The sequence below is a fragment of the Hyperolius riggenbachi genome, chromosome 7 (genome assembly GCF_040937935.1).
Source record: "Hyperolius riggenbachi isolate aHypRig1 chromosome 7, aHypRig1.pri, whole genome shotgun sequence".
Classification (NCBI taxonomy): domain Eukaryota; kingdom Metazoa; phylum Chordata; class Amphibia; order Anura; family Hyperoliidae; genus Hyperolius; species Hyperolius riggenbachi.
Window position 1 is genome coordinate 32,810,819 of NC_090652.1, and position 144,179 is coordinate 32,954,997.

Below are 144,179 nucleotides of genomic sequence, written 5' to 3' on the forward strand. Positions count from 1 at the left end.
TCTGCAATGGTGCTCAGCTCACAATGAATCACGAAGTAGTGTGAGCAGCATTGCAGAGGTGACAGCGTTGACCTGGTGGCTGGGGCTCTGGCGTCTGATGGAGCCTGGTGAGTATGAAGCTGTATCTTCTGCCGTGTCAACTCTAATGGAGGGAGCACAGGGACAGGAGGATGAGTACGGGGGCGCAGGAATGGTCAGGCCAATTTATTGTAGAAGCTGAGCGGTGCGGAGATGGGGGCCTGACTTCTAGCCCCCCTCCCCACACCAGCCTCTACAACACTTTGGCCCGGCTATTTCTGTGCCCCCCCCCCCTACTCCAACCTCCAGCACTACTCCCAGCCGGGGTGCCCCACCTCCCGCTTGAAACATTCACGGCACGTGGGTGGAGATTCGTGGACGGGATACCTGCCCCACACCTATAATCCCACAAACTAACCTTCCAATGCAATCCTCTGTCTCTCCCATGCATTACTCTGTTTAGCTTTGGCAATGCTAAATGTATTTGGTCTTGCCAATAAAGCTTTTTTTTTTTTTAATTCATTTTAAAGCAAAGTTGGGAAGTTTGAAAAACAAGCAAATGGATACTTACCTGGGGGGGGGGGGGGGGGGGGGGGGGGGGGGGGTGGAGCCTCTGAATCCTGAAGAGGTTTCCCCGTCCTCCTCCACTGGCTCAATCCATGCTGGGACCCTCGAAGCACCGGCACACTGTGCCTGCACAGTAGCATGGACCCGCTCAGGCTCTGGCAGAAAATGCTGACCGGGTCCATTCTACTGCACAGGTGCAGACGGCTCGCTCATATGCAGTAGCATGGCCCGATCAGCAATTCTTCAGGGTTCCCAGCACTGGAATGGCCCACTGGAGGGGGTAATCTCTCTAGGATCCAGATGCTTCCCAGCTCCGACATGAGTACCCCATAGGGGCACTTTTTTCCCTACAGGTACACCTTAACAGTGATGATCATAATCAGCTAATTATGATGACACGAAATTTCGTATACATTTTTGCAACTACTCCAATACGTAATTACAAATTAATTCAATTGATTTTGTATAAGAATTCAAAATTACGTAATTACGCGTAATTTACGCATAATTTTGTGCGACTTTGGCGGTGAATAGCAAATCCCCCATACATGCTATTGCTACCAAAATATGTTAAGGAGATTAGTGGGAACTAGTAAAAAAAAAAAAGATTTTTTCAAAAAAATGCAAAGAAAAATGTTCTTTAACCACTTGAGGACCGCCCCCAGCCGATGGGCGGCGGCAAAGACCGGGCCCAAACGACCGCAATACGCCCATCGGCGGGGGCGGCTGCGGGAGTGTCTGTGCGGCGATCGCGTCATTCGTGACGCGATCAGCCGCCGGGGACTGGCTCCGCCCACCGTTCGTTGTAACCCGCAGGCCGTTCGGAAGCGCCGGCGGGTTACTAGCACCCGGATCGCCGCATGTAACAAGTATAATAGGCTTTGTAATGTATCCAGTGTCTGAGGGACCACCAGGGCAGGCTGCAGCCACCCTAGTCTGCACCCAAGCACACTGATTTCCCCCTCCCCTGCCCCCTGATCGCCCACAGCACCCCTCAGACCCCCCCCTGCCCACCCCCCAGACCACTGTTTGCACCCAGTCACCCCCCTAATCACCCATCAATCACTCCCTGTCACTATCTGTCAACGCTATTTTATTTTTAAGTCCCTAATCTGCCCCCTACTCCCTCCTGATCACCCCCCCACCCCTCAGATTCTCCCCAGACCCCCCCCCCCCAGACCCCCCCCCCCGTGTACTGTATGCATCTATCCCCCCTGATCACCTGTCAATCACCTGTCAATCACCTGTCAATCACCCGTCAATCACCCGTCAATCACCCCCTGTCACTGCCACCCATCAATCAGCCCCTAACCTGCCCCTTGCGGGCAATCTGATCACCCACCCACACCAATAGATCGCCCGCAGATCCGACATCAGATCACCTCCCAAATCTATTGTTTACATCTCTTATCTCCTCTAAACACCCACTAATTACCCATCAATCACCCCCTATCACCACCTGTCACTGTTACCCATCAGATTAGACCCTAATCTGCCCCTTGCGGGCACCCAATCACCCGCCCACACGCTCAGATTGCCCTCAGACCCCCCCTTATCAATTCGCCCGTGCAATATTTACATCTGTTATTCCCTGTAATAACCCACTGATCACCTGTCAATCACCCATCAATCACCCCCTGTCACTGCCACCCATCAATCACCCCCTGTCACTGCCACCCATCAATCAGCCCCTAACCTGCCCCTTGCGGGCAATCTGATCACCCACCCACACCAATAGATCGCCCGCAGATCCGACATCAGATCACCTCCCAAATCCATTGTTTACATCTCTTATCTCCTCTAAACACCCATTAATTACCCATCAATCACCCCCTATCACCACCTGTCACTGTTACCCATCAGATTAGACCCTAATCTGCCCCTTGCGGGCACCCAATCACCCGCCCACACGCTCAGATTGCCCTCAGACCCCCCCTTATCAATTCGCCCGTGCAATATTTACATCTGTTATTCCCTGTAATAACCCACTGATCACCTGTCAATCACCCATCAATCACCCCCTGTCACTGCCACCCATCAATCACCCCCTGTCACTGCCACCCATCAAACAGCCCCTAACCTGCCCCTTGCGGGCAATCTGATCACCCACCCACACCAATAGATCGCCCGCAGATCTTCTCTCCTCTAAACACCCACTAATTACCCATCAATCACCCCCTATCACCACCTGTCACTGTTACCCATCAGATTAGACCCTAATCTGCCCCTTGTGGGCACCCAATCACCCGCCCACACCTCAGAACGCCCTCAGACCCCAGCCCTGATCACCTCGCCAGTGCATTGCTTGCATCTATTTCCCCCCTCTAATCACACCTTGAGACACCCATCAATCACCTCCTGTCACCCCCTAGCACACCTACCCATCAGATCAGGCCCTAATTTGCCCCGTGTGGGCTCCTGATCACTCGGCCAAACCCTCAGATCCCCCTCAGACCCCCTTCCGATCACGTCCCCAGTGCATTTATTGCATCTATTTTCCCCTCTAACCGCCCCCTGAGACACCCATCAATCACCTCCTGTCACCCCCCTAGCACTCCTATCCATCAGATCAGGCCCAATACATCCTGTCATCTAAGAGGCCACCCTGCTTATGACCGCTTCCACAAAATTTGCCCCCTCATAGACCACCTGTCATCAAAATTTGCAGATGCTTATACCCCTGAACAGTCATTTTGAGAAATTTGGTTTCCAGACTACTCACAGTTTTGGGCCCGTAAAATGCCAGGGCAGTATAGGAACCCCACAAGTGACCCCATTTTAGAAAGAAGACACCCCAAGGTATTCTGTTAGGTGTATGATGAGTTCATAGAATATTTTATTTTTTGTCAAAAGTTAGAGGAAATTGGATTTTTATTGTTTTTTTCACAAAGTGTCATTTTTCACTAACTTGTGACAAAAAATAAAATCTTCTATGAACTCACCATACCACTAACGGAATACCTTGGGGTGTCTTCTTTCTAAAATGGGGTTACTTGTGGGGTTCCTATACTGCCCTGGCATTTTAGGGGCCCTAAACCGTGAGGAGTAGTCTAGAATCCAAATGCCTCAAAATGACCTGTGAATAGGACGTTAGGCCCCTTAGCGCACCTAGGTTGCAAAAAAGTGTCACACATGTGGTATCGCCGTACTCAGAAGAAGTAGTATAATGTGTTTTGCGGTGTATTTTTATACATACCCATGCTGGGTGGGAGAAATCTCTCTGTAAATGGACAATTGTGTGTAAAAAAAATCAAATAATTGTCATTTACAGAGATATTTCTCCCACCCAGCATCTGTATGTGTAAAAATACACCCCAAAACACATTATACTACTTCTCCTGAGTACGGCGGTACCACATGTGTGGCACTTTTTTGCACCCTAAGTGCGCTAAGGGGCCCAAAGTCCAATGAGTACCTTTAGGATTTCACAGGTCATTTTGCGACATTTGGTTTCAAGACTACTCCTCACGGTTTAGGGCCCCTAAAATGCCAGGGCAGTATAGGAACCCCACAAATTACCCCATTTTAGAAAGAAGACACCCCAAGGTATTCCGTTAGGAGTATGGTGAGTTCATAGAAGATTTTATTTTTTGTCACAAGTTAGCGGAAAATGACACTTTGTGAAAAAAAACAATTAACATCAATTTCCGCTAACTTGTGACAAAAAAAAAAAATCTTCTATGAACTCACCATACTCCTAATGGAATACCTTGGGGTGTCTTCTTTCTAAAATGGGGTAATTTGTGGGGTTCCTATACTGTCCTGGCATTTTAGGGGCCCTAAACCGTGAGGAGTAGTCTTGAAACGAAATTTCTCAAAATGACCTGTGAAATCCTAAAGGTACTCATTGGACTTTGGGCCCCTTAGCGCAGTTAGGGTGCAAAAAAGTGCCACACATGTGGTATTGCCGTACTCAGGAGAAGTAGTATAATGTGTTTTGGGGTGTATTTTTCCACATACCCATGCTGAGTGGGAGAAATATCTCTATAAATAGACAATTGTGTGTAAAAAAAATAAAAAAATTGTCATTTACGGAGATATTTCTCCCACCCAGCATGGGTATGTGTAAAAATACACCCCAAAACACATTATACTACTTTTCCTGAGTACGGCAATACCACATGTGTGGCACTTTTTTGCAGCCTAACTGCGCTAAGGGGCCCAAAGTCCAATGAGCATCTTTAGGCTTTACAGGGGTGCTTACAATTAGGCACCCCCCAAAATGCCAGGACAGTGAACACACCCCACAAATGACCCCATTTTGGAAAGTAGACACTTCAAGGTATTCAGAGAGGAGCATAGTGAGTCCGTGGCAGATTTCATTTTTTTTTGTCGCAAGTTAGAAGAAATGGAAACTTTTTTTTTGTTGTTGTTGTCACAAAGTGTCATTTTCCGCTAACTTGTGACAAAAAATAAAATCTTCTATGAACTCACCATGCCTCTCACTGAATACTTTGGGATGTCTTCTTTCCAAAATGGGGTCATTTGGGGGGTATTTGGACTATCCTGGAATTTTAGCCCCTCATGAAACCTGACAGGTGCGCAGAAAAGTCAGAGATGCTTGAAAATGGGAAAATTCACTTTTGGCACCATAGTTTGTAAACGCTATAACTTTTACCCAATCCAATAAATATACACTGAATGGTTTTTTTTTTATCAAAGACATGTAGCAGAATAACTTTCGCGCTCAAATGTATAGGAAATTTTACTTTATTTGAAAAATGTCAGCACAGAAAGTTAAAAAAGTCATTTTTTTGACAAAATTCATGTCTTTTTTGATGAATATAATAAAAAGTAAAACTCGCAGCAGCAATCAAATAGCATCAAAAGAAAGCTGTATTAGTGACAAGAAAAGGAGGTAAAATTCATTTAGGTGGTAGGTTGTATGACCGAGCATTAAACCGTGAAAGCTGCAGTGGTCTGAATGGAGAAAAAGGCTCTGGTCCTTAAGGGGCGAAAAGACTGTGGTCCTGAAGTGGTTAAACTCCTAAAAATAACAGTTTAAAAACCATTTTTCTTCGTATTTTTAAAATCAATTTTCTCAGAAAGACTTTTTGAAAAATTATTTTTGTGACTTGTGCCCACTATTTCTTAACATTCCAACCACTTAACGACCAGCTAACGCCGATAGGCGGCGACTGGTCGTTTGTGGTTTTACATGGAAACGGCCGCTCCATGCCAGTTCACGGAAGGGTGTCTCCGTGAACAGCCTGTGAGCCTCCGATCGCGGCTCGCAGGCTAATTGTAAACACGGGGGGAAGAAATCCTTGCTGTTTCCATCAATACGGCGCTGCTGCGCAGCAGCGCCATAAAGGAGATCAGCAATCCCCTGCCTCTGATTGGCCCAAGGATCGCCGTCGTGTGATAGGCTGAAGCCTATCAGAGGCTGCGCAGGACGCATCGCCGTCCTGTGCCGCCCATGGAGCGATGGGGAGGGAGGGAAGGAGAGGGAGGCTGTGAATCGCTGCAGAGGGGGGCTTTGAGGAGCCCCCCCCCACTCGGCCACATGGAGCGGCGGTTATCAGACCCCCCCCCAGCAGGTCATCCCTCTAGTGGGGAAAAAAGGGGGATCGCCCTGCGTGCCTCCTGATCTATGCTGTAGGCTGGAGAGCCCACGCAGCACAGATCCTGCAAAACACCCCTGATCCTTAAAGGGATACTGTAGGGGGGTCGGGGGAAAATGAGTTGAACTAACCCGGGGCTTCTAATGGTCGCCCGCAGGCATCCTGTGCCCACGCAGCCACTCACCGATGCTCCGGCCCACCTCCGGTTCACTTCTGTAATTTCTAACTTTAAAGTCAGAAAAACCCTGCGCCTGCGTTGCCGTGTCCTCGCTCCCGCTGATATCACCAGGAGCGCACTGCGCAGGCACAGACCATACTGGGCTTGTGTTATACACTCCTGGTGACATCAGCGGGAACGAGGACACGGCAACGCAGGCGCAGGGGTTTTCTGACTTTAAAGTCGGAAATTCCAGAAGTGAGCTAGAGGCGGGGCCGGAGCATTGGTGAGTGGCTGCGCCAACACAGGATGTCTGCGGGAGACCGTTAGAAGCCCCGGGTAAGTTCAACTCATTTTCCCCCGACCCCCCTACAGTATTCCTTTAAGTGGTTGCAATCCTTAACATATGTAGCAATTTTGGTAGCAATAGCATGTCCGGGGGCTTTGCTATTAACCGCGAAAATCAGCACATAATTATGCGTAAATGACATGTAAATTCATGCGTAATTACAAATACTTACAATTACAATTGAAAACAATGATGCTTTTCCCCCAAAATTTTGCATTATGATTGCGATGTGTAAATGCGAATTACGATGCATAATTATGCATAGACGTAATTTCTGCTCATCCCTACACTTTAAGAGACATAAGGATGGGTTTTCCAAAGAGGGAAAGTACCTCTGAAAAAGGGGACAGCTGAGAGCTAAGCTGACTTTATAAAATGAAAATCTATCGTAGGTGAAGGCATTTCTTCCTTCCAGCAGGCAGTGGTAGAACCGGTCTCTCCTGCTCCATTGTATCTCAAGCTGAGAAATATTCCGATCTCCAGAGACAAAGCAAGACAGCCCCATCTGGGGATCGGATCGCTGACATTCCGACACCAGATAATGACACGGTGAGGGGGAACAATCACAAACAACGAGGTTTGGACTCCTCACCTCTCAGTTCAGAAAGATAACACAGCAGGCTGCCATGACTTCCAGATCTGCATTTAGTAAAGTGTCGGAGTCACTGAGACGATGTAAGCAATGACAATGCACAAGGAGACACCTGCCTGAATTCTAACAAGACTGGAAATAGGCTGCAGCAACAGGTGAGGCATCCTGTATATAGATCTCTTTGCTATCACTACAGATATTGGTAGGACGTAAACACAAACACAATTACTTTGCAATCGAATGTTAGAAATGAACTTGCACCCAGCTGTAGTTTGACTTATATGCCTAAATATGGAAATTAAGCTTCTAACCAACCATGGCACTTAGTGGACAGGTTACCTACTAAGATCTCAGTTTCCTGTTTATGTCACAATCTCAGCATGTGTGATGCGCGCGTGTGTGTGGGTAGGAAGGGGGAGGGGAGGGGCATTTAATTTCTTTAGTTACCATTGTGTATGTATTTATATAGCACTGATATTTTCTGCAGCACTTTACAGAGTACATAGTTACATAGTTACATAGTTATTTTGGTTGAAAAAAGACATACGTCCATCGAGTTCAACCAGTATAAAGTACAACACCAGCCTGCTCCCTCACATATCCCTGTTGATCCAGAGGAAGGCGAAAAAACCCTTACAAGGCATGGTCCAATTAGCCCCTAAAGGGAAAAATTCCTTCCCGACTCCAGATGGCAATCAGATAAAATCCCTGGATCAACATCATTAGGTATTACCTAGTAATTGTAGCCATGGATGTCTTTCAACGCAAGGAAAGCATCTAAGCCCCCTTTAAATGCAGGTATAGAGTTTGCCATAACGACTTCCTGTGGCAATGCATTCCACATCTTAATCACTCTTACTGTAAAGAACCCTTTCCTAAATAAATGGCTAAAACGTTTTTCCTCCATGCGCAGATCATGTCCTCTAGTCCTTTGAGAAGGCCTAGGGACAAAAAGCTCATCCGCCAAGGTATTATATTGCCCTCTGATGTATTTATACATGTTAATTAGATCCCCTCTAAGGCGTCTTTTCTCTAGACTAAATAAACCCAGTTTATCTAACCTTTCTCGATAAGTGAGACCTTCCATCCCACGCATCAAGTCATGTCACTGACTGTCCTCAGAGGAGCTCACAATCTAATCCTACCATAGTCATAGTCTAATGTCCTACCATATTATTAGTATGCATTTATCTAGCACTGACATCTTCTGCAGCACTTTACAGAGTACATAGTCATGTCACCGACTGTCTTTAGAGAAGCTCACAATCTAATCCTACCATAGCCATAGTCTAATGTTCTATCATATTATTATTATGTATGTATATAGCATTGACATCTTCTGCAGCACTTTACATAGTACATAGTCATGTCACTGACTGTCAGCAGAGGAGCTCACACTCTAATCCTACCATAGTCATAGTCTAATGCCCTACCATATTATTATTATGTATTTATATAGCACTGACATCTTCTGCAGCATTATACAGAGTACAGTGACTGTCCTTAGAATTGCTGAAAATTGAATCCTACCATAGTAGTAATAGCCTGATGTGTATTTGCATCTGGAACTAAACCAGAAAGGAATTTTTATTAATATTCTTGATTTATATACAGCAGCATTAACATTGTATGTTATGCAGAATACATAGAGGTGCATGAACAATGGGGCGTATACAAAAACACTCACACTGAATAGCTTGGCTTGTGAATTATTCACAAAGGTGGAAAACGTGTACACACATTACACAGCAGTACTCAAACCACTAGGAGAGAGAGCCCTGTCCTTTCGGTCCCTTGCACGCTGCGTCACATCCTGTTACTCTTCCCCGCCGCTTGGGTCAGGCAACTCTATGGAGACTTGCACACTTCACGAGATGTGACACAGCATGCCAGATGTATCCAAATCACTGCCGCATGATACGTGCCGACCGCACAGATTATGCAGTAATACAAGTCAATGGGCGACTCAGGCAGTGTGCACGACGGGAACACGGTGCCACATGTCACGCATGCACGGATTGAATGTAATCCCAGTGATGTACTTCCTGGGGCGGGGCTATGCATATGACCAGGGCCGGATTTGTACTTTTTACCGCCCAAGGCCAACTATATCGTCTGTATGGTTGTTAGCTCTGTGTGCCCCAACGAGAATTATCCTTACTTTCCATTATTGGTGTCACAGACAATAGCTATTTTAGTAATATGCGTATAGATTATACGTTATGTTTTGAACTTTTATGGTATGCTTGCCATCTTGTTAATGATGGACCCAATGTGTCACCATGAGAGTTAGGCTGATGTGTAACTGCAGGATAGAGTTTACATAACTTGCAGGGACATCACAAGTACAGGACAGTGAGTTAAAAGGTTAAAGCTGTACTTGCAGATAAGGATGGCTGCATAGAACAGCTTTACTGCCACTCACTGAGCCGCCCCTAAACTTCTGGTGCCCTAGGCCATGGCCTATGTGGCCTTGCCAGAAATCCGGCCCTGCATATGACCCTGTCGCCACACCATGGTGCCGGGTCATATAAAGCCTAATTTCTGCGATGGACCACATCGCAAACTTCGAGTGTAAAACCGGGCTTTTGCTCACAGTCCTCATCTGACCATGTGTGGACATGCCTAGCTACCACTTCCTGTCAGCTGGTATGACAGGTGGCTGAGCTCAGGTAGTAGGGCAGACAAACAAAAACAGAGGTAACTGTACACTTCTTTAATCACTTTCAGACCGAGATAGCTGTAATCTATGCCCTGTTTATATGGCCTGTTATCCCTGCCTGAATGTAGATTTCAACTACTCCTCCCTACTCCCTAGCCCCCTAATCCCTTATTGAAAAAAGGGACTTTTGACTGAAGTCAGATTATCAGACAGGAAAAAGTATCCTAGTTGCGATGTATTCACTTAAAGGGGAACATTGCAAAGTGAGATGTTAAAAAATAGACGTTAGATCAAGAAATCCTTGATATTTACCCTGTAATTTGTTCATGTTATTTGATCCACAGTGAGCCTGCAGGTCATCATCTTTATTACTGGCAGACAAGAAAAAAGTAGACAGCACCACCTGCAATTATCTATAACCACGCCACTTACATTGTGAAAGGCTAAAAGATTTTTTTTAATAGATATACAAATGCACAGAGGGAGGTACTGGTTGCTTGGCAGTTGGAAACAGCTGCTATTTCCCACAATGCAACAAGGTTCACAGGCAGGGAGCTGTCAGGACCATGGTCATGACATCACACTGTGGGAGGGGTTTCACCACAATTTCAGCCATACATACTCCCCTGATGATCTATTCAAGAAAAGGTAAAAAAAAAAAAGCTACTGATTGGGATGATGTTTAATCATAAGTTACAGATCTTCTTTAAAGAGACTCTGAAGCGAGTGTAAATTCACTTTTTTGTAGCCATGTTAAGCACTATAAGCCTTGCTAAACTGCTGCTATCCCGTGGCAAAATGAGGGATTTATACCACCCAAATCCCCTCTGCAAAATCCACGACTTTCTTGGTCGTGGATTTTGCTGCTCATGCCTCCATGCGCGTCAATAGCGCAGAGATTGATGCGCATGGAGGCAGAGCTGCAGCTGAGATCTCCGCCTCTCCCAGCCCTTCTTTGTGAAGGAAGACTGAGAGGGGCGGGAAGAGGCGGCGATCAACGGGGACTGACGCGCCAAGAGGCAGAGCTACAGCCATAAGCTCTGCCTCCATGAGGAAGCGCTCCCCGGACACAGCAGACAGGATTTGGGGGGTATAATCCCCTCATTTTGCTGTGGGATAGCGGTGGTTGAGCAGGGCTTAACAGAGTCTCTTTAAGGGGAGTTATAAGGATGGGGAAAAGGAGAGAATGGGTGGGTGAGGGCAGGGAACATCGCATGTAGCCTGTCTCTTCCTGTCTAAAAAAAAGTTATAATATTACATTTTTTTAAAGAAGTGATTACAGGGACCAGGGGGAATGAGAAAAAGAATGGACAACACACAGAGGTATGTGGATCTAGCATGAACATACTTCTGTGCTTACCTTAGGTAGCTTTGCTTAACTAACATTAACTTTTCAAAAAGCCTCCACAATGACCCCCAAAACACGTCAAGCTTGTAAAGAATCTAGTCTAGGATTGCTGAATTACTTATGTTCTACACTAGTCCTCATCTCAGGGGAACCCTACTAAACCAACAGTAAACGGGGAACAGAGGCGCCAGCAGGGTAAAAGTGGATAAAACCTTTAAAATTTCAGGCGCTACTCCTGCTACTGCTGAAATTTTGTTTGTCCCCACGTTTATTGCCTGATGAAGCGGGCGTGGCCTGCGAAACGCGTTGCACTTTTGGGGTACTATATAATAAATGTGATTACTATTATACAGACAGTCTTTCGTGTCTGCTTTATGGAGGTAAGTCCACCGCTTCCTCCAAGCAAATTTTAAAGGTTTTATACACTTTTACCCTGCTGGCGCCTCTGTTCCCCGTTTACTGTACCCTGTCTACCCCTGGTGGAGGGGTGATCTACAGAGAGCGACTTCTTAATCCTGAGTGAGGACAGGTCTAATCTCCTCCCCTGCCTATGCAGTGGTTGCCTTTGTGGTAACCCACGTTTGTGAGTATACTGTTTTCACTAATTATCTTTACTAATTTTATGCTGAACATACTACACTATATTGGGCTCTCGGTTTCTCTAACCTTATCTCTCTACTAAACCAACGTTGCTGCACATTCTAGTTCAGCACAGATATGTTAATGATGTCCTTATCTTTTAGACTGACCTGCTTGGACGCCATGGCATATACTAAGGAGGCCATAGGAGTGATCGACCAACTGAGAAGAAAGCTGGTGGATTTTTCAGAGGAAGACCTGTGTCATCTCAACGACGAGCTGAAATCTCAGAATCTGGTGGATCCAAACAGAGAAAGTTCTGGTTGCACCGTGTGGAGTCTAAAAGACAAAACTGATGAAATACTGAATGCCATCATAGAGCAAGGAGAACCTACATGCAGAAGATTCCTTATTCACTTAGAGAAGATAATACCCAGGTTCCCAGCCTTGGCCAACCTCTCTAATGGTGAGTTTTATTCAATCTGCACCATTCGGTTGACTTGTACACACAATTATATGTTCTATTTTACATAGTTATGTATTGCAGAATACTCAGGCAAATTGGGACAATTAGAACTTTATGGTGAGGTAGACCAAAAGGAATAAAAGTGGCATATGCTTAAAGAGGAGCTGTCAGCCATACTATCTCACATATAACACATATATAAGTAGATAAAAACGTACTCTACTTATATAACATGTGTATTGCACTTTCCACATTTTGATTTTAGTGATTTTTCTATAGTAAAAAAAAGAGAAAATCCTTCTTAGGATTTTCCATTTTGAGTCTGTCTATCTTGAAGCCAATCCTGACATAATTTCTTCCCTAAGGTCCACTACACACCGGGCGGATCCGCCGGCTGAATCCGCCTGAAAATTCGCGTGGCTAATGTATCTCTATGAGTTGGTGCACACCGGCGGTTTGGGGTTTTTAGCAAGCCGCAAACGTGCCTCTTGCTGCACGTTTGCGTTTTGCTTAAAACCTCAAACCACCAGTGTGCACCAACCCATAGAGATACATTAGCCACGCGGATGCTGATGCGGATGCGGCCGGTGAACACCCGGCAGATCGCATCAAGATCCGCCCAGTGTGCACTGGGACTAAACTCACTCATCCACACCCCAAACCGCTAGCGTTTTGTGGATCTGCTAGCGGTTTTGGTGTGCACTAGGTCTTACTCATTGTTTTCATTGGCTGCCCTCCTCCCAGTCTTCAGACACTCCTACCCAGCTTTGCAATAGAAAGTGCATTGTCATTGTGCGACTCTATAATATTTATCATGATGAGAAGCTGCAATCAGAGAGGAACAGTGGTATGGGGGGGGGGGGGGGGGACAGGAGGGAAAGAGGCTTCAGCCAATCAGGCTGCATTAGTTAAAGGGGCACTTTGGTGAAAAATTGTAAAATTTAAAATATGTGCAAACACAGACAAATAAGTAACTTAATGCCAACTCACTGCTAGACCCGCTGCAATCTGGATTTCGGCCTGCCTACTCAATCGAAACTGCTCTCACCAAAGTGGTCAACGACCTTGCCTTAGCTAAAGCTGAAGGTAAATACTCCATTTTCCTCCTCCTTGACCTTTCAGCAGCTTTTGACACAGTAGGTCATCCCCTACTCCTCCAGTCCCTCCAGTCCTTGGGCATTCCCGATCTCGCCCTGTCCTGGCTTTCATCCTACCTCTCCAACCGCTCCTTCACAACCGCCTTCAATGAGTCCTCGTCCACCCCCAACCACCTCTCGGTGGGAGTCCCCCAAGGCTCAGCCCTTGGCCCCCTACTGTTCACCCTATACATATCCTCCATTGGCAAGGTTATCTCCTCCATGGGTTTTAACTATCATCTGTATGCAGATGACACCCAGATTTACCTCCACACCCCTGACATATCCACCACTACCATGGACAAGGTCTCCTCCTGCCTATCAGCCATCTCCTCCTGGATGTCCGCTAGGTTCCTGAAACTAAATCTAGACAAAATGGAATTTATGATCGTGTCGGGAGTGCATCGATAGTGGCGTTCGAAATGCCCGACGACCGACGCAATACAGCGGGTATATATTACCTGTTCCGGCCGGCGCGAGTCCCCTGGTTCCTGCTGTCTTCTTTCCGCGCTGGGTTCCGGACCGGCTGCAGCTACACAGAACTTCCTGTCCGTCAGGAAGTTTAAACAGTAGAGCGCCCTCTACTGTTTAATCTTCCCCTGGACAGGAAGTTCAGTAGCTGCAGGAACGGTCTGGAGCCCGGAGCGGAGAAGAAGCTGCGGGGACAGAGGGGGACTCGCACCGGCCGGAGCAGGAATGTATGCCGGGGGGGGGGGGGGGCGGCGGCGGCAGCTCCACAGATTCTGATCGGTTTCAGGCTGAAATCGATTCACAATCTGTTTGCAGTAAAGGTGGCCATACGATCCCTCTCTGATCAGGTTCCATCAGAGAAGGATCTATCTGTTGGTCGAATCTGATGGCAAATCGACCAGTGTATGGCCACCTTAAGCCATATACCCTGAACAAGCATGCAGCAGATCAGGTGTTTCTGACATTATTTTCAGATCTGACAAGATTAGCTGTATGCTTGTTTCTGGTGCTATTCAGATACTTATGCAGCCAAATAGACAGCAGGGCTGACAGGCAACCGGTATTGTTTAAAAGGAAACAAATATGGCAGTCTTCTCACTTCAGTTGTCCTATAAGGTATAGTCACATACTCTGTATTGCCGAAAGCATTACGATGCCTTTTTTAAAAACACATGTATTTTCATGACATTCCATTCTTAATCCATAGGCTTTGGAGTTGGTCAACCCTTTGCAGCTTTAACAGGTTTAATTATTCTGTAAAGGCTTTCCATAAAGTTAAGGTCCAACAATAGAAGGAGGTTATCCATGGTCCTCGGGTGTGTTGTCTTATTTACTCGGAAAGTCCCAAAAATGGCTAAAATTTCCAAAGGTAGCGTTGGCACACCATCAACACTCAAGGGTGCTTGATAAAGTGGTATAGGCAGTACCACCAGTCAATTGCAAACAACAAATTTTATCAGCACACTAACTTGTAGTTTAAAGCACACTAACTTATTGTGCCAGTATCCACATAAAGTCCAACAATTGTTTCAGGACCCTGTGTCAAGGCTTTGTCATGGCTAGAGGTCAATCAAGCCTCTACGAGTCTACTACAGTGTATAATGTAAGACAAATCCAGTTCAGACTCAACCCTTGAAGTAGGGAAATTCTCCCAAACTTTCCACCTGACAAAAGGTACATGGCCCAAAATATTGTGCTAGTCTGTTGTGCTGTATCGCCACATTGCAAATAAAAACACATTTTTGGAGACTTCGGTTGAGTCGGAACTGGATTTGTCTTACTTTATATTCTTCCAGAACAGCATTTGTGAGGTCAGGTAGTAATGTTGGATCAAAAGGTCTGGCTCACAGTCTCCACTTTTATTCATCCCAAATGTGTTCTATGACACTGAGGTCAGAGCTCTGTGGAGCCAGTGAAGGTCCTCCACACCAAACTCATTCATCCATGTCTTTATGGACCTTGCTTTGTGCACTGGTGTGCATTCATGTTGGACTGGAAAGGGGCGATCCCAAACTGTTCCCACAAAGTTGGAACAATTTTGTCTGATATGTCCTGAAATTCAAAAGCATTCAGTTTCCTGTTCACTGGAACTAAGGGGCACTCCCAGCCCCTGAAAAACAACCAAAACCATGATCTCCCTTTCACCAAACTTTACACTTGGCACATTGCAGTCAAGCTAGTACTGTTCAAAGTAATGAAAGAGGTGGTACACAAATGGCTTGCAATAGGAGCAGAGCCACACTACATGTTATGGACCCACTGGTCCTTCATCAGGACCCAGTGGTTCTTCATCAAGCTAGAACTGTTCTCCTGGCATACACCAAACCTAGAATTATCCGTCGAACTTCCAGAAAAAGTAGCAAGATCTGTCACTCCAGAGTCCAGAGAACACATCTTCACTGGTTGACAGTCCAGGGGTGGCGTGTTTTATGCCACTGCATCTGTCACTTGATGATGTAAGACTTGGACACAGCTGCTTGGTCATGGAAAATAACCCCATGAATCTCTCTACACACTGTTCTTGAGCTAATCTGATGACCATACAAAGTTTGGAGGTTTGTAGCTATTGACTCTGCAGAAATGTGGTGACTTTTGTGCAATGTATGCCTCAGTCTGCACTGACCCAACTCTGCGACCTTACGTGGCCTACCACTTCATGGCTTAGTTGGTTTTGTCCTCAATTGCTTCCACTTTTTCATAATACTGCTAACAGTTGTGCAATATGTAGTAGCAAGCACATTTCACAAAGGACTACACATGTGGCATCCTATCACAGTACCAAGCTGGAATTGATGGTTTTTTTCTCCTCACCCTCATATTTCAGGATGGTTGCAGAGTAGGGGTTGGAACAATGTTTTTGCATTAATGCCCGAAGGACCACCTTAAAGACATTTTTCTGTAGCGTGCTTTTGTACTTTTAGTTTCCTAAGAAGGAAAAATAAACTTGGTCATCTTTTTTTTATATATTTTTAGGGAATTAACTGTGACTTTTCTTTCATTCCCTCAGCAAAAAGGAAAGCATTCTGTGAAATAATGACTCAGCTTGGGATGGAGAACTATGAGATGTCTACAATAACACTTCGTGAAGTGCTAACCATTGGACAAGAGAGCTTACAGTCGATTACCCTTCAGACAGTCCAGGAAACTGTATGGTTTTTCCTAAGAATGCTCATGTCTCTTAATGTGACTGCACGGAATACAGTGCCTAATGAACCCGAGCCTGATTTCTGTGTAGGCTTTGGCTTAGATGATGACAGCAATGATCCAAGCAACATCCATCCACTAGACCTCCTGTGTGTTGTAATGCATCAGTCGTGCACTTTTTTACAGCAGGAAATCGTGTCAAAAATGGCTATGTGTCAGTTCGCTGTCCCTCTTCTGCTTCCTGATTGTGATAGTCCAAGGAGCACCTTCATGCTGTGGGCCATGAGAGACATTGTAAAAAGATGGAAGCCTGATTCCCTTGTAAATAAAAGAGGATTCAAGGAAGACAATGTTGTGAATATTGCCATGCCGGTCTTCTCCTTCGTAAGAATGGGCAACTGTAGCTTATCCAAATCAGCCATTCTAAATCAAGTCATCTCACCGAGCGAAAGACTTCATCATTTTTTCATTCATAGAAATATGGAAGCGGGGAATGTTCCACGAAAAATTTCCCATGGTTTAGTGGAAATTTCCTGGAAATTTCCAGCTAGCCAGGGGAAATCAGGAATTTTGGTTGAGCCAATTATGGTTACAAATCTTCGGGGGGACATATCATCAAACTGGACAGAGTTTAGCTTCCTAATGGAGATTTCAACAGCGATTTTTATATTTGTTGACAGTATAAACATGAATGACTACCAACTATTGTCAAATATGAGACAGTCTCACACTAAATTCTACTTTATTGTTAGAAGTTCATCTGAATCGATAAGTGCTACTCAAGAATTTTTAGGGAAACTTTTTCTAAGCCTACAAATAGATCGTCAGCATGTGTTTTTGATGAAAGAGAATGTTAATGAGCCCAAGTTGGTGAGAAATTTACAGCTGGTCATGAAAGATGTAATAGCTAACGTTCAAAAGGTCTCTAACCTAGAGGACATGGTAGACAAAGCATGCAAACTTGGTATCTATATAGACGAGAATTCAGAAGTATGTCAGACAGCAAAATTTCAAGCACTGGAGATTACAAAGAATATAGAGGAATTGGGGGTGGGGAAATACAAACAGAATACAATGTTCCTTCAGGGAGATTTGTGTCAGAAGCTGTCAGATATAGATAAAGAATTATACAGAATGAAAAAAAGAGGCAATGAGGATCTTGAAAACTACAGAGCACAACTAATAACAGAGAGAAACAATTTACTTACACAACAAAGCAAACACAGTCCACCATATGACATTGACCAGTTTATGTCGTTACTCATTAAATTGAACTCTTTAGAAAAAGGTTATTTTCTAAAATGGATGAAGATTATTCTAAACTCCATTTCAATGACCAACCAGTCAGAGTTACATCTTGAAATTCAAGGAAAATCCATATGCTCCTTGGGTATTGAACATTTCATTCGAGAGGCGGCACAGTTCTATGAAGCTGAATGTTTTCTGGTGAAACAGAATAAAATAAATGCAAGTGAAAGAAATTATCTTGATCTTCCGGGAGTAGCAGCTGATCTCCTTTTAGATGGATTTCCACTGGAATTGATCAATGGTGATGCCTCCTGTGTCCCACTCAAGTGGGTAACTGATGTCTTGATTGAGCTTGATGAAAAGACAGGTGAGAAATGTACCCTGAGAGTAGTAACTGTACTAGGTGTGCAGAGTACAGGGAAGTCCACCCTTCTCAACACCATGTTTGGCTTGCAGTTCCCCGTGGCCAGTGGACGATGCACTCGAGGAGCCTTTATGACTCTACTTCATGTGAAGGAAAGCTTCAAGAAGGAGCTGGGATGCCACTTTATTCTTGTGATAGACACTGAAGGCTTGAAAGCTCCTGAGCTAGCTTCTTTGAATGACAGTTATGACCATGACAATGAGTTGGCCACCTTAGTAGTTGGGCTAAGTGACATAACCATTATTAACATGTCTATGGAAAATGCAGTAGAAATCAATGATATTTTGCAAATCGTGGTCCATGCATTTTTGAGAATGAATTTATTTGGAAGGAAGCCAAACTGCAGATTTGTACACCAAAATGTAAGCGATGTCTCAGCGCAGGAAAAGAACCTAAGAGGTCGGAAAAAAATGAAGGAATTGCTCGATGGCATGACACTGGTTGCTGCACAGATGGAGAAAAGGCAAAAAGTGATGTCATTTGCCGATGTCCTTGACCATGACTTAGAGAATAACAGCAGTTACATCCCTAGTCTGTGGTGTGGTGACCCACCAATGGCTTCCATAAGTTCTGGCTACAGTGAAAATATTAACGAACTGAAAAGGAACCTGCTCAGATTCATAAAAGAACTGCCAGAAGCTCCCCAGACCATACATGAGTTTTCTCAATGGCTAAAGCATTTATGGGAATCAGTCAAACATGAAAACTTTATTTTTAGCTTCATGAACAGTCTAGTGGCTTCTGCTTACAACCAGCTGGTTGAGACATACTCAGAACTTCAGTGGAAATTCAGCAAATCAATGCAGTTATGGATGACAGAAACTGAGACCGTGATCAGGAACCACAAAGGAATACTGCAAGCAGACATGTGTACACAGTTTAAGGAAGACCTTTCAGCCATACTGCAGAGAGAAGAGAAAGCCATAAAAGAATCATTGGAGAAGTATTTTGAAAGTGATTCTACCAATGTTAGCCTTATTGAAAGATACAAAGAGGAGTTCTTTGGGAGTGTGAATTTTCTGAGAAATCGTTACCAGCACCAGCTATTCTCAAAACTTGAACTTGCCATTCATATGCAAAAGGGGAAGAATGAGCTTCGAGACATGCTTCATAAATGCCTTGACATTATTGAAGACAGAGTGACTAAGCTCCTGGAACGCTACAAGGAAACAAAAATCATTCCAAATAACCAGGCAACTGAAGTAGAATTTATGAAAATGTGGGATGAAGCTTTTGCAGGATGCCAGCTGGTAATTTTAGAAAAACGCGATATTAAGCAAGAAATTTTACGACATCTCCAAAGAGAGTTAAGTAACAAACCTGGCTCAGTAACCAAGAAACTTCACAACATGCAAAATTTTAACGAGTATGAGTACATGAACTTTACAGTGGATAAAGAATATTTTGATGCGTTATGGTTCAAAGATAATGCTGAAAGTGTTGACCTGAGTGAACATACCTTTCATCTGAAACTGACAAGCTTCGTCAACTGGTTGCTTGAAAAATGTTTAGCTTATGCAAAAGAGAAGGTTCACTTAGGAGAAGACTACCATGAGACTTATTGCCAAGATCTTCTGGACATGATCAATAAAGAACTCAGGCAGGAAGACTTTCAGAATCTCCACACCACAGCTGTGTTTGAGGTGGATGTAAAACTCCTGATTTTAGGAAAAGTGGCTCCTATGTTCCAGGAAATGCATGAATATTACATTCAAGAAAATGACCCGAAGTTGAGTTTGGAACGACTGAGACCTCAATATTTTCTTACATTCCAAAATGTATATCATGCCAAAGATGAGAGCCAAAACAGGGCCAAAACATTCTGTGACACGTGCCTTAGGCCAGCAATAGCTGAATACATTTATAAAAACATTGGGAAAGAGATGGTGGATGATATTTTAATGAGTGCAGACTCCAGAAAATACAGCAGTAGGACTTTCTTTCAATTTGATTTGCTCACAGTCCTACTGAAAGACAGTGAATTTGAGCAGTATATTGCATATATTATGGAATATGAAAAATTTGTCAGTAAATGGATATCAAAACATATTAAACATAAATACAAGACATCCAAAGATTTAAAGGGGCTTCACACTAAAATCCTTTCTTCTATCACTGCCAAAGTTGTCAAAGTCTTAAGAGATCCAAATCTTCTGGAAAAGTCAGATATTTCATTATTCATAGAGAAATTTTGTGTTAAGTTAAAGAAAGAGTTAGTAGTTCCACACAGTGTGGTTAAAACCATAATTTACCAGAACATGACATCAGTCCACCAGTTCTCTTCTGACATCCAGCGGTTCCTCCTCAAGACAGTGGAAGAACTCATTGAGGAATTCATCTCTTTAGAAATCGATGTTGTTCTTTCAAAGTTAAAGTTTAAACCTGAGAAAGAACTGTTTAAGAGGGTGTTCGGATGTGGGAAACAGTGTCCATTCTGCCGTGTTCCCTGTGAAGCTGGAGGGATGGATCATCAAGAACATTTTTCTTCTATTCATTGCCCTCAGGGATTAGGTGGATGCAAAGATCATAAGACCAGAAAACTTGACCATGTGATATGCACCACTGATGTTTTAGGGGTCCGTGAATTTAGAACACATGAATCAGGTAGAGAATTTGTTCCTTACAGGGAGTACCACAGATGTTATCCGGACTGGTCAATACAGCCTGACCCGAGCATCAATACCTCCGATTATTGGAAGTATGTTTTCAAGGTGTTCAATGAGCAGTTTGCCAATTATTATAGGACTAAACCAGCCGACATACCGGAAGAGTGGCTACATATAACAAAAGAGCAGGCCTTGAAGAGTCTTGAAGAAACTTTTCATGTACAATAATTCATTTTTGTTGGAAAGGAAGCCCAGTCTCCTCCTAAAAAAGACAGTCTTGCCTTCTTAAAAAGACGATAACCTCAGGTCATCCCTTCCACATTTCTGAGAGACAAGATTCATAATAGAAGAGTCAATAAGTTACGTGTCTGTGACCAACTCTGTCTCCGAACCCACTGGAGTATAGCACAAGTATAATGTTGCAATTGCAAAGCACACTATGCTAATTTGTATACAGCTGCCTCTAGGGCCGGGCCGAGGCAGAGGCTAGAGAGGCTCCAGCCTCAGGGCGCAGTGTAGGAGGGGGGCGCACAACTCACTCAGCTATCATTCCCCTATTGTGCTTGAAGCAGAGAGAAATAAGAAAAGGGGATACATGGCAGTGACTGCAAGCCAGATAACTAGAGATTAAGGTATTGGGGGGGGGGGGGTTGGGGGCCCTGGGGTGCCTCTTAGTCTAATAGCAATCAGTGTTTGACGGCTGGGGTGGGAGGGATGGAGGGGCCTCTTAGTGTAATAGCAATCAGTGTGTGACGGCTGGGGTGGGAGGGATGGGGGGCGCACTTTGGTGTCTCGGCCTTGGGTGCTGGAGGACCTTGTCCCGGCTCTGGCTGCCTCTGAAGTTTAGCAGCACAATTTAGAAACCTGAATACTGCCAAGCTCATCTTCCATGTCCTCATCATCTCCTGCCAGGACTACTTCAACACCCTCCTGCCAGGCCTCCCTCAGAACCATTTTGACCCCCTACAATCCATCATAAACACAGCAGTAAGACTAATCTACTCCTCCCACCATTCTCTCTCCACGACTCCCCTATGCCAATCCCTTCACTGGCTTCCAATTTGCTTCAGAATCAGCTTCAAGATCCTATGTCTGGCCTACAAATCTATACACAAGTCTTGCCGACCTACATTTCTGACCTGGTCAGCATATATACACCTGGCCACCCACTTAACTTCTCCAACGATCTACTTCTAAATACCCCACCCATCTTGCACTTCCATGCATGACTACAGGACATTACTAGAACTGCCCCATCCTAGGGAACTCTCTCCAACTGCCCAACAGGCTGGCCACCTCCTTCAGCACCTTAAAACGAGCCTTCAAGACTCACCTCTTGAAGAAGGACTACCCCATCTCACAGATGCCCTAACTCTCTTTCAAAGTCCTCTCTATACAGCCCCCTTCTATCCTGTCACCACCCCTCCTCTTTAGATTGTAAGCCTTTGGCAGGGCCCTCCCTCTTCGTGTATCCGTTGTGATCGAGCACTCTGCCACACAGAATAATGTGAATTTGTATTATTAGGACTACTACTCTAGTGCATGATCTGCCATTGTGTATCTTACTGCTTATTGTCTGTATTATGTTGTCCGTATCCCTATTATCACTGTCTGTAACCTTATTTATGTGCAGTGCTGCATCATATGTGGCGCTAATTAAATCCAATAAATACAAACAAAATCATGGGACAGAATTTAATGTAACCCACTTAATTAATTTATCTATCTATCTATGTGGCTGATTTATCACAGCGACTACGCTCCAGCAGCGTTGGTTAATACTAGCGAGCGCAAGCTATGCCCGATCCTGTCAGCGTAGCCATCCTTGTAAGTGCGGCATGATGTGGTTGTACCGCGACCGCATAAACGTAGTAGTGGACACTCTAGGGAAGTATCGCGGTCACGCTACAGCCACTTCACTTACAAGGATCATTCGTAAGTGAAGAAGGCACGATACGCATGCTTTGTAGTATTAAACCAACCTGATTGACCGCGGTATCTGTGATGCATCATCCCCTATCTATCTATTACACAAATGATATTGGGTGTCACTTACCATGGGCCACCAGGCTGGAGATCAATGGAGAACAAATGAGATGCTACAAACCTGGCCTGGATGTATCAAGAAAGGGCCTGCCATTATATGATAAAAGATTTTCAGTATTTATCAAGAATTGCCAAAAAGTTAAAACAACAAAAAAAATAGAGCCAACCAATCACAAATGATCCTAGTAAATCCATAAAGACATGTATATGAGACTATTCAAAAAGAAACAAAGTGTCCATGGCATAGTAATACTTGAATAACCACTGTATGGTTCAAAATTCAATCACACCCTTGGGACTTATCCCAAATACATAAAAACATTAAAAAACATTTAATCCACACAAGATCACTGCGCCTACTGAACCCTGTAACAAAAGATCAAAAAATGCACATAGTGCCCAGCACTGTCTTCAACCAGTAACAATGAGCACCCCGTGCCGCACTCCAGGGGGTAGTGCCACCACCAGGATAGGACTACAAGGCTCAGCTCCCCCTTTGTGGGTACACTCACCAGAAGCGCGTCTTGTTACACTGCGTATAACATCCACCTCCGTTAATCCAGCCAGCCAAGGAGTAGTAGAGTCACCAGGTAGCAGTAAAATCCATTTATTAAAACAGGTCAATTAAAATGATGCAGGCTTGCAAGCTATTCCGTAACCGCTCACCGCGGATATTACTAAGCAGCACGGCCAGCTCTGCCTGCAACTTCCTCCTCTGACGTCAGCGCGCCTCCGACTCCGCCCTACGCGTTTCGTCACACTCCGTGACTCATTTAGGGGCATTAAATGACAGATTGTATATCATCATATAGAGTATAAAGTATCATTCAAACAAAGGCTATGTGATAATTTTCCAAACCTACAAACGGTTCCCAGATCTAGGAAATAAAGTCACCATAAGAGTATAGATGGTTTGCATAGGTAAGGCAGGATAGTAGAGTAAGGAAAGATGGTGAATCTTTCACCTGTTTGAAAAGAAATGTCCGCGCCAGACCGCGGAGTTATCTCACATGTTCAGAAAACCTGTTTCTTCATCGGAGATGTTTTTATGTATTTGGGATAAGTCCCTATTAAAGGGTGTGATTAGATTTTGAACCATACAGTGGTTATTTGATTATTAGTATGCCATAGACACTTTGTTTCTTTTTGAATTGCCAAAAAGTTAGTGAAAGAACCAGTGGGCAAGAGCCGTCACAGGCAGCCTGGCCAAATGCAGGACCAACACCTGAATTGAGTTAATAAGACAGTAATGTACTTACCTCCCCAGTGGGAAGCCTCGGGATCATAAATGTAAAAATCTGGTCCTCAAAGCCATCAGATTTGGCCCTCAGGTGGTTTCCCCACTTTGCATTATGTTTGACCCACTTAGGACTACCAGAGAAGCTATATTGGGAAGAAAGCCCTAGATCACCAAGAAAGCCATATGGGGAAAAGCACCAGGTACCAGGGATCTGTATAGAAGAGGGAGGGGGGGGGAGGCAAAAGACACCAGGGAACTATATAGGGAAGGGAGGCACTAGACACAAGGAAACTGTATAGGGGAGGGAGGAGGACCACTAAACACCAGGAAACTGTATAGATGAGGGGGGAAGGCCACTAGACACCAGGGAATCGTATAGGGGAAGGAGGTGGGTACTAGACACAAGGGAACTGTATAAGGGATAGAGGGGGGAATATTCAACAAAAGGGAACTTTATAATGGAGAGAGGTGGCCACTGGACATTGAGGTTGGCCCGTGACTTGGTCCCAGAGTTCAATTTCGGCCCACTTTGTATTTGAGTTTGACACCCCTGCTCTGCAGCCCAATGTTCTAGTGCAGGGTGCCTCTATACTCATTCAGCAACATTTGTTGAAAAGGTTTCTTCTGGTCATGTAAATGCGTCTAGACTTTTCTGTATTTATTAAAGCAAACTGAAGTGGGACGGAGGAAGAGTTGGATACTCCCCTCAGTTGTTAACTAAAAGCTAGATACTTCCCGGGACCTTGAGTGGATCTGGACTGGGGATGTTTGAGTGAGGTGTACATATGCCCAGTAGAATAAAGTGCTCATGAATTGGATAAAAAAGGTTTGCACAAGCAGCTTCATTTTACTGGACATTTCGGGAAGCTTACTCACACACAGGGACGCCTTTAGGGCGTGCGGTCCATAGTTCTGTATGGGGCCCGAGCAGCCTGAGGCCCAAGCACAAACAGTGTTAGCCGTCTCTGCTGAAAAAAAAAAGTTGCAACACATACAGTCTCTTTTGCCCTGCCCCCTCTCTCTCCTGGCTGAGAGTCTCTGTACACAGCCTCCTCTGACTGCTGTGCCGCCAGATTTGAAAGCATGGATCCAGGAATGGCTGTTGCAGACAGCAGGCAGGCATGGGAGTGGAGCTTGCAGGACACATGCACTGCAAAAGGGACCTGTGACACAGAGACAAGTATTAGGCTCGGTCCACACTTGTCCAGTTGCAGATCGGATCCTATTTCAAATGGATCAGTTTTTCAAAACACTGTTGCAAAACTGATCAGTTTTTCAAAATGTTGTCCTTTTGTAGCATACGTTTGCCGTTCATTTAAACATATGTCCTTTCTTCATGTGTGTTTCTATTGGATAAGAGATGAGGTTGAGTAGAGGAGCAGGTAGTAGGCAATCCATTTTTACCTGTTTTGTGTGCAAAAGTTCTCTGTGTAGAGAGAGATCCGTTTTTGTGTAGCCTTTCACTACTCCTCCGTGTATCCAGGGTCTGTGAAAAACCTGCAAATCCACACTGTACGTTCAGTTTTTCAAAACAGAGCCACGGATATGTTTTTTAAACAAGTGTGAACTGACCCTTACTGGCAAGTATTTAAAGCGGACCCAAACCAAACATTTTTTTAATTCAAAATATTCAGTTGCACCACTCTGACACATACAAAGATAAATACACACTCCTTCAAGCCTATGAGCATTTCAGTGCATGCTTTTCACCTTTCTCTTTTCATAATTAGGGTTATACAGGTGGCAGCCATTACTTCTGAGCTTAGTAGAAGGTTTTAGATCATGGGTGTGTTTGTCAATTGTCATCAGCTACCCTCCCTCACAGGGGCGTCGTCTATGTGAAGTCTCAAACAAGCTGGGATCACCTTCCATGTGACATCATCAGTAGCCGCCTGTGTTTTATTTTTTATCTCCTCCACCAGTCTGCCGGATTCTGTCCCGGCAATATGAAAGGAAGGGAGGGGTTCCTCCAATAAATGGAAAAATATTTTATATTTGTCATCATGCAGCTGAAAAAAGGATGCTATTTATTATTGTAGTTTAGAAAATAGATTTTATTTCTGAAATCTTGTATTTTAAATTTGGGTCCACTTTAACATGAAGAGCTGTTCCCTCTTCTCCCTGCATGCCATCTCTTGGGAGGATAATCATGATGACTGTCAGATAGCAGGACAGGAAAGCCCTGGCTCATACACACACTCAACAAAATTCTTTTAAATGCACAATTATCAAACAACTTGAAGAAGTTGGACAACTTTTGTTAAGGCGTTATCACTGATAAGAGGCCACCAACAACTGTTGGATTGACTTGACGAACAACTGAGAGAAGTTGTGTCCAACATGGCAATATGTACAGAAGTCTGCTATGATTTTTCAATGACTTCCATTACTAACTAGAACATTTTAGTCGTTCACCAGTTGAGTAACAATATGTCATTTTTAGTTGTTCCTCAAGTTGTCCGTTAAGTCGTTCTGTGTGTATAATAGTTGTTTGCACGCCAAGACGTATCTTTCCAACTTTTTTAATCGTAGTTGTTTGTAAAGTTGTTTATAGCAAAAGATTTTTGTTGAGCGTGTGTACGTGGCTTAAAGAGGAATTCCAGTGAAAATAATGTAATAAAAAAGTGCTTCATTTTTACAATAATTATGTATAAATTATTTAGCCAGTGTTTGCCCATTGCAAAAATTCTTTTAAATCCCTGATTTACATTCTGACATTTATTACATGGTGACATTTTTACTGTTGCCAGGTGATGTAGCTGCTGCTTGTTTTTTTTGGCAGTTGGAAACAGCTGTAAACAGCTATTTCCCACAATGCAACAAGGTTCACAGACAGGAAACTGCCAGGAGTACCACAGTCCTCAAAGTTTCTTCTGGGAGGGGTTTCACCCCAATATCAGTCATACAGTGACCCCTGATGGTCTGTTTGTGAAAAGGAATAGATTTCTCATGTAAAAGGGGGTATCAGCTACTGATTGGGACAAAGTTCAATTCTTGGTCGGAGTTTCTCTTTAAGGTCTGTTGTTGCAATAAAGATAAGCTCACTTGCTAGGTACAGAGGCTGCTGAGTCTCAGCCTGTTAATTAGTGATTAACCCCTCAGGTTCCTGTAGCACTCCAGAAAGAACATCTACCTTATACAGTAGGTGCTTTAAGGGCTGGTTCACACAGGTGTCTGCCGGCGTGTCAGCCAAATGCTTTCCTGCAAGTGTGCAGAAAAGCATGTGACATCTTCCTCTCCGCAGGGGGACACAAAGACGCGGCGGTAAGCGACTTTTACCAGCGGTAAGCAGCCCAACAGAAAAAAAATCGGGATCGGAACGTGTGTTCACACAAACAACAGTACAGGCGCTGCGCATTCGCTGGAATAGGCATCGCTTTAATACCGAGCACTGCGGCAGATGTGAGCCGTCCCTGATACAAGAAGTATATTGTGGATTGGTTCTCTTTTATCCCTATTACAGTCATAGTGTAATGTGCTAATGACTGTCCTCAGAGGAGCTGACAATCTAATCCTACCATATTCATAGTCTAATGTCCTACCATATTAGCGTTATGCATTTATACAGCACTGGCATCTTCTGCAGCACTTTACAATTTGTCTTAGCATCTTTGTTGGGGAAAGTGGATAAAAATGTTTACTCGAACTCGATGGATTTTTTTCAACCCAAACAGCTGTGTAAATATGTAACATTTTTTTTGTCATACTCCCAACAGTTTATCACTAAATGTCATTATAACTTGAGAATGACGCAATGAATTGAAAAGAGGAATGCAGCCACAGTAAGCTAAAAGTTCCTGGACAGTAAAATTGTTATTGGCAAAACACAGTTAATCTTTGCACTAGTGGTTGAAGGGACTCTCCCAGATCACCCCAGAAGGAATTATGGGCCTCCACATCTAGTGGTCGATGGACTACTTTGTTGCCTTCTAGCCACCAGGTTATGAATTTCCCCTCAGGAGAAACAACATTTCATAGAGCAGAGGGCAGAGAGAGAACTGAGCCAGTGTGTGGAGGATGCATGGTGAAAAACGAATCTAGGTCAGGACAGGCAGCAGATGGACACTGGACACAGTCGATAAATTGGCCAAAATTAGGTTAAGTGGCAAACACATAGCAGAGTCAGTAAAACAGGTCTAAGGTCGAGGCAGATGGGTTGCAAGCAAGATCAACACACAAGTCAAGTCATACATAAATTAACATGAAATTATAGGGCAGTAGCTCAAGACAAAGACAAGACCAATCCCAAACATGCAGGTGTTATGGAAGAATCCTGCTCTCAGAGCTGCCCTTAAATCACATGAGGGCATGTTGCTGCACCTGCATAAGCACACCATGGACATGCGCATTTTGTGATTATAATAATTACAATGGCACATGCACCCTGTGATGGCTGTAGAATGTGACAATGCATGCAAAATGCAACTCTGCATAAAAAGCTGTCAACAAATTGGTCCTACGAGTACAAAGAGTCCAATAAGACCTAAAGGTCGCTGCAGGACAACTGAGTAATGACAAAAGTAGACTTTTGCCCACCATATGTAAGAGGTCACACCTTACTATGAAAATATATTTTTCCATTTGTGCATTTGATACCTTCTGTTTTCACAGGTAAACATAAAAAAAATTGTAAAAATTAACACTACGTTTTCTTTCATTCCCCCAGCGAAAAGGAAAGCATTTTGTGAAATAATGGCCCAGCTGGGGATGGAGAACTACGAGATGTCTACGATAAAGCTTCATGACGTGCTAACCATTGGACAAGAGAGCTTACAGCCAATTACCCTTCAGACAGTCCAGGAAACTCTATGGTTTTTCCTAAGAATGCTCATGTCTCTTAATGTAAATGCACGGAATACAGTGCTTAATAAGGCTGAGCCAGATTTTTCTGTAGACTTTGGCTTAGCCGATGACAGCAATCATTCAACCAACATCCATCCACTAGACCTCTTGTGTGTGGCAATGCATCAATCATGCACTTTTCTACAGCAGGAAATTGTGTCAAAAATGGCCATGTGTCAGTTCGCTGTCCCTCTTCTGCTTCCTGATTGCGATGGTCCAAGGAGCACCTTCATGCTGTGGGCCATGAGAGACATTGTAAAATGCTGGAGGCCTCAGTTCCTTGTCGATAAGAAAAGATTCAAGGAAGACAATGTCATGAATATTGCCATGCCCATCTTCTCCTTTGTGAGACTGGGTAACTGCACGTTATCCAAATCAGCCATTCTAAATCAGGTTATCTCGCCAAGTCAACGGTCCCATCATTTTTTCATTCACAGGGGCATGGAAGGTGGGAACATCCCAAAGAAAATCTCTCAAGGCTTAGTGGAAATGTCTTGGAATTTCCCAATTGGTCGAGGGAACACAGAAATTTTTCCAGATCCTGTTATGGTTACAAATCTTCGGGGAGACATATCATCAAACTGGACAGAGTTCAACTTCCTGAGGGAGATTTCAACAGCAATTTTCATTTTTCTTGATGGTATAAGTGAAAGTGACTACCAACTGCTGTCTAACATGGGGCATTCTCATGCTAAATACTACTTTATTGTCTCAGGATCACCTGGATCTATAGGTAAGACGTGGGAATACATAAGAAAACTTTATCCAAGCTTAAAAATAAGTGGCCAAGATGTGTTTTTTAAAAAAAGCATTGTTAATGATGCAATGTTGGTGAAAAAACTGCAGCTAGTTATAAAATACTTAATAGGTGAAGTTCAAAAAGTTCCTAAATTAGAAGACATGGTAGATAAAGCATACAAATGTGGAATCTGCATAGATGAAAACTCAGAGGCCTGTCAAACTGCAAAATTTCAAGCATTGAAGATTACAGAGAATATAGATGAACCAAGGAAGTACAAAGAGGACACGATGATCCTTCAGGGAGATCTATGTAAGAAGCTGTCAGATACAGATAAAGAATTATATAGAATGAAAAAACGAGGCAATGAGGAGGACCTTGAGAAATACAGAGCAAGACTAATAAGGCAAATAAACTACTTATTTACGCAACAGGCAAAGCTCAGTCCATCAGAGGACATAGGTGTGTTTATAGAATTAATCGTTAAGCTTGACCCTTTAGAAAAACGCTATTTTCTAAAATGGATGAAAGTTCTTCTATACCACATTTCTGTTGCCCATCTGTCAGACTTACAAGACTGGAAGCCAGACAAAACCAGTGATAAATCACTTTGTGTAGATACCATAGGTGTTGAACATTTCATTCGAGAAGTGGCACAGTTTTATGAAGCAGAATGTTTTATGGTGAAACAGGGTGAAATAAAAGCGAGTGAAAGAAAATATGATAATCTTCCGGGAGTAGCAGCTGATCTCCTTTTGGATGGATTTCCTCTGGAATTGATCAATGGTGATGCCTCCTCTATTTCGCTCAATTGGATAACTGATGTTTTGACTGAACTGGATGAAAAGACAGGTGGGAAATGTACTCTGAGAGTAGTAACTGTACTAGGCGTGCAGAGTACGGGAAAGTCCACCCTTCTCAACACCATGTTTGGCTTGCAGTTCCCTGTAGGCAGTGGACGATGCTCTCGAGGGGCTTTTATGACTCTACTTCGTGTGAAGGAAAACTTCAAGGAGGAGCTGGGATGTCACTTTATTCTTGTGATAGACACTGAAGGCTTAAAAGCCCCTGAGCTAGCTTCTTTGGATGGCAGTTACGACCATGACAATGAGTTGGCCACCTTAGTAGTTGGGCTAAGTGACATTACTATCATTAACATGTCTATGGAAAATGCAGTAGAAATTAATGATATTTTGCAAATCGTGGTCCATGCATTCTTGAAAATGGATTTGTTGGGAAGAAAGCCAAACTGCAGATTTGTACACCAAAATGTAAGCGATGTCTCAGCTCAGGAAAAGAATGTAAGAGGCCGGAAAAAATTGAAGGAATTGCTAGATGGCATGACACTGGTTGCTGCACAGATGGAGAAAAGGCAGAAAGTGATGTCATTTGCCGATGTCCTTGACCATGACTTGGAGAATAACAGCAGTTACATCCCGAGTCTGTGGTGTGGCGACCCACCAATGGCTTCCATAAGTTCTGGCTACAGTGAAAATATTAACAAACTGAAAAGGAACCTGCTCAGATTCATAAAACAACTGCCAGAAGCTCCCCAGACCATACATGAGTTTTCTCAATGGCTAAAGCATTTATGGGAATCAGTCAAACACGAGAACTTTATTTTTAGCTTCATGAACAGTCTAGTGGCTTCTGCTTACAACCAGCTAGTTGAGACATACTCAGAACTTCAGTGGAAGTTCAGCAAATCAATGCAGTTATGGATGACAGAAACTGAGACTGTGATCAGGAACCACAAAGGGATACTGCAAGCAGACATGTGTACACAGTTTAAGGAAGACCTTATAGCCATACTGCAGAGAGAAGAGGAAGATACAAAAAAATCATTGGAGAAGTATTTTGAAAGTAGTTCTACCAAAGTTAGCTTTATTGAAAGATACAAAGAAAGGTTCTTTGAGAGTGTGAAGTTTATGAGAAATCACTACCAGAACCAGATACGCTCTAAGCTCGAACTTGCCATTCAAATGCAAAAGGAAAAGAATGAGCTTCAAGAAAGGCTGGATAAATGCCTTCAGATTATTGAAGACAGAGCCACTAAGCTCTTGGAGCAATACAGGGACGCAAGAATCGCTCCAAATAACCAAACAATGGAAATGGAATTCATGAAAATTTGGGATGAAGCCTTTTCAGGATGCCAACTGGTAGGCCAATATATACGCGATATCAGGCAAGAAATCTTGACGCATCTCCAGAAGGAGTTAAGCAATAAGCCTGGGTCAGTGACTGAAAAACTTCATAACATGAAAAACTTAGATGAGTATGAGCACATGCATTTTACAACACATGATGCATTTTGGTATAAAGATGATGGTGACCCGGGTGACATTTCACTTCATTTGAAACTGACAAACTTTGTCAACTGGCTGGTTGAAAAAGGCTTAGCTTACGTAAAACAGAAGGTTCACTTAGGAAAAGACTACCATGAGACGTATTGCCAAGATATTCTCGACATGATCAATAAAGAACTCAGTCAAGAAGAATTTCAGAATCTCCACACCACAGCCGTGTTTGAGATGGATGTGAAACTCCTGGTTTTAGCCAAAGCTGCGCCCATGTTCCAGACATTGCATGAAAACTACATTCGAGAAAATGACCTGAAACTGATTTTGGAACGATTAAGACCTCAATATTTATTCACCTTTCAAAGTATTTTTCGTGCTAAAGATGAGAGCCAAAACAGCGCCAAAAAATTCTGTGACACTTGCCTTAAGCCAGCCATAATGGAGTACATTTATACGAATCTTGGAAAAGAAATGGTGGATGACATTTTGTTGAGTGAAGACTCCAGAAAATACAGAAGTAGGACTTTCTTCCAATTTGATTTGCTCAAAATCCTCCTGGAAGACCATAAATTTGAGCAATATGCAAACTATTTTATTGAATATAAGAGATTTGTCAGTGGACAGATTTTAAAATTTGTTAAACATAAATACAGGACAGGGAAAGACATAAAAAAGCTTCACTGTAAAATTCTTTCTTCGGTCACTGCCAAAGTGGTCAAGGTCTTAAAAGATCCCGTAGTACTAGAAAGTTCAGATATCTCATTATTTGTAGAACATTTTTCGAATTTATTGAAGAAAGACTTAGTGGTTTCACATAGCATGGCTAAAGCAATAATATACCAGAACACAACATCAGTCCACCAGTTTTCTTCTGACATTGAGATGTTCCTCCCCAAGACAGCAGAAGAACTCACAGAAGAATTCTGCTCTTTGAAAATCAACACCATTCTTTCAACATTAACTTTGAAACCTGAAGAAGAGCTGTTCAAGAAGGTTCTTGGATGTGGGAAACAGTGTCCATTCTGTGGCGTTCCTTGTGAGGTCGGCGGGGTTGATCATCAAGAGCACTTTTCCACTATTCATTGCCCTCAGGGGTTAGGTGGATGCAAAGACCATAAGACCAGAAAACTTGATCATGTGATATGCACCAGTGATGTATTAGGAATCCGTGAGTTTAGAACATTTAAAACAAGTAGAGAATTTGTTCCTTACAGGGAGTACCGCAGATGCTATCCTGACTGGTCCATACAACCCGACCCAAGCATTAATACCTCCGATTACTGGAAGTATGTGCTTAAGGAGTTCAATGAGCAGTTTGCCAAATTCTATGGGACCAAACCAGCTGACATACCTGAAGAGTGGCTACACATAACCAAAGAGCAGGCCTTAAAGAGTCTTGGAGAAACTTTCAATATAACATAAATTATGTTTACAAAAAAAAAAAATCAACATATCCAGTAAAGATGTGAAGAAGATGAACCACTTAAATGCTCTGCAGTGGAAGAAAGAGAACCAGATATATGCTAAACACAGGCTATTTCATGACAATGGACAGTAAGGAGGTTTGGCCAATACTCATCCCAGGTATTCTGCCTTTTAGTGGTTGGATGATTCAGATCTTTTATCAAAGTATACCAACATCTAGACTTGACCAGGGCCTGCCCTGACCAATGGCATAGATGAGGTTTCCATACTTGAGGCACCTTAAAGGCAATTCTTGAGACATCTCCCCTCTCTGGAGCAGTCTGGTATGCTTGCAATGAGAGAGGACTGAGGAAGACCAGAGCACAATTCATTGATTATATTACAATGATGGCAGCATTGCTACAGAGTCTAAGGAACTACACTAAAGACAAAGATTTCTGTAGACACTCTATCCCCACAGTCTCGATGGGTTTATGTCAACTTGGCAACACTTGATGAAGATGATGATAGTGCACTTACCGTTTACAACGTCCATGTTCCATTTGCTGTTCATGTCTTTTAACTTACCTGTGCTCCTACGAAGAAATAGGAACAACTAGGTTAGTGATCTGGTGGTTGAAAAATCAGATAGTGTTGCTCTGTCAAACAAAATGGGAAAGGTAGAGAAAATAGAGTTCTTTAGGTGGCCACTAATGATACAATTTCATGAACGATCAATTATGAACGATTATTCATATGAACGATCAGAAATTATCGTTTGGGACCACTAATGGACAAAAATCTCCTATCCAATTTGATTAGATTGATAAAATTGATCTGATTATTAGTTTGATCCCATCAATCTGATCAAATTGGATAGGAAACTTTTGTCCATTAGTGGTCTCATTAAGGTGGCAACTAATGATACAATTTCATGAACAATCAATTATGAACGATTCTTCGTATGAACGATCAGAAATTATCGTTTGGGACCCCTAATGGACAAAAATCTCCTATCCAATTTGATTTGATTGATAAAATTGATCTGATTATTGGTTTGATCCCATCAATCTGATCAAATTGGATAGGAGACTTTTGTCCATTAGTGGTCTCATTAAGGTGGCAACTAATGATACAATTTGCGTTTACGAAAAATTCTTCATATGAAAAATCGGAAATGAATGTTTGGGACCACTAATGGACCAACAACTCCTAGCTAATCCGATCAGATTAATGAAATTGCTCTGATTTTTTATTCGATCCCATCAATCTGATCAAATTGGATAGGAGAATTTTGTCCATTAGTGGTCCCAAACGATCATTTCCGATCATTCATACGAAGAATCATTCATAAACGCAAATTGTATTATTAGTGGTCACCTTTACAGTGCATCCATGAATGAAAAAAACAGGCCTATTAGTGCCAAGCTAAACAGGTCTAATCAGATTTACCATAAGGCACTGTAGGCCTATAGGCGCCTGATGATGGAAAGGTGGCTAACTCCCCTCCCTAAGTTCCTCCCTCCTTCCCTATGCAGATTCCCGAGCGGAGTGTAAATGAGAGGTTACCCACCTGGGTCTTGGTGTTCCACTAATGAGATCTCCTTTCAGCCAGGGGTACCTCTAGCTACTTAATTCTGAGGATACCTCCGGTCACCTAATACTAAGGAGCACCTGTGGCTACCTATGATGGGGAAGGGAAATTGGGGAGAGATAACAGCTGGGCCAGCCGACGCTCTTGTGGTGCAGTTCAGCAGGGATTTTTAGGTTCATGGAGGGCAAAGTCTAAGATGCCAGGACATCTGTGCCTATAGGCTCCTGTGAGGTAAATCCGGCCCTGGGTCTCATCTTGATAATACACTAGATTATGCTAGTTAGTATGACTGTATCTATTTTTACGAGTCACTGGCTGAAAACCAGGATCCTCTCGGGTTGGCATTATATGGAGCATCAGGAGAGGCATACTTGGCTGGTATGAGGAAGCATTTGTAATTACGCATGAATTTATGCATAATTTACACGTAATTTTGTGCTGATTTTGGCGGTGAATAGCAAAGTCCCCATACATGCTATTGCTACCAAAATTGCTACATATGTTAAGGAGAATATTGGGTACAAGTCAAAAAAAAGATTTTTTTTAAAAAGACCTTGTAGTTTTTCATTTTATTTTTTTTTTTTCATTTTATTTTTAATTTAAAAATACAAAGAAAATGGCGCGCTTTTAAACTGTACGTTTTTTTTTTATTAAATAACCATTTTTATTTGCAATTTTAAAATCAATTTTCTCAAAAACTACAAGGTCTTTTTGGAAAAAAAAAATTATACTTGTACCCACAGTTCCCCTTAAAGTGGACCCAAACCAAAATTTTTTTTACTTCAAAATATGTAGTTGCACCACTCTGACACATACAAAGATAAATAAACACACCTTCAAGCCTATGAGCATTTCAGTGCATGCTTTTCACCCTTCTCTTTTCGTAACTAGGATTATACAGGTTGCAGCCATTACTTCTGAGCTTAGTAGGAGGTTTTAGATCGTGTGTGTGTTTGTCATTAGCTACCCTCCCTCACAGGGGCGTCGTCTATGTGAAATCTCACACAAGCTGAGATCACCTCCCCTGTGACATCATCAGTAGCAGCCTGTGTTTTGTTTTTGTTTTTTATCCCCTCCACCAGTCTGCCGGATTCTGTCCCGGCAATATGAAAGGAAGGGAGGGGTTCCTCCAATAAATGTAAAATATTTTATATTTGTCATCATGCAGCTAGAAAAAGGCTGCTATTTATTATTATAATTTAGAAAATAGATTTTATTTCTGAAATCTTGTATTTTTAGTTTGGGTCCACTTTAACATATTTAGCAATTTTGGTAGGAAATAGCATGTATAGGGGTTTGGCTATTCACCGCCAAAAACAGCACAAAATGACGCGTAAATTGCTCGTAATTTCATGCGTAATGACGAAGGCTTACACAAAGTCAATTGAATTAACAATTAGTAATTACATATAGGCGTAAATACGAAAATGTACACGTAATTGTGCGTAATCGTAATTAGCTGATTACGGTCATCACTGACCAGGACAAACTGCAGGAAACAAGGTGTCACTTAGTTCCCTTTTAAGCTATTTCTGCTATAGTCATTACATTTTGTAAAACATCTATCCTAATTGAGTTTACAGAGAATAAATGTATTATTGATGATAAGTAGATTGAAGTCAAATCATTTTCTGAAACTGATGTAAATTGTTTAACCTATATATATAATATGTATATAATATGTATAATAAAATGTGCTTTAATTGGTATTTTTGCCTCTTTATCATTTAACAATGATGTATTCTGTATGTAAAGATGAACCATAATGACATATAATAGAATGCAGTAAAGTATTCAGGATAATCAGTTTTATGTTAAATATCTTGGTTTCAGCATCAGAAAGCTATATATTGCCATATATTGGGATGTAGTCCGGCCTTCCCCATAAGGCTTAGCATATTCTTTTTTGATATGTGGAATCCTCCCCCCAGAGCATTCTGGGAGACCAGAGATCTTTTCTACTGGCTTCAGAGCTCCTAGTAAATGAACATTCCCCAGAGATCACCTGCCAGGACTAAAGATGTTGCCACCTGTGATAAATTTAATGACGTAAATCAAGGCGAGGAATGATTTTACAAGAGGCAAACACTGACTGAAGTCTAATCCCTACCATAGTCACAGTCTAACGTCCTACCATATTATAATTATGTATTTATATAGCAGAGACGTCTTCTGCAGCACTTTACAGAGTACATAGTAACTGACAGTCCTCAGTGGAGCTCACAATCTAATCCCCCAAGGCTCGGTCCTTGGAACCCTACTACCATGGACAAGGTCTCCTCCTAGATGTCCACTAGGTTCCTGAAACTAAACCTGGACAAGATGGAATTTATAATCTTCCCACCCCGGTCATCCCTGGACCTCCCAGAAGTGCATGTCACTGTTACCCACACTACCATTCACCCTACCTCTCAAGCCCGCTGTCTGGGTGTCACCCTGGACTCCACACTCTCCTTCACTCCCCACATCCAAAACCTCACAAAGTCCTGCAACTTCCACCTCCGTAACATCTGTAAGATTCGCCCTTTCCTGACCTCTGCCACCACCAAACTCCTCATCCATGTCCTCACAATTTCCCGCCTCGACTACTGCAATGCCCTGCTGTCTGGTCTCCCTATGACCCGAATAGCCCCACTGCAGTCCATCATGAATGCGGCAGCCAGAATTATCCACTGCTCCCATCGCTCCACCACGGCAGATCCCCTCCTAGAATCCCTCCACTGGCTTCCTATCCAGTCCAGAATCAGATTCAAGATACTGTGTCTGACCTACAAATCTGTCCACAAAACCTGTCCAAACTACATTTCCGATCTTACTCAGAGGTACACACCTAGCCGCTCACTCCGCTCTTCCAATGAACTTCGCCTAACCGCCCCCCGCATCACCCAGTCCCATGCCCGCCTCCAGGACTTCTCAAGAGCTGCTCCAACACTATGGGCTTGATTCACAAAATGGTGCTAACTGATAGCACATTGTGCGAAATTTCGCGTGATAACTGTTATCGCGCGCAAAAATTTGCGTCATCACGCGAACACGATTATTAAGACGTGAAAAATTCGCATTAACGCACGAACGCAAATTTTTTCGCGCAATAACAGTTTTTTTGTGCGAAACCCGTTTTTTCACACGAAAACACGCTAAATCAGCACGAAAAGCTGTGCTAACAGCCGTGCTAGCAGTTAGCACCGTTTTGTTAATCAAGCCCTATGGAACTCCCAACCTCCCCCCATTAGGATTTCCCCCTCATTCAACATCCTCAAAAAGGCCGTCAAAACTCACCTTTTCACTCTGGCCTACCCCCCCCCCCCCCCCCCCCCACACACACACACACACACACACACTACTGCTTTCTCTGCTCTAAACCCACAGCTGAACTCTGGTCCCCTGCCTTTTGTGTCCCCACCTTCCCTCTAGATTGTAAGCCTTCGGCAGTATTACTGTATTGTCTTATTGCTGTATATCACCCCTAAATATTGTCTGTAACCTTAACTAATGTCCAGCGCTGCGTAATATGATGGCGCTTTATAAATACAATAAAGTATATACTGATAGTCTATTATCCTGCCATATTATTATTATGCATCTATATACTGTAGCAGTGACATCTTCTGCAGCACTTTACAGAGAACATAGTCATGACACTGACTTGAAGTAGTGAATTTAGAATTGTGCCTATAGGCACTGATGTCCTGGCACCTAGACTACGTCCTCCATGAATCTACAAACCCCAGTTGAACTGCACCGCAAGTGTGCTGGCTGGCCCAGCTGTCACGTCTCCCTTACTTCCCTTGCCTTTCATAGACAGCTACAGATGTGCCTTAGCATTAGGTAGCCAGAGGTACCCTCAGTATTAAGTAGCTAGAGGTGCCCCTGACTGGAGGGAGATCTCGTCATTGCGTCAGTGAAATGCCAAGAGCCGGATGAGTAAACTTTTATTTACAGTCTTATCAGAATGCTGCATAGGGAAGAAGGGAGGGAGGCGCTCAGGGAGGGTGAGTTAGCTGCCTCTCAATCATCAGGCGCCTGTAGGCACATGCCTACAGTGCCTGATGGATTCCAGTCCTGGGAATTTTGCTTCTATACTGAATATGAAAAAAAATACTATAACTTAGATTAGATTGCTGCAGAGGTCACCATCAAAAAAAGGAAACCAAGGAACCTGTAAGGCTGCGGGGGCTGAAAAAAGCCTCAGGTAAGTATAATTTAAATTTTTACCGTTTCCCGTTTCATCAGTACATTTAAAAAAATGTGAGTTGTCAGTTGCATTTTAAAGAAATGTTGATTAGTATCAAATCACAATAAGAGCCTCAATGCCTTTTAGATATTCATGTCTATGGGGCTGCTGAGAAGCCTCTTGGGGTGTAAGTTATCGAGAAAGCAGTCGCCAACCAGCTAGAAGCCAGGCTTACAGATGGCACTAGTCCGAGTAATGAATGATCTACTTACAGCAAGAGAGCTCAATTCTGATTCTTCTTGACTTGTCTGCAGCATTTGATACTGTGGATCAGGAAATACTAATCCAGAGATTGAAGAATTACTGTGGCCTAAGGGGTGCTGTTCTTAGCTGGTTTAAGTCCTTCCTATCTGGCAGGACACAGCAAGTATGTCTGGGCACACACTACTCTAATCCAGGGCCGGATTTGTACTTTCCAGTGCCCTAGGCCTGCTGTCACCATGCGCCCCCACCCCCCCAAAAAAATATTTTGTCCAACATTCTGACTAGCGATCATTGGTTTGAATGGGCTCATTTCAGGTGTGCTGGTCTACCATGCATTCAACAAATAATTCCTGTAATTTGCGCTCCTGCCCGAATGTGCACAGGAGCCGATAGTGTTCTGGGCATGCATACTTGAGAAATGACGCTGATGTATGACCGGTACTTGTCAAGAATACATAACACTGTACCGGCCATGGGCAGGAGCGAGAAATTACAGGGAGCGCGAGTGGCCAGAGCATGCGCTGCTTCTTTGTCCTCTGTGCGACTGGCTGCAGTCGGAGCCACAGACAGGTGGCAGGGAGCGCGAGTGGCCAGAGCATGCGCTGCTTCTTTGTCCTCTGTGCGACTGGCTGCAGTCAGAGCCACAGACAGGTGGCAGGGAGCGCGAGTGGCCAGAGCATGCGCTGCTTCTTTGTACTCTGTGCGACTGGCTGCAGTCGGAGCCACAAACAGGTGACAGGGAGCGCGAGTGGCCAGAGCATGCACTGCTTCTTTGTACTCTGTGCGACTGGCTGCAGTCGGAGCCACCAACAGGTGGCAACTGGCAGGGCAGTGCAATGGAGAGAAGCCCATCCAAAACAGAGAACAGGTAAGTAGCAAACATCCTGTCAAGACCCACTTTGGATGTTCTGTTGTAATTATAGTGGACCTGAACTCAGAACTTCCTCTCTGCTCTAAAAGATATGCAACAACATAACCTTTTAAATAAAAACATTTCTTTGTTACAGCTGATACAAATCCTGCAATAAATCTGCAGTGTGTCTACTTCCTGCTTTTATGGAAGCAGACATAATTTTAACATCCTGTGCTTTCAAATGAGCTTAGATGTTGTGGCAGTCAGATGACACAGTGTAGAGATAAATTACAACTTGTGATTGGACACAGAGGAGGGGGAATTAGACAGGCTCTCTAAATACATACATGGTACATTTCTCTGTTTTCCTTCTGTCCTGTGCAAGAGTTCAGCTCCACTTTAAAGCATCTGAATGACATTTATTTATATTTGCTGAAAAATCTATGCATCTCTTTTGAATGTTGAATGTACATATGGAACATATGGTGGTGTGCTCTAACATACTGACAGTATACAAGAACAAAGTCTGAAGAAGGTTTATTAGCAGAAAGCTTACTCTTTTTCTTTTATTCTTTTAAGCCAATAAATGGTATCATCCTGATTCAAAACTCTCTGCTTCCGCTGATGGCTAAGATGGTACAATGCTCTACTGCTACAGGAAAGCAGAAGGATGCCAAACCATACACACTAGCATAGAGGTAGTAACAGCTCAGGTGTCCTTTAAAGTGACAGTTTAGCAATGAAAGGGAAGCAAACAGCATTTTTATTCAAGCAGCTGTCATAGAAGGTAGGAGCCGAAGGACAGAAAATGAGCCAGGAAAGAGTTAACTAAAGCAGAGAGATCACTGCTAGCTAGGAAAAAAAAAGAGAAACATAAATTAGGGTTAGATAAAGTAATTAATGACTGCTGGGGTCAGTGTCAAAGCTGTAAAAGAAGTGAAGATTAGAAACTAGAAGAGCTCACTGATGTTTGTGAATGCCTGCATTAAAACTCAGCGGAGCTTAGTTCTATCTGCTTTGTAATGTAAATCTCTGGTATTTCTCACATCGATCTGTATGTCCATCATACAGATTATCAGTGACAGTTATCATTGATCCTGATTGTTTTAACACACCAGGAAATGTGTGAGAGAGAAGCAGGGATTGGGGAACTGTGGAATTCAGCTATTAGTGCAGAGCAGGGCGCTGGCTGGCTGCGCTGCGGGACCAGAAGAGATGATTTACTTTGACATATGACCTCTTCTCTCTCCAAGTCATGCCGCCCCTCTTATCTTATCTGATTTTATCGCCCTAGGCCGTGGCCTTTTCTGGCCTTCCCAGAAATCCGGCCCTGCTTGCCTATGGAGTTCCACCGGGTTCTGTGCTATCTCCATTAATTTTTGCAGTCTACATGCTCCCAGTGGGTAAAATAGTCCAAAACTATGGCCTAGGATACCGCTGTTAAGGTGCCCATACACTTGTCAGATTGGCAGGAGATAGATATGAAATGCATCTGATGATCTATCTGATGCGTTTTTAGAACATTTTTTACCAGGATAGAATTCCAATAGATTTCAGTTTGAAATCTATTGAAATTCGATCTGATGGCATTTTTTTGCCATCAGATTTCCATTAAGGCCACTGCAAACTGATAAGCAATCTCATCAGATCGGCCTAAATTTTCCACCCTGCCAGTTCGATGGAAATCCATCGAAATCGATCGAAATCGGCCATCGATCGGTTGATTGGCCAACCGATTTGCAATCGATCTATCGATCGATCGATCGGGATCGATCGGTCGGCCAGAAAATCGGCTGAGTGTATGGGCCCCTTTACACAGAGGACACACAACTGTATCTGTTCTTCAAGCCTGGCACTCAAGACCCATGAGTATCCATCAATGGCTGTCTAGTGGTAGTGGAATTACAAAATTGGATGAGCACCAGCTGGTTGAGGCTGAACTCTGACAAAACAGAGGTGTTGGTGGTAGGTGGTCCACACATGATGGATAAAGTCCAAAACATCTCTCCACTTCAAACTAACAATTGGAGGAGATACCGTACAGTATAAAGACTCTGTGCGAAACCTTGGGGTGATCCTGGATGAAAAGCTAATGGTCTGACAGCAGGTATCAGCTGTCGTCAAGTCTTCCTTCTTCCACCTAAGAAATATAGCGAGAATCAAGCACCCACCTTATCCCAGCCCTGGTTCCCTAGATCCCTAGATTAACCTCCCCGGCGTTCTATTGGGATCGCCAGGGAGGCTGCGGGAGGGTTTTTTTTTAATTAAAAAAAAACTATTTCATGCAGCCAACTGAAAGTTGGCTGCATGAAAGCCCACTAGAGGGCGCTCCGGAGGCGTTCTTCCGATCGCCTCCGGCGCCCATAATAAACAAGGAAGGCCGCAATGAGCGGCCTTCCTTGTTTTGCTTAGATCGTCGCCATGGCAACGAGCGGAGTGACGTCATGGACGTCAGCCGACGTCCTGACGTCAGCCGCCTCCGATCCAGCCCTTAGCGCTGGCCGGAACTTTTTGTTCCGGCTGCGCAGGGCTCAGGCGGCTAGGGGGGCCCTCTTTCGCCGCTGCTCGCGGCGAATCGCCGCAGAGCGGCGGCGATCAGGCAGCACACGCGGCTGGCAAAGTGCCGGCTGCGTGTGCTGCACTTTATTTGATAAAAATCGGCCCAGCAGGGCCTGAGCGGCAGCCTCCGGCGGTAATGGACGAGCTGAGCTCGTCCATACCGCTCAGGAGGTTAAAGGGACTCCGAGCAGTGCAGAAACTATGGAAAGATGCATATCATTTTAAAGCTCTCTTTCTCCTCTTTCCAATGATATATAAACCGCCGCCCTACACCTTTTAGTTTTCGCTATTTTCGCGATTGAAATTGCAGAGATCGCGAAAATAGAGAAAACTAAAAGGAGTAGGGTGACGATTTAGGTGTCGCCAGAAAGAGGAGAAAGAGAGCTTTAAAATGATATCCATCTTTCCATAGTTACATTGTACTGCACAGGGCAACGTTTTCCTAAAGTAAGCAGCTCCATTCTGCTGAATGGAGCTGCTGCTGACACTGGGGAAAGTGTCGTCCTGTGTAATACAATATAACTATGGAAAGATGGATATCATTTTAAAGCACCTAAATCGTCACCCTACGCCTTTTAGTTTTCTCTATTTTCATAGTTACATAGTTATTTTGGTTGAAAAAAGACTTACGTCCATCGAGTTCAACCAGTACAAAGTACAACTCCAGCCTGCTCCCTCACATATCCCTGTTGATCCAGAGGAAGGCGAAAAAAAAACCCACAAGGCATGGTCCAATTAGCCCCAAAAGGGAAAAATTCCTTCCCGACTCCAGATGGCAATCAGATAAAATCCCTGGATCAACATCATTAGGCATAACCTAGTAATTGTAGCCATGGATGTCTTTCAACGCAAGGAAAGCATCTAAGCCCCCTTTAAATGCAGGTATAGAGTTTGCCATAACGACTTCCTGTGGCAATGCATTCCACATCTTAATCACTCTTACTGTAAAGAACCCTTTCCTAAATAAATGGCTAAAACGTTTTTCCTCCATGCGCAGATCATGTCCTCTAGTCCTTTGAGAAGGCCTAGGGACAAAAAGCTCATCCGCCAAGCTATTATATTGCCCTCTGATGTATTTATACATGTTAATTAGATCTCCTCTAAGGCGTCTTTTCTCTAGACTAAATAAACCCAGTTTATCTAACCTTTCTTGGTAAGCGAGACCTTCCATCCCACGTATCAATTTTGTTGCTGGCCTCTGCACCTGCTCTAAAACTGCAATATCTTTTTTGTAATGTGGTGCCCAGAACTGAATTCCCTATTCCAGATGTGGCCTTACTAGAGAGTTAAACAGGGGTAATATTATGCTAGCATCTCAAGTTTTTATTTCCCTTTTAATGCATCCCAAAATTTTGTTTCGCGATTGAAATTGCGGCCGCGGCAAAATAGCGAAAACTAAAAGGCGTAGGGCGGCGGTTTATATATCATTGGAAAGAAGAGAAAGAGAGCTTTAAAATGATATGCATCTTTCCATAGTTTCTGCACTGCTCGGAGTCCCTTTAAGTTCTGTGCCCCTTACAGCTAGTACAGAATACAGCAGCCAGACTTCTAGCCAATGTCCCCCGCAGCTCACACATCTGCCCAGCAGTGTTGCTCATCAGGACCTCGTGATCACGGATTACCCGTGATCACCAGCAGTTTTTGGCTTTGAATTTGGAAGAATCACGGAATTCGAATTTGCATGCATCGGTGATTAACGCGAATTCGGCCGTGATCATGGTGTAAATCCACGAACACGAATCTGAATGCACACGCACGGAAACGATTGGATGATGTTGTTAATCAGACGGCCCCCAGCCGAAATGTTTTTATCAAAACATTTTTTTAACTATACCCCCACACATAATTAATTGCGTTTTTTTCTTTAAAAAAAGATAATGCTTTATGCATCATTTACCCTTAAAGAAGTTTTGGAAGCAATTTAAAGGCCATTCGTGATTATGACTCGTGATTCCGGATTCCGCAGTAATCATGAGGTGAATGCGAATTCAAATTAGTTTGCGTGGTTGTGATTATGACCGAATCCGAATTTTCGCAAACCCGAATTCGCGACAACTTGTATAGTAAAATGGGGTATTCGAGCAAACCCTGCTGCCTAGTACTGCAAACTCTTCACTGGTTGCCAGTAAAATGGAGAATCCATTTTAAGATCTGCCTGCTGACATTCAAGGCTCTAAACCACATGGGACCCAAATACATAGCGGATCTATTGGAACTTTATGCCCCTTTACGCACCCTCCGCTCTGCCAACAAGATGAAGCTGGTTATTCCCAGGATACACCTAACATTTGGTGCCCGGGCCTTTTCCTACGCAGCCCCTACTCTATGGAACTCACTTCCACAATCAGTACGAGAGGCTCCTTCTCTGGACAGCTTTAAAAAAAGGCTAAAAACTCAACTTTGTTCCCGAGTCTATGAGACTGCATAATGCAGGGTCACAGCGCTTTGAGTCCCCAGGGAGAAAAGCGCTATAAAAATATTATTGTTGTTATTGTTAACTGTGCAGGTTTTATCTTTTGCATGTAACTTTACATTGCGCCACAAGAGGGTGCTAGCATGACAGTAAAATTAAATACATACATACACATGGGATGCTGAGCTTGTCATACAGTTCAGCTTAGCATAGGCCGGCAAACAAGCGTCTTCCAGCTGCAATGCAATGCAGCCATATGGCTGTGTGGTAGTGTTTGACACGTGGTGCAGTTACCCTGCAGCAAAAAAGGACTCTTGCACAGGACAGGAAGAAAACACAGAGAAATGCACCCCGTATGAGATTTTAGCCTGTCTAACTCCCCCTCATCTGTGAGTAATCACAAGTATAGTTTAATCTCTCAGCTGTGTCTGCTGGCTGCCTCAGCAGTGCAGCTAATTTTGTAAACACAGGATATTAACAATATGTCTGCTGCCATGAAAGCAGGAAGTAGACACATTGCGGATTTCTTGCAGGATTTTTGTCAGCTGTAACAAAGAAATGTTTTTCTTTAAAGGTTATTATGCTGTTGGTTACCTTTTAGAGCAGAGAGGAAGTTTTGAGTTCAGGTCCAGTTTAAACGCAACAGATGCCTTTCCTAGCTAGCAAGTGCCCAGCAGGTGCAAGGGAGCGGGTAACAGGTGGCGGAGTCACCAACTTCAGCCTCTTGTGATAAAGGGAACTCGAGTGGGAGGGATATGGAGGCTGCCATATTTATTTCCTGTTAAACAATACCAGTTGCCTGGCAGTCCTGCTGATCTCTTCGGCTGCAGTAGTGTCTGGGCCATATACCAGAAACAAGGATGTGGATAATCTAGTCAGACTTCAGTCAGAAACAGCTGATCTGCTGCATGCTTGTTCAGGGTCCATGGCTAAAAGCATAAGAGGCAGAGGATCAGCACCACAGCCAGGCAACTGGTATTGCTTAACCCTTTAGCAGCCAAATACAGTAAAAATGTATTTGGCTGCAGGGTCAAATTTTTCCTGCTGTTGGGTAAGAGTGCCTTCCCGAGGCTGGCAGGGTATGTAATGGCAGGATAGAGTGGGTGGCAGGGAGCTCTCATACATAAGAGTCCAGACGGCTGGATCGGCTTTTTCTTCCGCCACCGCCGCAGTGACGTACTCCCGACATGTCTTCTCAGTTCCGATCACATGATAAGACGTGTAATTGGGATCCAGGAGACTGTGTCAGCGTTACAGGGCCACCTGGTGGTGGAAGATGGGTGATGGAGGAGTCTCTTACATTACCCCTTTTCCACCACCAGGTGGCGCTGGAACACTGACACGGTCTCCTGGATCCCGATCACACGTCATATCATGTGATCGGATGTTATCGGGACCCAGAAGACCTGTCAGAAGTTTAGAGCTGCCAGTGGAGGAAGAGAAGAAGCCGGCCGGAACAGGTAAATATGACTTCTTGCTGCCACGCACTTGTTTGAAGCTGCTTTTGAGTAAATAATTTTGAGAAAATAAATATGGCAGCCTCCATATTCCTCTCACTTCAGGTCTGCTTTGAAGAGGCCATCTTTTTGGTTGAAAGGAGGTGACAGGGAGCATGAGACACAGTTCCAACTGTCCTGTGTCCTGATCACCCTTCCAGCTGCACGCGCTAGGCTTCAAATCTCAAATTCAAAATCCCATCATGTTTTGCACAGCATCAGGGGGCAAATGCACAGGCAGATTTCTTTGATGGGGCGGAGCTTAGCTTCTGTGCAGCTAAACATGAGGCTTGGGTAAGAAAATCAAAGCTCTGATGCTGGGAAACTGTTAGGGCCTGTTTCCACTACACGCAGATTCTGCATGCAGAAAACTGACTCCAATGAATGCCTATGGGAAATCTGCATCAGAAAAAGTTGCGTTCAGTGGAAACTGGCCCATAGGCATTCATTGTAGTCAGTTTTCTGCATGCAGAATCTGCGTGTAGTGGAAACAGGCCCTCAAAGAAACACCAAGCCTTTTCAGTGCTGCTGAGTAGATTTTTTTAGTCTGGAGGTTCACTTCAACTGCAGCTGCCTGTGTCCTGTGTCTCTGAGTGCTGTCTGCAGAGAGCAGAGGAAATGTATCTTACATGCAACATAAACATGTGTAATTGTGTGTGAAACCTGACACCAGAGGCCTTTCATCTATGGTAACTCTGCAGTTTGACATGCAAAAAAACAGTGTAGTATTGAAACAAAAATTCACCTTTGCAAATGAAGCATTCCAACACAGCTAAAATCTACACACACTAAATAAACTTTTCCCTCTGATATTTAAAATGAAAAGCAGGAAAATGTTTACACCGCTACTTAGACATTATTTGTACATTGTAATTTTAGAACACTTGGTTTGATAGTGTTCCTTTAAAGCATTCCTGTGACTTTAGAAAAGAAAAAGTTAGATACTGGATTAAAAAAATAAAAAGGAAACAGTTCAAAACTGGACAGCATAGTCAATAGGCTTCCCGGTCATCCTGTCACCCACCATTCCAGCACAGGGTCCCTCTAGGCATATTCGACAAGGGAATTGTCAAATATGATGTCGTTGTAACACACCCATCCACGTACGCGGGTGACTGTACTGTGCATGCGCGAGTATGGTCTGCACTTTGTGCTACAGCTGAGACGTGGTCCGTACTTGCGCATGTGCAGTGCGGTTGCGCTCGCACAAGGGTGGAGGCGTGGCCACAAAGACGAGGGTCCCAGCCAGAGGTGATGAGGTGGAGGGCAATCTGGCGAGCTCTTGGAGCATCAAGAGGCTTCCCACTACTTAGGAAAGTATCTAACCTTTTTTAAAGTCATTAAAGTCATAGGTTTACTCTAAAGCGGACCTGAACTCAGAACTTCCGCTCTGCTCTAAAAAATAAGCAACAGCATAATAACCTTTAAAGGAAAACACTTAATAAGTTACAGCTTACAGAACTCCTGCAATAAATCTGCAGTGTGTCTACTTCCTGCTTTCATGGGGGCAGACATAGGATTAACATCCTGTGTTTACATATTAGCTGTGTGTGCTGAGGACTGACACATTTCTGTGTTGACACAGTTGAGAGATCACATTACACTTGTGATTACTTGAAGATGAGGGGGGATTAGACAGGCTCTTCTCTCTAAAAAAACCTTTTCCTTGTGTCCTGTGCAAGAGTTCAGGTCCACTTTAACTATACGTAGTATAAGGTTGAAAGAATTTGAAAATTGTCATATTCATTTATATCTTGTCACAAGTTTTTTTGGAAACAGGATTGTACCTGGATAAGGGTATGTAAATAATGTATCATAGACAAGGTACAGAGAAAATGTATATTAAGCTTTTCTCCAGGTGGACTCACAGTGCCAGAGTTGCAACTAGAGGAGCCTTCTATAGGCAGGGGCGGTTTTAAGGAGTCTTGCCCAAGGTCTCCGAACTGAATAGGAGCTGGCTTACTGAACAGGAAGATCCAAGATGTAAATCTAGGTTTCAGAGCCGTTAACCAGTACACTATCCAGCCACTAGACAGGTATGTTAAAGGAATACTGTAGGGGGGTCGGGGGAAAATGTGTTGAACTTACCCGGGGCTTCTAATGGTCCCCAGCAGACATCCTGCGCCCGTGCAGCCACTCACAGCCAGTCACCAGGAGCGTACTGCGCAGGTCCAGTATGGTCTGTGCCTGCACAAGTGCGCTTCTGGTGACATCAGCGGGAGCGAGGACACGGCAACACAGGCGCAGTGGTTTTCAGACTTTAAAGTCTGAAATTCCAGAAGTGAACCGGAGGCGGAGCCGGAGCATCGGTGAGTGGTTGCGCCAACACAGGATGTCTGCGGGGGACCATTAGAAGCCCCAGGTAAGTTCAACTCATTTTCCCCTGACCCCCCCTACAGTATTCCTTTAAGGACACATCAGAAATGTCTCAAAAGAGGGGGGCGAGAACTGTTGGCGACATCGCCTGGGTGAAATGCTGACGTTGATGATATTAATCAGGTCAGTAGATTTTGTTGAAGTAATCTGACTCAGGTCAAGCTGCTAAACGGGGTGATCTCCCTCCAGTGACCTGTGAGACGATATCCTGGTGGAGACCTCATTATTCCCAAAGTCTACTCAAGCCACAAGAAGAAATATTTTAATCCCGAGCTTTGGGCACCCTGATTGGTGCTAAATTGACCAGAGCAAGGTTACAAACGGCTATCTTCAGAATCCCGCTGGCGAGCCAAGCACGTTAATCCCCTTGATCAAGTCACGTTATCATCTCAAACTGTGAACAGTCATCTGCTAATCCACGCAGTGCTGGCTTCAGCTACTAGATAGCATACATCTGGGTGCCCATCTGTCATGGTCACTCTTCTTCGCCCTCCCCACCGATTAGTCCTGTCCTAATTTGCCTGTCACTTTCATGTGCATGAATTTCACCCGGTTCCAGGAGGTAATTTTCATAGATTTTCTGAGTTTATCAAACAGACCTCAACAGATGCTTCTTCAGGCTTCCTACTCATGACGTTCTCCAGGGCCATCTTCCATGTATTAGGACTAAGAGACACGTCTAATGCTCCGTAAGTTGTAGACTTCTTCTTCAGGATGTAGTGGACATCTCTTAGAGAAGAGATCGCTATGTTCTGCTTGATGGAAATCGTTCCTTGGACTATTGAGTGACCAAAAGATGGGTAATTTGGGCAATCATGGCCAATGCATTCACTTAGAGGGTTTTCCAAAAGTCCGCATAAAAGTAAGTATAAGAGTCCACTAGTACTTCTAAACTGTGGTCTGTGATGCTATGTCTGGTTTTTCCATTAAAAGGGAACTCCGAGTTCGACTAATTAATAGTATCTCATATCAGTCATTGAAAATAATTGTTGAATAATGTTCTAACTTTGCTTTTAATATGCTTTGTACATATGAAGGTTGTACATTTTGGTATTCAGGCATTCAGAACACCGTGTATCATGTACATGTCCACATCAAAGCTTTTTTCTTTTTTGTCAATTTTTGCAGTGTTTATAATGTATTATTAGACTAGTTCATCTCAGGCACTCTTTGCTTTTTATAAAGTCAGTGAAGCCAGTATCCCAGTCCCAGGGCACTTTCGCCACGAAGTTTGTATGTTCTCCCCATGTATGTGTGGGTTTCCTCCGGGCACTCCAGTTTCTTCCCACATCCCAAAAACATACAGATAAGTTAATTGGCTTCCCCTAAATTGGCCCTAGACTACGATACATACACTACACTATACATACATAGACATAGGACTGTGGCAGGGATTAGATTGTGAGCCCCTCTGAGGGTCAGTTAAGTGACAAGACAATATACTCTGTACAGCGCTGCGGATGATGTTGGCGCTATATAAATACTAAATAACAATAATAAAGACTGTGATATTATTCTTGAAGCTTCAATGTATTCCCTAGTTACTGGTATCTTCTGACTCATATAGATAGATAGATAGATAGATAGATAGATAGATAGATAGATAGATAGATAGATAGATAGATAGAAATAAAGGGTTTGATAGATATGGATAGATCATTTTTTTTAAGAAGGTGTAAATCAGGGTTGCTCGTAAACTACGCCAGTGCGAATCTACGCGTCGTCCGCAACTACGCATCGTAGTTCATAGATGAAGTTTAAAAACTTTGCGTACGTATTTTCGCGTAGTCGTAGTACCGCTATGCGAAGCTTCGCCCGCTATGCGTAGTTGACGTATGTATAGCGAAGACAACTATGCGCGCGGTAACTGCGTCTATAGGGATCATTGCGCATGCGCAGAAATATTATTGCCCTTCTGTACGTATACAATTCCGCATTGGAAGGTCATATGTACGCATATATTAGTTCACCCATGTGCATAGTTAGCGGATTATTGCGGAAATTTTTCCGCATAAGGGCATAAGCGTCCGCATACACTACGCTTCGCACTACGCAAAGCTTCCATATTTTAACACGTAGTCTACGAAATGCAAACGTAGCGAAGTTTCTGATTTCGTAGCCGTAGTTTGCAAAGCGTAATTGCGTAGAACTATGCGTAGTTCCAGCGTAGCGAAGTTGGCTGACTACGACCATCCCTAGTGTAAATAACATGTTATTCTTACTGAGGGCTGGTGCACACCAAAACCCGCTAGCAGATCCGCAAAACGCTAGCAGATTTTTAAACGCTTTTTTTTATTTTTATGAGGCGTTTTGCTAGCGTTTTGCGGATTGCTGCTGCGGTTTTCAGTATAGTAGATTTCATATATTGTTACAGTAAAGCTGTTACTGAACAGCTTCTGTAACAAAAACGCCTGCAAAACCGCTCTGAAGTGCCGTTTTTCAGAGCGGTTTGCGTTTTTCCTATACTTAACATTGAGGCAGAAACGCACCCGCAATCCAAAAAATGCCTCACCCGGGAGGATTCGTTTCTGCAAAACGCCTGCCGCTCTGGTGTGCACCACCCCATTGAGATACATTGACCAAGCAGATCCGCAGCCGCAAGCGGATCTGAAAACACCCAAAAAGCCGCTCGGTGTGCACCAGCCCTTAGGGCTGGTGCACACCAAAACCCGCTAGCAGATCCGCAAAATGCTAGCAGATTTTTAAACGCTTTTTTTTATTTTTATGAGGCGTTTTGCTAGCGTTTTGCGGATTGCTGCTGCGGTTTTCAGTATAGTAGATTTCATATATTGTTACAGTAAAGCTGTTACTGAACAGCTTCTGTAACAAAAACGCCTGCAAAACCGCTCTGAAGTGCCGTTTTTCAGAGCGGTTTGCGTTTTTCCTATACTTAACATTGAGGCAGAAACGCACCCGCAATCCAAAAAATGCCTCACCCAGGCATTTTTCGTTTCTGCAAAACGCCCCCCGCTCTGGTGTGCACCACCCCATTGAGATACATTGACCAAGCAGATCCGCAGCCGCAAGCGGATCTGAAAACGCCCAAAAAGCCGCTCGGTGTGCACCAGCCCTGAATGCCTAATCCATTTCAGCCCTCCTTTAATTGTTTCCTACACCTTTAATTTCTCCTTTTACAATTCATTCACCTCAGAATTTGCAAGGGGGTGTTTCAAAGGAACCAGAGGTGAGAGACCTACGTAGGCTGCCATATGTATTTCCTTTTAAACAATACCAGTTGCCTGGCTGTCCTGCTCATCTTTCTGGTCAGTAGTGTCTGAATTACACACCTGAAATATGCATGTCACTAATCCAGTCAGAGACATCTGATCTGCATGCTTGTTCAGGGTCTATGGCTAAAAGTATTAGAGACAGATGATCAGCAGGACAGCCAGGGTATAGCTGACAATAACTTATCAATTAAGCTAGAAAAACATGTATCAATCCCAAGAGCTTCTGATTGGATCCTAAATGCTCCAACAAACTGATTTGCATACTGCATACGACAGACTGCAGGACATGGGCACATTATGTATATAGGGGTGTGGCCTGATACACAGCTGTGGAAAGGGGTGTGGCAAAAATGGAGAAGGAGGAGGGAATCATTATAAAATTCACTGTTGCCGGTGCCAAAAAATATTCCTGCTCTCACCTCCGTAGAGGTGAGTCAACTTCAGAAAACTGGCAACTATAAATCTTCACATCTGGAAAATCCAACCAGGCTTCGACCTAAAGGTAGATCTCTACAGAAGATCAACATAGGACATCTGCAGGAGCTTCTCCTGGTTGGTATTAGAGCTGGATGCCAAGAAAGAAGAATTCCACCAAGAGATAGAAGAAGGCATGATGTAAGCGGACTATCGTGTATGCGCGCGAAGAAAAGCTAATATCCACGGATCCCAGCTGGTGTTTGTCAATCCCGAAGTAATTTGCCAGATGCCTCGAATGAAGGGGGGGCTCGTAATTCAGCAGATGTTTAGAGTGCGAGTGGAGGCATGTGATATAATCTGTATGATCCTCTTTCTGGTGATCTTTAATAGCAATCCACTTCCATAGCTCCCATGGCTTCCTTCCCGGACGTTCCTCTCTGTTTGTTTTGCCGTCCACCTTAACCTTTACATCTTGTGGGTTCTTTAATAATTCATTCTGTTTGTTTATATCATCTGGTCTGTTTTTTTAATGTGCTCACCTGTCCATTTTGTGTTCATCCACCGTCATCCTTGTCTTCTTCTGAACGACCTTGAAAGGTTGACTTCTGTGTGACCTTTTTACCCTACACTGAACTGCCCAACCAGCTTGTCCCTTGGACTGGAGTGTGTGGATTTGGGTGTTTCTCTGTCGACCTTTGTGGTGGTCCCGTATTGGGAAGAAGTGTCCCGCTTCTACAGAAAGGTTGGTGACCGTCTCGTTGACTGTTTGGGTTGAGCACCTTCACTAGAGGTTTTTGACGTCTTTTTTTAATGCCAGTGGAATTAGCCAACAACAAGAGAACAAAATGTAGTAGTAGCAATAATGCAAATTCAAATGCCAACAATGCAAACATTCAAAACAGAGGAAGTGAGTGCAGTAAGTTTTATAAAGCACACGGTACAGTAAATAAATAATGTGTTAATAATGGCTAGGAAGCTTGCGCAAAGGATAAACAAATATTGTACACAGGGGGTAACAGGAGGGGAGCAGCCCCTGTGATTACAGGGGGCCCAGAGTTGTGAGGGGCCCCCGACTACTAACTTTCTCTTATTTGGATACAAGTGTTTTTGGGGTTACTCTTGTTATGGATGTGAAGTTCATGTTGGGCACACTTGTTTTATGACCCCTGTGAGATGGGACCCCAGTCCATGATGGGCACCAAGGGATGACAAGGGCATGGTTGTGAACGTTGGGGGGGGGGGGGGGGCATAAAAGTTTCCCTGGGGGGCCCCATTAATTAGAGTTACGCCACTGAGACCAAGAAAACCATTTTTTTAGATCCTAATCACTATATATACAGTGGGATGTGAAAGTTTGGGCAACCTTGTTAATCGTCATGATTTTCCTGTATAAATCTTTGGTTGTTATGATAAAAAATGTCAGTTAAATGTGCCATATAGGAGACACACCGTGATATTTGAGAAGTGAAATGAAGATTATTGGATTTACAGAAAGTGCGCAAAAATTGTTTAAATACAGTTAGGCAGATGCATAGATTTTGGCACTGTTGTCATTTTATTGATTTGAAAACCTTTAGAACTAATTATTGGAACTCAAATTGGCTTGGTAAGCTCAGTGACCCCTGACCTACATACACAGGTGAATCCAGTTATGAGAAAGAGTATTTAAGGGGGTCATTTGTAAGTTTCCTTCCTCTTTTAATTTTCTGTAAAGAGTAGCAACATCTCACCTCTCAAAACAAGTCTCAAATGAACTGAAAACAAAGATTGTTCACCATCATGGTTTAGGGGAGGATACAGAAAGCTGTCTCAGAGATTTCAGCTGTCTGTTTCCACAGTTAGGAACATATTGAGGAAATGGAAGACCACAGGCTCAGTTCAAGTTAAGGTTTGAAGTGGCAGACCAAGAAAAATCTCGGATAAACAGAAGCGACGAATGGTGAGCACAGTCAGAGTCCACCCACAGACCAGCACCAAAGACCAACAACATCATCTTGCTGCAGATGGAGTCACTGTGCATCGTTCAACCATTTGGAGCACTTTACACAAGGAGATGCTGTAGGCGAGAGTGATGCAGAGGAAGCCTGTTCTCTGCCCATAGCACAAACAGAGCCACTTGAGGTATGCTAAAGCATATCTGGACAAGCCACCTTAATTTTGGAATAAGGTGCTGTGGACTGATAAAACTAAAATTTAGTTATTTGGGCATAACAAGGGGGGTTATGCATGGAGGGAAAACACAGCATTCCAAGAACAACACCTGCTACCTACAGTACAATATGGTGGTGGTTCCATCATGCTGTTGGCCTGTGTGGCCAGTGCAGGGACTGGGAATCTTGTCAAAGTTGAGGGACACATGGATTCCACTCAGTATCAGCAGATTCTGGAGACCAATGTCCAGGAATCAGTGGCAAAGCTAAAGCTGTGCCGGGGCTGGATCTTTCAACAAAACAACGACCCTAAACACTGCTCAAAATCCCCTAAAGCTTTAATGCAAAGGAACAAGTACAACGTTCTGGAATGGCCATCTCAGTCCCCAGACCTGAATATAATTGAAAATCTGTAGTGTGAATTAAAGAGAGCTGTCCATGCTCGGAAGCCATCAAACCTGAATAAACCAGAGATGTTTTGTAAAGAGGAATGGTCCAAAATACCTTCAACCAGAATCCAGACTCTCATTGGAACCTACAGGAAGCGTTTAGAGGCTGTAAATTCTGCAAAAGGAGGATCTATTAGATATTGATTTCATTTCTTTTTTTGTGGTGCCCAAATTTATGCACATGTCTAACTTTGTTTAAAGGATACCCGAAGTGACACGTGACATGATGAGATAGACATGTGTATGTACAGTGCCTAGCACACAAATAACTATGCTGTGTTCCTTTTTTTCTTTCTCTGCCTGAAAGAGTTAAATATCAGGTATGTAAGTGGCTGATTCAGTCCTGACTCAGACAGGAAGTGACTACAGTGTGACCCTCACTGATAAGAAATTCCAACTATAAAAACCTTTCCTAGCAGAAAATGGCTTCTGAGAGCAAAAAAGAGATAAAAGTGGAAATTTCTTATCAGTGAGGGTCACACTGCAGTCACTTCCTGAGTCAGGACTGAGTCGGTCATTTACACACCTGATATTTAACTCTTTCAGACAGAGAAGGAAAAAAAGGTACACAGCATAGTTATTTGTGTGTTAGGCACTATACATACATATGTCTATCTCATCATGTCACATGTCAGTTCAGGTATCCTTTAAACAATTATTGCACACTTTCTGTAAATCAAATAAACTTCATTTCACTTCTCAAATATCACTGTGTGTGTCTCCTATATGATATATTTAACTGACATTTTTTATCGTAACAACCAACAATTTATACAGGAAAATCATGACAATTAACAAGGTTGCCCAAACTTTTGCAATATATATTTATTTACAAATTTAAGTGTCATCTAGATACATTACTTACAGGACTGTGAGGTTCTTATGGCAAATAGATAAGACAGTTGATTTACTTAAAGGGACACTTAAGTCAAACAAAAAAAATGAGTTTTACTCACCTAGGGCTTCCAATAGCCCCCTGCAGCTGTCCGGTGCCCTCGGCGTCTCCTTCCGATCCTCCTGGCCCCGCCGGCAGCCACTCCCTGTTTCGGTGACAGGAGCTGACAGGCTGGGGACGCGAGTGATTCTTCGCGTTCCCAGACACATTAGCACCCTCTATGCTGCTATATGGTATATGATATATGCTATAGCAGCATAGAGGGTGCTATTGTGGCCAGGAACACGAAGAATCACTCGCGTCCCCAGCCTGTCAGCTCCTGTCACCGAAACAGGAAGTGGCTGCCGGCGGGGCCAGGAGGATCGGAGGATGACGGCGAGGGCACCGGACAGCTGCAGGGGGCTATTGGAAGCCCTAGGTGAGTAAAACTCATTTTTTTTTACTTAAGTGTCCCTTTAACACCTATATAGATTCTGGCTGATATGGAGAGTTTTTTTTTTACAGAGCCTATTGTATTCAGTGTATGCTGCTGGAGCCTGGGAACAGCTAACTGTGTGGAGAGCAAGGGGGGAAGGGGCATGCAGAGGGGCACATTGCTTCCCAGGGGGGCCAGTGCCCCAGTGTAGCAACGCCTGTGCCCACTAGTGGGAGCTAGCTGACCTATTTATATTACTTGGGCTATAGACAGAAAAAGCAGATTATTTGCATTGCTGCTTCAAGAACAATAGTGTCATCAGTAAATCTGTTTATCCTTGTTAACACAGTGGAGTGGGGAGATGAAAGATACTTCTGAAAGTTATCTGGTATTTACAGCAATACTTACAAGCAAGGTAAAAACTGTTCAAAGATTAACGTCCCTGGCGGTAATCCCGAGCTATGCTCAGGCTAGCCACCGGGAGCTCTATGCAGAGTATAGCGTGCAGCGGGAGCTTTCACTCACCTCCCGGGGGATCCAGACGTCGGTAGCCGTTCTCCTTCCTGTCCTCGGAGGCTCTGAATCACTCTGGTGAGATCGCCGTCAATGATCTCACCAAAGAGTTACAGCGCCACCCGGAGGATGGAGGTAAAATTGCACCTCTGGAGCCCAGGGAGGTGAGTGAGAGAAGGGGCTGCTGCTGGCGTTCTGGCGGCATGATTTTCTACCGGAACCTTTCAAAAAGACCCTAAAACCTGGAGATAATCATACCACCAGGGGGTTAATAACATTAATCAATATAACTAGTGGAGGAAGGGGGTTGGGGGAGATGGTTGCTTTTATTTGGTAGATCCTTTTTTAGATGTATAGAAGTATAATGCACACTAGAGAAGAGTGAAAGGTGTGTGCTTCTTACCAGTCTTCACCTGACTTATATACTGGCTTCCTCAAGTCTATTGACTAATTTAAACTGACTCTCGTCTAATTAAAATGCAAGGCGTTTGCATGCTGCATTCGCCTACCAGAATATGCAGGATCTAAGGCTATCTCCCTGCCATTCCTGCAGGAGTTGACCCATGCAAAATACTTGCATCTCAACAAGGGCGCCGTGTGTAGGCCTCCTTCTGCCCCCAAGAAATGGGGGACACCCCCACAAAGCAACCATTGCCCATGAGTGCCGCAATTGCCCCTCGGGGGGGGAGGGGGAGAGAACACAGGGCCAGCACATCCCCCAGACGCGGCCTACGCCTAGGGAGGACCATCCATGCTACCCCCTCAGAGGATAGATGCTCTACCTCTGCGTTATTTACTTACCTGTAGTGCACAATGCGCATCCTGAGAGTGAACACAGCAATGATGAGGAGGGGGGAGGGGTGCAGGCAAACACCCCTCCCCCCCCCCCCACCCCCAAGGTGCACTGCCACTGTTGGGGGACCTATCCACACCACTCCCACAATTTTTTTGCAGCGCATCCTTGCAGTTAACCTCCGGACTAAAAATCTACATAGCAGAACTGAAAAATCTTGCTGTTTCTTTAACAGTTTCACAGCATCAGAACTTTGTTTTTCTTACCAAAGCATCATTTTTAGCTGCATTTTTAGCTAAGCTCCACCCATCAAAGAAAACTGCCAGGCGGCTTTTCCCTGATGCTGTGCAAAGCATGATGGGATTTCCTATGTTGTTATTCACGTTGCCTCGCAACTGGGAGGGGTGATCAGCACACAGGACAGTTGGAACTGTGTCTCATGCTCCCTGTCACCTCCTTTCAACCAAAAAGATGGCTCTCCTCATGAAATCCCAAACACTTGCCTGTTCTTGCAAAACCGGGTGGGTAAGAGATTATATTACCTATTAATTTTAATTAACATGACTAATGTAACTTAATGACAGTATGTTTGTTTAGGCTGGAGTTCCTCTTTAAAGAGAATCTGTATTGTTAAAATCACACAAAAGTAAACATACCAGTGTGTTAGGGGACATCTCCTATTGCCCTATGTCACAATTTCGCCGCTCCCCGCCGCATTAAAAGTGGTTAAAAACAGTTTTAAAAAGTTTGTTTATAAACAAACAAAATGGCCACCAAAACAGGAAGTAGGTTGATGTACAGTATGTCCACACATAGAAAATACATCCATACACAAGCAGGCTGTATACAGCCTTTACTTTTGAATCTCAAGAGATCATTTGTGTGTTTCTTTCCCCCTGCATCTCTCATGCACTAAAGTTTCAGGCTGCTCATTTCTTCCTGCAAACAGCTTTGCCCTTGTCTGTAATTCCTCACTATGTGAAAGCCCAGCCAGCTCAGAGGACGATTTATCCAGCTTGTAAAAGATAAGAGAGAAGAGAGAAGCTGCTCTAATCTAAATAACACACAGGCAGTGTGCATAGAGGGGCCTGGAAGGGGGAGTTCATAGCAGAACCACAACACTGAAGAACTTGGCAACCTTCCAGACACAGGCTGACAAGTCTGACAAGAGAGAGATAAGTTGATTTATTACAGAGACTGTGATAGTACAAAGTGCTGCAGTAAGCCAGAACACATTAGAATAGCTTTTGGAACTTGTAGGATGATAAAAAACAGGATGCAATTTTTGTTACGGAGTCTCTTTAACCACTTGAGGACCCACCCTTTACCCCCCCTTAAGGACCAGCGCTGTTTTAGGTGATCTGTGCTGGGTGGGCTCTGCAGCCCCCAGCACAGATCAAAGGGCACTCAGAGCGATCAGATCGCCCCCCTTTTTTCCCCACTAGGGGGATGATGTGCAGGGGGGGTCTGATCGCTCATCCTGGCTGGCATTTTGCGGGGGGGGGGCACCTCAAAGCCCCCCTCCGCGGCGAAATCCTCCCCCTCCCTCTCCTACCTGCCACCCCCGGGAGATCTGGGCTGCACAGGACGCTATCCGTCCTGTGCAGCCAGTGACAGGACGTCCCCTGTCACATGGAGGCAATCCCCGGCCGCTGATTGGCCGGGGATCGCCGATCTGCCTTACGGCGCTGCTGCGCAGCAGCGCCGTACAAATGTAAACAAAGCGGATTATTTCCGCTTGTGTTTACATTTAGCCTGCGAGCCGCCATCGGCGGCCCGCAGGCTATTCACGGAGCCCCCCGCCGTGAATTGACAGGAAGCAGCCGCTCGTACGAGCGGCTGCTTCCTGATTAATTAGGCTGCAGCTGGCGATGCAATACTGCGTCGCTGGTCCTGCAGCTGCCACTTTGCCGACGCACGGTATAAGCGTGTGGTCGGCAAGTGGTTAAGATATGCTTTTCCCCTTACAAAATAGCATGTTAGATTCCACATCAGTTTTTCTGTACGCCGATTTCTGTTTTCATGTCACGTTTGTGATGCGGAAATCTGCATGCGGCTAGCCGTCGTTGTTGGGGAAACGGATGTGTGCTGCAGAAATCTGCAGCATGCAATCCATATGCTTTCTGCATTGCATTGCAATGCCAAATTCGCATTCAATGGAAACGACTCTATTAACATACATTAATTACAAACTTTATTAGCAGAAGTTGGCACTAAGGAGACTAGAACACCTAAGCTGCAAGTTCCAAAGAGGGGATCCCAGGACCCTCAAAAATCAACTATAAACAATTTATAAATAAGGAACACGCGCTAATGATAAGCAATCTAGAGTCTAGGTGTAGATCTTAATTAGCTCAGGTTGTTAGGAAGAGGTTTTTGATACACCTGATGAATTTATGGTATGATTGTGAATAGTATGAAAGGCATGAGTGTTTTGTTATAGGTGTGTTTTTTTTAGCATTTTATCTATGTACATGAGAATTTTATAGATTAAATCATTATCATTAGCGCGTGTTCCTTATTTATAAATACATTAATTACAGTTTCAATGTGAATATTCACATTGCGAAAGCGCACCTAGTGGAAACAGGCCCTAATAGTCTAGGCAGCAGTTGGAGATCTAAAAATGAAACATTCATTGGTAATATTTCTTATGTACCTATTTTTTTAAAGGGGGGAGGAGCAATTGATTTTTTTTTTTTGCTATTCATTTTTACACATGTATTTACAGGGCCGGATTTGTACTTTCCAGTGCCCTAGGCCTGCAGTCACCAAGCGCCCCCTCCCCCGAAAAAAAATTACAAAAAAATTGTCCAACACTGACTAGCGATCATTGGTTTCAATGGGCTCATTTCAGTTGTGCTGCTCTGCCCCCCATTCAACAAATAATTCCTGTAATTTGCGCTCCTGCCCGAATGTGCACAGCAGCCGATAGTGTTCAGGACATGCATACTTGAGAAATGACGCTGATGTATGACTGGTACTTGTCAAGAATACATATGAGCGCTTTGAGTCCGACAGGAGAAAAGCGCTATACAAATGTTCAGATTATTATAACACTGTACCGGCCTCGGTTGCTGTGCACATCTGGGCAGGAGCGAGAAATTACAGGGAGTGCGAGTGGCCAGAGCATGCGCTGCTTCTTTGTCCTCTGTGCGACTGGCTGCAGTTGGAGCCACAGACAGGTGACAGGGAGCGCGAGTGACCAGAGCATGCGCTGCTTCTTTGTCCTCTGTGCAACTGGCTGCAGTTGGAGCCACAGACAGGTGACAGGGAGCACGAGTGACCAGAGCATGCGCTGCTTCTTTGTCCTCTGTGCAACTGGCTGCAGTTGGAGCCACAGACAGGTGACAGGGAGCGCGAGTGGCCAGAGCATGCGCTGCTTCTTTGTCCTCTGTGCGACTGGCTGCAGTTGGAGCCACAGACAGGTGACAGGGAGCGCGAGTGACCAGAGCATGCGCTGCTTCTTTGTCCTCTGTGCAACTGGCTGCAGTTGGAGCCACAGACAGGTAACAGGGAGTGCGAGTGGCCAGAGCATGCGCTGCTTCTTTGTCCTCTGTGCGACTGGCTGCAGTTGGAGCCACAGACAGGTGACAGGGAGCGCGAGTGACCAGAGCATGCGCTGCTTCTTTGTCCTCTGTGCAACTGGCTGCAGTTGGAGCCACAGACAGGTGACAGGGAGCGCGAGTGACCACAGCATGCGCTGCTTCTTTGTCCTCTGTGCAACTGGCTGCAGTTGGAGCCACAGACAGGTGACAGGGAGCGCGAGTGGCCAGAGCATGCGCTGCTTCTTTGTCCTCTGTGCGACTGGCTGCAGTCAGAGCCACAAACAGGTGACAGGGAGAGTGAGTGGCCAGAGCATGCGCTGCTTCTTTGTCCTCTGTGCGACTGGCTGCAGTCAGAGCCACAAACAGGTGACAGGGAGCACGAGTGGCCAGAGCATGCGCTGCTTCTTTGTCCTCTGTGCGACTGGCTGCAGTCGGAGCCACAGACAGGTGGCAGGGAGCGCGAGTGGCCAGAGCATGCGCTGCTTCTTTGTCCTCTGTGCGACTGGCTGCAGTCAGAGCCACAAACAGGTGGCAGGGCAGTGCAATGAAGAGAAGCCCATCCAAAACAGAGAACAGATAAGTAGCAAACATCCTGTCAGGACCCACTTTGGCTGTTCTGTTGTAATTACAGTGGACCTGAACTCAGAACTTCCTCTCTGCTCTAAAAGATACGCAACAACATAACCTTTAAATAAAAACATTTCTTTGTTACAGCTGATACAAATCCTGCAATAAATCTGCAGTGTGTCTACTTCCTGCTTTTATGGAAGCAGACATATTTTTAACATCCTGTGCTTTCAAATGAGCTTAGCTGTTTTGGCAGTCAGGTGACACAGTGTAGAGATCAAATTACAACTTGTGACACAGAGGAGGGGGAATTAGACAGGCTCTCTAAATACATACAGGGTACATATCTCTGTTTCCCTTCTGTCCTGTGCAAGAGTTCAGCTTCACTTTAAAGCATCTGAATGACATTTATTTATATTTGCTGAAAAATCTATGTATCTCTTTTGAATGCTGAATGTACATATGGTGGTGTGCTCTAACATATTGACAGTATACGGGAACAAAGTCTGAAGAAGGCTTATTTAAATTGCCTTTAAAACGTTTTTCAGGGTAAATGAGGCATGTAGCATCATGTTTTTTTAATGATGTGGGAACTTAAAATACCTCTCTCTGTCTCAGATGGGAAATCAGAGTTTGCTCGGATAGTGCTATTCAGATTTTAAAAATATCCGAATTGCTATTCAAAGTTCGGATAGTGGAAAAAGTTCAGATTATCTGGGTAGTTCGGATACCCAAATATTGGATGAGCACCGCTGCTCAGGTGTCATTTAAAATGACAATTTAGCAATGAAAGGGAAGAAAACAGCATTTTTTATCCTGCAGTCTCATAGATTTTAGGAGCTGGAGCACAGAAAATGAGTCAGGAAAGAGTTAACTAAGGAACAGAAGAGACCACTGCTAGCTAGGAAAAAAAAAGTCTTAACAACAGTCATAAATTAGAATTAGATAAATTAACATCTGCTGAGGTCAGTGTCAAAGTTGTAAAAAGAGGAGAAGAAACTGCAAAGCTCACTGATGTTTGGGAATGCCTGCATTAAAACTCAGCGGAACTTAGTTCTATCTGCTTTGTAATGTAAATCTCTGGTATTTCTCACATCGATCTGTAAGTCTATCATACAAAGAAAGGAATGGATTATCAGATGACCGTTATGATTGATCCTGATTGTTTTAACACATCAGGAAGTGAGAGAGAGATGCAGGGATTGGGAAACTCTGGAATTCAGCTATTAGTGCAGAGCAGGGTGCTGGATGGCTGCGCTGCGGGAACAGAGGAGATGATTTACTTTGACATATGACCTCTTTTCTCTCCAAGTCATGCCGCCCTTCTTATCTTATCTAATTTTATCGCCCTAGGCCGTGACCTTTCTGGCCTTTTCAGAAATCCGGCCCTGTGTATTTATAAACCAAACAAAATATAATGCATTCCATTGAACCTTTTGCGGATGGCAGTAGTTAAGATCTACGCCCTGTTTGTGTCCTGTTATTACTGCCAGGGCGTAGATTTCAGCTACTCTCGCCACGCGGACCTGTCGCCCTTTGCCATTCGCGCCACTCTGATGTGGCTGCAGCCTGATCGCTCTGCTGTCTCTCTGGTCAGGATCCGACTTCATTGGCTGCTGACCCCGTGACCACTGTGAGCCAATCAAAGTAATCACAGCGCCGTTCCAGGAAAAGAAAAGTCTCTGGTTCTAAAGAGGCCAGAGACCACAAGTACGGGAGTGGTTTTGAAGACACGTTCTAAGTAGACTGCATTTGCCAATCGTATGCAGTTCCTAGCCATTTCACTTACTCTTGCTTTCTGTTTTCCCCCAGGCGGTAGGGGCTGTGTCACGGTTCCGAAGGAAGCTGACGGTGATAGATCCCGAATTGGCGTTACCGGTCCTGACTCTCAACACTGGCATGCAGGGAATGGGCCCAGCCTGTATCTTCCTCCGCAAGGGCATTGCTGAGAAACAGGGGGTAAGCAGATCGGTTGCCCAGTGGGGCTAAGCTTCAAGACTTTTAGCCCCAACACTCGCTGCAAGGGGGCACTTCATCATAGTACCTGGGACAGGCCCGGATTTACATCACAGGAGCCTAAAGGTGCAGATGTCTTGACACTTAGACTTTGCCCTCCATGGAGCTACAAACCCCCACCAAGCTGCAACGCAAGCTTGGTGACAGAACGCAGCGTGACCAAGCGTCCTCTTGGACGCGAAACGGCCATCGCCGACCCCTTTGCAGCCCTGAGGACCCACTTCCACCCCCGCACCAGCAACCGCCAACCGCAACACTATCAGGTGATGTCTGTTTGATGTATTCCAATTTTATACATGATATTCACTATACACAATAAATGAAGCTGAATGACGGAAGGTGCGATTAACAAGGTTGCCCAAAGTTTCGCATCCCACTGTAGTCTAGAGCCTGCCCTGTGCTAACAACAGACAGTATTATTAAAGGGAACCTAAACTGAGAAGGATATGGATTTTTCCTTTTAAAATAATACCAGTTGCCGGACTCTCCTGCTGATCCTGTGTCTCTAATACTTTTAGCCACAGCCCCTCAACAAGCATGCAGATCAGGTGCTCTGACTGAAGTCACACTGGATTAGCTGCATGCTTGTTTCAGGTGTGAGATCAGCCATGCTGCCAAGTAACTGGTATTGTTTAAAAGGAAACATCCATATCCCTCTCAGTTAAAGTCCCTTTTAAGACATCCATCACCGATTTGCTAGATCACACATGTTCTCCTATTTGGGAAAACGCTTGGTACATTATACACAATAACCCTGTGTCTGAATGATTCTGCAATCTTAACTTGTTTTGTCTCTCTGCTCTCCTTCACAGTATCGTGAGTTGGGAACAGATGAAATTGAAGGTAAATATCACTTCCGTAATACTCAATGGGACTTTAATAATAATAATACCATTTCCGGTCACATGGTTACAATTTTTAAAGCAAAATCACAGTTTGGCATAGCATAGAGTAAAAACTTGCTTCCCTATTCTTTATTGCACGTAGCGTACAGTTAACTCACTTTTACAAAGTAATGTCATCTGGGTAAAAATCACAAGTCCCATCCCCCAACAGTAATAGAGCTGTCATTGCATGAGCATGTAATATCAAGTTCATTTGAAAATGAGGGAAAGTATCTCCTTCTCTGCTTATAGTCATTGAATCTAGCACACAAAAATTCTGTTTCGTGTTTGATCAGTTTTATCTACAGCAATTAGTGATCAAAGAACAATCTGACCAACTGCAGCTGATGAGCTTCTGAACAAAGTGAAAATCTGTATATGAACCTTTTTATGATACAGTTGTATGCCCCTGATACCCCTCTATGCAACAGCAAGAGGTCAGTTAGTGAAGCATCTTGGCCAGGAAAGGAACAACAGCCCCCAGGACCCCCGCCGTTGTGTGGAGGGGGCATTGGCTGGGGGGGGAGGGGGTAGCGCTCCTGTAAATAATGCAAAGCGGCAGTGGAGCACTATGCATAACCTTCTTCCAATGTTAGTAAAGGTGTTCTTCACTCTTCACTGTACAAGCACCTTACAGCCAATCACTGTCCCTGTGACATGACATGCAGGTATGGAGCCCGCATGGTGATTGGCTGTATGCTGTTTCGTCCACTGGAGAATGAAGGGTATCTGTCCCCGGAAGGAGGTAATGTGTAACTCTCTGCTGACGCTTTGCATTATGTACAGGGGCACCCAGTGGCGTAACTAGAGCTCACTGGGCTCCCCTGCAAAACTTTGGGTGGGGAACCCCTTTGACCCTGCTGCACACTGAATAGGGACTGTCTACAAATCTTTGTCTGCCAAACTTTGTGTGATTCCTTATCAGTGGCTGAGCAGATGCAGTCAATAGAACAATTGTGCAGAGAGCAGAAAGTTTTTTCTCTCCATGCCCTTAGTTGTCAGTCTCTAAGGACAGGGGAAATAAACTTCTCCCCCCATGGGGCCCCCTGCTTCTGGGCCCCCACTGCAGCTGCATCCCTTGCAGGGCCTATTGTTACGCCCCTGGGGGCACTCCCCCCCCAGCCCCTACATGATGGGTGGTCAGGGCTGACAGATCTCTGTGGGGGGCTAGCCCAGTGAAAGCATTGTTCTCCTACTCCCCCCCCCCCCCCCCCCACACACACACACACTCTGTACCACTCCAACAAAATGTAACATGTCACCCTTCCCTTTCCATAGCAACAGAGAGTATTACTATCCTGCAGGCTACACAGATGAACCTGGCTGGCATGCTTCAATCCTTCCTATCTGGCAAGCATCTGTTCCTGTGTGGACAGGTCACAGACTAGTCATTCCAACCCCCAGCCTGTGTCTGTCAGCTCTACACTACAAGAAACACTGATGCCTGTCTGTAATTCCTTATCTCTGTAAAGTGCCCATTAGCGGTACAACTTTTCCTTCAGATTCGATCTTTCAACCCACTTTTTATGATCGAATTGTATAGAAAACTCCACCGTTTGTGGCGCAAATTGATGGGATACGATTCTTTGGTCGATCGGAAACGGAAAAATCATTGATCCGAAAGTTGGATTTTATGATTGAATCAGATTGTAAAACTTTCTTAAATTGTTCCGTTAATTGGAACAATCGATAATTGCCCTCTGATTAGTTATGGTTGTTCAAATTCTGTTAAAGGATTGCATTTGATGAAAAAATTGTACCATTAATAGGCACCTTAACAGAGCATTGCTGCAGCGTGCAGAAAGCATGTTTTTACAGACCCTAAAGAGTGAATTAAGAACCACACAGACAGGGGCATTAAATCAGGGCCCCATGACCTTTCACTGGCCCCCAATCAGTTGCTTAGGTTGCTTGGTTGGTAATCCGGCCCAGGAACTAGGCCTCACACAGCCCTTGTATGTGTGTTCAAGGCTATTGGGAGTTGGACACATTGAAAGTGGATCTGAATTAGAAGTGATAAAAGTTAAAACTAATACGGCTTATTTTTTTTACCATTCTCTAGTATCTGTTTGTTGAAATGCCCCTTTATAAATACAGTAGGCCCTTTATTGTGGACTGGATGGGTGTGACGTGCTTACTGTTTACTACTTCAGCCAATATAAAAATGTTGAAATCTCCCTTACCTTCCCCAGAGCTTCGTGATGCCTTTGTAGAGTTTGACAAGGACAAAGATGGCTTCATCACCTGCAAGGACCTGGGCAACCTCATGAGGATAATGGGGTATATGCCCACTGAGATGGAACTCATAGAACTCTCTCAGCAGATCAACATGAACCGTGAGTCTCATGAGGGTTGTAGGACAGGATAGGGCAAACTCAGGATTTTCAAGGGGGGGATTCCTGAAAGGTCTCCCTCAGCCACGCACAATACAGTATAATAATATGGTAGGACATCATGCTGGGTACACATAATGCAATTTCATGTCCAACCGACAATGGGATTGATCAGGAGCAGTTTAGATACAGATAATAATGAGGACAGTCGACATTTGTAATTAAGGGATAAGTGGAGTATTCACATGGCAGGACACAGGGTTGTCTCTACCTGACTCTGTTAAGTTTCCCAAAGCTGCTCCATGCTTTGTACACATGCTGCTGCTCCATGCTTTGTACACACGCTGCTGCGCCATGCTCTGTACATACGCTGCTGCTCCATGCTTTGTACACATGCTGTGAGCTGCAGGATACCTGCAGATATTCTGGTTTCTCAACTAGTGCCTGTGCCCAGACACTGCACTGAGGGGGGATTCTGGGCAGCTGTAATCCCCCCTGCGTTTGTCTATGGATACAGTCACACACACATCCATGTGGCCTTCATCTTATGCTTAGCTGTGACTTATCCAAACTGGGCATTGACACGTACAGATGCAAAGCCTTCAAAAGAAATGACTGATGAAAACAATTGTGCAGTTATTAATTTTTAGGTCAAAGAATACATAATTGCCAACATGCTTTGGGCCTTCTGTTGGTCCAAATAACTGGATTAGCACAGGGATCAGACCAGGGGCATGACAATAGCCCCTGCAACCCCCACGATCACAGGGGGGGGGGGGGGCGGCTGTGGCGACCTGCTCCTACTCCCTCTCCCCACCTACCTGCAGAGTAGCTTTGGGAGCTGTAAGATATTTACATGTTTACAGCGCTGTGGGTCTCCTAAATGCTTCAAAGCTGCACGCTCTGTGCTGCCATCCACTGGCTCCTGATCGATGCGAGTCACGTGATCGAGACTCAGGTGATGGCAGGAAGAGTCTCACAGCGCTGGAAGCAGGTGAGTAACTAATTGATCCCTGCGCTATGCCGCAATTGACTGCCATGTTCGGGAGGGGGGGGGGGGGGTGATGTCTTATAAGAATGGGCTTTGGAAACAGGAAAAAAAGGGCTCATGATGACAACCAGCAATCTTCACTTTACCACTTAAAAAAAAAAAAGCTTACCTCTACAATCTGTTCAAAGTATTCTCTATCGGCCCTTATACTACGTAGATGTGATAAGATTGTACAACTGAAATTGTATTCTGTATAGCCAGCTGTCATGGGAGTTTAAAAATAAATAGTAGCAGACTTATTAAGCAATGAACTTATGCTGTTTCTGCTGGACATTATTATTATTTATTGTATTTATAAAGCGCCAACATATTACGCAGCGCTGGACATGGTCAGGGAACAGAAAACTCACCATTTGGACTGTTTCTTTTGGAGTTTGTAGTAATTATATAATACAGTATTTTGCTTAAATAGATGAAGTGCTTTTAAAGGGGGTTGTAACATGAAAAAATAAAAAAAAATGTCAAAAAAATAGTTAGGGCACCAAAAATATATGAAAACCTCCCTTATTCTAAAAAAGGACCCTATATGTGTAACGTATGCACACTCACCCACCAATTCCTGTTCCCTTTGCTGCAGTTTACCATAAAGCCTCAGACCCTGAGGGAATCCTGAAGACAGTCAGAACTGCAGGCAAAGTTACCTTTTGGATTGGTTGATGAGTCCACACACAGTCCAATTTTGATTGTATATACAATCAATACAATCTGTGCTCTCATATAGAGGCCAGGTCGCTGCCACCAATCCGCAATAAAAGCGTGCGAATGCGCTAATTCTCACTCTAGCTAAATCCTGTAGGAAAAAGGGTTAATTTGACAACCTTTCTAGAGATAGCAAAACTAACAATATTTTATATCAAAACAGTTATGGTAACATGTCTCTCGTTGAAGATGTGAATTCTTTTGGCGGAGATTTGTTTCAGAACAGCACTTAGACGAACGATTTTCTAATAGTTTATTTAAAGAAATAATGCAGAACAAAATATAGCAATAGAAACAAATTGATACAGAAATAATAAGGGTTCAATATGAAAATAATAGCTGATTACAGTCTGAACAGTTTGTCAAGTTACCGTGTCCTTTGCGCTAATAAGTCCCACAGAAGATTTGAAGTCTAGTTATGGAAAGTTCTGTGGAATAGATAAGTATTGTAATGCCAATTCCTTTGATGGTATTGGATGGCTGGACAAAAGATTCTCTCCCCAGGCTGAGTGTCAGTCGGTTTTTAACCCTTTTTCTGCCAGAGGGTGTGGATGGTAACAAGAGAGGTTACTCCACCCTTAACAATCTGACCTCAGCCTGCTGAAGTCCGCCCCTATTGTCTGAGGGACAGAATTGGCAGTTTCTCCAAGTATGCCATAACTCAGCGGATATCTGACATATCATATAAAACCCAACATTTTACATTCTGTCATCATGCGCTGAACCAATCGATATCAAACTCGCTTGGAGTGACATCTTCCCTGACTAGGGAGTCAATATCTCAGCCATAGCAGGTGGCAGATCAACGCTTTGTGGACCAGATGCCTCCAGCTCAGGTTTGAGGCATCTGTGATCATTTTGATTTGCCTGGCAACTACAGAACACTGATTAATTTAGTAAAATGTCTGAATGACTTATGCCTTCATATCAAGGTGAATTAAAAGTCATTCTCTCTAACTCCCCTCTAGAGCAGGAATGTGAATGGGTCCTAATCAGGGCCGGATTACCGACCAGGCAACAAAAGCAGTCGCTTGGGGCCCCCATTCAGAGTCAAAGGGGCCCCATCAGCACATAAACCAGACATCGCCATCCTGTCAGCGGTGGCTGGATGGTATAATGGTTAAAGGGACTCTGAGCAGTGCAGTAACTATGGAAAGATGCATAAGATGCATATCATTTTAAAGCTCTCTTTCTCCTCTTTCCAATGATATATAAGCCGCCGCCCTATGCCATTTAGTTTTCGCTATTTTCACGATCGAAATCGCAGCCACGGCAATTTAGATCGCGAAAATAGCAAAAACTAAAAGGCGTAGGGTGGCAGTTTATCATTGGAAAGAAGAGAAAGAGAGCTTCTGTAATGATCGCTGCTGCAGCAGGTATTGCTGGAAGCAGTAGTGCTGCAGCTCAGGCAGTTCTGATCTATTTCCATACCAAGCTGCATAGTTTTGTCTGCCTTTCCCTGCTGTCAGCTTGTGACTGATTATCATTCACCTGTGTGGGAATCTGCATGTCTGCTCCCATTGGATGACCTCAGTATAAAGATCTGCTTCCTGCAGGGTTTCCTTGGGTTTTCATAGCTTCAGTTTAAGCCTGTCTTGCTGTCGCTTCAGCCCTCGATCGTGTTTCTTGTTCTAAAGATACTTTGCTGGTCTTTGCATCATATATTGGTTCATTGCCAATATATATGCATACCAGCACGTTTATTATTTTCCTTGTATTTGTGTTACGTTGATACATCAGTGTCGCTGATGTATACGTACACGAACTGTTTATATCCTGTGTGCAGTTAGTCAGCTTTCCAGCACGTTTTGGTAGGTTGCGCGTACCGTGACCACCCGTGCTGAGGTAGTTACCCTGCTCCTGGTTCTGTTTGTGGATTGCATTCATCTCTGCGAGGAGATAACGAATCCTTCTGAATCCTGTCCTGTTACCGTTTGTGGATTGCGTTCATCTCTGCGAAGAGATAACGAATCCTTCTGAATCCTGTTCTGTTACTGTTTGTGGATTGCGTTCATCTCTGCGAAGAGATAACGAATCCTTCTGAATCCTGTTCTGTTACCGTTTGTGGATTGCGTTCATCTCTGCGAAGAGATAGCGAATCCTTCTGAGTCCTGTTCCCTGTATTACTCCAGTCCTAGTCAGCGTTCCTGCTTATGTCATATATCGGTTCATTGCCGATATATACATATGTTAGTCAGACGTTACAAATAGTTTCATTGATAGCTGTAATTGTAATACGCTAGGAAAACATACTTATTATATATTTGTCTGTGTTACGTTCATCTATCTTGATCCTGCTATTTCCTGACTATCCTGTCCTGTCTTTGTGAGGCACGCCATCGCTGCAATCGCATTGGCTGCCTCATTCCAGTCTGTCTTGTTTTGGACGCTTGCTGTCGCTAAGTAGCCGCTAGCTAGCAAGCGTTCATTCTGTCTACCTGTCCTGATCTCCTCAGTTCTGGTTTATGCGCTCAGCGCTACTTTGCGCTGAGACGTTATAACGAAAGCATTGTTTGTGGCTGTCAGATCTGCACCGGCTCTGTGCGCCACAATCTCCTATTGGAGTCAGTCCTCCCCTCCACTATACTAGGGATAGCCTGTTTCCTTGTGCTGGTGTGTGTACCTCCTCCACGCCAGCTCATGCGTTGCATGCTGACTGTGGAGAATACACCACCAAGCCTTACATTATGAAAACCCCATTACCAATCCCCATTGTGGGGGGGATTCCCAGAAAGTATGACACTGTTAATTATGGTTCCTGTTCCTTTAAGAAATTTGAAGAACTTAGCTCTGAAACAGAAAATGAGTTTTTCTCTGAATGTGCCAGGTTCCTGGCCAATCCCGATCTCCAAGCGACTCCTGTTTCAACCTGGGAACTCCAACTAAGTTATATTTTGTTTAAAGGGGAATTATTCCAGTGGGCATTTGATGTTCTCAATCATTCCGATTTGAAAGAGAGACCGCTGGAATTTCTAGCGTTTGTGATCCATAACTGGTTGCGCATAGATCCATTGCCTTTTCCTCTTAATGAACTCCTGGCAGCAGGCCAATCAGCTACTCCTTCAATTGCTTGCAAAAATGTTCAGCAAGCAGAAAGTGTTACTGATAATTTTCCTGCAGCCTTGAATAAATCACCAAAAACAGCAGGGTCTAAGGCAAAACGCAAGCGTTCTAAGAAACGTGTCCGATCTGCAGAGTCGTTATCCTTAGCGACTGAGACCTATAATGAGATTCTGCCATTAACAGATAATGAAATGCAATTGTCTTTCAGGGGAGTTAAATGGACTTATGAAACTACTAATGAACTTTCCTCCCTGGCTAGGGAAAATAAAGATTTTTGTTTAAAAGAATTATCTGAGTATGATTATGAGGAGATATTACAGAGTATTGAACAAATCAACTTATTTGTGAAGCAAGGAAAGTTTGCATACACTACAGTTCAGCACTTGCTACAGGTATTGGAGATTCTTAGGAATAAGGAATCTGCCAATCACCTGCTAATTAACCCAATATATGTCCCTGCTACAATCATATCTGCAAACCATGATCTGCCTGTTAAGTATGCTTGGAATCCTCCATTTGAGAAAGGAGAGATGGAAGCTCTGGTCAATGAATGGAAGAATGATTCAAGTTCATTTTGTCAATTTTACAGTGCAAAAAGTGAATTAGTATTGAATGCATGCATTAAGTCTGCCTATAACCTAATAAAAACTGGTGTGTGTGAGTATGACTTTGTGGCTCCATTGATTGATGTGTGGGAACTTATTTTGGATGATTTTTATGTGACCCCGAATTCGCAAATTTGGCGTTCTGACCCGCCTGCTTCAGCACCTTTGGCTGATTCAGCAGGTGATTCGGAGCTCTTTTTGTGTGAAATTGAAGTTCCTGCAATTCCACCCTGTACCATGGATAACTCAGTGTTACTTACCAGTAAAACAGAAGCCACTGATACATTCTTAACTTTGCCCTGCACAAATTTCTCAGCAGAGAATCCAGAGGTCCTGCTGACTTCTGAGTCCAGCCTAGTCAGTACTCATGAGTCTTTGTTCAGTGAAACAGACACCAAAAAAATCTTGCCTGTCTCTGCAAACACTTCTGCAGAAATTACCTGTGTTAATAAAGTTCAACTCCTGTCTGATCCAGCAGATGCCAATAGATGCACTACATCAGATTCCGAGTCCCAGCAATCCTGTCCAGAAACCTCAGAACCCCAGCATCTGAATTTTCCAATTTTACAATTGAATGGTGATTCAGATGCGCAAACATTGTGTCTTGATCTTCCTGTTTCTACACCTCGCTCTAGTTTCGTGAATAGCTCAGAGCATCTGCTATGTGAACCTGAAATTGCAGAATTATTACCTTGTTCAGAAAATGTTCGAATAAATTTGCCCTGTACCATGAATTGTGCAGTAGATCTCTCCAATGAAACTCAGGTCACAGAATCATTATGCTGTCCAGCAGGTGCTTCCATGGTTTTGCCCTGCAATATGGACTGTTCAGTGATCCTGTCCAGTGAAGCTGTGGTCGCAGAGTCTTATGCTTCACCCAGTACTTTGGATACTTCAGACCCTCTAGCAGAGGAGTCTGAGGCACTGCTTACCTCAGTTGGTGTTGCAGTAATGTTCACTTATCTAGCAGCTGTTTTGGAATTACAGTCTGCTCTAATAAAACTTGATGAATTTCTGCCCAGCAAAGCAGAAGCCATTGAAATATTGTCCTCGTCAGCAAGTGTGTTAGATACCTTGCCCTGTACACAGTCTGATTTAACCAATGTTGTTGAGTCCCTCTCCAGTGTTGTAACAGCCGAGGAACTCCAGCCCTGTCCTCTGAATGTTTCAGAAGTCTTGCCCTGTAACATGGATAATTCTGATTCTCTGGTCAAAATAATAGAAATCTCAGAATTTCAGTCCGGTCTGATGAGTGTTCCTGAAACCCAGCCCTGTATCCTGAAAGATTCTGGTTCTCTGGCCGCTGTGGCAGAGGTTCCAGAGTCCCCTTCCTGTCCAGGGAATTCCTCAGTTTTGCCTAGTCCGGTGGGGGCTGCTGCAATACTGACTTGTTCTGCAGCGCCTCATGAGCTCCAATCCAGTGTATTAGATGAGTCTCTGTCCAGTCCAGAGGTAGTTGTGGAGTCCCTATCTGGTTCAGTGCATACATCAGAAGATTTGTCCTGTCTTGTTAGTGCCCCTGAATCTGATTTGTTACTGACTTTGCTGGAATCAGCGACATCTAAGTCTGATCCTGCATTCTCGTGTAAAAGTCCAGTAGTTGCGAAGTCTTGTCATGATGATTTTTTTTTGGCCAGTCCTGGTTTTGGTCCTGTCTTGGCTGACCCTGAGGCTCACAGTTCCTTGACATGCCCAGAGGTTTCTCTTGTGCCGGTGTGCCCAGATGTTCTTTGTGTGCCAGAATGCCCAAGTGTGTCTAAGGTGTTAGCGTGCTCTGATGCTTCCTTAGTGGTAACATGTTCTGATGTTGCCAGTCTGCCTGCATGCCCAGAGATGGTTCTGGTTCCTGAAAGCCCTGATTTTGATGTTTGTCCTTGTGGCCCTGACTCGGGAATTGCCCTAGGTTCCATAGGGGTTCTTGATAGTTCTCCATGTGAGCCTCAGGGGCATTCTGACCTATGGGGATCTCTTTGGAGCTTCAAGGTGTTCTGGGAGGTCTCTGAGAAAACTTGTCCTGGTGCCTTGGACTGGTTCAACAGTGGGTTTTGTGTTGGTAAAGACAGTCCCGGTGGGCATTGCAAAGGCTTTGGCGTTTTTGAACGGTTCCTGGAAGGCGGTGGGTATCGCTCAGGGAGTTTCGGAGGGCTTTCTTCTGGAAATCATGGTTCTGATGGGTGTCACACAGGGGCTTGTAGTACTGATGGGCATGGTTCTATAGGTTCTGGTTCTGATGGGTCCAGTCTTGTGGGGACTGATTCTGGAATTCGGTCTTGCCGGGCTGTCCCGGTCATCATGAATTATCAGTCGGACTGTTTTGTTGGGAATTTCAGTTTTGAAAAGCGTCTGGAATCCGCTTTTAAGGGCGGGGGTACTGTAATGATCGCTGCTGCAGCAGGTATTGCTGGAAGCAGTAGTGCTGCAGCTCAGGCAGTTCTGATCTATTTCCATGCAAGCTGCATAGTTTTGTCTGCCTTTCCCTGCTGTCAGCTTGTGACTGATTATCATTCACCTGTGTGGGAATCTGCATGTCTGCTCCCATTGGATGACCTCAGTATAAAGATCTGCTTCCTGCAGGGTTTCCTTGGGTTTTCATAGCTTCAGTTTAAGCCTGTCTTGCTGTCGCTTCAGCCCTCGATCGTGTTTCTTGTTCTAAAGATACTTTGCTGGTCTTTGCATCATATATTGGTTCATTGCCAATATATATGCATACCAGCACGTTTATTATTTTCCTTGTATTTGTGTTACGTTGATACATCAGTGTCGCTGATGTATACGTACACAAACTGTTTATATCCTGTGTGCAGTTAGTCAGCTTTCCAGCACGTTTTGGTAGGTTGCGCGTACCGTGACCACCCGTGCTGAGGTAGTTACCCTGCTCCTGGTTCTGTTTGTGGATTGCATTCATCTCTGCGAGGAGATAACGAATCCTTCTGAATCCTGTCCTGTTACCGTTTGTGGATTGCGTTCATCTCTGCGAAGAGATAACGAATCCTTCTGAATCCTGTTCTGTTACTGTTTGTGGATTGCGTTCATCTCTGCGAAGAGATAACGAATCCTTCTGAATCCTGTTCTGTTACCGTTTGTGGATTGCGTTCATCTCTGCGAAGAGATAGCGAATCCTTCTGAGTCCTGTTCCCTGTATTACTCCAGTCCTAGTCAGCGTTCCTGCTTATGTCATATATCGGTTCATTGCCGATATATACATATGTTAGTCAGACGTTACAAATAGTTTCATTGATAGCTGTAATTGTAATACGCTAGGAAAACATACTTATTGTATATTTGTCTGTGTTACGTTCATCTATCTTGATCCTGCTATTTCCTGACTATCCTGTCCTGTCTTTGTGAGGCACGCCATCGCTGCAATCGCATTGGCTGCCTCCTTCCAGTCTGTCTTGTTTTGGACGCTTGCTGTCGCTAAGTAGCCGCTAGCTAGCAAGCGTTCATTCTGTCTACCTGTCCTGATCTCCTCAGTTCTGGTTTATGCGCTCAGCGCTACTTTGCGCTGAGACGTTATAACGAAAGCATTGTTTGTGGCTGTCAGATCTGCACCGGCTCTGTGCGCCACAATCTCCTATTGGAGTCAGTCCTCCCCTCCACTATACTAGGGATAGCCTGTTTCCTTGTGCTGGTGTGTGTACCTCCTCCACGCCAGCTCATGCGTTGCATGCTGACTGTGGAGAATACACCACCAAGCCTTACAGCTTCAAAATGATATGCATCTTTCCATAGTTACATTGTATTACACAGGACGACTTTTCTCCAAAGCCGGCAGCTCGATTCAGCACAATGCAATGAAATATAAGGAACCCTGGGGGATATAATTACAAACATCATGCTGGTAGGTGTGAGGATGTAATTAATTAGTTGTCGGTATGCTTAAAGGCATACCCACAGGCACTGCTCGGAGTCCCTTTAAGGGCTCTGCCTCTGACACAGGAGACCAGGGTTCGAATCTTGGCTCTGCCTGTTCAGTAAGCCAGCACCTATTCAGTAGGAGACCTTAGGCAAGTCTCTATAACACTGCTACTGCCTATAGAGCGCATCCTAGTGGCTGCAGCTCTGGCGCTTTGAGTCCGCCAGGAGAAAAGCGCGATATAAATATTATTTGTCTTGTCTTGTCAAATGATGCCGTGCGCTGCTGATTGTCTTCAGAGCCAGGCTCTCCTCCTAGGTCCCCCTCCTGCTACTGTGCGCTCTGCCGCTGCCCACTCCTCCCTCCCTTCCCACAGAGAACCACAGCTGCAGTAAGAATGATAGCAGCAGATGGCAAACGCTCACTCACCTATCCATGATCCAAGCGATAGAGATCCCCTCATCTGAAACCCATCTGTCTCTTCTACAGTGCAGCCGCTCGCTCTGAACTTCCTGATTCTCAGATCAGACAGGAAGCAGGAAGTAGTAATAGTAGTAGTAACAGAGCGGCAGCACTCTAGAGGAGACAGATGGGCTCCGGATGACGGGACCTCTATTGCTTGGGTCGCAATAGGTGAATGCGAGCCATCTGGTGCTGTCATTCTCCCCCGCTGCGGCTGCCTTCTCTGCTGGACTATCGTATTCACTGGGATGGAGGCTGCATGGTGGCTGTCTAGTTTGGGAGGAAATCGGTTGTTCGGTGGTGAGGGTGGTTATGTAATTCTGTCTGGGGATTGGCTTCCGGTTTGGTGGTGTCCAGAGCTTTCTGCTATTGCCAGGCTGGAGATGCAGGGGGAAAGTGCTGCTGCTGTGATATCTGGCGCCCTCTTCACAGGGGTGCCCCAGCCCCTGAGTGCAAATGTCCCAGCCATTCATCTCTCACTCTGCATTTTGCCGCTGCTATTCCCTGCATTGTGCACCCACAGAGGAAAGCGGGCTGTTGCCTATAGCAACCAGTAGCTCGTTTGCCCCGGTGTGTGTGGCATGTTGCTGTGCAGCTGCATTCTCTGATTCTATTACGACATGATGGGAGGGGGGGGCAAATCAGTTACTTTGCTTAGGGCCCCATTTAGCCTTAATCCGGCTTTGGTCCTAATGAGTTTACGACCCGGCCTGTTTGTCCAGGCCTAGCTAGTATCACCTTTGAAGTAGATTTGTGAGCTATGTGAATGGCTCTGGTTTTAGGGTTTATTGCTGCTCTCAGGGGAGCATAAACAAACATTCACATCCCCCCAGTGCAGGGGTTGTGAGATGGAAAAACACTGGTGTCACAGGAACCCTAGTGGCTGACCGCACTTAGCCTTCTAAACGGTGCCAGCGCACAGATCGTGCGAACTCTGGTCGCAGTCAATGCGCAGGAACCGTTAAGAATTAGCCGCAGACAACTCAGAAGGGAGCCTGTGAGACACGGGTAATTACAACGTCACCTACTGGTTCAGAGTAAACTGCCACCACCGCGGCTACCATGGGACCGTGGAGCCCATTAACTGACTAATCCTGCGAATAAAACGGTTAAACACACGATATTCTGTCTAGCCAACAACAAACAAACAGTAGCGTATCTTCAGAGACCCGGGATCAGTTCTGTGTGTGCTGATAAGCAGGGTAGCAGACAGTGAATGACTTGGAGAAAGTCGTTTATTCACGCAATATAAATAATTAATATATACAGACAATTATTAAAATCAACAATTATTAAAACAGTAATAGCCAGTATGAAAAATAAAAGAAGGGAGAAAAATACTTAGTTCCTGGAAAGATGTCCTTTTTGTGGGAAAACAGAGTTCTGGGTTTCAATTTGAGTTCAGAGTTCAGACCAGGTGGATGCCAGCATATCCTCAAGCTGGCATCTGATGAATTCAAGATGTTTCAGTGTGGAGGACACTGAGTTTGGGTCCTCAGCCATTCTTATGCCCCTGCTTCAGTAGGAGGGAGTGAGGGCGGGGAGCCATACACCCCCTTAGAAGATGAGATGAGCCCTCCCCTTATCCTGGGGGCTAGAAATCATATCTACCCATATATGGGCTCTATCTCACAGAACCGTACAGGTCAGGGCAGATTTATTAACATTTTCAGGTCTGTCTCGATTTACCCAGCGCCCTGATACCAGACATGAGGGGTGGGACCCCTGTGGTATCATCAGGGCATTTTCAAACTGCCTAACTGGCAGTCCTTACCTCAGAATAAGGGAAGAAGAAAAGACAATCGAGAGCCCCCGATAGTGTATTACTGTGATACAGTTGGCATAAAAAATGATAAGAACTATACTCACAAGTCTGGGTTGCCGGATCCAGGCAACCACTTAAATAGCGGACGAGGAGATTAGACCTGTCCCCGCCCAGGTTAAAAAAAGTCGCTCTCCGCAGGCAGGAAAAAGAGGGCAAAAAGCCCATCCACCAGGTGGATCAATCGTAATGTGTTATACAGAGGCGCCAACAGAGTAAAAAGATTGCCAATTAAAATCAATAAAATTGTGGGCGGTAGGGGTGAACCTCCTCGTCCAACAACAACACACACTAGTGCAATTTTGTGTATAAATAAAACATATTTAATAATACTCCCAATAAAATGTACAGTTTGCAACGCGTTTCACGGGTCCCAAGCCCGCCTCCTCAGGCAAAAAACTTCTACAGTAGGAGCAACAGTATCCTAGTGTGGACGAGTGTGGCGCCTTTGCCTAGGCGCCACACTCGTCCACACTAGGATACTGTTGCTCCTACTGTAGAAGTTTTTTGCCTGAGGAGGCGGGCTTGGGACCCGTGAAACGCGTTGCAAACTGTACATTTTATTGGGAGTATTATTAAATATGTTTTATTTATACACAAAATTGCACTAGTGTGTGTTGTTGTTGGACGAGGAGGTTCACCCCTACCGCCCACAATTTTATTGATTTTAATTGGCAATCTTTTTACTCTGTTGGCGCCTCTGTATAACACTTACCTCAGAATGTTCTGAAACTTCCTCAGAACCAGCACCGGGGCTCATGCTACACTTCCCCCACGTTTGGTGAAGCTGCCATCTCAGGAACCCCAGAAATATTACAGATCTGGGAAGTTATGGATTATGCCATGAGCCTCAGGTTAATTCAGGAGGTGTTCTAGCTGCTAACAGCTGACTTTCCTTTGATCTTTACTAGGGAGCAAAGCGTCAAGACCTCCCGTGGATTCGTAGCCTGCCTGGCTGTACCTAGGCATCCTTTGGTTAATTAACATCTCCATGAGATCAGCTAAGTGTCACCTGGTTCCCAGAACCAAAAGGGGAATTGTGCCTTCCACAGGGAATATGTCCAAGCTAATTAACACCTTCCCCCCAGGCTGTCACTTCAGCTAAGACAGATCCCCCAGCTGTTCCTAGGCATAGGGATACTACACGTCAAATCTTGGTTCTATTGATCTGAGGCGCAATCGATGCAGGAATCGAGTGCGATCGTTCTTTTCTTCACGGGCGGTTCCAGGACGCGCCTGCGTCCCCGCAACCGTCCGTGACAGCCCTCCCCCTTGTCCGCGGCTTAGCCACTCATCCGCACGATGTGTGGCGGCGCCGCTAACCTGGCTGACGGGCCTCGAGTTGCCGGTACGGCGGGAAAACCTATTGGAGCCTGTGGCTCGGTTCCCCTGGACCGGTCGCGGTCTGCTACCCTCAGGGTTGACCCAACATGGACCGTTCTGGACAGGGCGTTTGCGCCACTGCAGTCGGACGTGGTGTCTGCCGGGACTGCTGACAACGGGCAGTGGGTTGGTTAGGTCAACAGCCAGCCCACGCAGGGTTCCCCTGCTGAGTGGCTGTGGACCTAAAGGAACCCCGCGGGAATCCCTGGACCTTCCCAGCTCCTGACAGACGGCACATGCCCTGCAGTAGTTTGCTACATCCCTGTTCATCCGGGGCCAATAAAACTGGTTCCGAATACCGGCGAGTGTCTTGCGGACACCCGAGTGCCCTGTCAGAGGATTACCATGTGCGGATTTCAGCACATGTCCCCTGAACGCACTCGGGACCACAAGCCACTTGGTATTCGCGTGGGATCTACCTGTAGGGGGCTGTACAGACTCACTGTACAGTCTCCCACCTTCCCAGTACACCTTGAAAGCGGCCCCGTCTGCGAGGGGCTCAGCGGCTTGCTGCCTGAGCACCTCCAGGCTTGGGTCACTTTGTAGTGCGGCTGAGAATATGGCGCTGTCAGTTTCAGCCAACTGGCTCATGTCACACGAGGCCAGCGGCTAAAAAGTCTCATCCCTGCGGTCAGAGGAGGGGGAGGAGGCCGGAACCCCCTCCACCTGTTCTGAGCTCGGGTTCTGAGCAGTGCAGCTGCGTGGTACTGCTAGCACAGGTACACTGTCAGAATGGCACAGACGGACATTACTCAAATCATCATTGCATGCAGTAATGACATTGACAGGTATAGACATTTTTTCATTACAGACAGGTTGTACAGTAAACTCAGGTACAGCTACAGCATCATCACAACAGACAGTCTGTACATCAAACTCAGGTGCCTTTGAAGCAGGCACTATTGAACCTGGTACCCTTGAACTGGGCACATTCAACCCACCTCCCCCTGGTGCTCCCCCAAGTGTATAAAGTACCTGGTGGTGGGTGGAGAGTCTGTCTCCTTCCGTGAGCGACAAGGTGGTCGTGGCAGGTTCATAGTAGGACACAAGCTTGCCCAAATCAGTCCCTAGCAACACAGGGACTGGGAGATCCTTCATAACCCCAACAACCCGTTCTTGGACTCCTCCCACTCCCCAATCCAGCTTCACTTTTGCGTGGGCTATGTGGAAAAGGGTGCCCTCTACTCCAGTAAGGGCAAGGGATCGGCTGGAGCTGATGCTTTCCTTTGGTACAAGGTGTGAGTGAACTAACGTGATGTCAGCTCCGGTGTCTCGGAATCCGGTGACAACTTTGCCGTTCACTCTAACAAGTTGCTGCTGGTCGGTTCGGTCGCGGATTTCCTTTCCGCGGGCAAACAGGACAAAATCTGATGATCCAGGCTGTGGTTCGCTGGCGGGTTGCCTCTGCTGTGGGTGAGGTGCAGGTGATGCAGATGATCCAGGTGCTGGTGGTGTCTGTCTCCGCTCCGGGCAGTCGAACTTCATGTGTCCGGGCTGGCGGCAGTAGTGACAGGTGACCTCTCCAGGCGCTGCAGGCCTGGGTGCAGCAGCTGCGCTGGGTGGCCTCTGTGGCTGACGGCTCACAGGGGCAGGAGAGTCTGCCAGAGTATTGGGCTGACCTCCTCTCCAGCTGGATGGGACAGTCCTGCGGGTATCAGCCACCCGGGTAGTTGCAAAAGTCTCAGCAAGGTCTGCAGCGACAGTTGCTGAAGCCGGCTTGCGTTCTAGCACAAATTGTCGTACATCAGCAGGGCAAATGTTCAGAAATTGTTCCAGGACTATCAAGTCCTCCAGGACATCATAAGACCCTTTGGTGAGGCCTAGTGTCCACTGGCGGAGTGTGGTGAGCAAGCTGCTGGCCACATCTCGGTACGAATCAGAAGGCTTTTTCTGCCAGGCCCTGAACTTTTTCCGATAGGCTTCTGGCGTCAGCTGGTACTTAGTAATGATAGCGTCTTTTATAGCAGCATAATCATTATCCTTCTCCGCAGGCAATTCTGCGAAGGCATCAAGCGCTTTGTAGCGCAGCAAAGGTGTCAGATGTCTGGCCCACTGGTCTTGGGACAGACGATACTGACGGCATGCTTTTTCAAAAGACCGCAAAAACAAGTCAATGTCTGTGTCTTTCTCAATATTAGCAAATTTAAATTTTGCACTTACGGGTGGTGCAGCTCCTTCGGCAGGGAGGCTGGGCGGTGAACTCCGGCTGGCCTGTTGAACCTTTGCCATGTTGAGCTCATGCTGTCGTCTCTCCCGCGCCTCTGCAGATTGGCGCTCCCGTTCTCGCTCAGCGGCATCCCTCTCTGCGTGGCGTTCTGCGGCTGCAGCAGCAGCGGCTTGCCGCTCCCGTTCCTCCCGCATTTGGCGCTCCTCACGCATGTACTGCAGGTACTTGTCCAGGTCAGTGTCCATCAGCTTTTGTAATGCCTGCTGCATTAGCGGATCAGTACAAACGGACAGTCCAGTACTGGCCGGTTCCAGGCGAGTACTTTCAGAAACTCTGGGATTGGGGTCCACACTGACATTCTCCTGCGTAACGGTTGCAGCAGGGCCCGCAGGATGCTCAACCTCCGTATGCGCAGAATCTTCAGTCTCTGGTTCCCCTTGACTTGGGTCAGATGGGCTGGTATCCACTTCAGCGGACACCCCCGGCTCCCGCAGTTGCTGGGTATCCCATTGAAACAATTCCGTTACCAGGTCCCGTTGTGTCTTGCGGCCGACATCAATGCCTCTCTCTTGGCAAAGATTTTGCAGGTCCGCCAGGCACATTTTCTTGTAGTTCCCGGACATTTCCATGCCAAATAAAATAAAACTTTTGGGGAGGGGTACTGGCTACACAGTCTCTCTGTATATATAAAAAATATATTGCCTTCCAGCTACACCAACGAATTAGTTCGTTTCTCGATAGCGCTAGCGCTATCGTAGATACTTTCAGCACAACACAGGTCCCAACCGCTGCCTAACACTGTCACAGGAACCCTAGTGGCTGACCGCACTTAGCCTTCTAAACGGTGCCAGCGCACAGATCGTGCGAACTCTGGTCGCAGTCAATGCGCAGGAACCGTTAAGAATTAGCCGCAGACAACTCAGAAGGGAGCCTGTGAGACACGGGTAATTACAACGTCACCTACTGGTTCAGAGTAAACTGCCACCACCGCGGCTACCATGGGACCGTGGAGCCCATTAACTGACTAATCCTGCGAATAAAACGGTTAAACACACGATATTCTGTCTAGCCAACAACAAACAAACAGTAGCGTATCTTCAGAGACCCGGGATCAGTTCTGTGTGTGCTGATAAGCAGGGTAGCAGACAGTGAATGACTTGGAGAAAGTCGTTTATTCACGCAATATAAATAATTAATATATACAGACAATTATTAAAATCAACAATTATTAAAACAGTAATAGCCAGTATGAAAAATAAAAGAAGGGAGAAAAATACTTAGTTCCTGGAAAGATGTCCTTTTTGTGGGAAAACAGAGTTCTGGGTTTCAATTTGAGTTCAGAGTTCAGACCAGGTGGATGCCAGCATATCCTCAAGCTGGCATCTGATGAATTCAAGATGTTTCAGTGTGGAGGACACTGAGTTTGGGTCCTCAGCCATTCTTATGCCCCTGCTTCAGTAGGAGGGAGTGAGGGCGGGGAGCCATACACCCCCTTAGAAGATGAGATGAGCCCTCCCCTTATCCTGGGGGCTAGAAATCATATCTACCCATATATGGGCTCTATCTCACAGAACCGTACAGGTCAGGGCAGATTTATTAACATTTTCAGGTCTGTCTCGATTTACCCAGCGCCCTGATACCAGACATGAGGGGTGGGACCCCTGTGGTATCATCAGGGCATTTTCAAACTGCCTAACTGGCAGTCCTTACCTCAGAATGTTCTGAAACTTCCTCAGAACCAGCACCGGGGCTCATGCTACACTTCCCCCACGTTTGGTGAAGCTGCCATCTCAGGAACCCCAGAAATATTACAGATCTGGGAAGTTATGGATTATGCCATGAGCCTCAGGTTAATTCAGGAGGTGTTCTAGCTGCTAACAGCTGACTTTCCTTTGATCTTTACTAGGGAGCAAAGCGTCAAGACCTCCCGTGGATTCGTAGCCTGCCTGGCTGTACCTAGGCATCCTTTGGTTAATTAACATCTCCATGAGATCAGCTAAGTGTCACCTGGTTCCCAGAACCAAAAGGGGAATTGTGCCTTCCACAGGGAATATGTCCAAGCTAATTAACACCTTCCCCCCAGGCTGTCACTTCAGCTAAGACAGATCCCCCAGCTGTTCCTAGGCATAGGGATACTACACGTCAAATCTTGGTTCTATTGATCTGAGGCGCAATCGATGCAGGAATCGAGTGCGATCGTTCTTTTCTTCACGGGCGGTTCCAGGACGCGCCTGCGTCCCCGCAACCGTCCGTGACAGCCCTCCCCCTTGTCCGCGGCTTAGCCACTCATCCGCACGATGTGTGGCGGCGCCGCTAACCTGGCTGACGGGCCTCGAGTTGCCGGTACGGCGGGAAAACCTATTGGAGCCTGTGGTTCGGTTCCCCTGGACCGGTCGCGGTCTGCTACCCTCAGGGTTGACCCAACATGGACCGTTCTGGACAGGGCGTTTGCGCCACTGCAGTCGGACGTGGTGTCTGCCGGGACTGCTGACAACGGGCAGTGGGTTGGTTAGGTCAACAGCCAGCCCACGCAGGGTTCCCCTGCTGAGTGGCTGTGGACCTAAAGGAACCCCGCGGGAATCCCTGGACCTTCCCAGCTCCTGACAGACGGCACATGCCCTGCAGTAGTTTGCTACATCCCTGTTCATCCGGGGCCAATAAAACTGGTTCCGAATACCGGCGAGTGTCTTGCGGACACCCGAGTGCCCTGTCAGAGGATTACCATGTGCGGATTTCAGCACATGTCCCCTGAACGCACTCGGGACCACAAGCCACTTGGTATTCGCGTGGGATCTACCTGTAGGGGGCTGTACAGACTCACTGTACAGTCTCCCACCTTCCCAGTACACCTTGAAAGCGGCCCCGTCTGCGAGGGGCTCAGCGGCTTGCTGCCTGAGCACCTCCAGGCTTGGGTCACTTTGTAGTGCGGCTGAGAATATGGCGCTGTCAGTTTCAGCCAACTGGCTCATGTCACACGAGGCCAGCGGCTGAAAAGTCTCATCCCTGCGGTCAGAGGAGGGGGAGGAGGCCGGAACCCCCTCCACCTGTTCTGAGCTCGGGTTCTGAGCAGTGCAGCTGCGTGGTACTGCTAGCACAGGTACACTGTCAGAATGGCACAGACGGACATTACTCAAATCATCATTGCATGCAGTAATGACATTGACAGGTATAGACATTTTTTCATTACAGACAGGTTGTACAGTAAACTCAGGTACAGCTACAGCATCATCACAACAGACAGTCTGTACATCAAACTCAGGTGCCTTTGAAGCAGGCACTATTGAACCTGGTACCCTTGAACTGGGCACATTCAACCCACCTCCCCCTGGTGCTCCCCCAAGTGTATAAAGTACCTGGTGGTGGGTGGAGAGTCTGTCTCCTTCCGTGAGCGACAAGGTGGTCGTGGCAGGTTCATAGTAGGACACAAGCTTGCCCAAATCAGTCCCTAGCAACACAGGGACTGGGAGATCCTTCATAACCCCAACAACCCGTTCTTGGACTCCTCCCACTCCCCAATCCAGCTTCACTTTTGCGTGGGCTATGTGGAAAAGGGTGCCCTCTACTCCAGTAAGGGCAAGGGATCGGCTGGAGCTGATGCTTTCCTTTGGTACAAGGTGTGAGTGAACTAACGTGATGTCAGCTCCGGTGTCTCGGAATCCGGTGACAACTTTGCCGTTCACTCTAACAAGTTGCTGCTGGTCGGTTCGGTCGCGGATTTCCTTTCCGCGGGCAAACAGGACAAAATCTGATGATCCAGGCTGTGGTTCGCTGGCGGGTTGCCTCTGCTGTGGGTGAGGTGCAGGTGATGCAGATGATCCAGGTGCTGGTGGTGTCTGTCTCCGCTCCGGGCAGTCGAACTTCATGTGTCCGGGCTGGCGGCAGTAGTGACAGGTGACCTCTCCAGGCGCTGCAGGCCTGGGTGCAGCAGCTGCGCTGGGTGGCCTCTGTGGCTGACGGCTCACAGGGGCAGGAGAGTCTGCCAGAGTATTGGGCTGACCTCCTCTCCAGCTGGATGGGACAGTCCTGCGGGTATCAGCCACCCGGGTAGTTGCAAAAGTCTCAGCAAGGTCTGCAGCGACAGTTGCTGAAGCCGGCTTGCGTTCTAGCACAAATTGTCGTACATCAGCAGGGCAAATGTTCAGAAATTGTTCCAGGACTATCAAGTCCTCCAGGACATCATAAGACCCTTTGGTGAGGCCTAGTGTCCACTGGCGGAGTGTGGTGAGCAAGCTGCTGGCCACATCTCGGTACGAATCAGAAGGCTTTTTCTGCCAGGCCCTGAACTTTTTCCGATAGGCTTCTGGCGTCAGCTGGTACTTAGTAATGATAGCGTCTTTTATAGCAGCATAATCATTATCCTTCTCCGCAGGCAATTCTGCGAAGGCATCAAGCGCTTTGTAGCGCAGCAAAGGTGTCAGATGTCTGGCCCACTGGTCTTGGGACAGACGATACTGACGGCATGCTTTTTCAAAAGACCGCAAAAACAAGTCAATGTCTGTGTCTTTCTCAATATTAGCAAATTTAAATTTTGCACTTACGGGTGGTGCAGCTCCTTCGGCAGGGAGGCTGGGCGGTGAACTCCGGCTGGCCTGTTGAACCTTTGCCATGTTGAGCTCATGCTGTCGTCTCTCCCGCGCCTCTGCAGATTGGCGCTCCCGTTCTCGCTCAGCGGCATCCCTCTCTGCGTGGCGTTCTGCGGCTGCAGCAGCAGCGGCTTGCCGCTCCCGTTCCTCCCGCATTTGGCGCTCCTCACGCATGTACTGCAGGTACTTGTCCAGGTCAGTGTCCATCAGCTTTTGTAATGCCTGCTGCATTAGCGGATCAGTACAAACGGACAGTCCAGTACTGGCCGGTTCCAGGCGAGTACTTTCAGAAACTCTGGGATTGGGGTCCACACTGACATTCTCCTGCGTAACGGTTGCAGCAGGGCCCGCAGGATGCTCAACCTCCGTATGCGCAGAATCTTCAGTCTCTGGTTCCCCTTGACTTGGGTCAGATGGGCTGGTATCCACTTCAGCGGACACCCCCGGCTCCCGCAGTTGCTGGGTATCCCATTGAAACAATTCCGTTACCAGGTCCCGTTGTGTCTTGCGGCCGACATCAATGCCTCTCTCTTGGCAAAGATTTTGCAGGTCCGCCAGGCACATTTTCTTGTAGTTCCCGGACATTTCCATGCCAAATAAAATAAAACTTTTGGGGAGGGGTACTGGCTACACAGTCTCTCTGTATATATAAAAAATATATTGCCTTCCAGCTACACCAACGAATTAGTTCGTTTCTCGATAGCGCTAGCGCTATCGTAGATACTTTCAGCACAACACAGGTCCCAACCGCTGCCTAACACTGTCACAGGAACCCTAGTGGCTGACCGCACTTAGCCTTCTAAACGGTGCCAGCGCACAGATCGTGCGAACTCTGGTCGCAGTCAATGCGCAGGAACCGTTAAGAATTAGCCGCAGACAACTCAGAAGGGAGCCTGTGAGACACGGGTAATTACAACGTCACCTACTGGTTCAGAGTAAACTGCCACCACCGCGGCTACCATGGGACCGTGGAGCCCATTAACTGACTAATCCTGCGAATAAAACGGTTAAACACACGATATTCTGTCTAGCCAACAACAAACAAACAGTAGCGTATCTTCAGAGACCCGGGATCAGTTCTGTGTGTGCTGATAAGCAGGGTAGCAGACAGTGAATGACTTGGAGAAAGTCGTTTATTCACGCAATATAAATAATTAATATATACAGACAATTATTAAAATCAACAATTATTAAAACAGTAATAGCCAGTATGAAAAATAAAAGAAGGGAGAAAAATACTTAGTTCCTGGAAAGATGTCCTTTTTGTGGGAAAACAGAGTTCTGGGTTTCAATTTGAGTTCAGAGTTCAGACCAGGTGGATGCCAGCATATCCTCAAGCTGGCATCTGATGAATTCAAGATGTTTCAGTGTGGAGGACACTGAGTTTGGGTCCTCAGCCATTCTTATGCCCCTGCTTCAGTAGGAGGGAGTGAGGGCGGGGAGCCATACACCCCCTTAGAAGATGAGATGAGCCCTCCCCTTATCCTGGGGGCTAGAAATCATATCTACCCATATATGGGCTCTATCTCACAGAACCGTACAGGTCAGGGCAGATTTATTAACATTTTCAGGTCTGTCTCGATTTACCCAGCGCCCTGATACCAGACATGAGGGGTGGGACCCCTGTGGTATCATCAGGGCATTTTCAAACTGCCTAACTGGCAGTCCTTACCTCAGAATGTTCTGAAACTTCCTCAGAACCAGCACCGGGGCTCATGCTACACTTCCCCCACGTTTGGTGAAGCTGCCATCTCAGGAACCCCAGAAATATTACAGATCTGGGAAGTTATGGATTATGCCATGAGCCTCAGGTTAATTCAGGAGGTGTTCTAGCTGCTAACAGCTGACTTTCCTTTGATCTTTACTAGGGAGCAAAGCGTCAAGACCTCCCGTGGATTCGTAGCCTGCCTGGCTGTACCTAGGCATCCTTTGGTTAATTAACATCTCCATGAGATCAGCTAAGTGTCACCTGGTTCCCAGAACCAAAAGGGGAATTGTGCCTTCCACAGGGAATATGTCCAAGCTAATTAACACCTTCCCCCCAGGCTGTCACTTCAGCTAAGACAGATCCCCCAGCTGTTCCTAGGCATAGGGATACTACACGTCAAATCTTGGTTCTATTGATCTGAGGCGCAATCGATGCAGGAATCGAGTGCGATCGTTCTTTTCTTCACGGGCGGTTCCAGGACGCGCCTGCGTCCCCGCAACCGTCCGTGACAACTGGTTTTCTAAAAGCAGGCTAATGAATTTAAAGGGGTACTCCAGAACCGATTTTGTGCGCAATTTTGTATGATTGCGCAGTTTGCGTGGTTCTGCTGGTGAACCCGACCGTCACAATATGTCCACACTTTTTTTTCTCTTTTTACCTGGCCTGGATGCTTTTACGTAACTATGGCAAGGGGATTGTGGGAGGGTTTTATTTTTTAGCCACAACAGCAAGCTTATCTCAGCATTCAAATAACAGAAAGCTTTCCAATTTGGTATTTTGGATAAGATAAGTACACTATAACCAGAATTGTGAATTGTAATTGTGAACTCCCCCCCCCCAACCCCCACCTTCTTGAAGAGTTCATATAGCAATTTAAGCCTGATGTCTAGGTCATGATTGTTGTGGAAGTATGCTGTGGCAGTAGGGAGAGAAAAATAATGTTCGGTAGAAAAGAACAAACAAACAAAAAAGAAAAGGGCAGAAGCTACGTCATGTTTGGCATCCCAGATAGACGGCAAAGATGGAAACCAGCAGGAATATTGGTTTTTTTTTTCCATATCACATTCTTCCTAAATCTGACAATGAACACTAAAAACAACAGGATAGGTGAGCTAAATGACAAAATAACTTATTGGATGTTTATTTTCAGTTAATATGGTGTGTCATCCCACTTTACAACTGACCTGAGAGGTACATCTTTTGAGAATCCCCAGCAAAAACCAGTTCTATAGCTTTTTAAAAAAAGACCCATGAAAATGCAATCTGAATGGTGACACCTAGTGTCTAAAATTGAGAAGGCATGATTTACAAAATGGATACAAAGCCAATTTTAAAGTGGACCCGAACTTAGAACTCCTCTCTGCTCTAAAAGATACACAGCAACATAATAACCTTTAAAGTGACCCTGAGCAGAACTATAAATCAAAACTTTCACTTACCTGGGGCTTTCTCCAGCCCACCGTAGGCCGCGAGGTCCCCAGGCGCACTCCTGGCTCTTCTGTGGGTCCCGCTGGCGGCTCCGTTATCGGCGACACCTGGGCCGCGTGTTGGCCCGCACTTCCTAGATTTGAATGCTTGGCGCCATCATCACGCCGACCGCTACGCTTCACCCTGTCTGCCGGCCTGACAGGACTTTTTCTAACTCTGAACCGCACATGCGCAGTACTGTTATGTCGGCCGCCTTGCTAACACGAAATGGGCACCAAGCATTCAAATCCAGGAAGTGCCGGGCCGACACGCAGCCCGGGTGTCGCCGGTAACGGAGCCGCCAGCGGGACCCGCAGAAGAGCCAGGAGGATGCTGGGGGACCTCGCAGTAGGCTGGAGGAAGCCCCAGGTAAGTGAAAGTTTTGATTTACAGTTCTGCTCAGGGTTCCTTTAAACAAAAACATTTCTGTGTTACAGCTGATGCAAATTCTAAAATAAATCTGCACGGTTTCTACTTCCTGCTTTCATGGAAGCAGACATACAGTATTGTTTACAGCCTGTGCTTTCAAATGGGCTTATCTGCTTATCTGCCATGGCAGTCATGTGACACGCGGGGAGATCAAATTACAACTAGTGATTAGACACAAATTTCCTTCTGTCCTGTGCAAGAGTTTAGGTCCACTTAAACGGTGGTGAGAATCTCCCTAGGGCCCGGTTCACATCTGCGTTTTTTCGGGCCAGCTGGATCCTGGAAATCGGTCTGTTTTTATAGCCAGTGTGCTGCCTGTAAAACGTCAGTCTTCCATAGGTTCCTATTGTGCTGCATAACCTTCCGCTGAGCGAAAAGGTCCGGGAAATTAGGTCCTGCAGCATTTTTTTGTCCGTTCAGCGGAATGGACAACGGAACCGTATGGTCAGATCTGCAGCTAAAAGCTGATGTGAACAGGGCTTCAGCAAAATTGGGCCCAATTCACTGCAAAGTCAAGTTCTTCAGTCTCGTTCACTCATCCCTATTAGCTACTGCAATGATGGAGCGGGCTGCTCAGAAGCAGAAGGCTAGATAAGCTTTGGCATCTTACATTATATGTTTAAGCATCCCATTTGCATAGTTTTGTGTGAGCACCAGCACTGTTTTTAGGGGCCTTTATCTTCTTCCTCCTTCGCATCTGTCATGTTAATAACAGCACCTGTTGGTAACAGCACCCCCTACATGCGGCCACGTCATCACAGGGGGCACTGTTACCAATGCGATGCATCCAAAGGAGGAAAAAGATAGAAGGCCGCGTATGGGTCCTGATAGGTGAGTTGTTACTGCTCTGTTCTCACACTACCCCCCCCCCCCTGCTGCTACTCCCCTTCCCCCACCACTAAGGGGTGGTCCTGGGAAGACCTTGTTACCTATGGGGGGTGGGAGGGGGCACACATTTGGCTACATATATATTATGTGCCCGAGTCGGGGGGATGTTAATCTTAACACTCTCGCCCTAAGAGCTAAGTAGCCTAGAAACTGCATACCTCCCAACTTTTTGAGATGAGAAAAAGGGACACTTAAGCCACGCCCCTGCCACACCCCTTATCACGCCCCACCACGCCCCTAGTCACGCATACCGTAAAGATTTCATAAGTAAAATATGTTGTTTTATAATTCAAACCACAGTGGTCCTTTCTATCCTGGGTCATTGTCCTTCATAGTAACATTTTAAAATTATTAATATATCAATTTAAAGGATGGAAATAAAGTTTAGAGTCAATCACATTTTTGGCATATTAATATACATATTTATATAGAAAGAGGGACAAATGAGGGTGAAAAGGGGACAGAGGGACAGGGCTCCGAAAAAGGGACAGTTGGGAACTATGGGATTGGAGGGTGCGTGGCACTCTGTGGGGGTCGATTGGAGGGTGGCAGTGGGCAGAAGAGGGAAAAAAAAGATAGAGGCAGGGGCCCCAACCGCCCCGGATTCAGCGGGACGGTCACGGGTTGGGAGAGGGGTCCCGCTGTCACGGGATACCCCCCCTTGTGTCCCGGCAGGCAGAGAGAGAAAAAAAAAGATCGAGGCACCAGCCGCGCGGACAGCCGCTGAAGTGTAATGCGGCGGGGAGCACAGCCGACATCAGTCCTCCCTCTCCATCATGGCCCCCCGTGAGTCCCTATGAAATGCAGAGAGATCGTGCGCAGGAGTGTTTAGCTTACATTACTGTTCGGTGACTGGCTTCCTACTTCCTGTTTCGCGTCATGGGAAACAGGAAGTAGGAAGCCGGTCACCGAACAGTAATGTAAGCTAAACACTCCTGCGCACGATCTCTCTGCATTTCAAAGGGACTCACGGGGGGCCATGATGGAGAGGGAGGACTGATGTCGGCTGTGCTCCCCGCCGCATTACACTTCAGCGGCTGTCCGCGCGGCTGGTGCCTCGATCTTTTTTTTTCTCTCTCTGCCTGCCGGGACACAAGGGGGGGTATCCCGTGACAGCGGGACCCCTCTCCCAACCCGTGACCGTCCCGCCGAATCCGGGACAGTTGGGGCCCCTGCCCTGGTGAGCACACTGCATCCTTTATCCTCTTTCCTGCTTCTAGATTTCTTTTTCTCCATTGACCTCCTCCTCTCTGATTACTTCCTGTTCCAGTTGGTGGTCGGGTAGACTTCCAGGACTTTGTTGATCTGATGACTCCGAAGCTGCTGGAGGAGACGGCAGGGATGATTGGAATGAAGGAGCTCCGAGATGCCTTCAAAGAGGTGAGAGAAGAGTTTGGACTGAAAGAGACAGAAGGGGAGTGGATAATCCCGACCCACTGTGAATACACATAAACACCACTGGGAAAGCAGTAGTAACAGAGATAGGCTTTCTTGCTTAAAGAGAGTCTGAAGCCTAAAAAAAACCACGTCTTTTTACTGGGCAGTCCTGTTCAGCAATAATTCCATAGCTGCGGCAGAACGATCAGTTAATACCCCTGAAATCCCGGGACAAAATTCCACGAGTTACCAGGTCGTGGATTTTGCTGACCGAGGGAGGCAGAGCTTTGCGCTATAGTTCTGTCTCTGCTCTCATCAATCTCTGCCTCCTCCAGCCCCTCTCAGTGAAAGAAGACTGAGAGGGGCGATAGGAGGTGGAGATCGGTGGAGATTGATGCGAGCAGAGGCAGAGCTATTGCACAAAGCTCTGTCTCTACCCGGAAGGAGCCCCAAATTTTGCCCCGGGGATTTCAGGGGGGTATTAATTGATCATTCTGCCGCGGGAATGCGGCATTTCAGCTATGGTCTTATAACTGAACAGGACTGTCTAGCAAAAAGAGGTAATTTTTTAGGCTTCAGACTCTCTTTAAAGGGAGCCTAAACTGAGAGGGATATGGATGTTTCCTTTTAAGCAACACCAGTTGCCTGGCAGCACTGCTGATCTCTTTGGCTGCAGTAGTGGCTGAATCACACACCTGAAACAAGCATGGAACTAATCCAGTCTGACTTCAGTCAGAGCACCTGATCTGCATGCTTGTTGAGGGGCTGTGGCTGAAGGTATTAGAGACACAGGATCATCAGGAGAGTCAGGCAACTGGTATTATTATTATTAAGGAAAAATCCACATCCTTCTCAGTTTAGGTTCCCTTTAAAGAGCATCAGATGTGAAAAATTCACTTTAGGATTCATACATCCTTAGGTAGAGGAAAGGCTGTGGACACCATAGAAGCTTCCCAGTCCTCGGCCCATACTGTCATTCCTGCTCCATCCCTGGTTGCAGCTGTTTGACTTGCTAGCAGGGCCGGCGCTACCATAGAGGCAAAGGGGGCAATTTCCCCAGGGCCCCAGATCCTGTAGGGCTCCCAAGGTGTCTCCCCCCCAACTTAACTGTTGCTCCCCAGGAGCCCTGCAGAGTCTTCACCAGAACCATGGAGTGTCAGCCCATGGCTCAGGAGCCCTGGGAGAAATTTGACTGCAACAAAGGGTCCCTACTGCCGCTTTTTGGTTGGGGGTGTCTACTGGGGGGCCCCCTGCTTGTTTTTTCCCCGTGGAACCCACTGTTACTAGAACCGGCCCTGCTTGCTAGTTCTAATAGTTTTTTGGAAGCCTTTTGGAGTTTTGCTTGGTCAAGAATGTGCAACAGTGCTTATATAAATATTCAAAAATTACCTTGCCTTATCCTTCAAAAAGAAAAAAATTAAAGAGGCCCTGTAGTGACACATAATAGAATGCAGTAAGTTATTCAGGATACCCACTTTTATTGTAATTACTTGGTTTAAGCATCTAGATCTAGATACAGCTGTATATTAGTATGTATGTAGCCCCGCCCTCCCAGTGATGTTTAGGTTCGGCTGTTTAGCTATGCGGAATTATCCCCCCAGAGCATTCTGGGAGACCAGGCATTATTTTCACTGGCTTCGGAGTTCTCAGGAACAAGCATTCCGCAGAGATGCACCTGACAGGACTAAAGGTGTTGCCGCCTGTGATAAATTTCAGAATTAAAATCAGGGGGAGGCAAGCACTGACTAAATGATTTATAAAAGAATACTGTGAAAAATAAGCCATTTTATTAATTATGCTATTTTCACTACAGTTCCATTTTCATTTCTGATGATATAATAATAATAATGATGTTAATTTACACCAAAACTCTTAACATTTCCCTTCCTTGTTCCTGGCAGTTTGATGCTAATGGCGATGGGGAAATTACCCTAGAAGAGCTGCAGCAAGCCATGCAAAGGCTTCTGGGAGAGAAGCTGACCAATAGCGAGATTGCGGATGTGGTGAGAGAAGCTGATCTGAATGGAGACGGGACGGTGGATTTCGAAGGTGAGATCAGATCTCTTAAGGTGGCCATACATCAGGCAACTTGGCGGCGGATCCACCATCCGATTGATTATTATAATCGGATGAAAATCAGAGCATGCCCAATCAATAATGCAACCAATTTTGTTCTGAAAATGGTCGCATATATCAGTCGGACCCAGAGCCGGGACAAGGTCCTCCAGCACCCAAGGCTGAGACACCAAAGTGCGCCCCTCCATCCCTGCCACCCCAGCCATCACACACTGATTGCTATTAGACTTAGAGGCGCCACAGGGCCCACAACCTCCCCAACACCTTAATATCTAGTTAACTGGCTTGAAGTCACTGCCATGTATCCCCTTTTCTTATATATTTCTGCTTCAAAACACAATTAGGAATGACAGCTGAATGAATTCTGCGCCCCCTCCTACACTGCGCCCTGAGGCTGGAGCCTCTCCAGCCTATGCCTCGGCCCGGCCCTGGTCGGACCTGCTGCAAGATGTCGGGTCGTTGTGGTCGATCGGGTGCACAGCGGTAGCGGAAAGCTCTCTCGGGATGAGCAGCGGATGTATGAATGTGTGTGCATTTACACATTACCCGTCATGTGTCTCGTTGCCCATCCATCTTCTGAATCTGCCTCTCCTTCATTAGCCCCATACACGCTGCGGTGCATAACACGCGACAAATGTGTGACATCACACACGCGTCACACCGGCATGTATGGGGCTAATTGAAGAGCGGTGGATTTGGAAGACAGACGGGCACCGCGACACAGGACATTAGGGGAACAGCAGCGTGGCAGCAGATGCGGCGTCACAAGGCCGATTCCCGAGAGATTTCATACTGAAATGTATTGGGAATCGGCCTGCGGTGTATGGACAGCCGACTGATCTCTCTCTATTCACATTCGGTCAGAGAGAGCGATTTGTCTCTTGGTAGAATCTACTCATCATCGCTAGATGTATGGGTATCTTTATTGGAACATTTCCGCCGCCTCCCACATCTCCGCCCCCTTCTGACGCTTACCTCTCCTTTTACAGAGTTCGTCCGGATGATGTCACGTTGACCTCTGACCTTTACCGGCCTGACACAGATGCCAACTTCCCCTCCATGCCGAATACTACACAGGATGTCTCAAGCCAACATTTCTAACAGTCTAGAACCTGAAAGGGTCCCTTCCTCCGGTGTTATATATAATATCCATGTTCCTGGGCTCTTCCCTGCCTTCTGCAGAGCTAAAATGTAAATTAATAAACCGTTTTTTGTAGCTTTGTGTCCAAGTGTGAATTATGTTGTAGTAAATATAAGATAACCAAGAATAGCAGCCGTGCTCCACAACACCAGAGGAAATGATCAGTTATTGTCGATAAAGGGATTCATTTATGTGATTTGTACTTCCTGCCAAAATGTGTGTAATCATCATGCCTGGGAACTATGAAAGAGAGCTGAGAGGTGTGGATCTGGGGTGAAAGACACCCCCACAAAAAACCTAGGAGAATGGCCAGACTGGAGCATGATCAGTATGAAATGGGTGTGGCCATAGGTTAGTCATTTAGTGTCAATAATAACTACATGTCTCCTAAATAACATAGTTAGGCAGCATGTCCCCAAATAACATAATTAGGCAGCATGTCCTCAAATAACATAATTAGGCAGCATGTCTACTAATAACATAATTAGGCAGCATGTACCCAAATAATATAATTAGGCAGCATGTACCCAAATAACATAATTAGGCAGCATGTCCCCAAATAACATAATTAGGCAGCATGTCCACTAATAACATAATTAGGCAGCATGTACCCAAATAACATAATTAGGCAGCATGTACCCAAATAACATAATTAGGCAGCATGTACCCAAATAACATAATTAGGCAGCATGTCACCAAATAACATAATTAGGCAGCATGTCCCCAAATAACATAATTAGGCAGCATGTCCCCATATAACATAATTAGGCAGCATGTCCTCACAGTAGCAAGTGTGAGAGAGTAAGGAACCTTCTAAAACTGAAAACACAAGTGACACGCACAGTTTACTATATTTGAACATAATGACATTACAGAGTTATACCGTAGCCTTACCTTGCACACTGCTCTGCATATGGGCAGATGAGCCTCCTTCCCCTGCTTGCCGCTGCTGCCACACCACCACCAGCCGCACCACACACGCAGGACAAATTCATTTTTTAAATGGTAGATTCTTGAGGGGCAGGGCCGGTTCTCTCGTGAAGCAAGGTGAAACATTTGCGTGGTGGCACGGTGGCGTAGTGGTTAGCTCTCTCGCCTTGCAGCGCTGGGTCCCTGGTTCAAATCCCAGCCAGGGCACTATCTGCAAAGAGTTTGTATGTTCTCTCTGTGTTTCTGCGTGGGTTTCCTCCGGGCACTCCGGTTTCCTCCCACATTCCAAAAACATACAGATAAGTTAATTGGCTCCCCCTAAAAATTGTCCCTAGACTACAGTACTTACACTACATAATATAGACATATGGCAATGGTAGGGAATAGATTGTGAGCTCCTTTGAGGGACAGTTAGTGACAAGATATATATATATATATATTCATACACTGTATAGCGCTGCGTAATATGTTGGCGCTATATAAATACTAAATAATAATAATAATCAGGCGCAGAGATTACAGGGGCAGCATGTTTGTACTGTGTGTTTACACTAACAGCATGTATCACAGGCCCCCTTGTGGCCAGACCACTCAGTGCCTTTCAATGTATTCCAACCCACAGACTGTCCAACCTCTTGGACGCAAATGATGAGCTGGAACCGTTGGAATTTTGGCAGCAGACAGGCTAGAAGGGGCTTGCGAACTACAGTAACACAAATTTACACACTATTTCCGGGTACAAAGCTGCCACCACCTCTGTAGAAGGACAGATGACCTACTATCGCTGATTCTAATACCTGCGGATAAAAACAGTTAAAACACACTCTATTTATCTGGCTATATGAACAGTAGTAGCGACTCTTCAGAAAGCTAGGATGCATTCTGTGTGGCTGAATAGTAGGTGTAGCTGAGAAAATGAATGACTTTTAGAAGTCTTTTATTATAAATGCAATATAAATATATAAAGGTGCACTATGACAAAACATTTTAAAATGTAAAATATGTGCAAACATAGACAATGAAAATTATGTTTTTTTCCAGAGTAAAATGAGCCATAAATTACTTTTCTCCTATGTTGCTGTCACTTACAGTAGGTCGTAGAAATCTGACAGAAGTGACAGGTTTTGGACTAGTCCATCTCTTCATAGGGGATTCTCAGCAAGGCTTTTATTCTTTATAACGATATTCCCTAAAAAGGATTTAAACAATGATGCTGGCCAGCTTCCCTGCTCGCTACACAGTTTTTTGGCAGTTGAACAGAGCAACTGCCATTCACTAAGTGCTTTTGAAAATAAATAAATCCCATAGAATCTCCTATGAAGAGATGGACTTGTCCAAACCCTGCTGCTTCTGTCAGATTTCTACTGCCTACTGTAAGTGACACGGCTCTTTTGTGACAGCATGTAGTCAGAGTAGGAGGAGAAGCAAGAGGAGAGCGAGCTGAAGAGGTAATTATTGGGGAAAAGCAGCTTGGTGGGCTGTGTGAGGAGTCTGACAGTGAGTGAGGATAGGGGAGGAAGGAGAGCAGCAGTGCTTAATTTAACTTGCACAGCAGAATGGAGGAGGTGGCACTGCTGTCCTGACTAGGGAGGAATGGAGGATGGCCGATTGGCTGAGGGTGGGCAGTGTGTTTGTCACAGACTCACAGCCAGCCAGTGTGTTATTGTGTTGAGCTGTAGCATGTCATGTGAGAACTAAATGAAGCAGAGTAAATTATCGGGTGCTGTGCGATCATTCCAAATCGGGAAGGGGAGGCACATCTCACAAGTTTGCCTCAGGCAGCAAAAAGTCTAGAACCGGCCCTTATGGTCTGGACTCTGGGGCCTGGGAGCATTTGCCCCCCTCGCCTTAATTATAGCGCCGACCCTGAAGCCCTCATCCAAGTCAAGGACAAGGGGCTCAAGCTCGCATTTGGTACCCAAGAGGAGGTGGGAGTAACTGCTTGCACGCTTGTGGAATTTTAGAGCCCCTTTAATAATAAGGGGGTGTCTGTTCCTGAGTCTCATTTGGACCCCCTACATATTCAGAAGGAAGTAGTAAAATCTCCAGTCTCCAGCACCCACATTTTCCCCATAGTCATTATTTGTATGGGCGTCTATGGCGGTGCCCAAACTTCTGTGGTGCTCGATATTTTTCATTTTTCTGCAGCAAATGGGGCATGTATATATGCGGGATTGTGGAAGGGGGGGGGGGGATAAGGTAAAGCATTGGTGGAGGGTGGTTTTAAGGTTAGGCATCACTTGGGAGAAGGGGCTAGTTTTTTTTTCTTACAGATTTTTTTTTTAATAATTAATGTGTAAATGAATATTACATACTGGTAGTTATGTTTTTTATTTTTGGTTGAAAAAAGACATACGTCCATCGAGTTCAACCAGAGAAGTCCTTTGGAATCTGGCCATCTCAGCTATTGTAAAATATAAGCAATTTTAATCAGTAAGTTACATTCAGTAAACTTTCTCTTTCTTTAACTTTTCGTAAGAGTGTCGCCCGGTAACTATCATAGGTTTGTGGCTTGTGAGAGAAGTCCGCGCCCGTACGGCGTATTCCTGAAGAATGACTGAATAATTGCTTCCTGTCTGAGGTTTAAGCCGCTCGCTATCTGCGGATGAAAACGCCTTGTACCTCCTGATTGCTGAGACGGATTTTCTCCTGAACCGAGAAGTGACCTACTTTCCGTGCAGAAGAAAGTGTCTCATCCGTTGTCATTGTCACCTGGGCAGCGCATTAAATTGGGGTTGCTATGCGAGGGTCACACCATCCTAAATGGACCTTTTCCGTTTTTATAGATGTTTGTAAAGTTAAACTATAACTCCGGTCTCCCAGTAAACCCCAGATTCATATTACAGACTCTTATCTGATTAGGCTCAGTTTAAAGCAGTATTGTCACCATAAAAATCAAATTTCAACAGCAACTGGTCTGAATGTATTAAGTGATAAAGATGCTAATCCTGCATTCAAAACTTTTTCTGCTATTATGGTGTGGAGTCATCATATACCTTAGGAGCCCTGGCTCTAGTGCCAAACAGTGCCAAAAAGTTCAATGCTGGGAGTTCTTTTGAATGCTGGGAGTTCTTTTTATCTATAATATATTCCTCCTCTTCCATTTATTTCCTTGCCTAGCTGGTCACTTGTGTTTACAAGCAAGGCTGAGGTGACTCAGCGATTGGATGTGCAAATAAAAAAAAAGACTCTGGGAGGAGGGCAGCTAATGAATACACAATGAGCAAGAGAAAGGAGGGGGGGAAACAAGAGTCAGGGAGGATATGATGTCAGCATTAGCTTGGCAAGATGGCCACTGCCTAGAAAAGGATTTTCTGCTTTTCCTTTATAAAATTCCCAGGAATCATTACGTGGATAGCACAATACATCTGTTATGCAAGTAGAAGTAGTATTTATCTACTTATATATGTGCTTTTTATTTCTAGGTTAGCATGGGTGTCACTTGTTCTTTAAAGGGAAGCCGAGGTGAGAGGGATATGGAGGCTGACATGTTTATCTCCTTTTAAATAATACATACTGTATTGCTTGGCTGTCCTGCTGATCCTCTGCCTCTAATACCTTAAATAGAAACTTTAACAACCCCCCACCTACCTGGGGGATACTTACCTTGGGAGGGGGAAGCCTCTGGATCTTAATGAGGCTTCCCCCTTCCTCCTAAGCCTCAGGGATCCAGCACTGACAGCCCTAAAATACAGACAAAAGTATGCAGGCTGTTGTGCAGATGCAGCAGCGCCTGCAACATTTACCTTCCCCGGTCCAGCACAGGCGCAGTAGTGGCTTTCTGATCCGGCTCTGGCAGATGAGTGCGGCCGCACTGTGCCTGCGCAGTAACACGGAGCCGCTCGGGCTTGGGCTAAAAAGCCAGGTCTGAACAGCTTGGTGCTAATGCACAGGCGTGAGGATTCAAGTCCTTGTGTGAATGGGGAACTTTTTGTCCCTACAGGTACACTTTAACTATTCAATTCCTAAAACCTGACTCCCAGGGGTGTAGCTAGAGGGGAGCAGCTCCTGCGATTACAGGAAGGCCCAGAGCTGTGGGGGCCACAACTACTAAACTTCCCTTCCTCTGATACAGGGGACCATCCTTCAGATCAGGCGTTTTTGTGGCTACGCTTGTTTTTGTGGCTACGCACTTGTTTTATGACCCTTGTGCATGGCGGGGCCGAGGCAGAGGCAAGAGAGGCTCTAGCCTCAGGGCGCAGTGTAGGAGGGGGCGCAGGGTGGAGCCAAGGCAGAGGCAAGAGAGGCTCTAGCCTCAGGGCGCAGCGTCGGAGGGGCCAAAACTCACTCAGCTATCATTCCCCTATTGTGTTTGATGCAGAGATAAATAAAGAAAGGGGATACATGGCAGTGACTGCAAGCCAGATAACTAGAGATTAAGGTGTTGGGAGGGTTGGGGGTCCTGGGGTGCCTCTTAGTCTAATAGCAACCAGTGTGTGACGGCTGGAGTGGGAGGGATTGGGGGGCACACTTTAGTGTCTCAACCTTGGGTGCTGGAGGACCTTGTCCCGGCCCTGCCCTTGGGCCCCAAGGCTGTGAAGGGCACCAAGAGGAGGCAAGGGAAGGGGTGCGAAAAATAGGCCCTGCAGCCCCTGCCCTCGTGGGGGGGCCCGCACAGGGCCATTTTGGGGGGCTGGAGGGGTCGCAGCATGAGGGGAAAGCCATGCTGCACTTCGGCGAGGAGGGGGGACCGTCCCCTCCCCTCACCTCGGGCTCTCCCCTCTGCGCTCCCCTCCAGCATCAATACCTTGATCTGTGCAGCGGCTGGGCAGCGGCAGCTACATACCTGCCGTGCACTCCAACGAGGACGTTTCTCCCTCTAGTGTCTGACGTGACTTCCTGTTTACACAGGAAGTTGCGTCAGAGAGGCTAGAGAGAGAGGAACGTCCACGCTGGAGCGCACGCAAGGTATGTATCTCCCCGCCGAAGTGCAGCATGGCTTTCCCCTCATGCTGCGGCCCCCAGAATTTCTGCAGGGGGGCCTGGGGGGACCTAGTTATGCTCCTGGGGGCCCCATCAAAGTTTTGCTGGGGGCCCCATGAATTGTAGTTACCCCACTGCTCACTCCCATCACCCAAAGTGCTGTTGCACCCCCCCCCAACCTATTGCAACCAGTTTTCCCCTGCCAATTAGATTGCAAGCTCTTATGGACTGAGTTCTCCACTTCACCTACGTCCTTTTGTTGTAACTTCATTTACTGCCTTTATGTAATAATGTACCTGCTGTATAATGTGCTGACACAACATAACAAGAGAATGATAGTGTAACCAGAGGAGCGTCAGTGTTTTCTCTTGGATTAGGTGAATGGATAACATTTTCTTGAGATTCACGTTGAATTTCTCATGTTAATTATCACACGTTACAGCTCAGTGTTTATCCAACACCACATTTCAGAGAGTTAAGTTAAGATTTTTTTAATTAATTTTACACTCGTAGGACATTTTCCTGCCAGCAAGTCAAAGTACACTGGGGTGACGGTATCATCCTCTCTTCTCTGGTAACTTGCTATTTTGTCTGCATTCCTATAAGGGCTCTTTCCCACTATCAGCATTTGGCAAGGCCGGATTTGTACTCTTTATTGCCCAAGGCCACTGTCACCAGCCACCCCCCTTCAGTATAGGTAGCGAGTTGACCCCTCCCCCTTCCCTCTAGTATAGGGAGCCTGATGACCCCTCCCCCCTTCCCTCCAGTATAGGTAGCCAGATGACTCCCCTCCACCAGTATAGGTAGCCAGATGACTCCTCCCCTCCTTCCCTCTAGTATAGGTAGCCAGATGACTCCCCTCCCACCAGTATAGGTAGCCAGATGACCCCTCCCCCCTTCCCTCTAGTATAGGGAGCCTGATGACCCCTCCCCCCTTCCCTCCAGTATAGGTAGCCAGATGACTCCCCTCCACCAGTATAGGTAGCCAGATGACTCCCCCCCTCCTTCCCTCTAGTATAGGTAGCCAGATGACTCCCCTCCCACCAGTATAGGTAGCCATATGACTCCTCCCCCCTTCCCTCTACTATAGTAGAGGGAAGGGGGGACTGGGTTTGGTGAACTGGGATAATGTACTACAAGGGGAGGACACTGAAGGGAAATGGCAAGCTTTTAAACGTATTCTCAATCAATATTGTAGTATGTATATCCCATATGGAAACAAAATGTCTAGGAATAAAAAAAGGCCTCTATGGATGAATAGAAAGGTTAAAGATAAAATGAAGAGGAAAAAGAATGCCTATAAGGTCCTAAAACAGGAGGGGACCGAGACTGCACTAAGCAATTATAAGGAGTGCAATAAAAATTGTAAAAAAGAAATTAGGCTGGCAAAGATCGAAGCTGAAAATCAAATCGCTAGGGATATCAAATCTAACCCAAAAAAGTTTTACAAGTACATCAACTCTAAAAAAAGAAAGGTTGACTGTATAGGACTCCTAAAGGATGAGGGTGGGAACTCAATGGTGGATGACCAAGGTAAGGCAGAGTTATTAAATGCTTTCTTTGCTTCTGTCTTTACAAAGGAAACAGCACTGTTGCAAATTACAGAGGCGGAAGAGTCTCAATCTTCTAACTGTAATATTAAATACTTAACGCAGGAAGAAGTAAAGGCAAGACTAAATAAATTAAAAATAGACAAGGCACCTGGCCCGGATGGCATGCATCCTCGGGTCCTAAGGGAATTAAGTTCAGTTATAGATAAACCCCTTTATCTTATCTTTTGTGACTCTCTTGCAACTGGCAGAGTCCCAGTGGATTGGCGTACAGCCCACGTTTTCCCATTATTTAAGAAGGGCAAAAAATCAGATCCAGGAAATTATAGACCTGTAAGCTTAACATCAGTTGTATGCAAACTATTTGAGGGGTTACTAAGAGATACTATACATGACTTCATAGTAGAAAATAATCTTATTTCTCAGCATCAACATGGGTTTACTAAAGACAGGTCCGGTTCAGCTTTTATGAGGTAGTGGACGCTAATGTGGATATTGGGAATGCTGTAGATGTGATATACTTAGACTTTGCTAAGGCATTCGACACTGTTCCCCACAAAAGTCTGGTGCAAAAGATGAGGATGCAAGGACTGGGGAAGAGTCTGTGTGCTTGGATAGGGAACTGGCTAATGGACAGAAAACAAAGAGTTGTGGTCAATGGATCATACTCAAAATGGGAGACTGTTAGCAGTGGGGTCCCACAGGGGTCTGTACTGGGTCCAGTGCTCTTCAATTTATTTATTAATGACCTAGTGGATACAGTAGTGAGCAATGTTGCTATTTTTGCAGATGATACAAAATTGTGCAGAATCATCAACTCTGAGGAAGATAGTGTTATATTGCAACAGGATCTGGATAGGATGGCTATATGGGCACATACATGGCAGATGAAATTCAATGTTGACAAATGTAAAGTCATGCATTTTGGTCGTACCAATGGTCTAACACCATACAAAATAAATGGGATACAGTTGGGGACATCAAACTTGGAGAAGGACTTAGGAGTACTCATCGACAACAAGTTAAATAATCGTACTCAATGCCAAGCCGCTGCAGCTAAAGCTAACAAAATTTTGGGATGCATTAAAAGGGAAATAAAAACTCGAGATGCTAGCATAATATTGCCCCTGTTTAACTCTCTAGTAAGGCCACATCTGGAATATGGAATTCAGTTCTGGGCACCACATTACAAAAAAGATATTGCAGTTTTAGAGCAGGTGCAGAGACGAGCAACAAAATTGATACGTGGGATGGAAGGTCTCACTTACCAAGAAAGGTTAGATAAACTGGGTTTATTTAGTCTAGAGAAAAGACGCCTTAGAGGAGATCTAATTAACATGTATAAATACATCAGAGGGCAATATAATAGCTTGGCGGATGAGCTTTTTGTCCCTAGGCCTTCTCAAAGGACTAGAGGACATGATCTGCGCATGGAGGAAAAACGTTTTAGCCATTTATTTAGGAAAGGGTTCTTTACAGTAAGAGTGATTAAGATGTGGAATGCATTGCCACAGGAAGTCGTTATGGCAAACTCTATACCTGCATTTAAAGGGGGCTTAGATGCTTTCCTTGCGTTGAATGACATCCATGGCTACAATTACTAGGTAATGCCAATGATGTTAATCCAGGGATTTTATCTGATTGCCATCTGGAGTCGGGAAGGAATTTTTACCTCGTAAGGGTTTTTTCGCCTTCCTCTGGATCAACAGGGATATGTGAGGGAGCAGGCTGGAGTTGTACTTTGTACTGGTTGAACTCGATGGACGTATGTCTTTTTTCAACCAAAGTAACTATGTAACTATGTAACTATGTAACTATAGGTAGCCAGATGACTCCCCCCCACCAGTATAGGTAGCCAGATGACTCCTCCTCCCTTCCATCTAGTATAGGTAGCCAGATGACTCCCCTTCCACCAGTATAGGTAGCCAGATGACCCCTCCCCCCTTCCCTCTAGTATAGGTAGCCAGATGACTCCTCCCCCTTTCTCTCCAGTATAGGTAGCCAGATGACTCCCCTCCCCCCAGTATAGGTAGCCAGATGACCCCTCCCCCCTTCCCTCTAGTATAGGTAGCCAGATGACTCCCCTCCCACCAGTATAGGGAGCCTGATGACCCCTTCTATCTAGTATAGGTAGCCTGATGACCCTCCCCCTCCAGTATAGGTAGGCAGATGACTCCTATAATCTCTCCCTTTCCCACTCCCCCCTTTCAGTATAGGTAGCCAGCTCGCCTTCACAACGCAGCAGCCGTCAGTGTCACTCACATCTCCATTCATCTCCAGCATAGAAGCTTCCGCTTCCCCTCTGTGTCCATCAACCATCGCTGTACATCTATCCCTCCAATCGGCATCTCTCACATTTGACGTATCGACATGTTACAAGCGAGTCAGAGGGGAAGAGGAAGCGTCTACACTGGAGACAAGCGGAGATGTGAGTGACTGGCTGCTATTCCACTTCCTACACTTGCTACTCTGCAATCCTGCCTAAGTCCATAGCTGCCCGCTATAATGGCAACATGCACAAAGAGCAGGGTGGGTGCTGTAATGTGGCTAGCAGCAGAGTACCGCAGTCAGGCGCTCCCCTGATTTCCCTGCACTGCAGCATTTGCAAGCTTACAAATTTTGCACCAGTTTAGCCTGCTGCTTTGGTGTCCTTGCTTCTGTGGTGCCCTAGGCCATGGTCTAGGTGGCCTTGACCTAAATCCGGCCCTAGCATTTGGAGATTTGATCCCGATTGCAAACCTCTAGGTACTTGGTTAACTGATGGAAACCGTGTGGGGCAATTGCCCTGCCTGCTGCATTTTTTGTGCAACTGCATACCTCCCAACTTTTTGATATAAGAAAAAGGGACACTTAAGCCACACCTCTAGCCATGCCCATTAACCTTTAATCATGCCCCCGTCACACCCCTAGCCAGGCATACCATACAGATTTCATAAGAAAAATATGTTGTTTTATAATTCAAACCACACTAGCCCTTTCTATCCTGGTTCATTTGCCTTCATATTAACATTTGAAAATAAGAAATATATCAGTATACAGGATGGGAATAAAGTTTAGAGTCAATTAAACATATTTTTCAGTAGATATATTTACTTAGATCTCTACATCAGTCCTAAAAGAGGGACAAATAAGGAAGAAAGAGGGACAAATGGACAGGGTTCCCAAAGAGGGACTTGTCTCTCCAAAAGAGGTGGAGGTTGTACACACACATCGCTAGCTTGCAGACGTGCTCTGTTGCTATAAAACAACAGAGCATTGATGGGGGAGATGTCTTAGGGTTAGGCATCAGCAAGGGGGCATGTCTTAGGGCTAGCCATTGCCATGAGGGTTCCTTAGGGTTAGACATTAGTGGAAGGAAAGGGTCCTTGAGTCGTAGTTGGAGGACAGAGGGACGACGTAGCAGCATGAGCGTGACATCACATGACGGGAGAAGTGAATGGGAAGAACAATGCTCTCGGTCGGTGCTTGGCCAGATTAATCATTGGCTGAAGTGTTGAGGGCCACTTTTCACACACTAGATTCTTGGCACAAACGGCTGTTATTGGCTGCCTTGGCTGAGTTTCATCTAGTATGTGTACAAAGCAGATCGAACATGTTTGAAATTGAGCACATTGGAGATTATCTCGCAACGGGAAATTTCCCAACGATCAGAAAGGAAAATTGTATAAAGTGTAAACAGCCTTAGTGTTAGGCATCACCAAGGGGGGATGTCTTAGGTTTAGGCATCGGCAAGGGGGGATGTCTTAGGGTTAGGCAAGAGGGAGATGTCTTAGGGTTAGGCATCGGCAAGGGGGGATGTCTTAGGGTTAGGCAAGGGGGGATGTCTTAGGGTTAGGCAAGAGGGAGATGTCTTAGGTTTAGGCATAGGCAAGGGGGGATGTCTTAGGGTTAGGCAAGAGGGAGATGTCTTAGGGTTAGGCATCGGCAAGGGGGGATGTCTTAGGGTTAGACAAGGGGGGATGTCTTAGGGTTAGGCAAGAGGGAGATGTCTTAGGGTTAGGCATGGGTAAGGTGGGATGTCTTAGGGTTAGGCAAGAGGGAGATGTCTTAGGGTTAGGCATCGGCAAGGGGGGATGTCTTAGGGTTAGGCAAGGGGGGATGTCTTAAGGTTAGGCATCGGCAAGGGTGGATGTCTTAGGGTTAGGCAAGAGGGAGATGTCTTAGGGTTAGGCATCGGCAAGGGGGGATGTCTTAGGGTTAGGCAAGAGGGAGATGTCTTAGGGTTAGGCATCGGCAAGGGGGGATGTCTTAGGGTTAGGCAAGGGGGGATGTCTTAGGGTTAGGCAAGAGGGAGATGTCTTAGGTTTAGGCATAGGCAAGGGGGAGATGTCTTAGGGTTAGGCATCGGCAAGGGTGGATGTCTTAGGGTTAGGCTTCGGCAAGAGGGGGATGTCTTAGGGTTAGCTATTGCCAGGCGGGTTCCTTAGGGCTAGACATTGGCAGGGGTAAAGGGACCCAGGGGCGTAACAATAGCCATAGCAACTGCTATGGGGCCCTGGAGAGGAGGAGGCCCAGGTGTTACTTGATTTGTTCTCTATTAACTTTCCTTTGTTTCTCCACCCTCTGACCTTGTCTCAGTGCCCATGGACTAAACACATTGTACATTGCCTGGAAATGTAAATTGCCCAGTCAACTTATGTCCATAGGACAGGGGCAGGTGGCATTGCTTAAAGAGAACCTGTACTGAGTAAAATTATTTAAAATAAACACATGAGGTAACTTCAAATGAACATTACATAGTTACCTTGCCATCAGTTCCTCTCAGAAGCTCACCATTTTCTTCTGACAATGATTCCTTCCAGTTCTGACAATATTTTGTCAGATCTGAAATATATCAGTTGCTGTCAGTAAAATATCAGTTGCTGTCAGTTATAGCTGAGAGGAAGACTGTTGTACCAGGTAATGTCCATGTTTCCCTATGGCTCAAGTGGGCGATGTTACAGTTTAATTGTGTGCTGACCAGGAAGCTGTTATGGGTAATGGCCATTTTCAAAATGGAGGACGGAAAATTCCCTTGATCACAGTGAACAAACAGGACGCGGGACAGGGGAGAAAGACACTGAGGAGTAGCCTACATGGAAGGTAAGTATGACTTGTGTATGCTTATTTTCACTTTTCATTTTCAGTTCAGGTTTTCTTTAAGAGTGCCTAAACCTGATTGCCCCATATCAATTTTGCTATGGGGCCCCATAGTCACTAGCTGCACCACTGAAGTGGTCCTTAGGATTACGCATCACCAGGAGGGATCGGTTATGGTCAGGCATCAAGAAGGCTTGTGTTAGGGTTAGGATAGTTTAGGTCAAAGTAAAATCTTGAAAAAATTACCGATATTCTACCATAGGAATTAGGAATAGGAAATCTAGAAGAGTATTGGTAGTTTTACCGATACTCCTCTAGCGCCTATCTCCAGCACCCTATTTACCGAGGCGCCCTTTTTACATGAACGCTGTCGCATGATGTCACAGTCCCACCTGAAAGCCTTGCGAGGAGCCTGCTGGCTTTTCACCACAGCGAATAATATAAAACTTACAGAGTGGACTTTGGCTTTTATTATTGTTTAAAGTTACTCTTTAAATGGCAGGAGGAGGGAGCGTGCCTTTTATGGCTAGCAGCTGGTTTGTAAATATAGACATATTTACAAAGAGATTGTATACAGATGATCACAAGGAGGACATGTCACTGGTAACCGTACGCAGCAGATGTTGCAAGAAGAGGTTGAGATGTATCCAGATTACCGGGAGTGCATCCTAAGCTGAACATCTCCTCAGGGAAGAATAAACAGGTTTGTGGAAAGCCCTGAGACCTGCTGAGCACTGGAGTTAAGCAAGACTTCATCACAGTGAATCTGCTGCTCTTTTTCGGGTGATTGTAAAGCCTGTTGGACTTCAAAAGCTGAACCAAACTGTGCCCAGAACCTGCCACTGATGGCCACCAAATCAAATCTGCCACTGAGGGCCAGGCAAAACCCCCACTGACGGAGTGGGACTTGCCACAGCCTGCCACAAGGTAATCGCAAGTCAGATAAGGGGCAATGGGAATTTTAGGGCCCTGCGCAACAGAATCTATCAAGTGTGGTTGATATGTCAGTCATGGAAGGGGGCAATTTATGAAAAATGTTATACCTTCAGGCTGGTTTCACAGTGGGACGTTACAGGCGCACGTTAGAGCAGCCTGTAACGCAGCCCACCGCACAGTAATGAAAAATCAATGGGGCTGTTCACAGTGCCCACGTTGCGTTACATTGTAATGCTGCGTCACAAGGCAACGTACTGCATGCAGTACTTTAGACGCGGCTGAGCCGCGTTAGACTGCTTGCACATGCTCAGTAATGTTGGGGAGGTGCGGAGATTGGCCAGGCACATGGCTAATTAATATGCACTGCACGTTGTGACGTGCAGTGTGTACTTCCTGGAGCTTCCTGTGCGGCGATTGGCCGGCGGGACCACGTGATGCCGCATGCGCACAAGAGTGCGCATCACGGCATCACTGACGCCAGAGTGAGCTGCACAACGCGGCTCACTCTGACGTCCAGATCCAGCAACACCAGGCGTTGAGTTAGGGGGACGTTATGCGACCTTAACGCCCCCTCTAACGCAACGTCCTGGTGTGAAATTAGCCTAAATGTTTACAAAAATGGCTAGCACTTTTGCCATGTGTATCTGTGAAAGGTCTATGGAGCACCCTCATAGCTCCCAGCTGTCCCTCTTTCGGAAGGACAGTCCCTCTTTGGGAGCCCTGTCCCTCTGTCCCTCTTTCCTTCTCATTTTTCCTCCTCTTTCAGGACTTTCTCCCTCTTTCTATGTAAATATATATATTTCTCAACTAAAAAATGTGTTTGATTGACTCTTAACTTTATTTCCATCGTTAAATTGATATAGTACTAATTTTAAAATGTTATTATGAAGGAAAATGAACCAGGATAGAAAGGACCAGTGTGGTTTGAATTATAAAACAACATATTCTTCTTATGAAATCTTATGGTATGCGTGACTAGGGGTGTGATGGGGGCGTGTTGAGGGGTGTGGCAGGGGCATAGCTTAAGTGTCCCTCTTTCTCAACTCAAAAAGTTGGAAGGTATGCACCCTTAAAGGGGGTTGTAACATCCAAAGATGAAAAATGCCATAAAATAGTAAGTGTCCCAAAAATATAAAACTCTCTTTTTTATAAAATGGGTAGCTATGTGTCCCAATTTTTCTTTCTTTTTAACAGGTCTGGGTGTCTTTTCCTAACTGCAGGAACTGTGCAGTGGATCAGCATACAACTGTTTAACTGGAGCCCGATAGTCTGGCGGGCGGGGCCAGGGCTCCATCATTGGCCAATCTCTGCACTTGCTGGATTAGACACAGATGTGGAGGAATTAGACATGCTAAACTCTCTAAATACATACAGGGTGCATTTCTCTATATTTTCCTTCTGTCTTGTGCAAGAGTTCAGGTCCACTTTAACCACTTAAAGACCGCTCCATGCCAATTAGAGTGGACGCGGTGGCAGCCCTAGGACCGCTCAACGCCAATTGCCGGTTTACAGGAGATCGCGCATCGATGCGGGCACATCTCCTCTTGAATGCTCTCCGCTACGAGACTGTTAGACAGCGAAACTGCCGTCTATATACACAGTAAAGCGATGCGATCTACGGCAGCGCTGTACTAGGGACAGCCGTGTCACTTGGCTGTCCCCCTGGAAGACACAGGAGCGATCGTCTCTCATAGGCTGATGCCTATGACAGCCGAACACAGTGATTGGCTGGCGGGGAGAGGGAGGGATACAGAAGTAATACAAAAAATTGGTATATTTCTTTTTTTAAAAAAAAACATAAATAAATATACAAATAAATAAACAATCACTGGGGGAGCAATCAAAGCCCACCAACAGAAATCTGTGTTGGTGGGCAGAAAAGGGTGGGGGAATCACTTGTGCGTTGAGTTGTACAACTCTGCAGCGAGGCCTTAAAGCTGTAGTGGCCTAATTAGTAAAAAATAGCCTGCTTACTAGGGGGGTGTAAGCCTATGGCCCTCAAGTGGTTAAGTGCAATATTTTCTTTTAATCAGAATGATCTTATCGAGTCATTTGCTAAAAATTACTCCATTAACCACTTGCCGACCGCGCACTCATAATGCACGTCGGCAGATTTGCGTCGCCGGCTGCAGGCTAATTAATCATGAAGCAGCCGCTCGCGCGAGCGGCTCCTTCCTGTCAATTCACGGCGGGGGGCTCCGTGAATAGCCTGCGGGCCGCCGATCGAAATGTAAACACAAGCGGAAATAATCCGCTTTGTTTACATTTTTACAACGCTGCTACAGTAGCAGCGTTGTAGTAGATCAGCGATCCCCGGCCCATCAGCGGCCGGGGATCGCTGTCACATGACAGCGGGGAGCCTATTAGAGGCTGCACAGGACAGATCCGTTCCTGTGCAGCCTCCGATCTCTCGGGCAGGGAGGGAGAAGAGGGAGGGGGAGAATGTCGCCGCGGAGGGGGGCTTTGAGGTGCCCCCCGCCACCCACAGCATGCAGAAGCGATCAGACCCCCCCAGCACATCATCCCCCTAGGGGGGAAAAAAGGGGGGCGATCTGATCACTCTGCATGCCAGCTGATCTGTGCTGGGGGCTGTAGAGCCCACCCAGCACAGATCTGAAAATACAGCGCTGGTCCTTAAGGGGGGGTAAAGGCTAGGTCCTCAAGTGGTTAATAGGTGCTTTTAATCAAACCGTTAGCAGCCTGAGGCATGGAGACATACTGTAGAACAAAATCGGGAATATCCTGAATGAACTTCATTGTGTTCGGTGCAACAGGAAGTCTGTCACTTCCACCAGTAGCCCCATGTGTTTAGCAACTTTAAACAACATTATCTAATATCTGTATTTAGTTTCACTTTCCCTTTTCTGGAAATCGTTATACACTTTGCTAGCTTTTAGTTTTGAATAGTATATATTGCTGACATGTTAGAACTTGTCCTGGGACTGGGGTGTGAAAAAGGTAAATACCCTGGTTTTTATGGCGTCAGCACATTTAAATTACATGGAAATTCCTTGAAGGAAGCCCTTTAACTGTCAGCCTCCATCACTTAGTCCCAGTCAGCTCTCAATGAGTCCAAGTCTCTACATGCCACTTCTGAGAACAACAAAGACACGTTTCTCCTCAGCAGGTAAGAACTACATTCTCATGCTCTTAAAGACATGAACTTTAGCACAGGCCAGAAGGATAACACAGAGAAATACACCCTGTATGTTTTTAGAGAGTTTAGCCTGTGTAATTCCCCCTCACCTGTGACTAATCGCAAGTTGTTATTAGGTCTGGTGCTGGGTAGAGTACAAGCACTATGGAGATGGTATAATCTGTGGTTGAGAAGATGTATTAAAGGGGCACTACAGCGAAAAAACTGTAAAATTTAAAATATGTGCAAACATATACATAAGAAGTACATTTTGTTCCAGAGTAAAATGAGCCATAAATTACTTTTCTCCTATGTTGCTGTCACTTACAGTAGATAATAGAATTTTGACAGAAGTGACAGGTTTTGGACTACTCCATCTCTTCATAGGGGATTCTCAGCAAGGCTTTTATTCTTTATAAAGATATTCCCTAAAAAGGATTTAAACAATGATGCTGGCCAGCTTCCCTGCTCGCTACACAGTTTTTTGGCAGTTAGACAGAGCAACTGCCATTCACTAAGTGCTTTTGAAAATAAATATTTCCCTGAGAATCCCCTATAAAGAGATGGACTAGTCCAAAACCTGTCACTTCTGTCATAATTCTACTACCTACTGTAAGTGACAGCAACATAGGAAAAAAGTAATTTATGGCGCATTTTACTCTGGAAAAAAATGTACTTCTTATTTGTATATGTTTGCACATATTTTAAATTTTACAGTTTTTCGCTGTAGTGCCCCTTTAAGCCTGGAACCTATCATATGCTGTAGCTGTTCTATAACTTGGCAGCATCTAGAGAAGGTGAAAGGCTAGGTGTCCCGGTGTTTAATGCAGTGTTGTTGATGGTGGAGGAAGTATGGAATAATCACTAGTGATAAAGTGCATGTGCGGTCTGTGATCTGGCAGTCATTACAGAGGGTGAGAAGCTCTGGGTTCTGAGTGTGTGGCGGGTTCACACTGGATTTGGATTACACATGGTGGTGTCAAATCTATTTTACAGAGTCACACCATGTTTTTTTTGTTTGTCTTTTCTTTTTTATGTGTATAACGGAGTACAAAGGCACAGAAAGCTGGAGGCTGGTGGATATTGATTGAGAGCGCAGCGTCCGTGAGATTGAATAACTAATGCACTATATGTTTGGTGAAAAAGGACTGCGATCCAAATATATCTTTTTCAGGTGGACTTGTGTGAGGAGCTGTTTAGTTGGATGTTCACAATTATATATTGTATGTTATTACATATACACCAGTGTTCTCCCCAGAGTTTTTTTTCCAGCCGGGTGGCATGAAATAATAGCCGGGTGGGGCGAGATGAGAGAATGCAGGGCCAGTGCTCCTGTGAGCAATTATGCTTACAGAATAGGAGGAGGTGAGCTGATGACAGCCGGGTGCTCATCAAAACTAGCCGGGTGGAGCACCCGGCTAAAAGAGCCTGGGGAGAACACTGTACACTAAGAGCGCACAATTCATTATATAGATACTTCCAAGGAAGAGCGGAGTCGTACTGTGCATGCGGAAATCTGTTCTCGCCCATGCAAGCGCAATACGCATGAACCCGTCTTCAGAAGCACTCTGGGACACAAGTACTCCAGAGCCATCCCCCGTCTTAGGTGAGTATCTAACCTGAACTCAGAACTTCCTCTCTGCTCTAAAAGATAAGCAACAGCATAATAACCTTTAAAGAAAAACATTTCTTTGTTACAGCCTATACAAATCCTGCAATAAATCTGCAGTGTGTCTACTTCCTGCTTTCACCGAAGCAGACAAGGGGTTAACATCCTGTGTTTACAAACTAGCTGCTCTGCAGAGGAAACCAGCTGACACAGCTGAGAGACCAAATTACAGTGGTGATTAGTCACTGATGAGGGGGGAATTAGAAAGGCTAAACTTTCTTAATACATACAGGGTGCATTTCTCTTTGTTTTCCTTCTGTCTTGTGCAAGAGTTCAGGTTCACTTTAACCACTTCACCTTATTCACCTTACCTGGACGAAAATTTTCGTCCAGGTAGGCTGCGCACTCCTGCGGGTCACACGCGCTCCCGCGGGCCCCCCGTGCGCCCCCCCCCCCCCCCCCCCGTGCTGGCCGTTAGCTCAGCGATCAGTGAAAGGGATTATAAATCCCTTTCACTGATCGGACCCCCCCGGAGAAAAGCCGACAGCGTCTCTTCAGACGCTGCGGCTTTTCTGACCTCTGGTCTTCTTTCTTCTTCCTGGGAGCGAGATCGATCGCTCCCAGGACTTTTTGACTGTGGCCATCTTGTGGCCAAATAGCAAACTACAGCAAAAACACACACTGAAATAAATAAATACATTTGTAAACATTAAAAATCCCCTGTTTACCTCCCACACCAAAAAATACCTACATACAAGTTTTAATAAAAAAAAAAATAATACAATTATAAAACAAAAACAAAAACATAAATAGTTACCTAAGGGTCTGAACTTTTTAAATATGCATGTCAAAGGAGTATATCAATATGATTTATTAAATTATGGGCTTCTAAATAGTGATGGACGCAAATTGAAAAAATGCACCTTTATTTCCAAATAAAATATTGTCGCCATACATTGTGATAGGGACATAATTTTAACGGTGTAATAACCGGGACATATGGGCAAATACAATACGTGAGTTTTAATTATGGAGGCATGCATTATTTTAAAACTATAATGGCTGAAAACTGAGAAATAATGAATTTTTTCCATTTTTTCTTATTCTTCCTGTTAAAATGCATTTACAGTAAAGTGGCTCTTAGCAAAATGTACCCCCCAAAGAAAGCCTAATTGGTGGCGGAAAAAACAAGATATAGATCAATTCATTGTGATGAGTAGTGATAAAGTTATTGGCAAATGAATGGGAGGTGAAAGTTGCTCAGATGTAAAAAAAATCTCAACCCTGTAGGCTGAAGTGGTTAAATATTGTATCATATAGCATGTGTGTATACCAGGAGCGTATGTACAGGGAGGGGTGACATGTGATTTCTTGCCTGCAGCACGCAATAAGTCACAAGCGCTTAGCGCTTGTGTGTCATGTAAATATTGTGATGCCGATAGTACTGTAAAATGAAAGTGGAGATTCCTGGCATGCAAGCCCTTTAACTCTGACGTTGTTCCATTGCTAATTCTCAGACGGCTGCTGGACCTTCTCCTCATCACATCTCAGAGCAGCTCTACAGAGACCAGACTCTCCTCAACCGGTAAGAACTATATTCAGATACTTTTATTCACCATCAGCAGAGCCGGGACAAGGTCCTCCAGCACCCAAGGCTGAGACACCAAAGTGCGCCCCTCCACCCCTCCCACCCCAGCCGTCACACACTGATTGCTATTAGACTAAGAGGCGCCCTAGGGACCCCAACACCCTAACCTCTAGTTATCTGGCTTGCAGTCACTGCCATGTATCTGTTTTTCTTATTACGCTTTGCTTCAAACACAATAGAGGAATGATAGCTGAGTGAGTTGTGCGCCCTCCTACACTGCGCCCTGAGGCTGTAGCCTCTCTCACCTCTGCCTCAGCCCCACCCTGCGCCCCATCCTACACTGCGCCCTGAGGCTGGAGCCTCTCTTCCCTCTGCTGCCTCGGCCCAGCCCTGATTAGTATCAATTCACTTCGGGCTGCTTCCACGGCCAAACACATTTTATTATTTTAAAAAATGAAGTTTGAGGCTGTAGAATGTGCTCCATTCTGAGTTAGATGACAGACCACTTGGGGAGTTATTTACATATAAATAAGTACCTAAAATGAAAGTATATAAAATGTTAGTGCCAGGGGAGGACCTACCATGAAGCCGCCAAAGTCATGTGATTCAGGTGGATAAATCTCGGGTGCAGAATTTGGACAAACTGTTTGGGCCACCCGGCGCCTCTCTCTCCCCGCCTTCCTGGTACACACACTTCCCTCCTCATTCAAGCATCCCCAAATCCCCATCCTCATTCCGGAGGCACCTGCTGTGACCAATCAGGCCGGGGGTGCTGGCACCAGACCGGCCAATCACAGCCGCCTGCTGCTCCTTTTGATGCAGATGGTCTTGTGGGCGGGAAAATGGCACCGGCATTGGGCCAATCACTGCACTTGATCAGTCTCGCGCCCCTCTGGCTGGCCATGGTGATCTCTTGCCAGTGATGGAGTTTATATGGGGGTATAAATGATATGAAGTATATATTATGGAAGATAGATAGATGGATGGATAGATACAGTAAATAGATAGATAGATAGATAGATAGATAGATAGATAGATAGATAGATAGATAGATCAGCAACTCTCTCTCATTGCATCCTCCACAGTTTACTTCAGGCAGCAGAAAGTGTAGAACCAACTCTGCTAGTGCTAGATAGGAAGAATGGAAAAGAAAGGGCAAGATGAGTAGCTTTGAGGAAGAGGCGGGGCTGAGGCAGAGGCGAGAGAGGCTCCAGCCTCAGGGCGCAGTGTAGGAGGGTGCGCTCAACTCACTCAGCTATCATTCCCCTATTGTGTTTGAAGCAGACAGAAAGAAGAAAAGGGGATACATGCAGGGCCAGATTTGTACTCTTTACCGCCCAAGGCCACTGTCATCAGCCGCCCCCTTCAGTATAGGTAGCCAAATGGCCCCTTACCTCTAGTATAGTTAACCTGATAACCCTCCCCTTCCAGTATAGGTAGCCAGATGACCCCTCCACCCTCCCCTTCCAGTATAGGTAGCCAGATGACCCCTCCACCCTTTCCCTCCAGTATAGGTAGCCAGATGACTCGTGAAGTACCGTGGCCAGGCGCTCGCCTGATTTCCCTGCACTGCAGCATTTGCAAGCTTGCAAATGCTGCATAAGTTTAGCCTGCTGCTTTAGTGCCCTTGCTCCTGTGGTGCCCATAGCCTAGGTGGCCTTGGCCTAAATCTGGCCCTGGATACATGGCAGTGACTGCAAGCCAGATAACTAGAGATTAAGGTGTTGGGGGGGGGGGGGAGGGGGGTTGGGGGGTACCTCTTAGTCTAATAGCAATCAGTGTGTGACAGCTGGGGTGGCAGGGATGGGGGGTGCACTTTGGTGTCTCAGCCTTGGGTGCTGGAGGACCTTGTCCCGGCTCTGGGAAGAGGAAAGGGAAACTCTCATTTTCTTACCACATTTATTCTTGTCCAGGTCTATAACGGTTTCACTTCCAGGATTCAGCCAATCATGTCTCTTTTCCAAAACCAGGCGTCACTCCAGCATCCAAGCAGCACTGGGCCAGCATAGTCCTTCGATGCTAGGTCAGTGTCAGCCTCTCTTGTGATACCAGCTAATAATGAGGAGGGGAATATTGAGCTCAAGGGTCAGCCAGGTCTCACTCTGTCCCTAAAGATCCATGTCAGCAGGAGTGTAACTAGCAATTATGGGGCCCAGAGATGAGTCTTAGGGCTGGTTCAGACGGACGTTTGCAGAGCGTTTACAGCCAGCGTTCAGGGCTTGGTGTTAAACGCTCCCATTCAAGTGAATGGGAGCGTTTGTACCAAGCTTTCAAGCGCGTTTACACAAACGCGGCGTTTGGGTCCCGATTTTCTCTGGCGTTCAAGGAGCCCCTGGAAGCTACATGTAGCTTCCAGGGGAGGTTAACCGCGACGGCTAATGTCCCCCTAGGGGAAGAAAAAACGCGACCGCATCCAAACGCACACGAACGCTGCTGAACGCGACGCCAGCAAACGCAACGCCTCCAAACGTCCGTCTGAACCAGCCCTTAGACAGCAGTGTCTCACATGGTCTGGTCGGCACATATCTCTGTCAGTCCGTGGCTCCATGCACTCCTGTCTTCATCCACACAGGGGCGCCTCTCCTCCATGACCTGGCGCATGTAATTACATAATATCATGCCACGGGTCACAGAGAGATGCAGCCAGCGGTGGATGAAGACAGGAGTGCACGAAGCCCGGACAGGTGAGACATTACTCTGCCGAAGACTCTGCAGGGACCACAGGGAGCAATAGTTAGGTTGGGGGGAGACACCTTGGGAGGCCCCTACAGACCCAGAGGCCCTGGGGTAATTTCCCTTTTGCCTCTATGGTAGCGCTGGCCCTGTGTATGGACACCTTTATACTGTGCAAAATGAAATACAAATGATGTGATTGGAAACAGCCATTTACATTTCAAATAATGCCTTGTGCATTTTAAATAACGCCTTGCACATCTGTCTGTACCGACCAGACTTCAATCTGTGCCAAGATCTTGCCTGTAGATAACACAGCTATAGATATGTGTCTGCCTAGCACAACACTTTAATGTATGCAATGCTAATCTCGATGTTGTAAAGACCTGACCTCTGACATGACATTAGGTGCAATGAATCTGTCTATTGCTTTGTAAGTTTATGAGTTTTATGAGTTTTACTTTCTTGGCCGGTAAATATTATCACGAGTACGGCATGATAACAGCTAATGAGAACCTAGTAACAGGGACTTTTAATTGTGACATAGTTGTCCCACTTCCTCTTTGTCTTCACCTTGTCTTTTCTCTCTCTCTTTGTCTCGTACAGATTGGACTGCCACCTATCCCGGGCCTATTGCAGAAGAACCTCAGAAACTCCACTTCCTTCGGCTGGTAAGAACTTTAAACTTCCACTTTTGATGGCTTCTTAGATCTAAAAATACACGCAGATTACTGTGTGTACAAGTTTCGAGATGTTTAATCTGTGTTTAGATCCAGCCTGTAAAACAGATCTTTAAATGTCTGCGTACGTAAGTGTGTGTAGGTGGTTTCAATCAAGATAATGGTGTTTGGCAAGTTTCTCCGAAAGCTCTGGCTTTCACGGATTCCAAAAAAAGAAAGTTTCTGCATTCCGTCGCACATGCTAAATTAATCAGATTTTGTGAAGATTGGGTAATCTGTGACTCGGCGATGTTTGTAAATTAAACTCCAGGAAAAATGTGACTGTGTGTGTTTCTGTGAACAGCTGTGGTCATCGCAAGCGTGCCTACAGGGCAAATATTTTCATTTCAGTTTCGAATAAGGGTGTCCCATGTTGTTTTTAAAGCGGACCTAAAAACAGAACATCCTCTCTGCTCTAAAAGATAAACAACAGCAAAATATCCTTTAAAGAAAAAAAATCTTTGTTAGGCCTTGTTCACATTGCTTGAACGACAAAAAGGTATAAACTGAGAGCCCAATCTAACGTAGTATTTTTGAAAAATGACAGAACTTTATGAATGAAATATACTCACAAGTACGGGTCACCTCACAGGCGACCACTGATTAGGCGGGTGGGGAGAATTAGAACCTGACCCCACTCAGGTTTAAAATGTCGCTCTCTGTAGATAGAGGAAAGATGGTAAAAACACCCCTCCACCGAAGGGTGGACTAGATATGTAATAAACACAGGGATAACGGAAGTGCCAATCAAGGATAAAAACGATTAAAAACCGTCTAAAAGGAGGGAAGTGGGTGGACTCACCTCCCTCAGGTAAATAATGATCAGGTTCTTACAGAGGTGCTCTGGCTCTTTTCTTGATCAGTTTAGTGTTCTCCACACTTCATTGCCTGATGAAGCGGGATGTTGGCCCGTGAAAACGCGTTGCACATTTGGAGATTTGTTTTAATAAATATTACTGTTATATTTTTAATGGCTCATTTGGTCTGATCATTATTTACCTGAGGGAGGTGAGTCCACCCACTTCCCTCCTTTTAGATGGTTGTTAATCGTTTTTATCCTTGATTGGTGCCTCTGTTATCCCTGTGTTTATTATTTGTTCACATTGCGTTCGGCTCGCGTGTCCGTCCGTGGTGGACATTTTTTTCTACGTTTTTTAAAGCTTTTTCTGGCGATTTTCTGCGCGTTTGCTCGTTTTTGCGGCCATTTTGCAAGCGCTTTTGCAGAGCGCTTCTGTCTTTTGATCCAGAAAAAATAAATACAATAAAAGAAAAAAAAAACACGCAATTTCTTGCCAAAGCCATTTTGCGAGCCTTTTGCATTTTTCCTCTAGCTTCCATTGAGGCAAATCGCCTCAAAAATGTCCCAAGCACCGCTTTTCTGAGCGGATCGGAAACGAACCGGTCTGATATGAACTCTCTCATAGAGAATTATTGCACAATCGCTTTCAGGGCGATTTTGAAAACCGCCCGTGCTTACAATTTTACAAAAACGCCTATAATGTGAACAAGGCCTTACAGCTGATACAAATCCTGCAATAAATCTGCAGTGTGTCTACTTCCTGCTTTCATGGAAGCAGACATATTGTTAACATCATGTGCTTTTTAAATGAGCTTATCTGCCGTGGCAGTCATGTGACACAGGGGAGAGATCAAATTACAACTTGTGATTAGTCACAGATGAGGGGGAATTACACAGGCTAAACTCTCTAAATACATACAGGGTGCATGTCTTTATGTTTTCCTTCTATCCTGTGTAAGAGTTCAGGTTCACTGTAGAAGTGCACCAGAGGTGCTGTAAATGAAAGATTTGATACTTGCCCGGGGCTTCCTCCAGCCCCATAAGCACGGCTAAGTCCCTCGCCGTCCTCCCGCATGCCTCCGTTCAGCTGCAATCAGTCCCACAGACCCTCTTTGGGAACCAAAAAAGAAGTTTGCCTTGTCAAAACAGAAGGTATTTGCGATTATTTAGGTTGGAGTGTTTGAGGTGGTTTAGCTATCAGGGACAACAAAGAGATGATTTGCATGTTCAGCAGTGATGCATTGTGGGCCACCCCAGAGTGCACCACAGACTGCAATCTTCCTGGGCCTTCCCCTGCGCAAGCCCGACAGTGGTGATGCAATCCAGGCAGAAGGAGCAGCCTCACCTGCTGAGCCTGAAGTTGACTCAGGCTTCTGGCTATGTAATCAAAAACTCAAGACAAGGTTTTTAGTTGTAGAAGCCTCATTTATACAAAAAAGTTTCATGTGAGTTCTCGAATTGCTAATCTATTACAGGCTGTTGTACAATCTATTTATGGAGAATGGAATTAAAGTACATTTACCATGAAGCATGATGGTGCTGCCATGTTGTTTTCCTGTTAAAAAATACCAGTTGTCTGGCAGTCCTGCTAATCTTTCTGGCATCAGTGGTATCTGCATACCTCCTAACATTTTAAAATTAGAAATCGGGATGCTTAGGCCACACCCCTAACCACACCCCCAACACACACCCCTAGTCACGCCTACCATAAAGTTTTTTTTTTTAATTTTTGTTTTTAATTAATACTATCCCCTTATATTTTTTAATAAATATTTCCAGGACGTCTCAGGACAGCAACCCTGAGACTTGTCTCCCTCCATTTCCAACTGGACAGGATACTAGTTAAAAGAATTAACATAATTGATTAGGCAGGCAGGCACACTACATAAGGCAGCATTCCCTTACCCTCATCAGTTGTTTTCCTGTCCATCAGGATGCTGGTTGTGTGGGGAGAGCTGGCCAACCATGATAGATTTCAGGAGCCGCGGCATACAAGTGTCCCCTATGTCAGCGCTGGTCAGGCGAGCCAGCGCGGGTGCTTGATGTCTGCATCGGCTTCTCCCCCAGTCTGTGTTACACACCGGAGCGGCTTCCGCTGAAGGACGCACACAGGAGGACATGTGACTTCCACATTACGTGACCAAGGAGGAAGTAGAATGCTTTCCATGGCTCGGCGTGCATCCCAGCGGACATCTCGCCGCATTTAGCCGCTGATTGAGCTAGTCTGCTCGGTAAGGCGGTGGATTTCTAAGGTAAAGCAAACCTTTTCATTATGTTTGAGCGGAAACCTTCAGGTGACCTATTCAAGGGTTGTGCATCCTGGTCAGTCTTGTGTATGCTGACCATGGAAGCGTCCGCAGGCTCTTGCTCCCATAGTTCTGAGGAGTCAAGCTCCACTCCCTCTCTGGTATGTGTCTTTGGTTATGTCTTTATACCGGCTATTATTTGAGGGTTATCAAGCACCCTCCCCTGGTTCCTCAATTTTAACTTGGGTTTCCATCCTGGAAACACCCAAGAGGAATAGCTGCTGAGTTTATTTTGCCAGATGGATGTCCTCTTGGCAGCACTGCTCATGCATGAAATCCCTGGGCCACAAGCCATGGTCGGGAGACTGGTGCTGGTGGGGGAGTCCATTACAGGAGAACTAGACAGCATAAGAAATGGTACTGTTCCTGACGTTCTCCCCTATGCTGGAAAGATGGGGCCTGCGGCCACACTAAGCCGAAAGCGCCTGCGCTCGTCAGATCGCGGAAGCTAAGCGGCTTCAGGCCTGGTTAGTAGCTGCATGGGAGACCGGCTGTGAACCCCAGGTGCTGCAGGTTGATCACAGACAAGCGCTTCCAAGCTTGTTCCAGCAGCAGGGATAGTCACTCATATAGTTCACATTAGAGTGTGATTTTCCCCTGTGTGTTTTACCCTCTCTCTTGTTTCCTCTATAATCTAGTAAGCTAATGGAAACTTTCAGGGTAATGATAGTTGCAAGGAGTCATTTGCTTCCCATTTGATTTGGTCAGGCCTGCAGTAAACCTATGCTAGCTGTAGAGACTGACAATCAATGCAGGGATGTGCACTCACATGGTTGATTAGAGAGTGATGTTTCCCTGGTATAAGTTTATACTTTCTCTTGTCCTCTGTGTCCATGCAATCTAGCAGGGGGTGCAAAGCAGGAGGCGAAGGTGAATTGTTGCCATTGCAGCAATAGGCTTCCCCAGGGTTATAATAAGATGATATGTCAAGCCTGAACTGCAGCGATGGTGATTGACAATCTATGGAAATTTTCAGGAAGTGAATCTCGGGGTCGTTTCAAGGAGTTCCTTGTTTCAAACTTGTTCAGATCTGCATTGCATTTGGTTCAGATCTGCATTGCATTTGGTTCAGATCTGCATTGCATTTGGTTCAGATCTGCATTGCATTTGGTTCAGATCTGCATTGCATTTGGTTCAGATCTGCATTGCATTTGGTTCAGATCTGCATTGCATTTGGTTCAGATCTGCATTGCATTTGGTTCAGATCTGCATTGCATTTGGTTCAGATCTGCATTGCATTTGGTTCAGATCTGTATTGCTTTTGTTTCAGATCTGCATTGCATTTGTTCTGATCTGTATTGCTTTTGTTTCAGAGCTGCATTACTTTTGGTTCAGAGCTGTATTACTTTTGGTTCAGATCTGCATAGCATTTGTTTCAGATCTGCATAGCATTTGTTTCAGTTCTGTATTGCATTTGTTTCAGACCTGCATTGCATTGGTTTCAGATCTGCATTGGTTTCAGATCTGCATTGCATTTGTTTAGAATTTTGTTTGATTTGTCAAGCCTGCACTTAAACCTCTACTGGCTGTAGAGATTGACAATTTTTCAGGTTGATACACTCTTAGTATTTAGAGTGTAATTTCCCCTGTATGTTTTATCCCCTCTCTATATTCTGGCAAAGGTGAATGTAAAGCAGAGGGTTTCAAGATTCTGGAATCTTAAGCAATGTGGACAGTAGATTTTTCCAGTATTATAAGTAATTGTTGAATCTGCACAAAGGGCAGTGCTCAGTCGTGTGGCAGATTTATTCAGCATGGAAATTCACTGCCCATATAAATCTATGGGTTGTGCACAGTGCTGGGTTGTACCTGATCGCATTATTCTAAAAAGCGGCATGCAGATTTGTAAAAGGGCCATGTCTGGTCTCCAGTGCAGTTCACACTCATAATGTTGCATTACTATGCTTGCATTATAAGCTTATCCACTGTGATCCTAGCCTAGAGCTATCATAGCGGTGGGTGTTGTCTTCCACTTAAAGAGGAACTCCCAGTGAAAATTCTTCATTTTTACAATAATTATGTATAAATTTAGTCAGTGTTTGCCCATTTTAAAAGCTGCCCTCTCTTTTATTTACATTCTGACATTTATCAGATGGTGACGTTTTTACGGTTGGCAGGTGATGTAGCTGGAAGTACATGCTGCTTGTTCTGGCAGTTGGAAACAGCTGTAAACCGCTATTTCTCACAATGCAACGAGGTTCACAGACAGGAAACTGCCAGGAAAATAGTCTTCACAGTCTCCTGTGGGAGGGGCTTCACCACAATATTAGACATACAGAGCCCCCTGATGAGGATCCATTTGTGAAAAGGAAAAGATTTCTCATGTAAAAGTGGGTATCAGCTACTGATTGGGATGAAGTTCAATTCTTGGTCATGGTTTCTCTTTAAAGGAGAAACTGTTAGGAAGCTGTTAAAACGGATTCCAAGAATGGCAAGTTGGATAAGACTAAGCTGTCAAACCTGATAAGCATGCAGCGTCTTCTGAAGCGGTGTCTAAATCTAGGAAATGTGCAGTGACCGTATGCCTGATTCTGCAGAACACCTGTGTCAATTATGCACCGAAAAGGTAGTGAAAGATGAATCCCCTACATAGCTTAAAGATTTGATGGGATGGTTGAGATCAGAGATGTCCTTTGCTATTAAAGAGATTGAAGAATCTGCTTTCATACTTTCTAATTCAGATGTTACACCGACATTTACCCCTTCTACTTCTGATGCACCTATTGCTGGTCCTTCTAAATCCTCCTAACAGACCTCCTCAAGAGGTAGAGAGTCGAGGTTGATTCAGATAAATTTGACGTCTAAAGGGAGAGTGGATATCCATTATTGGAAGAGTTACCACAGGGCGAAGTAGACGCATCGGAGGGTAAAGGCGTTAAGTCTCAGAAATTTGCTTTTCCACAGAATTTATGAATGAGTTATTTGAGGCTATGCATAGGGCTATGGGCATTACCAAGGAACAAGAAGACTTCTTCCTATTGATCAAATGTACAAACGTTTATCTAACCTAAGATTGTATCTAAATTCCATAGATCTCAAGAGATCTTTTTACCATCTTTTGCAGTAATTCATCAAATCAAAAGGAAGAAAGGTTCCACTGTCTAGGTGTTAAGAAGGTGTCTAATTGAATGAATATCTTCAGAGATCCAAGAATTGGAGGAAGTCCAATGCTTTGTTGGTTCTCTTTGCCGGAAAGCAGCCATCTAAAGAAACCTATTGCAAGATGGATCAGACAAGCTATTGCTTTATCTTACTTGCACCAGGGCAAGCAGTTATCAGGACTAGCGAAAGGTCATTCAACCAGAGCGATTTCTACTTCCTGGGCAGAGAGAGCAGGGGCTACTATTAATAAATCTGTGAAGCTGCAACCTGGTCAAGCCACAATACCTTTGTTAAGCATTATAGACTTGATTTAACCTCTAACTCTGACTTATGTTTTGGTAGAAGAGTTTTGCAGGCTGTAATCCCTCCCTAATTATGTCTTGTTTATCATCTCAGGGTTGCTGTCCTGAGACGTCCTGGAAAGACAAACTTACTTGCGGTAAGGTCTTTTCCAGGAGTCGGAAGGACAGCACCCTTACTACCCACCCTGATGTATTGTTAATAAAAATTATTTGAAGCATCATTCTGTGTGGTCTTTTTTATTACTGATGAGGGTAAGGGAATGCTGCCTTATGTAGTGTGCCTGCCTGCCTAATCAATTATGTTAATTCTTTTAACTAGTATCCTGTCCAGTTGGAAATGGAGGGAGACAAGTCTCAGGGTTGCTGTCCTTCCGACTCCTGGAAAAGACCTTACCGCAAGTAAGTTTGTCTTTCCCTCATATACCCTGCCCTTGGGTGGGGAGGAGGGTGAGGGTGCCCATGGGTAGGGAGTAGTGTTGGGCGAACATCTAGATGTTCGGGTTCGGGCCGAACAGGCCGAACATGGCCGCGATGTTCGGGTGTTCGACCCGAACTCCGAACATAATGGAAGTCAATGGGGACCCGAACTTTTGTGGTTTGTAAAGCCTCCTTACATGCTACATACCCCAAATTTACAGGGTATGTGCACCTTGGGAGTGGGTACAAGAGGAAAAAAAAATTTAGCAAAAAGAGCTTATAGTTTTTGAGAAAATCGATTTTAAAGTTTCAAAGGGAAAACTGTCTTTTAAATGCGGGAAATGTCTGTTTTCTTTGCACAGGTAACATGCTTTTTGTCGGCATGCAGTCATAAATGTAATACATATAAGAGGTTCCAGGAAAAGGGACCGGTAATGCTAACCCAGCAGCAGCACACGTGATGGAACAGGAGGAGGGTGGCGCAGGAGGAGAAGGCCACGCTTTGAGACACAACAACCCAGGCCTTGCATGAGGACAAGAAGCGTGCGGATAGCATGCTTTGTACCACCATGCAGTCATAAATGTAATAAAGATAAGTGGTTCAATAAACAGGGACCACGCGGCAACGCTAACCCAGCAGCAGCACACGTGATGGAACAGGAGGAGGCGCAGGAGGAGAAGGCCACGCTTTGTGAGACACAACAACCCAGGCCTTGCATGAGGACAAAAAGCGTGCGGATAGCATGCTTTGTACCGCCATGTAGTCATAAATGTAATAAAGATAAGAGGTTCAATAAACAGGGACCACGCGGCAACGCTAACCCAGCAGCAGCAGCAGCAGCAGCACACGTGATGGAACAGGAGGAGGCGCAGGAGGAGAAGGCCACGCTTTGTGAGACACAACAACCCAGGCCTTGCATGAGGACAAAAAGCGTGCGGATAGCATGCTTTGTACCGCCATGTAGTCATAAATGTAATAAAGATAAGAGGTTCCATAAACAGGGACCGGCAACGGTAACCCAGCAGCAGCAGCAGCAGCAGCACACGTGATGGAACAGGAGGAGGCGCAGGAGGAGAAGGCCACGCTTTGTGAGACACAACAACCCAGGCCTTGCATGAGGACAAAAAGCGTGCGGATATAGCAGCAATGCTTTTTGCCGCCATGCAGTCATAAATGTAATACAGATGAGAGGTTCAATAAACAGGGACCGGAAACGCTAAACCATCCCAGATGTTCATCGGTCATGTTACTTGGTTGGGGTCCAGGAGTGTTGCGTAGTCGTTTCCAATCCAGGATTGATTCATTTTAATTTGAGTCAGACGGTCTGCATTTTCTGTGGAGAGGCGGATACGCCGATCTGTGATGATGCCTCCGGCAGCACTGAAACAGCGTTCCGACATAACGCTGGCTGCCGGGCAAGCCAGCACCTCTATTGCGTACATTGCCAGTTCGTGCCAGGTGTCTAGCTTCATGCCCGGTTTCAGGTCCAGCGGTGCCAGCCACAAATCCGTCTGTTCCTTTATTCCCCTCCAAATTTCCTCCCCTGTGTGCTGCTTATCCCCAAGGCAGATCAGCTTCAGCAACGCTTGCTGACGCATGCCAACAGCTGTGCTGCACTGCTTCCACGATCCTACTGCTGCTGGTGCTGGGTTAGCATTTCCGGATGAGGTACAGCTTTGAGATGCGTTGGAGGAGAAGGAGTCAGAGAGGTAGGTGCTGCTGTTGTTATCCAGCTGTTTGCGGCGTGGGCAACACCCGCGCCGTAGCAGGTGAGGAATCGCTGCCAGGCTCCACAAGGTTCACCCAGTGCGCGGTAAGGGAGATGTATCGACCCTGGCCGAACGCACTCGTCCAGGTGTCAGTGGTGAGGTGAACCTTGCAGGCAACGGCATTCTTCAAGCTTCGGGTTATTTAGCTGACCACGTGCTCATGCAACTCAGGCACTGCAGAGCGCGCAAAGTGGTAGCGGCTGGGAACAACGTAACGTTGGGCCACTGACATCATGCCCTTGAAGCTGTTTGTCTCCACCACTCGATATGGCAGCATTTCGCAGGCCAGAAGCTTGGCTATGCTGGCTGGCTGTTACTGCCACGGCCCGGGGGTCATTTGCTGGCAATTTCCTCTTGTGCTCAAACATCTCAGAGACAGACAACTCAACCGTAGCGCTGCACACCGAAGGGCTGTTGGTTGTTGTGTTTGATGAACACTGGGAGACCTCAAGAGCACTAGTCCGGAAAGTGACAGTGTCAGCATCGTCTGATGTTTGTGAATGTTGTGAACCACGCAATGGCTGGGCTACTGCTGCTGCTGAGGCGGGTCTGGTGGTGAGTCTGGTGAACCCAAGGGAGGCAGTGTTGCTGGTGGTACCCTGTCCTGCCGCGTTTGCCCACAGAGTGGGATGTTTGGATAGAATGTGGCGGCTCATGCTGGTGGTGGAGAGGTTGTTAATACTTTTCCCCCTGCTCAGGCGGGTCTTGCACACCTTGCAAATCGCCATGGTAACATCCTCAGTGCAGTCTTCAAAGAAAGCCCAGACTTTAACTGGCTGAGGACTCGGACCTCGTGCGTGATGTGCTGGTGCTGCTTAACCCACTGCTGGACGCTTGAGAGGTCATCCAAGTAATTATCTGGTCCTGTTCTTTTGGATCTGTGAGGGTTGTTGTCCTGGACAACATGGGCAGTATTGAGTGGGTTTTCTTGGGTGCTCCCCTGTGGCCTGTACGTGAACCGTCAGGGGAAACACCTCTTCCCTTGCCCCTCCCTCTTTCACCGGATTTCTTCCTCATTTCACTTATCCTTAAAGTACACGCTGACTGGCAGCAGTACAGTGGCAGTACAGAAATGCTATACAGTGGTGGGTGAGCGGTGTACCACTATTGTCAGCAGTGACACAGAGCACAATGCTATACAGTGGCGGGTGAGCGGTGTACTACTGTTCCCAGCAGACACAGAGTGGAAGTAAACACAATGCTATATAGTGTGGCTGAGCCGTGTACACAGAGTGGCATTAAACACAATGCTATATAGTCTGCTATATAGTCACCCCGAACAGGGTGATGTTCTGCAGAACCCGAACAGTGGCAAACACTGTTCGCCCAACACTACTGGGAGGGAACGCAGATTTTAGTACCTAAACACACGATACAACATGTTTTCCGGGGTCGGACTCTGAGGCACATACAGATGGTCCCGATCATCATCCTCATCATACAACTCTTCTCCTGAGTCTGACCCACCCACCACCTCTGCCACCCCAACATCCCCAGACACAGACCCCTCATCGTCCTCAACATTAACTTGGGATGCTGGCCTGAGCCAGACCTCCTCCTCCACATCAGGCCCCATCATCTCCTCAATGGCAGCCCTCATTAATCGCTCTGGCGACGGACTGATGGACACAACGTTCTCCTCCGGGGAGGGCTGCTGCTGACCACTGGCTGCTGGGGTGGATGTTATAGCTTGCGTGGGGCGTTGGCTGTTGCTGTTGTTGGGAGTGCTGCTCACAGCGGAGGTCTCTGGGGAACTCATGTTGAGCTCATATAGTGGTTGACGGTGAGTGGAGTATTACTGATCCCAGCAATATACACACTGACTGGCAGAGTACGCAATGCTATATAGTGTGGCTGAGCGGTGTACACAGAGTGGCAGTAAACACAATGCTATATAGTCTGGCTGAGCGAGCGGTGTACTACTGTTCCCAGCAGAATCAGAGTGGCAGTAAACAATGGTATATAGTCTGGCTGAGCGGTGTACACAGAGTGTCAGTAAACAATGGTATATAGTCTGGCTGAGCGAGCGGTGTACTACTGTTCCCAGCAGAATCAGAGTGGCAGTAAACAATGGTATATAGTCTGGCTGAGCGGTGTACACAGAGTGTCAGTAAACAATGGTATATAGTCTGGCTGAGCGGTGTACACACAATGCTATATAGTCTGCTATATAGTGTCAGTAAACAATGGTATATAGTCTGGCTGAGCGAGCGGTGTACTACTGTTCCCAGCAGAATCAGAGTGGCAGTAAACAATGGTATATAGTCTGGCTGAGCGGTGTACACAGAGTTTCAGTAAACAATGGTATATAGTCTGGCTGAGCGAGCGGTGTACTACTGTTCCCAGCAGAATCAGAGTGGCAGTAAACAATGGTATATAGTCTGGCTGAGCGGTGTACACAGAGTGTCAGTAAACAATGGTATATAGTCTGGCTGAGCGGTGTACACACAATGCTATATAGTCTGCTATATAGTGTCAGTAAACAATGGTATATAGTCTGGCTGAGCGAGCGGTGTACTACTGTTCCCAGCAGAATCAGAGTGGCAGTAAACAATGGTATATAGTCTGGCTGAGCGGTGTACACAGAGTTTCAGTAAACAATGGTATATAGTCTGGCTGAGCGGTGTACACAGAGTGTCAGTAAACAATGGTATATAGTCTGGCTGAGCGGTGTACACAGAGTGGCAGTAAACACAATGCTATATAGTCTGGCTGAGCGAGCGGTGTACTACTGTTCCCAGCAGAATCAGAGTGGCAGTAAACAATGGTATATAGTCTGGCTGAGCGGTGTACACAGAGTGTCAGTAAACAATGGTATATAGTCTGGCTGAGCGGTGTACACAGAGTGTCAGTAAACAATGGTATATAGTCTGGCTGAGCGGTGTACACAGAGTGGCAGTAAACACAATGCTATATACTCTGGCTGAGCGAGCGGTGTACTACTGTTCCCAGCAGACACAGAACAGTGAACAGAATGCTATATAGTGTGGCTGAGCGAGCGGTGTACCACTATTCCCAGCAGACACAGAACAGTGAACAGAATGCTATATAGTGTGGCTGAGCGGGCGGTGTACCACTATTCCCAGCAGACACAGAACAGTGAACAGAATGCTATATAGTGTGGATGAGCGAGCGGTGTACCACTATTCCCAGCAGACACAGAACAGTAAACAGAATGCTATATAGTGTGGCTGAGCGAGCGGTGTACCACTATTCCCAGCAGACACAGAACAGTGAACAGAATGCTATATAGTGTGGCTGAGCGAGCGGTGTACCACTATTCCCAGCAGACACAGAACAGTGCACAGAATGCTATATAGTGTGGCTGAGCGAGCGGTGTACCACTATTCCCAGCAGACACAGAACAGTAAACAGAATGCTATATAGTGTGGCTGAGCGAGCGGTGTACCACTATTCCCAGCAGACACAGAACAGTAAACAGAATGCTATATAGTGTGGCTGAGCGAGCGGTGTACCACTATTCCAAGCAGACACAGAACAGTGAACAGAATGATATATTGTGTGGCTGAGCGAGCGGTGTACCACTATTCCCAGCAGACACAGAGTGGCAGTAAACAGAATGCTATATAGTGTGGCTGAGCGAGGTACACAGAGTGGCAGTAAACAGAATGCTATATAGTGTGGCTGAGCAAGCGGTGTACTACTATTCCCAGCAGACACAGAGTGGCAGTAAACAGAATGCTATATAGTGTGGCTGAGCGAGGTACACAGAGTGGCAGTAAACAGAATGCTATATAGTGTGGCTGAGCAAGCGGTGTACTACTGTTCCCAGCAGTGACACAATGACAGGGGGGACCCTGGCTAGCGTGGCTGGAGCGCGAACTACCCTGCCTGCCTACCCAAAGCTAAACCCACAGACAAATGGCGGAGATATGACGTGGTTCGGGTATTTATTTACCCGAACCACGTGACCGTTCGGCCAATCAGAGTGCGTTCGGGTCCGAACCACGTGACCCGTTCGGCCAATCACAGCGCTAGCCGAACGTTCGGGGAACGTTCGGCCATGCGCTCTTAGTTCGGCCATATGGCCGAACGGTTTGGCCGAGCACCGTCAGGTGTTCGGCCGAACTCGAACATCACCCGAACAGGGTGATGTTCTGCAGAACCCGAACAGTGGCGAACACTGTTCGCCCAACACTAGTAGGGAGGAGGGTGAGGATGGCCGTGAGTGGGGAGTAGGGTGCCACTGTAGAAGGCAAAAAAAAAAAAGGATCGAGGCGCCAGCCGCGCCGAAGTGGGATGCGGGATGCCTGTCATGACATTCCTTCCTCCCTCCCTCCCTTGGAATCTGCCCCCGTGCGCCCCCCCCCCCCCCCTGCTAGCAGAGTGCGCAGCTGAGCGGAGCATCCATGCATGCGTACCAGCATCTGGCTTCCTGATTCCTGTAACGTCACAGGAAGCAGAGTGAAGTTGGATACCGGTACGCATGGATGGATGCCGGTGAGATGACAGCCCGCTCCGCTCAGCTGCGCACTCTGCTAGCAGGGGGTGGGGGGATGACAGGGGGGGCAGATTCCAAGGGAGGGAGGGAGGAAGGAATGTCACAACAGGCATCCCGCATCCCACTTCGGCGCGGCTGGCAACTCGATCATTTTTTTCACCCTCTCTGCCCACTGCCGCCCGGGACACAAGGGGGGGGGGGGCAGCGCTGGGTAGCGGGAGGGCCCCCCCCCACCCCAAATTGGGACAGTCCCACAGGATTCCAGACGGTTCGGGACGGTTGGGGGCTATGGGTATCTGAAGCAAAGCAGGATCATCCATCAGGCAACCTAGGCAGGTGCTTGGGGTCTAGTGGGTGTCAAAGGTCCCACCTGCCACCTTGTTTGTACGCTCTCCACTTCAGCTTACCAAAAGGACCACAAGGGGGCCCCAAATCTACAACCATGCCTAGGGCCCCCTTACATCTTACTCCATTTGCGGTCTGAATCACACGCTTGAAACAAGCATGCAGCTAATGTTTAGTGTTGGGCGAACACCTGGATGTTCGGGTTCGGGAAAGTTCGCCGAACATGGCCGCAATGTTCGGCATGTTCGGGCCGAACCCCGAACTCCCCGAACATCCCACTTTTGGGGGCCCTATGGGGTCGCAGGCATAAGGGGGGAGCATGCCCCGATCGCGCGGGGGGGTCGGAAATTCCCCTCACCCCCTCCGCTAGTGCTCCCCCCTCTGCCCGCTTCCCCATACAAAAGTTTCAGGAAGTACCGGTCCGGTGGTAGTGGGTGGCTGGCAGTGGGCGGCACTGTGAAGTGAGTGACTGAGGAGGAGGAGTCCGGAGAGTGACGCGTTGAGGGAGGCCGGGCAGCGGGCGGTTCAGCAGTAGTACCGTACTACTGCTGAACCGCCCGCTGCCCGGTCTCCCTCAACGCGTCACTCTCCGGACTCCTCCTCCTCAGTCACTCACTTCACAGTGCCGCCCACTGCCAGCCACCCACTACCACCGGACCGGTACTTCCTGAAACTTTTGTATGGGGAAGCGGGCAGAGGGGGGAGCGCTAGCGGAGGGGGTGGGGGGAATTTCCGACCCCCCCCCCCCGCGATCGGGGCATGCTCCCCCCTTATGCCTGCGACCCCATAGGGGGGCAGTATTCGGCCGAACAGGGCCGTGTTCGGCCGAACAGGGGCCCTGTTCGGCGGCCAATTAGTAGTTCGGGGCGAACCCGAACTTAAAAGGCCGAACACCATCAGGTGTTCGGCCGAACTCGAACATCACCCGAACAGGGTGATGTTCTGCAGAACCCGAACAGTGGCGAACACTGTTCGCCCAACACTACTAATGTTGTCAGATTTCAGTCAGAAACATCTGATCTGCTGCATGCTGGTTCAGGGTCTGCAGCTTACAGTATTAGAGGCAGAGCATCAGCAGGACAGCCAGGTGATTTGCACTGTTTAAAAGGAATTAAATATGTCAGCTTCCATATCCCTTTCACTTCAGGTGTGCTTTAACTATTACTGCCACTGGGACGTGAGCGTCCCATCCGCAGCAGCAGCTGCTATAGCCACAGGGACGTGATAGTCACATCCCTGCAGTTTGGGGGACTGTGCAATGACATGATCGTTTCGGGGCGGAAGCCTGCCATCGCGATGGTCCCGGTGACATCTTGTGGCCAAATAGTAAAATTACACCTACATACAATAGGGAATAATTATTATTTTTAATATGTATGTCAAGAGGGTATATTATTATTAAAATATGAGCTTGTGATTAGTGATGGATGTAAAACTGAAAAAATGCACCTTTATTTCCAAATAAAATATTGTCACCATACATTATACTAGGGATATAATTTAAACGTTGCACTATCCGGGACAAATGGGCAAATAAAATGTGTGGCTTTCATCCACAGTTTTATATTTTATTTTAAAACTATAATGGCTGAAAACTAAGAAATAATGATTTTTTTTCCATTTTTTTTCTTATTATTCCAATTAAAATGCATTTAGAATAAATCATTCTTATAATGTACCCCCCCAAAAAAGCCTAATTGGTGGTAAAAAACAAACAAAACAAGATATAGATCATTCTGTTGTGATAAGTAGCGATAAAGTTATTGGGGAATGAAAGGGAGGAGCGCTGACATGTGAAAATTCCTCTTGACCATAAGGTGAAAACAACCCACAGGCTGAAATAGTTAAAGTGGGATTGTCAATCACAATTTTTCATTTACCCACTGCTTTGTGTTTATTATGAAGTCTACATCCTGATGCTGCATTGCAAGCATTCCAATGTCATCATAAACGTGACTGCTGTAATGAATCTTATCTCAGTCAGCCTGGCTCCCTTCTGATACATTGCCACAGAGACAATAGCTTATCTCTCCATTCCTGCTCCTCACTGATTGGCTGAGTGCAGTTCAGTGTGACATGAGGCTGAGAAGGGAAATACACCTCACCCCTCTGCAGAAGCTGCTGAAATACGATCTATGCTCTGCTCACATGTATTTACAAAGCAAGCTAGATATGACAGTTTCTAGGAGAAAAAAAAAAGAGAGTAAAGGTAGCCATACATCTAGGGATTCTGATTCAATCGCGAAAGTGACTATTGACGTCAATATGGTTGATCGAAACGCGATCCACTATTAGTCCACACATTACAGGCTTGATTCACTAAACCGTGATAACTGATATCACGGTCGCACCAGCGTTTTGCACGGAAAGTTTTCTGCACGCAATCACAAATTTTTGTGTGAAAACACGGCCATTTTCGCACGAAAATTCACTTTTGCGCGTGAAAAACGTTACACGCGTTATAACACGCGCAAAATGCTAGCGCGACCGAGATATCAGTTATCACGGTTTATTGAATCAGGCCCCATAAGCGTTATCCTATGCCATTCACCTACACTAATCGATCTGACCGATGTTGTATGTCCATGCTCTGAATGCAAAAATCGGATGACGCGAACTGTAGCTGATTGATGTGCAATGGATCGATATCTTGCATGCTCAATCGACTAAGCTGGCCAATTCGACTTGATTTCAGCCACTTTCATCGATCAGGCATACTGGAACACATTTAATTCTCTTTCAATTCGATAACATTTTCTAATCAAATCGTCCATTGTACAGCCAAATCGCTAGATGTATGGACACCTTAAGGGAGGAAATTACATCAGGATTGGCTTCAATCAGATGCAGTAAAGATGGAAAATGCCTGGAACAGTTTTTTTCTTCATTTACTATATAGAATTCACGAAAATCAAAACATGGACATTACAATACATAGGGTAGAACAAGTATTTATTTACTTATATACATGGTTTTTCCCCTGGGGGAGTATGGCTGTCCCTGCTGCTTTAACCTCCTTGGCAGTCTGATTCTTTCCAGATTTTAGGGTCTAAAAGCGGTGCAATTTTTTTTTTACTCTTTCAGACCCTAAAACCTGAAAAAAATCATTCTGGCAGGGAGATCTGCAGCAAAATTAAAAAAAAAATTACCTTCCTGGGCTCCTGGGCTGCAGTTTTCTCTTTGCCCACAAGATGGCGCTAATATACATATAAACGAACTTCTCTATATTTCTCTAATATAGAGAAGTTCGTTTTCAATGTTAGCCCCGCCCTCGATGACGTCACGCTGCCACCACCGCTCTGCTGCCACCACCACGGCTGCGCTGCTCCAACTGGCTGCCGGGTCCCCGGAAGAATAGCGGGGACATGGGGAATCCCGGCGGCCAGGGAAAGACCCCACACTGCCGGGGAGAGAGGCTGGAGTCCCGCTGCGCAGCGAGATCGCGCGCGGGACTCCACAACTGCAGGTAAAGCTCTGCAATGCCTACCCCGACCTGAGCTCGGGATCACCGATAGCAGCTGCTTTTTTCTACCCCGAGCTCAGGTCGGGAAAACCGGCAAGGAGGTTAAAGGGGAACTGAAGTAAGAGGTATACGGAGGCTGCCATATTTATTTCCTTTTAATCAATACCAGTTGCCTGGCAGCCCTGCTGGTCTATTTCTCTGCAGTAGTATCTGAATAACACCCGAAACAAGCATGCAGCTAGTCTTGTCAGATCTGACTTTAAAGTCTGAAACACCTGATCTGCTGCATGCTTGTTCAGGGGCTATGGCTAATAGTATTAGAGGCAGAGGATCAGCAGGGCTGCCAGGCAACTGGTATTGCTTAAAAAGAAATAAATATGGCAGCCTCCGTATACCTTACTTCAGTTCCCCTTTAAGAGCAGCATTGCACAATGCCTCTGTGGTCTGATATCGGTACCCACCCAAGTAACTTTCTAATTCTGACAGAGAATATTCTGTAATATTCAGCATAATATTTCACAAGCGTTATCTAAACATCCCTTCCCAGTATTCACAGCATCCTGCTGAACAATGCGCTTCTCATACAGTCATTTCCTTTTATTATAAACTCTGCTTATGTAACCCGATCAAAAATGAGAGAAATAGAAACTGTGTGTAATATTATCACAGCTCCCAAGTGTCCCTCTTTTGGAGGGACAGTCCCTCTTTGGGAACCCTGTCCCTCTGTCCCTCTGTCCCTCCTTCTTCCTCATTTGTCCCTCTTTCAAATGTAAAGATCTACGTAAATATATGTTGTTGTTTTTTTTTTTACTGAAAAAAAATGTTTAATTGAATCTTCACTTTATTCCCATCTTTTAAATTGAAATACAGGTAGTCCCGAACTTATGAACACGCGACTTACGAACGACCATGGATTCAGTGTTTCCATGGGAACCAGCCAATTTTTTTTTTTTTTCAAATTGGACTTGACGTTTTTCAGAAAATCGATTTTAAAAAATTCAAAGAAAAAATGGCTTTTAAACTTGTATAAGCAGGTACAGAGGACAGAGGTGACACAGAGGGGGACACTGGAGGTACAGGGGACAGAGATGGCACAGATTCAGGTTAAGAATGAAACCTACAGTCCCTATCTTGTTCATTAACCGGGGACTACCTGTGCTTCTTATTTTCAAAAGAACCAGGCTATAAAGGACCAGAGTGGTTTGAATTATAAGACAATATATTTTTCTTATGAAATCTTTATGGTATGCATGACTAGGGGTGTGCCGGGGGTGTGATTAGGGGTGTGGCAGGCGCGTGGCTTAAGTGTCCCTCTTTCTGATCTCAAAAAGTTGGGTGTTATGTAATTATATTGTCCTGTTCAGCAGCTGTGAGTGCAGAGGCTGCTGAATCAAGAATGATTATCAAGCTGGGTGTGGAGAGAAAGTGTGTTTGACTGTCCGGCCAGTGGTTGTGTTAAAGGACAACTGTAGTGAGAAGGATAAGGAGGTGGCCATATTTATTTCCTTTTATGTAATACCAGTTGCCAGGCCTTCCTGCTGATCCTCTGCCTCTAATACTTTTAGCCATAGACCCTGAACAAGCATGCAGCAGATCTGGTGTTTCTGACATTATTGTCAGACCTGACAAGATTAGCTGCATGCTTGTTTCTGGTGTGATTCAGATACTACTGCAGCAAAATAGACCAGCAGGGCTGCCAGGCAACCGGTATTGTTGAAAAGGAAATAAATATGGCAGCCTCCATATCCCTTTCGCTTCAGTTGTCCTTTAAGCACCGTTTGCTCAGACTTGCTTTATGCTGGCGCAGAGTATGGGCAGCCAGGAATAGTAAAAATGGCCGCTGCAGGAGGCCGGCATGTGCGCAGGGGTGAGCAATATAGCAACAGAGGCTGGGCAATATATGCAGACCCAGCCTCTGTGTGCTGATAGCATTCTTAGAACCCACCTCCGGTTCTCTTTAATATTCTATATTTTTTAGATTTGTTGTTGTTGTTTTCCTTTCTCTGCCATACTTTTGTTATGTTGCATTTTACTTGATAAGTGTTTTTTATGTCGCAAATACATTTGACTTCAGTTTAATGTGTACACAGATATTCAAGTTAGTATTCAGTTGAGTACTTTTGCTTTATGAAGTCATTCATATACAATGTTTAATCTTCTACTATTGCTTCAACTATATGAATTGTATCATTATTTCTTGTATACTGAAAACTCAATAAAAACAAGAAATAGAAAAAAAAAAAAAAGACGGGGACAGCGAGAGACATAGGCTTCAATTCATCAAGCATTACCGCATTCGGTAATGCTGAAAACAGCTGAGTTAACGGAGCACTTAAGAAAATGTTAATTCATCAAAGCTGTTACCGAATGAGAAGCTGAAATGACAGAGCAATGAGATAAATTACCGACTTGTGCTCAACACATGTCAGCAAATGTCAGTAAATGTTAATTCATCAAGGTTACCACATTCGCTAGCACATTCGGTGTTTATCTCCAGCTCTCCCCTGTCGTTACAGGCATGGAAAGCCTTCTGTGTGAATGTTTTCATGATTAGCAGGAGCAGGCAGCCAATAGCAACAGCCCCTGTTCTCCTGCAAGTGCTGCTGATAGGTCACACAGCCTTCTCCACACAAGCTTCCAGACCCCCCAGGCAGTGAGCAGAGAGAACGGGACAAAAGATATCCCCAGATGTCCTTCGGTGGTTTAACCCTTTGAGTCCCTGTTTAAATATACAAAGATGCATGTGGTGAAATCACCAAGCATGGCATTTGTAAAGTCTCCAGGAAGTTTATCTACGTTGTGGCAAAGAAGTAAAGTGTTAAGAAACACTGATGGACAGATTCAGAGCAGCAGAGGCAGTATAAATAACAGTAAATATAACACATGTTTACATGTAAAGGGATGTCTGGATGCCTTCTATTGTTATCAGCTTGTAACAACACAGACATTCCAAGCTGCTCTGCACCACTCTGCCGTTATCTAACAGCCTTTGGCTTCAATTCATCAAGCATTACCGCATTCGGTAATGCTGAAAACAGCTGAGTTAACGCAGCACTTAAGAAAATGTTAATTCATCAAAGCTGTTACCGAATGAGAAGCTGAAATCACAGAGCAATGAGATAAATTACCGACTTGTGCTCAACACATGTCAGCAAATGTCAGTAAATGTTAATTCATCAAGGTTACCACATTCGCTAGCACATTCGGTGTTTATCTCCAGCTCTCCCCTGTCGTTACAGGCTTCGAAAGCCTTCTGTGTGAATGTTTTCATGATTAGCAGGAGCAGGCAGCCAATAGAAACAGCCCCTGTTCTCCTGCAAGTGCCGCTGATAGGTCATGCAGGCTTCTCCACACAAGCTTCCAGACCCCACAGACAGTGAGCAGAGAGAACGGGACAAAAGATATCCCCAGATGTCCTTCGGTGGTTTAACCCTTTGAGTCCCTGTTTGAACATGCAAAGATGCAAGTGGTGAAATCACCAAGCATGGCATTTGTAATGTCTCCAGGAAGTTTATCTACGTTGTGGCAAATAAGTAAAATGTTAAGAAACACTGATGGACAGATTCAGAGCAGCAGAGGCAGTATAAATAACAGTAAATATAACACATGTTTACATGTAAAGGGATGTCTGGATGCTTTCTATTGTTATCAGCTTGTAACAACACAGGGACATTCCAAGCTGCTCTGCACTGCTCTGCTGTTATCTGACAGCCTTTGATGAACTGAAGCCGTAGTACTTCGGTAACTTAACGAACCTCTACCACACATGGGAAAATATTGATGAATTAGCACAGTGAAGTGTAAAATACCGAATGCGGTATTTTAAGGACTGGGATTTTGTTATCGAACACCCTTTGATGAATTGAAGCCTTTGATGAACTGAAGCCGTAGTACTTCGGTAACTTAACGAACCTCTACCGCACATGGGAAAATATTGATGAATTAGCACAGTGAAGTGTAAAATACCGAATGCGGTATTTTAAGGACTGGGATTTTGTTATCGAACACCCTCTGATGAATTGAAGCCAAAGGCTTCAATTCATCAAGCATTACCGCATTCGGTAATGCTGAAAACAGCTGACTTAACGAAGCACTTTAGAAAATGTTCATTCATCAAAGCAGTTACCGAATGAGAAGCTGAAATGACACAGCAATGAGATAAATTACTGACATGTGCTCAACAAATGTTAATTCATCAAGGTTCCCACATTTGCTAGCACATTCAGTGTTTATCTCAAGCTCTCCCCTGTGGTTACAGGCTTCCAAAGCCTTCTGTGTGAATGTTTTCATGATTAGCAGGAGCAGGCAGCCAATAGAAACAGCCCCTGTTCTCCTGCAAGTGCCGCTGATAGGTAGTGTTGGGCGAACAGTGTTCGCCACTGTTCGGGTTCTGCAGAACATCACCCTGTTCGGGTGATGTTCGAGTTCGGCCGAACACCTCATGGTGTTCGGCCTTTTAAGTTCGGGTTCGCCCCGAACTTCTGTATGCCCCCGAACAGGGCCGAACAGGGCCCCTGTTCGGGCGAACAGGGCCCTGTTCGGCCGAACAGGCCGCAATACGGCCCCCCTATGGGGTCGCAGGCATAAGGGGGGAGCATGCCCCGATCGCGGGGGGGGTCGGAAATTCCCCCCACCCCCTCCGCTAGCGCTCCCCCCTCTGCCCGCTTCCCCATTCAAAAGTTTCAAGAAGTACCTGTATAGCGGATGGCCTGGCAGTGGGCGGCACTGTGGAGTGAGGAGGAGGAGGAGTCCGGAGAGTGACGAGTTGAGGGAGGCCGGGCAGCGGGCGTGAGGTCAGAGAAAGGGCGGAAGTTCCGCCCTTTCGCTGACCTCACGCCCGCTGCCCGGCCTCCCTCAACTCGTCACTCTCCGGACTCCTCCTCCTCCTCACTCCACAGTGCCGCCCACTGCCAGGCCATCCGCTATACAGGTACTTCTTGAAACTTTTGAATGGGGAAGCGGGCAGAGGGGGGAGCGCTAGCGGAGGGGGTGGGGGGAATTTCCGACCCCCCCCCCGCGATCGGGGCATGCTCCCCCCTTATGCCTGCGACCCCATAGGGCCCCCAAAATAGGGATGTTCGGGAAGTTCGGGGTTCGGCCCGAACATGCCGAACATCTCGGCCATGTTCGGCGAACTTTCCCGAACCCGAACATCCAGGTGTTCGCCCATCACTACTGATAGGTCATGCAGGCTTCTTCACACAAGCTTTCAGACCCCCCAGGCAGTGAGCAGAGAGAATGGGTCAAAATATATCCCCAGATTCCCTTCGGTGGTGTAACCCTTTCAGGCCCTGTTTGATAATGCAAAGATGCTGGTGGTGAAATCACCAAGCATGGCATTTGTAATGTCTCCAGGAAGTTCATCTACGTTGTGGCAAATAAATAAAATGTTAAGAAACACTGATGGACAGATTCAGAGCAGCAGAGGCAGTATAAATAACAGTAACTATAACACTTTTACATGTAAAGGGATGTCTGGATGCCTTCTATTGTTATCAGCTTGTAACAACACACGGACATTCCAAGCTGCTCTGCACCACTCTGCTGTTATGGAACAGCCTTTGATGAATTGAAGCCTAGTAGTTCGGTAACTTAACGAACCTCTACCACACATGGGAAAATATTGATGAATTAGCACAGTGAAGTGTAAAATACCGAATGCGGTATTTTAAGGACTGGGATTTTGTTATCGAACACCCTTTGATGAATTGAAGCCATAGCTGGAGAACTAAGAGAGACAAAGCAAGGCACAGAGGAAAGTAAGGTAAACAGCGCTGACAGAGTGAGAGGAGCTGAAGCGCAGGGGAGAGATGCAGACGCAGACATAGCAGCATAACCAGTCAGTGACCCAGGACAGTGAGTTATGCTGAGGAGAGAGAGGGGGAGATTTTGATTAAAAGTGGCAAAAAGGACATCATTTTCTATATCATTCTCATATAAGAGAGAAGTGTCACATAACAGAAGTACATAGACTGATACACAATAACAGCATCTGTCACATCATATAAGAAAAAAATCACAGAAGACCAGAAAAAAGAGAATAAATGCAATATTCAAGGACAACGGAGATGACACGTGACATGATGAGATAGACATGTGTATGTACAGTGCTAACCACACAAATAACTAGGATGTGTTCCTTGTTTTCTTTCTCTGCCTGAAAGAGTTAAATATCAGGTATGCAAGTGACAGTTTCTGTCTGGGTCGGGACTGGGTCAGACTATAGCATAACCCTCATTGAAAAGTAATTACAGCCATAAAATACTTTCCTCTCATTAAAAGGCTTCCTGGAGCAGGAAAGAGATAAAAAGAGTCAATATTTAATAGATTTGAGCTCTGGAATACTTCAATGAAGGTGACATTGAGCAGAGGCATTGAAACAGTAAAAACTTGAAAACTAGATTTAAATATAAATCATAACTGTGGGAAATCTAAAATAGTCATTTTTAGAAGAAGGAGGATAGATACAATTGTTTTTCTCATCAGTTTATTTTCACCTCGGGTGTGCTTTAACGACATTGGACAATGACTACGGCCATACCGTGTTTCCCCCAAAATAAGACACTGGCCTCAATTCACTAAGCTTATCTCCTGTCTTTAATAACTCTTCTAGAGTTGTTACCATGGTGATAAGGCATGTAGTATTCAGGAAACATTTTATCTCAGGCAAACCTAAAGCTAACTCTTCTGTCTTTAAGTTAACTCTTTAATCCTTAAAATAACTCCAGAGTTAAAGACAGGCTGTTCATTAACTGTGTGTAAAAATAACTACACAGGAGGTAAATTAACTACAGAGGTGGTAAATTAACTACAGAGGAGGTAAATTAACTACAGAGGAGGTAAATTAACTACAGAAGAGGTAACTTAAGGAATGAAGAGGTGAGATAACTCTCTCACGTGTGGAGGTAAGTTTTCTCTTGCCTTATTATCTCCAGCATGATCTCAGTGAATTAAGGCCACTGTGTTATATAAATCTTTGCATCAAAAGATGTGCTAGCGCTTATTTTCAGAGGATGACTATGAACACACACGTTCCTGTTCTGTGTGTCCTCCACTGTGCCACCTCTTCCTCTGCTAGATCCACCTCCTGTGTGCCTCTGTGTCACCCTTGTACCTTTAGTGTCCCCTAGTGTCCCTCTCTGTACCAGTGTCCTCCTCTATCCCCTGTCCTCCTGTGTCCCATGTCTACCTATGTCCTCCTGGTGTCCCCTGTGTTCTCCAATGTCCTCCTGTACCCTCCTCTTACCCCCAGCTCCATGCTGCAGCGTGCCTGAGCTTCAGCCTATGGGGAAGAAGTATGGCAACTTGTGTTTCTACTGGAGACGATGGGTGGGTGGGACCATGGCTCCATTATTTGGCCAATCACTGCACTCGCTGAGTAGCAGTGAATGCACTGATTGGCCCAATGACAGAGCCTGGTCCTGCCCGCAAGACCATGTGCTCCAGTAATTACACAAGTTGCCATAGTTTTTCCCCTTACTGCCGCTAGGGCTTACTTTTAAGGTGGGGCTTATATTTCAAGCATGCTCGACATCCCTGCTAGGGCTTACTTTTTACTGTCTTAAAGGACAACTGAAGTGAAAGGGATATGGAGGCTGCTATATTTATTTCCTTTTAAGCAATACCAGTTGCCTGGCTGCCCTACTGATCCTGTGCCTCTAATACTTTGAGCCATAGACCCTGAACAAACATGCAGCAGATCAGGTGTTTCTGACTTTATTGTCAGATCTGACAAGATGATCTGCATGCTTGTTTCAGGTGTGATTCAGTCACTACTACAGCCAAATAGATCAGCAGGACTGCCAGGCAACTAGTATTGCTTAAAAGGAAATACATATGGCAGCCTCCATTTACCTCTCACTTCAGTTGCCCTTTAATTTTGGGGAATGTAGATCCGATGTTTCTAATGTTTCTGACTGAAGTCTGACTGAAGTGTAACTGGATTAGCTGCAT

General features: G+C 45.7%; 1 protein-coding gene and 1 pseudogene across 3 annotated transcripts; both read left to right on the forward strand.

The window, feature by feature from the left end:
• The first annotated feature begins 49,587 nt into the window (after positions 1 to 49,587).
• Positions 49,588 to 96,192, forward strand: LOC137525465 (calcium-binding protein 5-like). Of its 3 annotated transcripts, none has more exons than XM_068246563.1 (7): positions 49,588 to 49,992; positions 63,920 to 64,066; positions 64,936 to 64,966; positions 67,200 to 67,343; positions 92,794 to 92,903; positions 94,802 to 94,949; positions 95,966 to 96,192. In XM_068246563.1, the coding sequence occupies exons 1-7, from the start codon at positions 49,927 to 49,929 to the stop codon at positions 95,989 to 95,991; spliced, it is 672 nt and encodes a 223-aa protein (XP_068102664.1). In that variant the 5' UTR covers positions 49,588 to 49,926; the 3' UTR covers positions 95,992 to 96,192. The 3 variants fall into 3 exon arrangements, with proteins under 3 accessions (XP_068102664.1, XP_068102665.1, XP_068102666.1); XM_068246564.1 differs by lacking the exon at positions 49,588 to 49,992 and adding an exon at positions 52,830 to 52,975; XM_068246565.1 differs by lacking the exon at positions 49,588 to 49,992 and adding an exon at positions 53,397 to 53,519.
• Positions 96,193 to 122,762: 26,570 nt separating this feature from the next.
• Positions 122,763 to 122,881, forward strand: LOC137526231 (5S ribosomal RNA; annotated as a pseudogene).
• Positions 122,882 to 144,179: the final 21,298 nt, after the last annotated feature.

Bases quoted from the DNA above. Each gene is read 5' to 3' on its own strand.
- LOC137525465 (XM_068246563.1), top strand. From the start codon at position 49,927: ATGGGTAATTTGGGCAATCATGGCCAATGCATTCACTTAGAGGGTTTT. The intron at 49,993-63,919 runs GTAAGTATAAGA...GTTTTCCCCCAG, and splicing joins TTCCAAAAGTCCGCATAAAA to GCGGTAGGGGCTGTGTCACG. The intron at 64,067-64,935 runs GTAAGCAGATCG...TCTCCTTCACAG, and splicing joins GCATTGCTGAGAAACAGGGG to TATCGTGAGTTGGGAACAGA.